Source organism: Pristiophorus japonicus, chromosome 17 (genome assembly GCF_044704955.1).
Source record: "Pristiophorus japonicus isolate sPriJap1 chromosome 17, sPriJap1.hap1, whole genome shotgun sequence".
NCBI lineage: Eukaryota > Metazoa > Chordata > Chondrichthyes > Pristiophoridae > Pristiophorus > Pristiophorus japonicus.
In genome coordinates this window covers 10,941,582-11,085,760 of record NC_091993.1, presented here as the reverse complement: position 1 = coordinate 11,085,760, position 144,179 = coordinate 10,941,582, and the positions used below count along the sequence as shown (strand labels likewise).

The 144,179-nt window shown below is 45.0% G+C and overlaps 1 protein-coding gene across 1 annotated transcript; it reads right to left on the bottom strand.

Moving 5' to 3' along the window:
* Window positions 1-22,994: 22,994 nt before the first annotated feature.
* Window positions 22,995-121,778, bottom strand: LOC139227538 (myocardial zonula adherens protein-like). Its single transcript, XM_070858359.1, has 16 exons — window positions 121,364-121,778; window positions 121,083-121,175; window positions 89,763-89,846; window positions 87,971-88,117; window positions 85,782-85,874; window positions 79,571-79,684; window positions 76,706-76,858; window positions 70,728-70,853; window positions 63,108-63,236; window positions 56,622-56,716; window positions 55,090-55,195; window positions 53,973-54,056; window positions 50,953-51,053; window positions 26,341-27,105; window positions 25,711-25,921; window positions 22,995-24,455 (listed from the first exon to the last, which is right to left on the bottom strand). The coding sequence occupies exons 1-16, from the start codon at window positions 121,424-121,426 to the stop codon at window positions 24,306-24,308; spliced, it is 2,514 nt and encodes an 837-aa protein (XP_070714460.1). The 5' UTR covers window positions 121,427-121,778; the 3' UTR covers window positions 22,995-24,305.
* Between the last annotated feature and the right edge of the window lie 22,401 nt (window positions 121,779-144,179).

Genomic DNA, 144,179 nt, shown 5'->3' with positions numbered 1-144,179 from the left:
ATTCTGAAGGGATTGGACAGGTTAGATGCAGGAAGAATGTTCCCGATGTTGGGGAAGTCCAGAACCAGGGGTCACAGTCTAAGGATAAGGGGTAAGCCATTTAGGATCAAGATGAGGAGAAACTTCTTCACTCAGAGAATTGTGAGCCTGTGGAATTTTTGACCACAGAAAATTGTTGAGGCCAGTTCGTTAGATATATTCAAAAGGGAGTTAGATGTGGCCCTTACGGCTAAAGGGATCAAGAGGTATGGAGAGAAAGCAGGAATGGGGTATTGAAGTTGCATGATCAGCCATGATTATATTGAATGGTGGTGCAGGCTCGAAGGGCCGAATGGCCTACTCCTGCACCTATTTTCTATGTTTCTATGGCAAGTAAGGATCATTGTTAAGCCTTTGGATCATGCAACGCTGCAAAGGCAGATTACATAAATAGTACAACTTCCAGGTCATAGGGAACATTGTCCACTTGTGGCAATTGCTGTGAAACTGCAGAAACTGTATTCATTGCGATAAAAATATATTCATGTATAAGAGGAATATCCTAGCTTATATCTATACAATATGGGACTTAAAACATGCCTTGACCTCCAAAGAATACTTCATAATAATTACAAGTTTTTGATAATGACACATACATATATTTAAATACAAAATGCAACAGCAACATCAGAATGTCAGGAAATGGTTTTGCTGCTTTATTGGACTGGAATTTGCAGCTGTAATGGCGGCAAAACTGTAAGCAGCCGCCGTCATTACTGTATAAAACTGACAGCAACTTCTGGCGTCCGCACATGCGCAGTTAAATGTGGAAATCCAGATGTTGCTGTCAGTGATACCCTGCTTCTCCATGGGGAGCGCTGTTGCAGTCTTCACAGATGCAATCAATAAAGAATCAGTAATTTGACATGAACTTCAACTTATTATGCACTATTCTCACTGCAAACACCATTGAAAATGGTAAGCCTTGTTGAATGAGGTGCAACTAAGTTTTTAATGGTGTACTAAGTTATAATTACTGCTGAACAACCTCTCTGGCCCCAAAATAATGAATTTTACAAATGTGGGGTGTCATTCCCTCAGAACAGCATTTAAAAATTACATGATTTTTAAAATAATAAAAAATAATTTTTTATTTTTTGTAAGTTCGTTTATGATATTTTAGCTTCTACCTTAATCCATTGTGCATGACCCAATCTTTCTTTTGATTTCTGCAAAATGATTAAAAACTGGATTATAATCCGTGCTTTTTACTTCCTGGTTTGCTATCTATGAGAATTTTTCAATCTGATTGGCTAATCAGCCTGCCTGATGACATCATTGTTGCTGGCCACCACGGATCCCTAATAGATGGTGCCAGATTCAAAGTCACGCTGGAATAAAGGATATAGTTGTCGCAGAACCCGCTAAATCTTTGTGCAAAGCTTTTCTCGAGGTAACCGCAAAATCCAGGGCATTGGGTTTTTGGCTACCTACCAGTTTTTAACCTTATGATACGGATGTAAAATCTTTCAATCGGGTATTTCTCAGCAATGAAGACCATTCAAAATGAAGTAAAATCATATTTTAACAAATTTAAGATTTCAGCGACTGGGGATTAAATAACACAAAAGATTAACAATTGCAAAATGGCTTTGACACAAAGTAGCCGTCATCAGGCTATTGCTTACTGAGAGGTGGATTTTATCACTCAAAGTCTGGCTCATTCATTGAGGTTAACATTCTTGTACCGGATCCAAAAATAACAATGTTTGAATTTCTCCAGATATCCGTCGATTGCAGGCACTATTAACCATTCTGTATCAGCGAAAGACCCGAGTATCAGAATCAAAGAACATAAAAGCACAGTGGAAAAGGACAGTAAGGTAACCATAGCATGCAGTAACTATAAAGATCACATTCAATTGAAGGATTGGCTAAGTTATTGGTCACAGTGGGTTTAAATAATCCCCTTCTATTTTTTGGAAACTGATCATGAAGGAAGCACTTTCACACCAAGTAAGCAGGAAGGAAAAGGTTCTTAACTTAAAATACTGGCTACAACAAAGGAAATCAAAGTGTTTATAACTGAGCAGTGGCACCGTAGTATTAGGCAAATTTTACTAACAAAGTTAAAATAGTTGCTTATCACCACTTTTGAAATGAAGATTCACATCCGGTAATGTTAGATTGTCACGTGTTGTGTCTGTGGGCCACATAGATGTACCACAGAGCCTCACACTGACGTATAAAAGTCAAATCCGTGCTCCCATTCATTTGCACATGTCTGTGGTTGCTGCTATTAACAGATTTTGGCCTTCTAACTTAGGATTTATCTGCCAACTGGCCCTTTCCAAACCTCCTGGTTATAATATTCAAAAAGGGCAAAGCAGCACTTAAGAACTGACTGCAATTAGCACGGAGCTATTCGGGTTTTGAGGACCCTGTCTCCAGGGGATGGGGGCTGTCTGTGGCCCTCAGAGCACAGAATGGACACCCCTGTGTTATGCATTTTCATGAAATTCCATGATCTACCAGTGGAGGCGCTAACCCATTTCACTGCATTTAGCAATTGTTCATCTTGCTGAGAATCTATTCTATTTCTCTTCTACTCTCTTATTGGCAATGTCTCCTATTGCTCTATTGCTGTGTAGTACTTTGCACTGTTCCATTGCACTGTGATACTCTGCACAATTTTGTCACTGTGTGAAATTCAGCATCTTTCTATTATTTTAATTCATTCTTTGGGATGCGGGCGTCACTGCCAAGGCCGGCATTAATTGCCCATCCCGAGTTGCCCTTGAGAAGGTGGTGGTGAAATGCCTTATTGAACCGCTGCAGTCCGTATGGTGAAGGGACTCCCACAGTGCTGTTAGGGAGGGAGTTCCAAGATTTTGACCCAATGACGATAAAGGAAAGGTGATATATGTCCAAGTCAGGATGCATGTGACTTGCAGGGGAACTTGGAGGTGATGGTGTTCCCATGCGCCTGCTACTTTTGTCCTTCTAGGTGGTAGAGGTTGCAGATTTGGGAGATACTGTCGAAGAAACCTTGGCAAGTTGCTGCAGTGCATCCCGTGGATCGTAGAAACTACAGCCACGATACGTCGGTGGTGGAGGGAGTGAATGTTGAAGGTGGTGGATGGGGAGCCGATCAAGCGGGCTGCTTTGGCCTGGATGGTGTCGAGCTTCTTGAGTGTTGTTGGAGCTGCACTCATCCAGGCAAGTGGGGAATATTCCATCACATTCCTGACGTGCCTTATAGGTGATGGAAAGGCTTGGGGGAGTCAGGAGGTGCGACACTCGCCGCAGAATACCCAGCATCTAACCTGCTCTTGTTGCCACAGTATTTATGTGGTAGGTCTAGTTGAGTTTCTGGTCAATGGTGATCCCCAGGATGTTGATAGTGGGGGATTCGATGATGGTAATGCCATTGGATGGTCCAGGGGAGGTGGCTAGGCTCTCGCCACAACCAGTTTCCTTTGTGCTAGGTATGACTCTAACCACAGGAGATTTTTTTTCCCCTGATCGCCATTGGCACCAGTTTTACTAGGGCTCCTTGGTGCCACACTCGGTCAAATGCTGCCTTGATGTCACTCTCACCTCACCTCAGGAATTCAGCTCTTTTGTCCATGCTTGGACCAAGGCTACAATGACATCTGAATCCGTTGGTCCTGGGCGAACTGAAACTGAGCATCGGTGAGCAGGTTATTAGTGAGTGAGTGTCACCTTATAGCACAGTTGACGATCGTACTGGGTGATACTCGGCACCGTTCCATTACTGAGTGATATTTGGCACTGTTCCGTTATTGTATGATACTCCACACTGCTCCCTTGCTGTGTATAACTCAGCACTGTTTCATTACAGTGTGATACTTGGCACTATTCCAATACTGTGTGATACTCGGCATTGTTCCATTACTGTGAGATGTTTTGCACTGTTCTACTGCCGATGGACAAAATCACCGGTAAAGGGAAAATTAGGACTTGGGGTGAATGCAGCATTATCATTGGCAAACCTGTCAGTAAAGCGTAGCCCATGTCTCATCAGGGGCAAGTGTCAATCTTTCATCAGCAAACCTGTTGAATCTGAATGCAAGGGGGCTGGGAAAAGGTTGAAAATGGACAAGATGAATGTGTAACTTCTAAGTGATTGGATTTGGAGTACTTAGTTTATGCACAACATGTGTGTGTTTTTCAATCTATATATCCATTACAATTCACTTCATCTTACTATACCTATTGATTCATAACTCTGATTTAAATTGCTGTCAAGAAAAAAATGTCACATTTGTGGAAAGATATAACTTAAAATAATCAATAGCAGATTAAAATGCGGCATATTGATTACCGGGGGCAAGCTGGTATTTTCAGAGAGGAAAACACAAAAGTTCAAAAGAAATCCAAATATTTCACAGTAAAGATAGGCAGAGATGGTCTTTGATAACCTCCCAATAAATTACATTGAAATTGTGTGGGAGTTGTTAGAGAGACATCTGGACATAGTGCATCCAGATCCTTAGTGACAAACTCCAGAGAGACCCTTTCAACCAGTCACAAGAAAAATTCATTACAGTTTGGAGCTCGCAGAAGCTTTGAACCCATATATTCTTTTACCCCATGAAGACCTTGTTGGGAACTTTTTGTTCATACTAAAAACGAATTGTTCCTAAAAGATTAGCTATTACTTATCTGGGTCCAAATTTTTACTTACAGCTTTAAGAATGTTCATGTGTTTACAAAGAATACACTCGATGCAACACAGTGGACAATATTATGAAAGAAAGCATTACTAGTCGAGTTAGGAATATAACTAAATTTTTCCCTTTGCTAGTCCCCCTCCCCCCCCCTCGCAGATTAAAGCCCAAATAGCTTGCTCCCGACTCCTGCTAATCCAGTCCAATGGACGGCTGCTGCCGACCAGGAGATGAGGGAGGACAAACTGACCTTAGTTGTGCTGCAGTTCAACTCCCGAGGTTCCTGCACTGACAATTGGAGTTCAGTGTGCAGGGATGTGTGGGTGTAAATGCACCTTCGACCATGGCAAACTGCAACTAAATGGATCCCATAAATGACTGGTATTTAGTTGATCATGCAACATATTTCTCAAGTTTGTGAGAGGGAGGCATAGAAACATAGAAAATAGGTGCAGGAGTAGGCCATTCGGCCCTTCGAGCCTGCACCAGCATTCAATAAGATCATTCCCTCAGTACCTCTTTCCTGCTTTCTCTCCATACCCCTTGATACCTTTAGCCATAAGGGCCATATCTAATATCCAATGAACTGGCATCAACAACTCTCTGCGGTAGGGAATTCCACAGGTTAACAACTCTGAGTGAAGAAGTTTCTTCTCATCTCAGTCCTAAATGGCCTACCCCTTATCCTAAGATTGTGTCCCCTGGTTCTGGACTTCCCCAACACCGGGAACATTCTTCCTGCATCTAACCTGTCCCGTCAGAATCTTATATGTTTCTATGGGATTCCCTCTCATCTTTCTAAACTCATGTATAAAAGCCCAGTTGATCCAATCTCTCCTCATATGTCAGTCCAGCCATCCTGGGAATCAGTCTGGTGAACCTTCGCTGCACTCTCTCAATAGCAAGAACGTCCTTCCTCAGATTAGGAGACCAAAACTGAACACAATATTCCAGGTTAGGCCTCACCATGGCCCTTTACACCTGCAGTAAGACCTCCCTGCTCTTATACTCAAATCCCCTAGCTATGACGGCCAACATACCATTTGCCTCCTTTACCGCCTGCTGTACCTGCATACCCACTTTCAGTGACTGATGAACCATGACATCAGGTCTCGCTGCACCTCCCCTTTTCTTAATCTGCCACCACCTCCCCTTTCCTAATCAGCATCCCACCTCGTCTTATTCTCTCTTCCTTCATGTTTCTTTCCCTTATTTGGTGTCTCTGGGTCTCTTTTTGAATCTCCACGGGTTCTTCACCACAAGAGGATCTATCCAATGGAAGAACTTCTTACCCCACGGAGGTGTGCTATTAAACGTGCACCATCTGGTTCGAGAGGTGATCCACCATGTCCCTATTCTGAAAGCAGCAGAGACAGAAAGAGATAAAGAGATAAGGAGGGTTAGGAAAGAGAAAGAAAAGGGGCAGGCACAGGAGGCTGGCTGGGAAACGACAGCAGATTTAGGATTTCCAGCTTCTCTTGCCCAGATGGCCTAGTGCTAAACCTTCCAAATTGCTAAAAAGAAAATCTTATAAAGTTCAGTTTATTGGTGAAAATAGAGTTCTTTATTTTTACCAGACATTGGTTAGACCAGTCTTAACCAAAACCAGAAAAATGTAACATTCCAATGAGCAAAACACACTGTAGGAGAGGGGCAGAATCGCACTGTAACATTCACTGTTCACATAGCTACTTACGCGAGCAGAAATGCTCTCGCACAGGAATGGCCACTTAGTCAATAACATCTGAAACTTGAGACACCAAACGTTACAGGGGCGGGGGATGAAATACAGGGGGAGAAATTCCCCAGCGCCCGATTCGGGGCGGTACTTCCTGCGCCCGGTGCTGAAGTGCCACCCCGGCCACGAAATTGTGCTTACCGCCCCCCACAGGAAGTGGGGCGCAACCTCACACACTCCATTTCCTGATGGGACGGGTTCTGGAGCGGTACTGGGCGCGATCGGCAGCACCACGCAACTGCTCCGCATAGCGCTGACGCGGTTCAACGCCCCTCGCCTTCGGTTAAAGGGGAGGGCCCCTGCACACTTTGTCGGGTCTCTGATGATCTCCACTGGGCCACCAGGGCGGCATGGTCCGAAATGGAGAGCCGGGCTGCATGATGGCGGCCCGGACCACGCCAGAGAAGTAAAGAAGGGGCCGACTGGTGAGTCAACCAAACAGGAAAGATGGCGGCTCGGGGCGCTCCCCACCTCCCCTTTAACTTCGGCCTTGCGAGCGGATTTGGAGTACTTAGTTTATGCACAACATGTGTGCGTTTTTCAATCTATATAGCCATTACAATTCACTTCATCTTACTATACCTGTACAGGCTGATGCTGACCGCTTGTGGGCCGTTGGCCAATTTCTGCCGCAGGCCAGAAAGATGTCGGCGCTAAGGGGTCGCCACACATGGCAATGATGTCGCCAGTTGCGCAGTGGCCCGGGGCTCTACCAGCAGGACATGGTGAGACCATGGCAGCGCCTCCACTAACTCCCGCCCAGTTTCGGGGGAGCCGGTAAAAACTTTTGCGCCCCGTTAGCACCCACCGGAGGCACTAACGAGCATTGCTAAACAGGGGAATTTTGATCCCCACAATGTGTTATGCAATACCTGTGACCACACTGGCAAGTTACACTCAATAATTTATGTTCTCAATAAGTGATCACCGCCATGTATTTTTACAGTTTCCATGGATGATGGAAATCCAATAGGTCTGGCAATTGCAGAAATTCACTGGCCATGTCTCAAATCCCACTGAGATCTCTGTGAAATGTTAGAATCTATCTGGAGCTGCCAGGACCAGCCCCTTCCTCGTTTCTCTCAGTTGCTGATAGGTCAGGTTTTGCCCTGCATTTTTAATGTTTAAAAATGATATAAACATTGCCAGCATTCCATTAATCATGAGGTCATTTTGACGGAGGCCGTGATTGCCCATAGGAATGCAAAAGTCAACAGTTAAAACCCAGGTCGTGGTTGGTACGAATCGCGAGCAAATATGGCTGCAGCACACATTAATTACAAAAAAAACCTCAGATTGTGCAATATGTGTGAAATAAGCAAACAGTAATATTATCAACTTTCTGAATTCCAGCAATTTTGCAAAGATTGATTTCATTACTCTGTCAGTGTAGCGGTGCCAAACCTGGCGTAAACATTCTCAAGATTCCATGACGTAACTACCACAATTTAAGCAAACAAAGCAATCTCGAGTGGGAATACATATCCAAACTTTGTATTTCATCTTCTAAATAACATAACTTCTGATAGACCTGCAGCCTCATTCAGTACTTCTACAACTACTTGTTATCAACACATATAAATGTAAGATATATCGGAGGGAGTTTCCGCTTGTTACCGCTAATTTCCCAGCACATTCTTGGTGGAACCGGCGACACCGGTGCAAATGTTCGGGGAATTTAAAACGTAGGTGGGTTTTGCCCAAAACCACTTGTGCATGTGTTTTCGCTAATCTTTTCCACTCATTCAAAAATCGATTCATCCGACTCAGGCCCACCAACAAAACTGGCCATACCCCCAGGTGGAAATGATGAGATTCTGCCAATTGCACTGGTTTGGGGTGGCTATTCAAATTGCGCTCATTTTCTTAGGTGCACAGGCACTAGCCTGCACGGTTTAAAAGTGTTTCATGTCAAAAAAATATTGGCCCGGAATTTGCGGCCGGGGTGACAGCAAACTGGCAGTGTTCGCTGTCATTTCCCCTTTGAAACTGATCACAACTTCAGCATTTAGTGCAAGCGCAGCCTAATGTGGGATGGTGTGTGACTTGCAGGGGAACTTGGAGGTGGTGGTGTTCCCATGCACCTGCTGCCCTTGTCTTTCTAGGTGGTAGAGGTTGCAAGTTTGGGAGGTGCTGCCGAAGAAGTCTTGGCGAGTTGCTGCAGTGCATCTTGCACAATATCCAGCATCTGACCTGCTCTTGCAGCCACACTATTTATGTGGCTAGTCCAGTTAAGTTTCTGGTCAAGCATGACCCCATGGATGTTGATGGTGAAGATATTTGGCGATGGTAATGCCATTGAATGTCAAGGGATGGAGGTGAGACTCTCGCTTGTTGGAGATAGTTATCACCTGGCACTTGTGTGGCACAAATGATACTTGCCACTCATCAGCTCAAGCCTGAATGTCGTCCAGGTCTTGCTGCATGTGGGCATGGACTGCTCCATTATCTGAGGAGGTGCGAATGGCACTGAACACTGCAGTCATTCACGAACATGCTCACTTCTGACCTCATGATGGAGGGAGGGTCATAGATGAAGCAGCTGAAGATGGTTGGGTCGAGGACATTGCCCTGAGGAACTACTGCAGCGATGTCCTGAGGCTGTGATGATTGACCTCCAACCACCACAACCATCTTCCTTTGTGCTAGGTATGACTCCAGCCAGTGGAGAGTTTTCACCCTGATTTCCATTGACTTCAGTATTACTAAGGCTCCTTGATGCCACGGTCAAATGCTGCCTTAATGTCAAAGGCAGTAACTCTCACCTCATCTCTGGAATTCTCTGTCCCAGAGAGCTGTGGCATCTTTTGTCCATGTTTGGACCGAGTCTGTAATGAGAAGATATGAACATAAGAAATAGGAGCAGGAGTAGGCTTTTTGCCCCTCGAGCCTGCTCTGCCATTTAATAAGATCTTAGGCTCAGCTACACTTCCTTCACTCCCTTATCGTTCAAAAATCTGTCTATCTCCACCTTAAATTTATTCAGTGACCCAGCCTTCACAACTCTCTGGGACAGAGAATTTCACAGATTTACAACCCTCCGAGAAGAAATTCTTCCTCATCTCAGTTCTAAATGGGAGACCCCTTATTCTTAAACTATGCCCCATTTGTTCTAGATTCCCCCATGAGTGGAAACATCCTCTCTGCATCTACCTTGTCGAGCCCCCTCAGTATCTTATGTTTCAATAAGATCACCTCTTATTCTTCTAAACTCGAGTATTGGCCCAACCTGCTCAACCTTTCTTCATAAGTCAACCCCTTCATCTCAGGAATCAACCGAGTGAACCTTCTCTGAACTGCCTCAAATGCAAGTATATCCTTCCTTAAATAAGGAGATCAAAACTGTACGCAGTACTCCAGGTGTGGTCTCACCAATACCCCGTACAGTTGTAGCAGGACTTGCCTACTTTTATACACCATCCCCCTTGCAATAAAGGCCAACATTCTATTTGCCTTCCTGATTACTTGCTGTATCTGCATACTAATTTTTTGTGTTTCATGTACAAGGAGCCCCAGGTCCCTCTGTACCGCAGCACTTTGTAATCTCTCTCCATTTAAATAATAATTCGCTTTTTTATTTTTCTTGCCAAAGTGGATAACCTCACACTTTCTCACATTATACTTTATCTTCCAAATGTTTGTCCACTCACTTAGCCTGTCTATATCCCTTTGCAGATTGTGTCCTCCTCACATTTTGCTTTCCCACCCATCTTTGCATCATCAGCAAACTTGGCTACATTACACTCAGTCCCTTCATCCAAGTCATTAATGTAGATTGCAAATAGTTGAGGCCCCAGCACCGATCCTTGTGGCACCCTACTAGTTACTGTTTGCCAATTGGAAAATGACCCATTCATCCCTATTCTCTGTTTTCTGTTAGCCAATCCTCTATCCATACTAATATATTACCCCCAACCCAGTGAGCTCTTATCTTGCGCAGTAACCTTTTATGTGGCACCTTATCGAATGCCTTCTGGAAATCCAAATGCACTACATCCACTGGTTCCCCCTTATCCACCTTGCTTGTTACATTCTCAAAGAACTCCGGCAAATTTGTCAAACACGATTTCCTTTTCATAAAACCACACCGACTCTGTTTAACTGCATTATGCTTTTCCAAATGTCCTGCTGCTACTTCCCTAATAATCGACTCCAGCATTTTCCCAACGACAGATATTAGGCGAACTGGTCTATAGTGTCTTGCTTTTTGTCAGCCTCTTTTTTTAAATAGGGGTATTACATTTGCAGTTTTCCAATCTGCTGGGACCTCCCCAGGATCCAGGGAATTTTGGTAGATTACAACCTATCTCTGCAGCCACTTATTTTAAGACCTGAGGATGCAGGCCATCAGGTCCAGGGGACTTGTCCGCCTTTAGTCCCATTATTTTACCAAGTACTTTTTCTTTAGTGATAGTTTTACATTCCTCCCTCCCTATAGCCCCTTGATTATCCACTATTGGGATGCTTTTAGTGTCTTCTTCCATGAAGACCGATACAAAATATTTGCTCAAAGTCTCTGCCATTTTCCGGTTCCCCATTATTTATTCCCCAGTCTCATCCTCTAAGGGACCAACATTTACTTTAGCCCTCTTCTTTTTTATATACCTGTAGAAGCTCTTCTATCTGTTTTTATATTTCTTGCTAGTTTAATCTCATAATCTATCTCCTCTCATTATTCTTTTAGTCGTCCTTTGCTGGTTTTTAAAAATCTTCCCATCCTCTAGCCTCCCACTAATCTTGGCAACATTGTATGCGATGGTTTTCAACTGGATACCCTCCTTTACTTCCCTAGTTAGCCACGGGAGGTTCTCCCTTCTTTTAAAGTTTTTCCTTCTCATTGGAATATATTTTTGTTGAGAGTTATGAAATATCTCCTTAAATGTCTTACACTTTAATCTATTTTCCCAGTCCACTTTAGCCAACTCTGCCTCCATATCTTTCTAATCACCTTTATTTAAGATCAGGACAATGGTTTGAGACCCAACTTTCTCACCCTCCAACTGAATTTGAAATTCAGCTATGCTATGATCACTCTTTCCGAGAGCATCCTTTACTATGAGATAATTTATTAATCCTGTCTCATTATACAGTACCAGATCAACAGCGTACTGTTCAAGGAAACCATCCCGGATACACTATGAATTCCTCAAGGCTACCTTGACCAATATGAAGATTAAAATCGCCCAATGAGGTCTGGAGCCGAGTCGTCCTGGTGGAACCCGAACTGAGCATCAGTGAGCAGGTTATTGGTGAGTAAGTGCCGCTTGATAGCACTGGCCATGACATCTTCGATCACTTTGCTGATAATTGAGAGTAGACTGATGGGATGGTAATTGGATAGATTGGATTTATCCTGCTTTTTATGAACACGACATACCTGGGCAGATTTCCACATTGTCGGATAGAGGCCAGTGTTGTAGCTGTACTGAACAGCTTGGCTAGAAGTGCAGCCAGTACTAGATCACGTCTTCAGCATGACAGCCAGGATGGCCCATAGCCGTTGCTCTATCCAGTGCGCTCAGCTGTTTCTTGATATTACGTAGAGTGAATCAAATTGACTGAAGACTGGCTTCTGATATGGTGGGGACCTCAGGAGGAGGCCACAGTAAATACATTGTTAAATACCCCAATAAAAGTTCACTAATTATTTGTACTGTACTTTTTTTTGACAGACATGCATCTGTCAGGCCCGCCCAATGCCTTTTCTGTCGAGCTCCGGACCCCGCCTCCCAGCACCAAATCATTCCCTCCACATGCTGTCGAGAAGCAGGGTCTGAGTCCCGAGACTGCCGACCTGAGGCCCCGAATATCTTCGCCCATTCAGGCCCCGGCATTTGGGGGCGGGGTCAAGGGGACGAGAGCGAAGGGCGGGGGCGGCAGTTAATTTGCGGCATTGTTTGTGAGTGCACTGAAGGGTGGTATAAGAGAGAGGCTGGGGTGGAGAGAGAGAGAGAGAGAGAGAGAGGCTGGGGTGGAGAGAGAGAGAGAGAGAGGCTGGGGTGGAGAGAGAGAGAGAGAGAGGCTGGGGTGGAGAGAGAAAGGCTGGGGTGGAGAGAGAGAGAGAGAGAGAGAGGCTGGGGTGGAGAGAGAGAGAGAGAGAGAGGCTGGGGTGGAGAGAGAGAGAGAGAGAGAGGCTGGGGTGGAGAGAGAGAGAGAGAGAGGCTGGGGTGGAGAGAGAGAGAGAGAGAGAGAGGCTGGGGTGGAGAGAGAGAGAGAGAGAGAGAGAGGCTGGGGTGGAGAGAGAGAGAGAGAGAGAGGCTGGGGTGGAGAGAGAGAGAGAGAGAGAGAGGCTGGGGTGGAGAGAGAGAGAGAGAGAGAGAGAGGCTGGGGTGGAGAGAGAGAGAGAGAGAGAGGCTGGGGTGGAGAGAGAGAGGCTGGGGTGGAGAGAGAAAGGCTGGGGTGGAGAGAGAGAGAGAGGCTGGGGTGGAGAGAGAGAGAGAGAGGCTGGGGTGGAGAGAGAGAGAGAGGCTGGGGTGGAGAGAGAGAGAGAGGCTGGGGTGGAGAGAGAGAGAGAGAGGCTGGGGTGGAGAGAGAGAGAGAGAGGCTGGGGTGGAGAGAGAGAGAGAGGCTGGGGTGGAGAGAGAGAGAGGCTGGGGTGGAGAGAGAGAGAGAGAGAGGCTGGGGTGGAGAGAGCGAGAGAGGCTGGGGTGGAGAGAGCGAGAGAGGCTGGGGTGGAGAGAGCGAGAGAGGCTGGGGTGGAGAGAGCGAGAGAGGCTGGGGTGGAGAGAGAGAGAGAGGCTGGGGTGGAGAGAGAGAGAGAGAGAGAGGCTGGGGTGGAGAGAGAGATAGAGAGAGAGAGAGAGAGAGAGGCTGGGGTGGAGAGAGAGAGAGAGAGAGAGAGAGGCTGGGGTGGAGAGAGAGAGAGAGAGAGAGAGGCTGGGGTGGAGAGAGAGAGAGAGAGAGAGAGGCTGGGGTGGAGAGAGAGAGAGAGAGAGAGAGGCTGGGGTGGAGAGAGAGAGAGAGAGAGAGAGGCTGGGGTGGAGAGAGAGAGAGAGAGAGAGGCTGGGGTGGAGAGAGAGAGAGAGAGAGAGAGAGGCTGGGGTGGAGAGAGAGAGAGAGAGAGAGAGAGGCTGGGGTGGAGAGAGAGAGAGAGAGAGAGAGGCTGGGGTGGAGAGAGAGAGAGAGAGAGGCTGGGGTGGAGAGAGAGAGAGAGAGAGGCTGGGGTGGAGAGAGAGAGAGAGAGAGGCTGGGGTGGAGAGAGAGAGAGAGGCTGGGGTGGAGAGAGAGAGAGAGAGGCTGGGGTGGAGAGAGTGAGAGAGGCTGGGGTGGAGAGAGAGAGAGAGGCTGGGGTGGAGAGAGAGAGAGGCTGGGGTGGAGAGAGAGAGAGAGAGAGGCTGGGGTGGAGAGAGAGAGAGAGGCTGGGGTGGAGAGAGAGAGAGAGGCTGGGGTGGAGAGAGAGAGAGAGGCTGGGGTGGAGAGAGAGAGAGAGAGGCTGGGGTGGAGAGAGAGAGAGAGGCTGGGGTGGAGAGAGAGAGAGAGAGAGGGGCTGGGGTGGAGAGAGAGAGAGGCTGGGGTGGAGAGAGAGAGAGAGGCTGGGGTGGAGAGAGAGAGAGAGGCTGGGGTGGAGAGAGAGAGAGAGACTGGGGTGGAGAGAGAGAGAGAGAGAGAGAGAGGCTGGGGTGGAGAGAGAGAGAGAGAGAGAGAGAGGCTGGGGTGGAGAGAGAGAGAGAGAGAGAGAGGCTGGGGTGGAGAGAGAGAGGCTGGGGTGGAGAGAGAGAGAGAGGCTGGGGTGGAGAGAGAGAGAGAGAGAGAGAGAGGCTGGGGTGGAAGGGGAGAGAGAGAGGGGCTGGGGGAGAGGGTGACTGGAAGAGAGACAGGGGGTGGGGAAGAGACACGAGTGGGAGGGGGAGGAAATCGGAGGGGCGTGAAGGTACTCAGGGAAGACGGATCACGTTCTTTCAACCCCCTACAAGGGACATCGTTGGAGTGGATGATATCCAGAAGTCACGACACTGTCACTATTCACTTCATACCCAATAAACCTGTTAACAATCCGTACACAATACCCCATCTATGGTGCGGTGGGGGTGCTGGGGTAAAGGCACTTTGGCTGGGGGAGGGGTGTAGTTGGACTGGGGTACGGCACTTTGGCTGGCCTTTGCTGTCTTCTGAGGAGCTCTGTCCTCTGTCGCTTCAGGAAGTCAAAGTGGGTCGAGTTACAATTTGCTCAGTCAGTGAGACCTTGGGATGGGCGGTTCCAGTTACACATTCCTGTTAAACTTCAGGGTGTGGCTTATCCTCCAAGGGGACCAATCATAGACAAAGGGTGGAGCATGGCGGCCATTTTTGCAGTACAAATAAGCGCGGTGTAACTGGGTGTATTTTTGTATTCGTTTCTGGGATGCGGGCGTTGCCAGCAAGGCCAGCATTTATTGCCCATTCCTAATTGCCCTTGAGAAGATGGTGGTGGTCCGTCATTTCAGAGGACAGATAAAAGTCAACTACATTGTTGTGGAGTCACATATAGACCAGACCAGGTAAGGACAGCAAATTTCCTTCCCTAAAAAGGACATTACTGAACCAAATGGGTTTTTATGCCAATCCAATAGTTTCATGGTCACCATTACTGATGCTAGCTTTTTGTTCCAGATTTTTTTTTTAATTAATTGGATTTAAATTCCCCAGCTGCTGTGGGGGGATTTGAACTCACGTCTACTGGATCATTAGTTCAGGCCTCTGGATTACTAGTCCCGTAATAGAACCACTATGCTACCATACCCACAACGGTGGGCAACTTTAGCGGCATTTTAACCACTGCTAATCATAGGTTATGGCCCTGAAAACTAATTTTAATTTTGTGCCGTGTCAAATGTATCCATTGTAATAAAAATTTAAATTTAAGAAACTTTTACAACTTACACTTTTTTTTTAAAGTTTGTTCATCTTTATTTCAGGTTTGCCTTTTTCCCATGTAACAGCCCCAGTATTTGTTTTGCTTTCTCTAACATTTTTTAAAAGTTAGAATTTTAAGAGCTTACCCACTGCCTTGTTCGCTGTGAGAATTCTGTGTTTTGATTGGCTGCTTAGATAGCTTGTTGATGCCACAGCAGCTCTCACTATGGGATTCCCACTATACTCCGTTGATTTGAATCACACGTCGGAAAACCCAAACTTCTCAGAGATCACGAGATCTTTGCGCAAAGCTAACTTCAGGGCCGGCGGTGAAATTCCAGGCCATTTAGTTTATGAGGAAACTGACTAGTGAACACCAATGAACCTATTAAATGGTCCAGTATAGTTTGAAAAGACTTGCATTTATATACTGCCTTTCACGACCACCGGACGTCTCAAAACACTTTACAGCCAATGAAGCACTTTTTGGAGTGTAGTCACTGTTGTAATGTGGGAAACGCAGCAACAACTTTGCACACAGCAAGCTCCCACAAACAGCAATGTGATGATGACCAGATAATCTGCTTTTGTTATGTTGATTGAGGGATAAATATTGGCCAGGACAACAGGGATAACGTCCTTGTTCTTCTTCGAAATAGTGGCATGGGATCTTTTACGTCCACTTGAGAGAGCAGACGGGACCTCAGTTTAATGTCTCATTTGAAAGACGGCATCTCTGACAGTGCAGCACTCCCTCAGCACTGCATTGAAGTGTTAGCCTAGATTATTTGTGCTAAAGTCCCTGGAGTAATCAGATTACTCACAGGTGGAGGACTGGATTTATTTAAAATGCTATTTTTTGTGATAAACCCATTTTCAACTGAATCAAACTGCACCAGGTTACCACTCTTAAATGCATCATACAGGAATATTTTTTAATGGAAAGAAAAATAGAAACGGTTACATTCTGTTATGCTGCCCAATTGCACCGATGATGGAAGATTTTAAATTTGTGATTATGCAAATGTATTTTGGTGGAAACATGAAATTGCGCCGATCAGATTACTCTTCAAGTGGATCTTGGGTGCAATTTCCCAATTCCACCCAAAGCCCAAACTCTACCCCGTATAGTTTGTTGCTCTGTTGTTAAATACAGCACCGGGTGTGCTGCTGAGCCAAAGAGACCAGGGTCAATCCCTGGCTATCCTGACACAATTGTCTTGTTCTGTTCGACTGCCCAAAAACAGCAAATGGGTCTTCACATGTGAATGTACTATTTTTTTTTTTATTCACGGGATGTAGGCATTACTGGCAAGCCCGGCATTTATTGCACACCCCTAATTCTCCTCAAGAAGGTTGTGCGGCCTTCCTGAATACAATTGAATGGCTTTCAGAGGGCAGTTAAGAGTCAATCACATTGCTGTGGGTCTAGAGTCATACGAACATAAGAGGAGCAGGAGTAGGCCATTTGACCCCTCGAGCCTGCTCCGACATTCAGTAACATAGCCACTATGCTACCGTACCCTGAAAGCTGTAGTGGGAGTGTTCCAATTCCAGGGATGCTGAGGCTAATTGTAAGGGCAAAAATCAGTTAGGGTCCCCCAGCCGTTATTTTGAATAAGGTCTAGATTGCATTCAATTGTGCCCTGCCGGCTACCCTGCCCCATCCCTATTGAGAATAACCTGGGAACACAGGACTCACACATGAAAAATGATTGAGGTTCTGCAAGGTTACCAGTGCAATGGAACCAAATCCCAGTATGAATTATCACCTGAAGAGGAAAGTTGAGGGAATAAATACAAAGTTGTCTCACTTTGTCCCAGGATTGCCTGAAATTAATACACCAGTTTTTCATGTATACCTTTGCTGAAGCCCATCTCTGAGTCAATCTTTACATTATACTTCTGTTCATTTTATCCACTGGATATGGTTTTTTTATGGTGCTCCCAATCTGCATATCGACACCGCTTCTGAGACTTATTGAACTGAACAAACACCTTCGCAGCCCAGGACTCCCAACTACCCAAAATAACAAATAGTCAATCAACCCATTTCCATGTTATCTAAACCTGCCACTGGATACCCCTCTTAAAAAGGGGTTCAGAAATCCTTCATGTGGAAACATTCTCACAACATAGGTATAGCCAACATTATTAACATTCAAGACTTGAACACTATTTAATCACTCAACTGTGTATAAATATAAATAGTGTCTTACAGGATTCTGGCGTTCTCTTAACACACTGTATTGCCTTTATCATGAAATCAAGTAGTCACTGCCAGCCACTTGCTCAACATTTCTTTCACAAAGAAACCAAAAGGCTCACAATGAAAACCACCAGCCCAATATTGGTATTTCAAAAAATTCCTATCTAAGCTTAACATTCCTTTGCAAAGTAGTTAAGTGTTTATGAAGAGTCAACTGTTGCAATCAATTTGGATGGCATTTTTTCATCACCAACATTTGAAATAAAATCTAAAGCAAATGGGTGCAAGAAATAAAGTATGTTTATCATAAAGTAGGGAAGAAGCAGAATCACACAGCTGTCAGTGTGGATTGATATCCTTTCATTTAATGAATGATACGGCCAAAGATGTTTGAAGAGTTTATAAATATTACTGTACACATGGAGAACAGATGTGCTTACTGGTTTGTTTTTGTCCCGTTCTGATTCTATCTCCTGCAGAGGATCACAAGTACTTATATCTGAAATTGTCCTCTACCTAAACATTGTACTTTTATAGTTGCCAATCAAGCATTTACTTTTAACGTTTTAGATTTTATCCAATACTACCTTTGAAGAATGTATAAATCTAAACTTGAGATATGAGGGCTCTGCTCCCTCTCCTCCAGCCCTACTATCCTCTATTCATCATCTTATCAATTTTTATGAAAGGTTGTTATAAATTTTAAATGCAAGGTGCATTATGCCAGGTTCGTATTGTGTTAAAATAGACAAAGGGCTGAATGAACAAGATCTAATTTTATTTCATACACTTCAGTCACATTACACCTTTTAAACAAATTAGGCTACTCGCAAAGGTTTTTTTTTTAAAATAGTTTAGTTGGTTTAAAATTATTTGCCTAGATCAAACTTCATTTTTCACCTGTATAAAATTAATATGTTATGAAGATACATAAAATTAACTCAGGTTAATCATCACTCGTACATCTAAATAATCTTCTGGGTCTTAAAACATCTCTGTTTTCTCAGCAAGGAAAAACAATACTTCTCGCAGAAGCTGTTTATCACCATGCATCCGCCCGGCTTGGAGACAGCAGATTCTGGGTTGTTGATTTTCAATTACTATTATCACATGATGATGATTAACCAATGTATGGTATGCTCTTCGCAACCTCGTCTCTGGAATCTTAGTGCAAACAAACAGGAGAGAGGTCCTATGCTGCAGTGAAGTCAAATCCCAGGAACGTTTATATTCCAGACTTCCTGGTGCACTTACCCATATAGGAGTTACTCTGGAATAAAACATCCAGCGCACATCACTCAGTGACTGTCACACCCTAAACTTACATACACCACACAGTTTAAAAGGGATTAATGTGAAGATTTGTTTTTTTTTTAAAGCTCTGGTTTAAACGTGTAAGAATTTGATTAGGTTAAATTTTCTATCTTGTAAATTATTTTAAAAGGGTGGTTGCATTCAGGTTTGTAATGAAAAAAAAAAGAGAAATAAGACTGGGATTTATATCGTGCCTTTCATGACCACCGGACGTCTCAAAGCACTTTTCAGCCAATGGAGTACTTTTGGGGTGTGATAATGTGGGAAACGGGGCAGCCAATTTGCACACAGCAAGCTCCCACAAACAGCATTGTGATAATGACCAGATCATCTGTTTTTATTATATTGATTAAGGGATATATATTGGCCAGGACACCGGGGAGAACTCCCCTGCTCCTCTTCGAAATAGTGCCATGGGATCTTTTACATCCACCCGAGGGGGCAGACGAGGCCTCGGTTTAATGACTCATCCGAAAGACGGCATCTCAACACAATGCAGCGCTCCCTCAGCACTGCTGTGAAGTGTGAGCCTAGATTTGTGTGCTCAAGTTCCGACTGAAAGGTGAGAGTGCTACCCAGCTGACACAGAAGACAATAAAAACTTTATTTTAGAGATACAAATTATCTGTTGCCATTTGAAGCCAAAGTAGTGTCTAGAAACTTCTGGAGAATCTTGTGCTGAATATGTCTACAGCACGGAGTGCTTTCTTCTATAGCTGGCTCCACTGATCCATAGATTTTTTTTTTACAACTAGGACTTGCTTCCAAACTGTGCAAGAGTCAGGAAATTGCAGTGTGGGCCATCTGGTATCTGTATCAAGTCAATGCCAGCTCCTTTCTTAGCTTTGTAAATTTTATATTAATGCATAGAGAAGGAAAGAACAGACACCATGAGCGGTCTCCTAAAATCCCAGGGTTCAAACAACCACCAAGGGCAAGGACTGACAAAGGGATTAAGGCATAGCTTTCGCACTCCCATTTACTCCTGAGCATTGAAAAAATATTAAGGGGGTACCAAATCACCACAAAAACACATGTGCCCCGCACTCTTTCAATTCTCTTCTCACACATATTGACCGTTAAGGCCAGAAAAGTCCAACGTAAATGAGACTGTACTTTTCATTAGACACAAGCAATTTAAGATAGATTCCTCCAAGATCAGGACGAGCTTATACCATTCCAGATCTATCTTAAAGGCAAGTGCTTCAAGGTCTTAAGTTCTTATACTTTGTCCCCAAATCTAGGGCTTGGGTGAAATTTTACTGCTTTGAGTTCCTTCAACAGGTAGAATTTATACATTTCTGAATTAAAATTAAATATTTCTGTTGCAGTCGCTCAAAATCGCCAATCGATGCCGTCGTATAGATCGAAATCCATTTCAATAACTCTCACCACCCATCATAGGAACATCACCCTATTGTATTTACTTTATCGTTGCAGTGGAGCCAGAGAGGATTTGAACATGTTCCTCTTTTCAATCCTCCCTTGGAGCCAGAGTGTCTCCTTTTCATGTCGAATATCAGAGAAACCAACACTAAAACCTTGCAGTATACACAGTAAATATATCCACTCAACTCGCACAATAATTTGTCAACCTTGGTGGTTCTCTCTTGCCATAGCTGATCCTCTTCCTCAAGCTGTTTCTAAACAACCCAAAGGGGCTTCAGTTGACTCCGAGATGGGAAGGAAAGACCTGGTTAGTATGCTCCCATTCTCCTGCACTAACCGCTCACTCTAAAAAGCACAAAAAAGAGATTTATTTTCAGAAGAGATTGTCCAATGCATCAGGCACACTATATTTCGATGGGTGAACGATGGACTACATTCAACAGTTAAGGGAAACCAGAATATCTGACCACCTTCTGCATTCATTTAATTATGGCACTCATCAGGATTCATCACAGTAATTCTAAAAAAAGGTGGGCGGGTTATGCTTTGATGTTTCAAGTGAAATATATTCTGCTGACGACATAATATTCTAAGTACTATAAAAGCAGCTAATTATATTTTTAATTTAAAAAAAACAGAATGCTGGAAATCTCAGCAGGTCAGGCATCTGTGGAGAGAAAAAGAGAGTTAACGTTTCGGGTCGACGACCCTCTGTCAGAACTGCCGAATGTTCGAAAAGAGCACATTCTTAAGCACTGAAAGGGGGAGGGGAAGAAAGAACAAAAAGGTAGGTCTGTGATAGGGTGGAAGGCAGGAGAGATTAGAGAGACAAAAGTGATGATGGGCTGAATTGAAATGGTAATGATAGAGGTTAGAAAAATATTAATCTGGATAGGGTGTGAATGGTGTAGTAATGACCAGCTGCCATTATAGACAAAGAGAAAAAAAAGAAAGGGGGAAAAAAATCATAAGATGGGGGGGGGGGGGGGGAAAGAGCCAAAGATGACCAGAGGTTATGCTCTGAAATTGTTTAGGCACTTTACAGCCTTCTGGACTCAACATCGAGTTCAAAACTAAAACGAACAGTTTTAAAAGGATAAACAGAGTAACAGAGGCCAACTTGTATTGTGTTAACTTGAATTAACTAGCTGCTCAGCAAATGCGCTTTAATTTTAAGGTAAATGCACAAAAGAGTACCATCTTTGGCAGAAACAATAAACAATGTTTAGTAAACCGAATCCAAACCATCTCTAAGTTGGAGCATGAAGGGACCACAGCCTAAATGCAACAAGCTTTCACTTTATAACTCTGGGTTGTGACACTGCTAATACATAGCATGAAGATACAATGGCCTGGCATTTGCAGTCAGCAGCGAAGTAAAGGCGTTCGCCGCTGGCCCCGAAGTAAGCTTCGCACAAAGATCATGTGATCTCGTGTTGGGGTGTTCAGGTTTTCCAATGCGTAATTCAGATCAACGGAGTATAGTGGGAATCCCCTAGTGCGGGCTGCTGTGACGTCAACAAGCGATCTAAACAGTCAAAATGTAGAATTCTCACAGACAGCGAACCAGGAAATGGATCAGCTCTTAAAATACTAGCTTTTAAAAAATGAGAGAGAGAGAAAAACAAAGACTGGGACTGTCCCTTGGGGAGAAGGCAAATCTGAAATAAAGATGAATAAACGTAACATTTTTTTAAAGTTTGTTAAAAATGTACATTTTTATTAAAATGGATAAAATCGACATTCCACAAAATTAAAATGTGTTTTTCAGGGACTTAACCTTTGTTTAGCAGTCAATATGCGGTTACAACCCCAGTTACACCAAATCTCTTTGGGTCTAACTTTGAATAGGGTATTTAATAGCATAATTACTGTGGAAGAGCTGAAGATTTTGTCAGTTTCCATGATTTGAGAGATTTCAGATTGTCGGTTCTGTGGCGGGGGGGGGGGGGGCTGGAGACACGGGGGACAGCGTAGCCTGTAGAGGAGCAGGGAATGACAAGACCACTTCAGGATTTACACATTAGGCTGCGGTCAGTTTCAAAGGCGAAATGACGGCAAACACTGGCAGTTCGGAATGATCAGGATTGCAAATTCTGGGCCATTGCAAAGCTATGCTTGGTGATGAGGGAGGAAAAAAAAATGTAAAATTCCTCTAGTAATGAAAATCAGATTATCAATTTTCTTCTGAAGTGAATGACTCACTGGCAACATTGCAAAAATGCACATCTTTGAAAGATTTCAATTCAAATGCAGTCACGAATGAGAGATTGCCAGTCTCCCATTTACCTTTAAGAAAATTACTTGAGGATAGATTTTTTTGCCTTCTCCAACTTTCGCCTCTCCCGAAGTTGCCAGTTCTCTTGATGGGATGTGGCTCCAAATGCTAGATGAAGACTAAATCATCCAAAAATAGGCTGGTGCTGCTACAAGAGAGTGACTCAACCTGTCCAAACTAAGGTCACAAGCGTGATAGTTTTAAGTACAAACAACATAGCTGGAACAAGACAGTGTCAAAGCTCAGACACACTTCTCTCCAATCTCCTGGATTAATTTACATTGTGCGCTGAATGAAAGTTGGCTAAAATGTGTCCGCTGACTCCTGAACTAAGTTAAATGGAGCTGCTGCAAGTACTAGTATAAAAACGACTTGCATCAAATCTCTGCACTTCACTCCTACATGTCATACAAATATATGGGTTGGAAAGATTGGGGTAGAGTTTCCACTTTGGGCGCAATTACCGATTGCGGCGAAAATTGTGCACAAAATTGCATCCGTTTTGAAAGCGTTTCTCTCTTTCCCCAACATGCCCCCCCATCCCTCCCAAGTTTCCACTCACTCATTTGCATATCGCCGAATGCAATCAGGCAGCATTCTCAAATATAACTTTATTTTTAATTTTTGGTTTTAAAAAATTTCCATCATATATTTAAGTGGTAACTTGGTGAAGTTTGATTAAAACAGCTGAAAATAGGTTTATCACAAAAAATAAGCATTTTTAAACAGTGTCAATCCACCACTTCTGAGTATCCGGATTTTAAATTACTGAAATTCACTTTTTTTTTTAAATCTATAAAACTATTTTCTAGTTATATTGGGATACATTGGGTCAGTTTTAGTAAATTAAAACAAAAATTGCACTTAAAATCTTTTAAAATGTACCCTTTAATGTCCTTGCGCCCAAAAGAACCGGCTTAATTCTTAGAGCCTCCTCAAAGGCCCACATACAAGCGCAATTAGCGGAAACTTATTCTGGGGGCGTGGCCAGTTTTGTGGGCGGGGCCTACTTCCAGCACAATGTTTTTAAAACTACCACAAAAGATCGCAGAAACTCGAGTTGCACTGATTGCAAATTGAGCTTAAAATTCCCTGATCTTTTGTGCCGGTTTTGGCCGAATTGCACCAAAAACAAAGCGCCATTGAGCAGAAACTCCAGGCCAATATATCATAGGTCAGTAAGCACCTGCTAAATACTTGTTACAAAAGTAACCCTTCGAATGTTGCAATTTATTAATCCCACATTTTTTTTTATATAACACTGTGACAGAATTTAATACCAAAATTCAGTGATGGAAATAATTTCCCCAACTTTCTTATTTTTCTCCACAGATCTCTCATAATAACTTAAGTTAAAACAGTTCAAGCAACAAGGCATATAAAATACTTTTGACTGATGTGTTTTTCAACTATAATTTTACCATGTTGTAAAATATAAAAATAGTTTCCACAAAAAGGCTTCTGCTTGAATAACAAGGTACAGTGCAGCAAGGTACAAGGAACTGCAATAGACCATGTTGGGGTAAAGTGAACACTCAGCACAATTACTATCGTCAATTGCATAAACCATACAATGGATCCCATTTGTTCACTTTCCATGCTGCCCAAGTTTTTCATCAATGCCATTTACAGAAAGGAATATACTTACACTGCTGCAATTCAATTAAAATGTTAAAAATGAAAAAACAGTGTTAGCCTCTGTAAAGTTGTGCATGAAAACCCTCGGTCACAATGTTATATCAATAAGCATCAGTGCTGCAATAAGAGCATTTGCATAGATGGGCCATCTTGTTAAAGGAAAACATGTTCCAGCCTCCAAAGTGTCACTACTGGAGCACAGCTGTCAATCTTTCATTATTAGAAGGCTGGACTTCAAGTTAAATCTTCTTCTGAAGAATTGTTGTCTCCCTGATCCCTATATTCTCGGTATGTTGTAGCAGATGCACATTCCGGGTTAAAGTTCATTATTTTAATGTTCAACCTTTGTGTTAGTTTATCTGCTGCTAGGCTGGCCTGTGTGGACTGAAAAAGAGAATGTTTCGATTAATTAGAAGGTCCAGACAAAAAGCATTCAACAGTTTCCCTTTATTACGTAACTAGTTTACTTACTGGATGTACCCGGGTTTAAATTAGCAACAAATGTTTATTAGTTTCCCTACTTTTGAACAAAACCTTGTTTGATACTAGCACTGTGAAACTACTAGCTTCAAAGCACTGGAGAAGTACCACCAACACTACTTCTGCAAAATCCTGCAAATTCATTGGCAGGATAGGCGCACCAACATCAGCACTCTCTCTCTCAGGTCAACATCCCCAGTGTCGAGGCATTGACCACGCTCGATCAGCTCTGATGGATGGGCCACATCGTCCGCATGCCCGATTCCAGACTCCCGAAACAAGCACTGTACTCCGAGCTACATCATGGCAAGAGAGAGTCCCAGGAGGGCAGAGAAAACACTTCCAGGACACCCTCAAAGCCTCCTTGAAAAAAATGTAACATCCTCACTGACTCTAGGGAATCCCCGGCCCAAGACAGCACAAAGCGGAGGAGAAGCCTTCGAGAAGACGCCAAACACTTGAGTCTCTTCGTCGGGAGCACACGGAAGCCAAGCACAAACAGCGGAAGGAGCGTTCGACAAATCAAGCGCCCCACCCACCCGTCCCTCCAACCACCATCTGCCCCACCTGTGACAGAGACTAGATCCCGCATTGGGCTCATCAGTCACCCAAGAACTCATTAGTGTGGAAGCAAGTCATTGTCGGAGAGAGAGAAGCTCCTAGAAGCAGGTTCAAACTCAAAACTGAATGAATTGGGAACTAGAATTACTTATGAAGTATTAGATTTGGTTTCCATGCAGACAGATTGAGTGATTTATCACTAGAGACACTGCTTGCATTTCCCTTATGGATTAAATAATGAAAGATTAGAGCTCAGAATTTCAATGCAAGCAAACAATTTTGTTCATTCAGTTCCATATGTGAAATGGAATTCTGAACATTTTTCATAATGAGCAGAGTTTCCCCATACCCTCGTTCTTTATAAACAGGTTCCACTACATTACTGTCTTCAAGCACACAAAAGATATTTAAACAGTATGGTATCAAGAGTTTAAATTCTGTGGTAGTGAAATGAAGGAAACCAAAGCAATATATAAATTAGTGTTAAAATGGAAATATATATGCATACATTGTAATTTTATATAGCTAGTATTTTGTCAGTTATAAATGTTAATGTCAAGCACATGTTTATTGTATGTGTTTTGCTCATTGCTCATACCTCATACTTTTGCTTTTGTGATATTTGTAGTTCTCCAGACTCTTCTAGGGACAGTAATTGAGCAGGAGTGTGGTAAAGTGGGGGCAGTCTAGCAGCCGTGATATCATCAAGGTGTTTCCGGTCCCTTAGCCTTCTTTCTGCTGGAGATAGTTTCAGTGCAGACCTGCCAGGTGAATGGTCTGGAGATGAACCGGGGAATCCAGATATTGGGCTGACATTAAAAAAACACAAATATTCACACTGAAAGACCAAAGTCCATCTACTGTGAAAATCACTATCACACGTGTAATTCGAGCCTTACAAAGGCAACGTTTTACAGCTCACTTGTCTGGGGTTGCATAACATTATGGTATTTAAAAGCTCTATGACTTCATGTAGCACTATTGGCTGACGAACTAGCAACATGGATTCTACTAAAATCTTTCATCTTTAATTGTAAGCAAAATATAAGCAGTAACAAAGTAAACTGCAATGTAGGAATAATGATTTGAATATAAAACTCTGAAATTATAGGGCCAAAAACCCCCCAATATTTTGGGCCTAAATTGCAAGATCTAACAATACACAGAAAATTCAGTCAGCAGATAACCAGATCCATATACAGTACCTCAAACCCGAGGTGAAACTTACTGGTTAGCTTTGAATTGTGCTCTTTTCACCACTGGGTTCTTGGCTCTCTGTTCCAGTATGTCAACGTAATGAGGAGTTTTCTTTACTTGGTGGTGCAGAGTTTGAAAGGGGTTGTCGTTGAACTTTACATTGCTGCTTAAAGTTGGTTCTTCCTGCATTTTGTGACATACTTTGCTGTGTCCATTATCTTTCAGAGTCACTGCATCAAGTCTATCACTAAGCAAATCAGTTTTGGTGACAAAATCTGCTTCCAGGTCACTTGCGGTGTTATGCGGACGGGTAGGATTGTTTTTTTCCTGCTTTACACTTGTGGTTCTCTGGCTGTCCACAGAATAAAGAGAGTTCTCACTATTTGTAGCACGCTTGGCTGTATAGCTTCCTGAAGTTGCTTGCTCTTTCTCCAATACTTTGCGTCTCTTATGACTTAATTCTTGATTCTTATCGTAAAATTTGGAGCTTTCTTCATTTGTAATTCCTTCGACATCAACCTTTGACAATACATATCGCTCTCTCTTAACCTCATCACAATCCTTCGATTTGTTTCCAATAATTTGCCCTGTTGTCAGAGGTAAAGTTGCATTCTCATTACTGAAGACCTCCTCCTCAGGAGTTCGCTCCCTCGGCTTCTTTTGAAACTCCAGTTTAACTGCTGAAAGCAGTTCAGCCGCTCGCTCCACTTCTTCATGCTGCGCAATTGCTGCTTCAAGTTTTGCTATAAACTCAGTGATTCGTTTACCCTTGTCTGGCAGGCTCTGGATAAACTTCCTGCACAAATAAAAGGCAATTAGATTACAAAGTTGTTGCTAAGGAAGCAGATACATATTTAGAGAGAGGCAGATCCATTTAATCTAGATTTTCAATAACCTGATTTAAATATATTTCTTCTCAATTTACTTTCCATTTCACATTTTCAATCTCTAGATCTTTAAATGGAGTCCCATACAAGACTGTCCACTCAGAAACATAAGAATATAAGAATTAGGGAGTAGGTCATTCAATAAGATCATGACTGATCTTCTACCTCAACACTTTCCTGCATTGTCCCCATATCCCTTGATTCCCTTAATATTTAAAAATCTATCGATCTCCATCTTGAATATATTCAAAGACTGTACAGTTCTAAACATGATGATTGGCACATTTGGGAAGCACTGCATTCACAGATCAGCATCTATTGGCTCTTTGCTTTACATCTCTACTATTGATCAGCTTTATCAGCAGTGCTATAAGGTACAAAAGGCTGGCACCAGAATCTAGCCATTGCACAGCTGAGGCACTTTTACATTTGGTGCATCTGTAGTTTGGATCACAGGACAGCAAAGGCGTGGATCTGTAAAGCTGGAACCAGCATACAGACATCGCTCTCCCACAACGCTAAAATAAGCACCCTTCCCTGTTGACCTGATCTCTCTCTTCAATGCTGGTAAACTTAATGGCCCGGAATTTGCAGTGGGTAGTGACAACGAACTATCAGCATTCACTGTCAACACCCCTCTGAAACTGACCGCAAGTTCAGGAGTTAGCACATGTGCAGCTAAACACGGAAATCCTGACGTTGCGGTCAGTCATTCACTGCTCTGTCTAATTTGAGACACGACATGTGGCAAGTGCTGTATGGTTGGGATGAAAAGGGTGACTTTGAACCTATGGCTCCCAAAACTGCCCCTCACTGGGGTTTCCGTGTCATGTCTGGGTCTGTTGTAGACTAATTGGTAGAGATTGATTGCTATAATTAGCCAACAATTCTATTGTCATTGTATCAAGTGACTACCAGGACATTAGTGAACTATATGGATCGAGGTGTTTTATTATCTGGCAATTTGTTTGATCTGTTGTCCAAGTTTCCTATGCTTTTCATTGCTCCCATTATCTCACTTTTCCTTAAGGCTACCATTGCCACAGCAATTCACACATCCCTTATTAAATGTACTGTATTTTATTTCTTTAATGCTTCTTTCAATGGCTTGAACGCAATGATTATTCACAGTTATCATTCAATGAATATGTCCTTCCAGTTGTCTGCTTGTCCTTCCCTTTTTCTGAGCCTATTGTTCATTTTTGAAGGGTACAAAGCTCAAATATTGACTCTCTGTTGCCTCCACAGATGCTGACTGATTTGCTGTGTTTCCAGGTGCTTGCGCTTTGGATCCAAAAGAGAGAATTATAACTTTCTGATAGAACACAAATGCCAAAAATAAAGTACTTTTGTCTATTTGTATTGTGGAATTCACCCTATAATAATACCAGAGGTAGCGGTAACTTTTCGTTCGTCTCATTGCTGTTTGTGGCACCTTACTGTCTGCAAGTTGGTTGTCTTTGCCTACAAAACAAGTGACTACGCTTCTCAAATTAATTCATTGGTAGTGAAGCGCTTTGGGACACAGTACATAAACACGAGGTTTTACTTTAGGCTCCGCTATACGAAGAGCGGACTCAACCCACTTGTTCCCAGACTATATACCTCCACTCATTTGTTGCCAGACTATATACCCCCTCACATACTGAATGCCTTCACGAACATTGTGGGGGCGGTTGGAAATCGTTTAACAGGCTCGGTGTAGATCTGCCACGGATGATTTTTCTCAATGGGTCAAACGCTCAGTAAATATCCAGTTAAAGGAGCTGTTCCCCTGGGCTCTGCTCAAATCTCACTGCTGATCACAACAGGTATGAGACCGCTTCCATTGTCCCTCAGTGAGCCGGGCCTCGCTTCCATTGCCCCTCAGTGAGCCGGGGCCCGCTTCCATTGCCCCTCAGTGAGCCGGGGCCCGCTTCCATTGCCCCTCAGTGAGCCGGGGCCCGCTTCCATTGCCCCTCACCCCGCTCCATTGCCCCTCAGTGAGCCGGGCCTCGCTTCCATTGCCCCTCAGTGAGCTGGGGCCCGCTTCCATTGCCCCTCACCCCGCTCCATTGCCCCTCAGTGAGCCGGGGCCCACTTCCATTGCCCCTCACTGAGCCGGGCCTGGGCCAGGCCCCGCTTCCATTGCCCCTCACTGAGCCGGGCCCCGCTTCCATTGCCCCTCACTGAGCCGGGCCCCGCTTCCATTGCCCCTCACTGAGCCGGGCCTGGGCCGGGCCGCGCTTCCCTTGCCCCTCACTGAGCCGGGCCTGGGCCGGGCCGCGCTTCCCTTGCCCCTCACTGAGCCGGGCCCCGCTTCCATTGCCCCTCACTGAGCTGGGCCGGGCCGGGCCGGGCCCCGCTTCCATTGCCCCTCACTGAGCCGGGCCCCGCTTCCCTTGCCCCTCACTGAGCCGGGCCCCGCTTCCCTTGCCCCTCACTGAGCTGGGCCGGGCCGGGCCGGGCCCCGCTTCCCTTGCCCCTCAGTGAGCTGGGCCTGGGCCGGGCCCCGCTTCCCTTGCCCCTCACTGAGCCGGGCCTGGGCCTGGGCCGGGCCCCGCTTCCCTTGCCCCTCAGTGAGCCGGGCCTGGGCCAGGCCCCGCTTCCCTTGCCCCTCACTGAGCCGGGCCCTGACGCTTACTTATTCGCCAGAAGTCTGCGCTGCCGCCTCAGCAGCTCCGCCAGCTCCTCCTTGGATTTCTGGTGCAAGGCCCCCACGGCTCCCTGCCGCTCATTGGGCCCCGCGGACATCATTGTCGGAGCCCGCACGGACTTAGCGATGGAGCCGCCTGGCACTGGGCGCCGCCATCACACCGGAAGTGCTGCCTTCAACAAGTCCAACTTTATTGTTCCAGGGAGCAATGGAGCAATACTCTCATCCCCAGCTAACAAGCCTCTGCCTTTCTGTAATGTAATCAAATAAACACTGCTCAATTCACCAATATACTACTCAGAAACAGAATATGTTACATCTTTTTATATGTAAACAAAGGAGAAAACCTATGTGGACAACAATGAAATAAATGCAAGGAAATGGCATTCTTCAAATATAGAACTTCAGGTTCAGCATTATAAAGAAAGACTTACATTTATATAGCGCCTTTCATGACCACTGGACGTCTCAAAGTGCTTTACAGAGAATGAAGTACTTTTGGAGTGTAGTCACTGTTGTAATGTGGGGAACGCGGCAGCCAATTTGGGCACAGCAAGCTCCCACAAACAGCAATGTGATAATGACCAGATAAACTCTTTTTGTTATGTTGATTGAGGGACAAATATTGGCTAGAACACCGGGGAGAATTCCCCTGCTCTTCTTTGAAATAGTGCCATGGGATCTTTTACACCCACCTGGGAAGGCAGACGGGGGCCTCGGTTTAATGTCTCATCCGAAAGACGGCACCTCCCACAGTGCAGCACTCCCTCAGCACTGTTGCACTAAAAGGATAGGGTGAAGATAGTCAAAAAGAAACTGGATAGACAGACAAAAAGAAATGGTGACAATTTTAGGATTGCAAGATCATAAGAAATATATAGAGGGTTCCTATTACAGGTAGTTACATCCAGAGTAAATTGAGAATCAAGGAACAATATGGTCCTTTCAAAGGCAACTGGAGATGGCAGAAATCCTATACAATTTCCTTACATTGGTGTTCACACAAGTAACCGTTGACTCCCTCCAGGCAGTGGGAGTTAATTTTCTGGGAAATGAAGAGGAAATTTGAAGTGACAGAAAAGTTGAAGACACTGAAAGAGGTAGAGAACTTGAAGACAGTTAGCTTGCATACAAGGGAACTCCAGAAAATGGCTGAATAAACAAGAGTATTGATACAGTACCACATAGGAGGATTTCTCCATTTGTCCAAATAAATGAGAATTCATGCCTGATTGATCACAGCAGAATACTTGTTCAGCCATAAAATTAAATCGGATGTTTTGGCTTCTCCAAGAACATAGGGGTTTCTAGCCGACATTCAGTGTGCAAATTCCTTCTTTCCCAAATTTTGAGATGTTAGGTGGAACAGTGACACAGTTTAACACGTCCAGGCTTTCGGGATCAGGTAGGCCCCAAAAATAGATGAGACAGTAGCACAAATACAAAGAGAAATAGTCAAGAAAAACAAGTGTTCATCCCTAAATTATCTGCAAATCAAGGCATCGACCATCGGACCTGCGAAAATACAAGTGGCTTTCCTTTTTGCCCTCGTTAAAGCCCTCGTCTTATGGACTGGACCATCATCGACTGCAGTTGCAGCATTCCAGCAGAAACTGGACAGATTCCTAAGTTTGGGGAGGAATAGCGAGCGAGGAAAAGGCGTGAATTCTCATTTATTTGGGCAGATGGAGATGGAGAAATCCTGGTAATAAGGAATTTTCAAAACAGGTTCTCAGCGTGTCTGCGACTAATCTGAACCTGATTGCAGTTCTATTGTCCCACAAGTCAGGACCGGACTAAGGGCCTGATAGGTCTGGAGCAAATTGATCCAAATGAGCCATGTTTGTTCATGTCCATTACATGACGTATATGATTCTGATTCTGAGTATGGATACATAGGCCAGTATAATCAACAATGAAAGCATATATTCTGTATCAAGTAGGTATATATTCTGATCTGGGAACATTGCAATAATAGATTCCTATACATATATGCAAATTTCTCTCAACATGTGAAATAAAACATGTTCTGTATATAGTACATTAGTGTATATAGATACTTCTGTATATAGGTACATTAGTGTATATATAGGTACTTCTGTATATAGGTACAAACATCGTGGCGGAGGTGCGGCGAAAGAGGGTATGGGGCCCAGAAGAGCCGAGGACCCAGGGGTAGCACGGGCCAGCCCACACTGCGATATGTGTGCACACTAGGTCCGTGCAGCAGAGCAGGTCTCCAGTCGTCCTGGTTAACCCTTGCCACTGGACCAAGACCTAGCTCTGTCAAGCCCGTGTGGTGGCTGGTGTGCAACGGTCACCATATATTAAAAAAATTCACGCACAGGCATCTTCCACCCCCTCAACTGGAGTTCAGGACTGGAACATCGGGTCCTTCATCGAAACATCTGTGAACTCTCGTGAAAGCAAGTCATCCTCGTTCGAGGGACCGTCTATGATGACAATAAGGTAGAAAATGCGCAGATTAGATAGAAACATAGAAACATAGAAAATAGGTGCAGGAGTAGGCCATTCGGCCCTTCTAGCCTGCACTGCCATTCAATGAGTTCATGGCTGAACATGTAACTTCAGTACCCCATTCCTGCTTTCTTGCCATACCCCTTGATCCCCCTAGTAGTAAGGACTTCATCTAACTCCTTTTTGAATATATTTAGTGAATTGGCCTCAACAACTTTCTGTGGTAGAGAATTCCACAGGTTCACTCTCTGGGTGAAGAAGTTTCTCCTCATCTCGGTCCTAAATGGCTTACCCCTTATCCTTAGACTGTGACCCCTGGTTCTGGACCTCCCCAACATTGGGAACATTCTTCCTGCATCTAATCTGTCTAAACCCATCAGAATTTTAAACGTTTCTATGAGATCCCCTCTCATTCTTCTGAACTCCAGTGAATACAAGCACAGTTGATCCAGTCTTTCTTGATAGGTCAGTCCCGCCATCCCGGGAATCAGTCTGGTGAACCTTCGCTGCACTCCCTCAATAGCAAGAATGTCCTTCCTCAGGTTAGGAGACCAAAACTGTACACAATACTCCTGGTGTGGCCTCACCAAGGCCCTGTACAACTGTAGCAACACCTCCCTGCCCCTGTACTCAAATCCCCTCGCTATGAAGGCCAACATGCCATTTGCTTTCTTAACCGCCTGCTGTACCTGCATGCCAACCTTCAATGACTGATGTACCATGACACCCAGGTCTCGTTGCACCTCCCCTTTTCCTAATCTGTCACCATTCAGATAATAGTCTGTCTCTCTGTTTTTACCACCAAAGTGGATAACCTCACATTTATCCACATTATACTTCATCTGCCATGCATTTGCCCACTCACCTAACCTATCCAAGTCGCTCTGCAGCCTCATAGCATCCTCCTCGCAGCTCACACTGCCACCCAACTTAATGTCATCCGCAAATTTGGAGATACTACATTTAATCCCCTCATCTAAATCATTAATGTACAGTGTAAACAGCTGGGGCCCCAGCACAGAACCTTGCGGTACCCCACTAGTCACTGCCTGCCATTCTGAAAAGTCCCCATTTACTCCTACTCTTTGCTTCCTGTCTGACAACCAGTTCTCAATCCATGTCAGCACCCTACCCCCAATCCCATGTGCTTTAACTTTGCACATTAATCTCTTGTGTGGGACCTTGTCGAAAGCCTTCTGAAAGTCCAAATATACCACATCAACTGGAAACATCCTCAAAAAATTCCAGAAGATTTGTCAAGCATGATTTCTCTTTCACAAATCCATGCTGACTTGGACCTATCATGTCATCTCTTTCCAAATGCGCTGTTATGACATCCTTAATAATTGATTCCATCATTTTACCCACTACCGGTGTCAGGCTGACCGGTCTATAATTCCGTTTTCTCTCTCCCTCCTTTTTTAAAAAGTGGGGTTACATTGGCTACCCTCCACTCCATAGGAACTGATCCAGAGTCAATGGAATGTTGGAAAATGACTGTCAATGCATCCACTATTTCCAAGGCCACCTCCTTAAGTACTCTGGGATGCAGTCCATCAGCCCCTGGGGATTTATCGGCCTTCAATCCCATCAATTTCCCCAACACAATTTCCCGACTAATAAGGATTTCCCTCAGTTCCTTTTCCTTACTAGACCCTCTGACCCCTTTTATATCGGGAAGGTAGTTTGTGTCCTCCTTAGTGAATACCGAACCAAAATACTTGTTCAATTGGTCCGCCATTTCTTTGTTCCCCGTTATGACTTCCCCTGATTCTGACTGCAGGGGACCTACGTTTGTCTTTACTAACCTTTTTCTCTTTACATATCTATAGAAACTTTTGCAATCCGTCTTAATGTTCCCTGCAAGCTTCTTCTCGTACTCCATTTTCCCTGTCCTAATCAAACCCTTTGTCCTCATCTGCTGAGTTCTAAATTTCTCCCAGTCCCCGGGTTCGCTGCTATTTCTGGCCAATTTGTTTGCCACTTCCTTGGCTTTAATACTATCCCTGATTTCCCTTGATAGCCACGGTTGAGCCACCTTCCCTTTTTTATTTTTACGCCAGACAGGAATGTACAATTGTTGTAATTCATCCATGCGGTCTCTAAATGTCTGCCATTGCCCATCCACAGTCAACCCCTTAAGTATCATTTGCCAATCTATCCTAGCCAATTCACGCCTCATACCTTCAAAGTTACCCTTCTTTAAGTTCTGGACCATGGTCTCTGAATTAACTGATTCATTTTCCATCCTAATACAGAATTCCACCATATTATGGTCACTTTTCCCCAAGTGGCCTTGCACAACGAGATTGCTAATTAATCCTCTCTCATTACACAACACCCAGTCTAAGATGGCCTCCCCCCTAGTTGATTCCTCGACATATTGGTCTGGAAAACCATCTCTTATGCACTCCAGGAAATCCTCCTCCACTGTATTGCTTCCAGTTTGGTTGGCCCAATCTATGTGCATATTAAAGTCACCCATTATAACTGCTGCACCTTTATTGCATGCACCCCTAATTTCCTGTTTGATGCCCTCCCCAACATCACTACTACTGTTTGGAGGTCTGTACACAACTCCCACTAACGTTTTTTGCCCTTTGGTGTTCTGCAGCTCTACCCATATAGATTCCACATCATCCAAGCTAATGTCCTTCCTAACTATTGCATTAATCTCCTCCTTAGCCAGCAATGCTACCCCACCTCCTTTTCCTTTTATTCTATCCTTCCTGAATGTTGAATACCCCTGGATGTTGAGTTCCCAGCCCTGATCATCCTGGAGCCACGTCTCTGTAATCCCAATCACATCATATTTGTTAACATCTATTTGCACAGTTATTTCATCCACCTTATTGCGGATACTCCTTGCATTAAGACACAAAGCCTTCAGGCTTGTTTTTTTAACACCCTTTGTCCTTTTAGAATTTTGCTGTACAGTGGCCCTTTTTGTTCTTTGCCTTGGGTTTCTCTGCCCTCCACTTTACCTCATCTCCTTTCTGTCTTTTGCTTTTGTCTCCTTTTTGTTTCCCTCTGTCTCCCTCCATTGGTTCCCATCCCCCTGCCATATTAGTTTAACTCCTCCCCAACAGCACTAGCAAACACTCCCCCTAGGACATTGGTTCCGGTCCTGCCCAGGTGCAGACCGTCCGGTTTGTACTGGTCCCACCTCCCCCAGAACCGGTTCCAATGCTCCAGGAATTTGAATCCCTCCCTGCTGCACCACTGCTCAAGCCACGTATCCATCTGCGCTATCCTGCGATTCCTACTCTGACTAGCACGTGGTACTGGTAGCAATCCTGAGATTACTACTTTTGAGGTCCTACTTTTTAATTTAGCTCCTAACTCCTTAAATTCGTTTTGTAGGACCTCATCCCTTTTTTTACCTATGTCGTTGGTACCAATGTGCACCACGACAACTGGCTGTTCTCCCTCCATTTTTAGAATGTCCTGCACCCGCTCCGAGACATCCTTGACCCTTGCACCAGGGAGGCAACATACCATCCTGGAGTCTCGGTTGCGGCCGCAGAAACGCCTATCTATTCCCCTTACAATTGAATCCCCTATCACTATCGCTCTCCCACTCTTTTTCTTGCCCTCCTGTGCAACCGAGCCAGCCACGGTGCCATGAACTTGGCTGCTGCTGCCCTCCCCTGATGAGTAGTTATTGAAGTAGATAGGTAACTGGCTGCATCAAAAGCAAAGGTGATGCATGGAGCTGTGTCAGAATGACAGCAAGTGATTGTTGCAGTGTCGCAAGGATTGTGCTGGTACCTTCGCCAGTCACATTGTACATCGATGACATGGAAGTGGGGATAGAGGCAAACTTGTCAGAAATTGCTCATGCTATCAAGACGAGGAAGTTTTGAACAATCAAGCAGGCTAATCAGGTGCCAAGGGATCTAGACAGATTGGGAAGTGGGGCTGAGTAATAGTAAATGAGAATCAATGTTGACAAGCGTGAAGTAATGAGACTGGGGAAGAAGAATTAGCACTGGAACTGTACACCAAATTATGTTAGTCTCATCATTATCATAGGCAGTCCCTCGAACAAGGATGACTTGCTTCCACATGAATTCACAGATGTTACAATGAAGGACCCGATGTTCCAGTCCTGAACTCCAATTGAGGGAGTGGTAGATGCCTGTGCGTGGATTTTTTTAACGTGTGGTGACCATTGCACACCAACCACCACACGGGCTTGGCAGAGCTAAGCCTTAGTCTACAGAGTACATGACAGGAAAAGATCAGCATCATCATCATCAAATGAGCATATTGGTGGACAGATCATTGAAACCATTTGTGCAGTGGTACATCGAGCAAATAGGATCATGGCTTGTATAACAGAATAGAACACAACAACACCTGCTTGCATTTATATAGCGCCTTTAACATAGTAAAACATCCCAAGGTGCTTCACAGGATGCAATACTGAGCCTACTTGTAGCCATTAGTTCATCCCCATCTGGAGTACTGTAGGCAGTTCTGATCATCGGTTTATAGGAAGGATATCATGACATTGGGAAAGATGCAGCAAAGGGCTTTATGTCTGCCACAAGGTATCAGAGACATGAGCTACAAGAGACTGCAGAACCAGAGGAGGCTGAGAGGAGACCTTATTGAAGTATTCAAGATCCTTAAGAATATCAGTAAGTTGAACCCTGAGTGGGCATGAGATGAAGCTCAGGAGGGAAAATGAATGGACAGATCAGATATAACTTTCACACAGAAGGTGGAAAATGTTTGGAACGGACTGTCCAGGGAGGTAATTGAGATACACAACATCAGTAAATTTAAGAGGGAGTTGGATAAGCTTTAGTTTGAAAACCTATTAAGGGACATTGGTTGTAAGAAAGCTGGGTTTCTGTAGCCTGACAAATATATCCCAGGGAACCAGATGAATCCTTAATTGCTTCCAATTTCCACCCACCCTCAGCCTTTATATGGTCTATCTTCGCCTGTTCCCTTCCCTTCCTAGACTTCTCTATCTCCATTTCTGGATTATCTACTTTAAGCCCACTGACTCCCACAGCTACCTAGATTCATTTCCTCCCACCCCGCTTCCTTTAAGGACTCTATTTCATTCTCCCAGTCTTTCCATCTCCATCGCATCTGTTCTGACAATGTCATCTTCCATACAAGTTTTTCCGATACGTCTTTTTCCTCACCCGAGGATTCCCCTCCACTGTGGTTGACATGGCCTGTGACCGTGTCTGTAGCATTTGCCACACTTCTGCTCTCACCCCTTCTCCTCCCACCAGAACCATGACAGGGTTCAGCTTTGTCCTCTCCTTCCACCCCACCAACCTCCACATTCAACGGATCATCTTCAGCCATTTCCGCCATCTCCAGCGTGATAAGAACATAAGAATTAGGAACAGGAGCAGGCCATCTAGCCCCTCGAGCCTGCTCCGCCATTCAACAAGATCATGGCTGATCTGGCCATGGACTCAGCTCCACTTACCCGCCCGCTCCCCATAACCCTTAATTCCCTTATTGGTTAAAAATCTATCTATCTGTGATTTGAATACATTCAATGAGCTAGCCTCAACTGCTTCCTTGGGCAGAGAATTCCACAGATTCACAACCCTCTGGGAGAAGAAATTTCTTCTCAACTCGGTTTTAAATTGTCTCCCCCGTATTTTGAGGCTGTGCCCCCTAGTTCTAGTCTCCCCGACCAGTGGAAACAACCTCTCCGCCTCTATCTTGTCTATCCCTTTCATTATTTTAAATGTTTCTATAAGATCACCCCTCATCCTTCTGAACTCCAACGAGTAAAGACCCAGTCTACTCAATCTATCATCATAAGGTAACCCCCTCATCTCCGGAATCAGCCCAGTGAATCGTCTCTGTACCCCCTCCAAGGCTAGTATATCCTTCCTTAAGAAAGGTGACCAAAACTGCATGCAGTACTCCAGGTGTGGCCTCACCAATACCCTGTACAGTTGCAGTAGGACCTCCCTGCTTTTGTACTCCATCCCTCTCGCAATGAATGCCAACATTCCATTCGCCTTCCTGATTACCTGCTGCACCTGCAAACTAACTTTTTGGGATTCATGCACAAGGACCCCCAGGTCCCTCTGCACCTCAGCATGTTGTAATTTCTCCCCATTCAAATAATATTCCCTTTTACTGTTTTTTTTTCCAAGGTGGATGACCTCACATTTTCTGACATTGTATTCCATCTGCCAAACCTTAGCCCATTCGCTTAACCTATCTAAATCTCTTTGCAGCCTCTCTGTGTCCTCTACACAACCCGCTTTCCCACTAATCTTTGTGTCATCTGCAAATTTTGTTACATTACACTCTGTCCCCTCTTCCGGGTCATCTATGTATATTGTAAACAGTTTGTGGTCCCAGCACCGATCCCTGTGGCACACCACTAACCACTGATTTTCAACCCGAAAAGGACCCATTTATCCCGACTCTCTGCTTTCTGTTAGCCAGCCAATTCTCGATCCATGCTAATACATTTCCTCTGACTCCGTGTATCTTTAACTTCTGCAGTGACCTTTTGTGTGGCACCTTATCGAATGCCTTTTGGAAATCTAAATACACCACATCCATCGGTACACCTCTATCCACCATGCTCGTTATATCCTCAAAAAATTCCAGTAAATTAGTTAAACATGATTTCCCCTTCATGAATCCATGTTGCATCTGCTTGATTGCACTATTCCTATCTAGATGTCCCGCTATTTCTTCCTTAATGATAGCTTCAAGCATTTTCCCCACTACAGATGTTAAACTAACCGGCCTATAGTTACCTGCCTTTTGTCTGCCCCCTTTTTTAAACAGGCATTACATTAACTGCTTTCCAATCCGCTGATGTCACCACCAAACATATCTTCCCTTCCACTTTCAGCATTCCGAAGGGACCACTCCCTCCGCAACAACATGGTCCACTCCTCAATCACCCTCAACACCCCCTCCCCATCCCACAGCACCTTCTTGTGCAAACACAGGAGATGCAAGACCTACCCTCTTACCTCCTCCCTTCCCACCGTCCAGGTCCCCAAACACTCTTTCCAGGTGAAACAGCGATTTACTTGTATTTATTTCGATTTAGTATACTGTATTTGCAGCTCACAATGTCTCCTCTACATTGGGGAGATCAAACACAGATTGGGTGACCGCTTTGTGGATCACCTTCGTCAGTTCAAAAACGGATCCCTGAGCTTGTGGTCACCTGTGACTTTAATTCTCTGCCCTACTCGCACTCTGCACCTCGGTCTCCTACATAATCACCATCATATGCAGTCCCTCAAAATGAGGATGACTTGCTTCCACGCCAAAAAAGAATGAGTTCACAGGTGTTTCAATGAAGGACCTAATATTCCAGGTCCCGAACTACATGTTGAAGGGTGGAAGATGCCTGTGCGTGATTTTTTTTAATGTGTGGTGGCCGTTGCACATCAGCCACCACACGGGCTTGACAGGGCTAGGTCTTGGTCCAGTGGCAAGGATTAACCAAGACGACTGGAGACCTGCTCTGCTGCATGGACCTAGTGCGGACACATATCGCAGTGTGGGCTGGCCCGTGCTGCCCCTGGGCCCTCGCCTCTTCTGGCCCTGAACTCACGCCTCTCCTGGGCCCCGATTGCGCGCTCCACGATCACTTGCTGCTCCTTCATCCTGACCTTGCCACTCCTGTTGTACCTGCCCACGCTCCAATCAGTGACCTGGACCTTGATGACGTCCAATCCAGTTGCCCAATCCGGTCTCCTACACTGTTCCAATGAAACTCAATAGAAGGTCAAGGAACAACATCCCATCTTTTTATTAGGCACTTTACAGCCATCCGGACCCAACATTGAGTTTAACAATTTCATATCATAACCATCACTTCCATTTTTTGGAACAGCAGTTGTTGGTAATGATTCTGCTTTAGACGCATCTTTTGTGTCTTTCCTTGTTCCATTACCACTCCCTTTCATCTTGCACCATCATCTCTTTTGTCACTTAATCTCTCCTGCTTTCCACCCTATCACAGACCTTACCTTTTGTTCTTTCCTACATTACAACAGTGACTACACTTCAAAAAGTACTTCATTGGCCGTAAAGGGCTTTGGGATGTCCAGTGGTCGTGAAAGGTGCTATATAAATGCAAATCTTTCTTTTTCTTTCGTTTCTCCCCTCCCCCCCCCCCCCTTTCCCATCCTCTGCACTTGCTGAAAACCTGTTACATCTCTAACTTTTTCCAATTGTGATGCAAGATCATCGACCTGAAACATTAACTCTGTTTCTCTCTCCACAGTTACTGCCTAACCTGCTAAGTATTTCCAGCATTTTCTGTTTTTATTTCAGATTTCCAACATCTGCAGTATTTTGCTTTTGATGTAATTATTTCCTTTAATTCAAGGGATCATTTGGGGTTTTACCTCAGCGTAGGTGTCGGGAGAGAGGGAGATTGAGGTCTCGGGATGAATGATTGCTGACTCAGCTCACCAAATCGACTTACACTAATCAGTTTGGATCAAAATTAATTTCACTTACTAACCTCTAATTAGGTTACTGAGCAAATTAACTCTTTTTTCCCAAATCACCAAGAAGCCAGACCACAAGTCATGCAATAAAAGCTATTTATTGTTTACAAATCACAAAGTTAAAGTTGGGTACACGAACACTTGATAGGCATGCATAAATGTAACCAGTTACCTCGCAGTTGAGCAGCAAGTCAATAATGGACAGAGTTACTTAACAAAACGAATAGCGAATGATACACAGGCAATCCAGCGTATTACTGTAAATCAGTGCTAATGGATGCTTAGTATTAACAAAAACAGTGACCAGAGTTTGAGGTTATAAATTGGTGAGATTACTTTAAGAGTAAGTCCTTAGACAAGTTAACAGCTTGGAACAGCCAGCCTATCAAATAGCTCAAGTCTACATGTGTAACTAACAATGTTCAGAGCTTGCACGACATCATCCTCGTGAGTGGCTTGCTTGGGTCAATCTCCTTCCTTCCCTGGGACGTAGGCATTAGCTTCTGGAGTGTTGAGTCGATTAAATCCCTTGCATTGGGGTTGGCTGTCTCATTTGGATCTTGGGTTATGACTGAGTCCACCTTACACACGAGTGACAATATCTGAGCTGGCTTTCTGCTCATCCTTATCGACCTGAGACTTCTTGCGATTAAGTGACCCTCTTAGCTCTGCCTGTAAGGGGCCGGTGTGGCCACCATTTAGCTCCTGCCCTTGTACTGGTAAGGTCAACTCTTACACCTGCATATTGAGAGAGCCTCTGGTCTGAAGCAGGCGGTAGACCCCTTTCAGGATGGCATCAGCTGGATCGGGAGCAGGAATGGAGCGCTAAGTTTCCCCCCCGCGATTTTCGGGGCACTACTGCTCAGTTTCTGCCTGGCGGAGCCAATGAAAACCACCCATGTAGTACCTAACTGATACTGGCTCATGTTAAAATAATTACCTGGCAGATTGTTGGTTGTGGTATCATGATTCTACCGACAGCAATACCAGATAAAGTCATGCGTCCTCTTAAAGCCCCAAAACACTGCACTAAATCTGAGGCATGCCCAAATTCCCAATCTCTTAGCACAGAATTACAGAGAATGTACAGCGCGGAAACAGGCCCCTCGGCCCAACCAGTCTCTGCAGGCGTTTATGCTCCACACGGAAATATAACGCCAGCACAAAACACAAGGTTGCACGGATTCTAAAGAGCTCAAACTTATCTTGCATCTAAAAAACGCAGGCACCTTTTTGACCAGCATAACATGTTTGAAAATCCCCCCTTTTAGTTCCCATAAAACGTCCATGAGTCTGCAGTTACTTTCTGCTCACGGCATCATGCTTTGGGAATTTCCAGTCTCCCTTGTCGATATGTATTTTGCTGGAATGACAGCTTTGTTCTTTCTGTTTTCAAAATTCAGCAATGACAAGTCGACATATTTTGCACAATGAGGCCGTTTAAATGAAGTCATTTTAGATCCTTGGGTCTGATATTAAATTACAATTAATAAATTGTGATTGCAGCTTTTAGACTGATACGTTACAGCACTGCTTTGAATTAGTAAAGGTACTCTGGTGTTTGTCATCATTATATTTGTCATGTATAGTAATTATATCTAGCTACTAGGATGATCATTATGTCTTCAATATGCTTTATATCTTCATTCAAATTTTTGTAATTCTTTCTTGACGGTTGACAGATGTAAGGGCTCAATTGCAAAGATGATATTAATTCCAGAGCAAATCTCCATCAACTGTCTGAAAGGCAGAACAGATGAGCTCGTCCTACATGACATTGTGTGGTGTTGTTTAATGTCAACCGCATTTATTTAAAGTTTAGTGCGGTGACAACATTTTTCACAAAGCTAAACACATGGATTCGCCACTCACCACTCAGCCTCTACCCAGTGATGCATTGAACAGGGACAACTCAGAGAAAACATCAAAGTGTGGCAAAGTTGATCCCAACCTATTCCACCATGAATCTCACAGATGAATAACATTTTTAAAGGTAATAAAACTTGCCCCATGCCTATAATTAAACTTCTATTTTCTTCAGGATATACTCCAGTTTCTTCAGTGATAGCGATCGGGTGTGTTAAAAAGCAGCAGTTGAGACATTACAATTGGCCTCAATACATCCGGCACAGGCACGGCGGGCCGAATGGCCTCCTTCTGTGCTGCATTATTCTATGATTCCATGGAGGAGACAGAAAAAATCAGCAGCTTGCCACTGCTAATTATTATCTTGTAACCCCTGCTGGATATTGGACAAGAACAAAAATAGGCTCACCTGCGATGCTCTCCATGGTTGAATAGCTCAGCGTTTTCCAACCTTTTCTGCATGCAGACATACCTCCTTAAAATTAATTGCAAACATTGACACACTTCTGGGGACCCCTCTCAAACTTTTGAAAGGCAGTTATTTATCTAAAGGAATTTTTTTCAACGAGTATACAGAAAATATGAATTACAGAGAAATATAGATATCTGATAGTCAGAAAGCTGATAACCTCAGGAACCTCAGTTTGAAAATCCACTAATAGCCCGCTGATGTTATTGGAGATGAAGGTTCCCAGTTATAAACAGAGCCCGGGTTAGGGCTTCTTTCACTACAGCTGAGAAGGTTAAAGCATGACTGAATACAGATCCTCAAACTTATGAAGAGTTCTGATCAGATAAAAAGTGATAGATTGTTTCCACTGGTCAGTAAGATGGTAAAAGAGGGCAAACTGAATTAAAGGGAAGGTCGGAAATATTTCTTTGCCAAATTGAGTGGTTAGAATGTGAAATTCTCTGCCATAAACTGTTATAAAAAAAAGAGGAATATTAAAGATCAGATCAGCCATAATCTTATTAAATGGCGGAGCAGTCTCGAGGGGCCAACTGGCCTACTCCTGCTCCTATTTCTTATGTTCTTATGTTCTAATGGGGTTACAGGGGCAGCAAGGAGGTGAGTACTTGGATTAAATGGCCCATGTGGAGACTCGATGCTGTGAATGGCCTGCCTCTATGCTGTAACATTCTTTCTGTCTGGGCTTACACATGAAGAGTAAACAGAAGTTGGTGCCTGTCCAAGAGTCACCCCTTCAGGAGAGGTAGGGAGAAAGCTCAGGGAAAATATTTGCAATCAGATAATATTAATTTCTCTCCAAGTTTCTTCCGTTTGACTTAGGATGCATTTCCATAGGTGCCATCAGCATTCTGGAATCTCACTGCAGTGACCCCAGGCCGTGAGTGTAATCGGGCTGATCGACCGGGGAGACAGCATAGCTGAACCCTCAACTGACCTCCATACACTTTCCAACTGAGGGCAATCAACAGTCATAGGAATGGAAACCCTGGCTGATGTTCCCCCATAGCCCAGGGACTAGAAGGAGATATTGATGTGCCCTAACTCAAATCAGTTAGCAAAGTATACACCAAGGATAGAACCAGCTTCCTGCTCCGTATGGCTCTGTGAAAGGGCTTGAGGTGCTCTTGATGGGTCCTTGTCACATACAACAGTCTCACTTCACTCCCTGTGAGCGAGCTGCTCATTCCCAAATGATCTAGGAGTTGCAGCCTCTCGGATTTCTGCTCCTATGAGAGAACTTGTACCCATTAGAACTCACACAGATCCTAGTTTGCCAATGTAATTGGCAGCCTTTGTTCTCTCCTGGATATTGCAGAAGACAGAACAACCAAAGCACCACACCAGAGATAATTTCAGAGATCCAAACTCAATTACAAAGTGTATAATAATTTTAACAAGTATAAACACATACAATAACAGCACAATTCTACACCACGACTAGCTACTAACCCCAACCCACTGACGACATACTCTGCACCTTCAACAGTTCTTTTGTACCACCAGTCCATCTCTCACTTCAGCACTAACATCATGATAGTTCCTCTAAACATTGTGTTCCTCTTCCTCTTTTTCCTGAAAAGGCTGGTGTAATGTATATGCTTCATGGGTTCTTTGCTTAAGAATTAATAGCAACATATTGTTTTCAGAATTAGTTGGTTTATTAGCAAAAGTTTAACAATCACACTACACATTACCAGTTCATCCACCAGGCTTACAACCACCTGCCTCATCATGGATCCCCTGAACCCAACTGGCTGGGGTTTTATTAAGTCTTGTGAACATCACGTGACTGGCTAAGCCGCTCCCAACTCAACAGCTCTACAGCTATTTTAAAATAAACAGCTAAAGCCGAGTGCCTCTTATTAAAGGGGCACTAGAACCTACAAATTACCAAATAAAACTTTAAAGGAAACTTTAACAGATTGAGCATACTCACAGGTGCATACATTACAGCTGGCATTATTCAGCTATCATAAAGTTTCTAAGCACAAGACAAGCTTGTAGCTTTTAGCTTGCACAAAGAAAAGAAAATACACAGGCAAGGCTAGGTTTAATCTAATCTAAATGAATACAGTGACGTGATCACTGAACCTGTCCCAATACTTAGTATCGCATCGCATGGTCCATTTCATCACTGTGCCATTGAGGGAACAAGGCTACCTTCATGAAATTCAATAATGGAGATTTGTTTCCACTAAACTATCTAGGCATTGTGTAACCATTCTGCTATTAATGGGAAGATTGAGGTCTTCCAATAATTGCTAACAAACGTATGTTAGAATCGGCTGAATTAGAAGTGGAGAACCAATTTAATATCAATGAACCGTCTAATTTCCCCCAAGTAAAATAGCTTTTTATTTCAGATTTGTTGTGAACATATTGAATTCAAAACCTTCCTGTTGGAATTCATCCAAGGTTACCATTTGACCAACACCTGAATGCACTATTTCCTATCAGTTCAAAATCTCTGAACTTACACTGACAGGATGCAAGCGAGTTCCACGTCTTGCAATAACATTGTACTTAATTGGTTCAAAGTGACACATAATTCAAGGTATAATTTAACAGATCGGAGTGGACAGCACTACAACACCGGCAGATATTTATTGGTGGGTATTACTTGCACCATCAAACTGTGAAACCCCCTGGTAAATGTACCGATTGCAGGAATTAATGTCAGACTCGGGCTGGAGATTGAACAGATTTTTAGCCAAATTTAAAGTGGTGTTTTTTTTAAATCCTTTGTTTGTCTTTGGGCTGATTTCTACTAGATGTAGAATGGAACTCTGAGCAAAATGACTTAATTGGTGAAAACTGAAGCTCCTGCTGAACGATGAAATGCAAGGGTTGGATCACTGACAAATTTAATGTGAATCCTACTGACATTTTTCATGTAGCTGAAAATAAGATCTGATATTTCATTTTGAACACAAATTACCCATGAAAACAATTATCAAGTGGATGAAACTAAATAAAAAATAAATGAGGAAATTGTTGTGACTTTTAAGTCAAATCTTTAGGTTGTTTTTGAATGTATTTATGTCAAATTTGACAAAAAGTGACAACTATATGAGGAGGTATTAGATTCTGCCTATATTTATTGTATTTAATATATTGAAGCAACATTTTGACATTAGAAATAATGAAAAGTAAAACATTATTACTGAAGAAAACAGATTCTGGTAGCTTTTTATTAATCAGGCTGTATCTTTGGTTTGTAAATCTTATTAACTGTTGGATACAAATATTTACAAACTTTAGAAAACATGTATAAAAGTATAGATACAAATCCCTTTCATTGACACTTTATATTGAACCCAGAATACTTGAACATAGAAGTGATGTAACTGCCACTTACAAACCAAGCAACAATAATTGCAGAATGTTAAGAGAAGATACACATATGATTTGAACGGTTGCATAGCTGGTTTGCAAATGAGCCCAAAAAGATAGAACCAAGCTATAACATCTCATGAGAAAACCCCTGCCACTGCTTTGAATGAATCTATCCTCACTCCCACTGGCTAATTAGTACAGATTTATTAGCAGTTTGGTGGGAAATTTCAAAGTGCACCTGCTCTCGCTGCCTAATTAGTACAGATTCATCAGGAATTTGGTGGGAAGCTTCTGCATGTGTTCATCTATGAAATGGATGCCTACACACACATGTAAATGTGTTGAGATTTCCAGCATTCATTAACAGCTAGCCCACCTGTTTTTAGTGAATGTAACAATGTGAAGCATGGAAAGATTTCCTTATTTTCATTACCAGCTCTACAGCTGTAGAATTGGCAATCTGAGCAATGAGACATGCAGTGACGTCAGCATGCAAGCTGGAATAACATGCACAGGATCTGATTTCTTCCTCGAGTGATGCTGCACTCATAAAAGGAAATAGCGATGTTGATTTACATGATCCTTAACACAGGATCTGCTTTAATCAGAAAATGGGGAATATCCGGTTTGACCATTTCTGTCTATTGTTCTTCCTTTTGGGTTTTAAATGTGACCTATTCTACTTTTAAAAGATGATGCTCGACGTACTTTAAAAAAAAATGTTGCTCTTCTTCTGTTCATACTCACTAGTGGATGCATCAAGTTTGGCAATGATAAATTCTAGATCTATCTGGCCAACAGTATCCTGGCAGGATATTGTTCTTGAGGATGAATTTCACCATTAAGTGCCCTTATTGAAAATGTTCAGGCTTCAGCATTAGGAGCAGCCCAATGGATACGCTTAATTACTGATCATCACCCATTAATTAGCAAGGCGTCAGCCTTGCCTCAGTGGTAGCACTCTCGCCTCTGAATCAGGTCGTGGGTTCAAGCCCCACTTCAGAGACTTGAGCACATAATGCAGGCTGATATTTCAGTGCAGAGCCGAGGGAGTGCGGCACTGCCGCAGGTGCCATCTTTCAGATACAGCCCTATCTTCCGCCTCAGGTGGATGTAAAAGATCCCATAGCACTACTTGAAGAAAAGGAGGGGAATTCTCCAAGTGTCCTGGAAAATATTTATACGTCAACCAATATCACTAAAAGAACAGATTGTCTGGTCATTACCTGTGGGAGCTTGCTGTGCACAAATTGGCTGCCACGTTTCCTACATTACAACTGTGACGACACTTCTGAAGTACTTCATTGGCTGTAAACTTTGGGATGTCCTGAGGTTGTGAAAGGCGCTATATAAATGCAAGACCTTTTCTTTGATCAAACAAAATAAAGGTAGTGTGTTTTAAACTCAAATAACAGTTGATGTATTTTTTAAGCATAATGCTGGGTGTTGGGTCGGTTTGGGAATATGGTAAAACCCCAGGCAACCTAATAAATGGGACAGACTGGACTCCACGATTTACCTCAACAGAGGTTCCTAAAATCCTAAAGCTGGCTCTGTTTCCATTTACTGCTGCCCCAAGCCACACGGAATCTTAACTTAGACCGAACTCAAGCTGTTCACTTCTCTTCCATTTTATGGTATCTCAGCTGCTAGCTACTTTCATCTCAATAATAGTGCCTGAAGATTTCTGACTTTCTGTATAAAGTTACATCAGTGACATTATTACACGCTCACAACGAGAATGTAAATGGCTCCCAGGGGAGCGACATGGGCACTTTGCTAACATTTGCACATTTTTTTCATCAGTGCCACTTAAAGAAGTGTTTCATTATTAAAATGGTTGTAAACAGCAGAGTCCATTATTAACAATCCCCATTTAAACAGGCCTCCGTTAAGCAAACAGACTGAAGGATTCACAAACTTTATGCTGGGATGTGGTTTTTTTCCCACGTGGATTCACAGTTAGGTCTAGTTTTAGTTTGCTTCTGTTTTGCTATACCTTATTAATTTTACATCTACTTTGCCTCACCCTAACCTCAGTCTCAGGAGAGTACCCCTAAGTGCAGCAACATGACCATCTCATTCCATACTTAGCCTAATCGAGTATCATAGTGACTTGGTCAGGTTAGTGATGAGTTTGAGGTGAGTGTTGTCTCATGGCAACTGGACTGAAACTTCCAAAATTAAAGATTTGTAACTTTTACCTCTCAAGCAGTCAGCTGGACTCTGTTGCTGGGTTCGAGCCCCACTACAAAAAAGAGCCTGTTCCAGTGAAATATTGCACAAACAGAAAAAGGGTTGAAGACCCGGTATAACCAGTCTTGCCCCAAATCCTTCCCCTCCACAGCCAAATAGAGCAATTACTCCACCCCAAGAAGGGAGGAATTTCAGAGCTCAGTTCTCTCAACCACAGTTACACAAAAGCCAATGATTTGAAACACTTTGGACCACCGAACCTCTCCCTTTGATCATTCTTTATTAAGTTTCCTTTCTTTCTTTACCCTTTTCTTGGCAAGCGTGCAAAGTGATGAGATTTCAGATAAACTAGTTTCCGTAGTGTTGTTCAGTCCCAGCATTGGCGATCTTTATACATAAATCCACTTCTGTATGCCTTTTCCATTAATGAAGATTTCATTCGATTATATACTTCATGTTTCTATGCAGAACTTAAATTTACTTCATATTTAATATTCAGTTACAATAGGAATTAATCAGAACAACTATGGCATAGCTGCGATAGTCACATTCAGTTGCAATGTTAAACATGAGGCAGCAGCTTACAGAACCTATTATTTGTCAGTACACATTTTTAGTACATCAACAGTTTTTAAACCTCAAGAATAATTTTGTAAAACCCATTCATGAATTGTGTTTTTTTTTCCCAATTCTAAATCACATATATATATATATATATACATATTTATTGAATTGACCAGTTCCGATACCAACACAACAAACACAGCAGTTGTAATACAAAATATATATCGATATAAATACTGTATTGTCTTTTGTTTAACTCACTTGTACAACAAAAATTGCCTGGCATGAGCTGATTAGCACAGAGGCCTTTTATCCTTCACTTTTAATGGTAAGGTGGACTTGTACAATGAAGAAGTCACTTTCATACCGAACCAGTTCTGAGTAGCACCGACTCGATTAGAAGTATCTAAAGGCTGCTGCCGTCAGGGAGCTCCACACACTCAGCTGAACATTGATATTGTAAAATGGCAGCACGTTCAGGGACTCACTCTCTGTAGACTTATTTCCATCAGCCTCATGTATGGGGTGATTGTACTTTGGTTTCTTTTTACTGGAGAAATCCTGTGCACCAGCAAAATGTAAAGAATAAATTAGTTCGCTTTTAGACACCCGAGCAGCTCAAAAGCAAGAAGTCCCGATTTTAACTCAGGGCGGGCGACAAACCGTCGTGACCCGGGCCCGCTCGGTTGCCGGGAGACGCAGCAGCTGGCCGACGGCGATGGGGTGGGGGGGGGGGGGGGGGGGGGGAGCATAATCTCAGGCGGCAGGTAAATCACGGGGAGGGGGTTTCAGGAAGGCCGCGCAATGAGGGAAGACCTAAACTTTCCCTGTGGGATCCAGAAGAGCACTCCTGTTCCTCCTGACCCTACAAGGAAAGAAAAAGTTTGAAAGCTCGCCTATTTGGGCCGTTTTCTGCTCTGCCCCACGGGGAGATTTAATAGAGATGTTCAAAATGGTGAAGGCTATTGATACAATAAATAAGGAGAAAGTGTTGCCACTGGCAGGAGGGGCAGTAACCAGAGGACACAGATTTAAGATCATTGGCAAAACTACCAGAGGAAGATGAGAATTTTTTTTTTGACGCAGCAAGTTGTTATGATCTGGAATGCACTGCCTGCATATTCAATAGTAACTTTCAAAATATATACATTGAAAAGGAAAAATTTGCAGGGCTATGGGGAAAGAGCGGGTGAGTGCAACTAATTGGATATCTCTTTCAAGAGCCAGTACAGACACGTGGGCTGAATGGCTTCCTTCTGGTGCTGTATCATTCTATAATTTGCTGTGTTTCCAGCATTTTCTGTTTCTGTTTCAAAATTTGCAGTTTTTTGCTTTGTATTTAAAGTAATACAAATTTACTTCTAAATACTTTTTGTCAAGTTTTGCATATGAAACAATGTGTATCACGGTTACCTTCCAGAAGTACAGACTGTTTTCTCAGCAGGGGCCACCTTAACAATTGACCACTCAGGAGCGGTGTTTACAGGGAGCGATAGTCTGGATATTACAGGCCCACAGACCTTGATTTTCCATCGGTTTCTGGGTTTGCCGGCCTGTGGTTGCTTGCCCAATGCTCTCAGCAAAAGGTTGTTCCTCCAATGGCACCCAGTTGGAACTTACCTGACCTCCTCCAATCTTGATCATTCTCTTTGGATAAGAACCATCTCACGCTTTATGCTGAAACCAGGTTCTAAAATAATGACCGAATATAGCAAGGATATATTACCTGATGGGGATATCACATGACACCATTTGTTCCCTGGTTTCCACAGTTCTTTGTCGATCCAGCGACATCATATAGTCCAGCTTGTCCTGTAGTTCTTTATTCTAGAGATCAAATGCACCATTAATATATCAGGAAATAAAACTAACATTTATTTTGTACGGCTATTTTACAAATATAGTATTCGGATGTTTTCCTAATCCACGATTGAGTTCAACTAAATTAAAGTTTTGCATTAGTAAGGCTGTAAGCTTAAATGACTGTCCACTTATTTATGTACACAATTTAATTTTATCTGTAAGTTATACCATGGGAGTATCATTAGCATATATTATAATATGTTCATTTATAACCTTACAGTATAGACACCATTTTTTTTATTTGTTTCTATGTTCTATGATGCCATTTTATGTGATTGTTTCTTGGTTAAAGTACCTCAGCTGTACCTTACACATAACTCCTATTAATGACCACAACAGTATTTAAAGTATGACCAGAACCTATTTGGATATTGAAAGCATCTGATTAATATTGCACAAGGCTCACAATTTCCACACACAGTTCCACGTTGGGGTGTATTGTTACATTTGTGCCCTGTATGTACACCCTCAACTACTGAGGGAAAAATATCCCTTAAATTCAAATGCAAGTGACATTAAACCTGGCAGCGATCATTAAAACAACAACTTGTATTTATATAGCACCGTTAACGTCGTAAAACATCCCAAGGTGCTTCACAGGAGTGTTATAAGACAAAACAAGTACATTTGATACCGAGCTACATAAGAAAAAATTACAGCAGATGACCAAAAGCCTGGTCAAAGAGTATGTTTTAAGGAGCGTCTTAAAAGAGGAAAGGGAGGTAGAGAGGCGGAGAGGTTTAGGGAGGGAGTTCCAGAACTTAGGATCCAGGCAGCTGAAGGCACGGCCACCAATGGTTGAGCAATTATAATCAGGGATGATCAAGAGGGCAGTATTTGAGGAGTGCAGAAATCTCGGGGCGTTGTGAAGCTGAAGGAGATTACAGAGGATAGGGAGGGGTGAGGCCCTGGAGGGATTTGTAAACAAGGATGAGAATTTTGAAATCAAGGTGTTGCTTAACCGGGAGCCAGTGTAGGTCAGCGAGCACAGGGGGTGATGGGTGAGCGGGACTTATTGCGAGTTAGGATACGGCTTGCCGAGTTTCAGATCACCTCTTAGGACATGTGCTCGTGTTTAAATCCCTTCATGACCTGGTCTATCCCTGTAACCTCCTCCAGTCCTACAATGTCCACACAAATCTCCGTTCCTCCAACTCTAACCTCTTGTGCATTTCTTCCACCCTTTGCCCCACCATTGGTGGCCGTGCCTTCAGCCGCTTAGATTCCTGCTATGGACTCTCCTCCCTAAAGCCTTTCGCCTCTCCTCCTCCTTCAAGCCCCCCCTTAAAACCCACCTCTTTGACCAAGCTTTTGGTCAACCCTCCTGATATCTCCTTGTTTGGCTCAACAAGTTCGGGTTGGAAATCGGTGGTTAGTGGTGTGCCACAGGGATCGGTGCTGGGACCACAAACTGTTCACAATATACATAGATGGCCTGGAAGAGGGGACAGAGTGTAGTGCAACAAAATTTGCAGATGACACTAAGATTCGTGGGAAAGCGGGTTGTGTAGAGGACACAGAGAGGCTGCAAGGAGATTTGGATAGGTTAAGCGAATGGGCTAAGGTTTGGCAGATGGAATACAATGTCAGAAAATGTGAGGTCATCCACCTTGGGAAAAAAAAACAGTAAAAGGGAATATTATTTGAATGGGGAGAAATTACAACATGCTGCGGTGCAGAGGGACCTGGGGGTCCTTGTGCATGAAACTCTTTTGAGTCCTTGTGCATGAATCCCAAAAAAAGTTAGTTTGCAGGTGCAGCAGGTAATCAGGAAGGCGAATGGAATGTTGGCCTTCATTGCGAGAGGGATGGAGTACAAAAAGCAGGGAGGTCCTGCTGTAACTGTATAAGGTATTGGTGAGGCTGCACCTGGAGTACTGCGTGCAGTTTTGGTCACCTTACTTAAGGAAGGATATACTAGCTTTGGAGGGGGTACAGAGACGATTCACGAGGCTGATTCCGGAGATGAGGGGGTTACCTTATGATGATAGATTGAGTAGACTGGGTCTTTACTCGTTGGAGTTCCGAAGGATGAGGGGTGATCTTATAGAAACATTTAAAATAATGAAAGGGATAGACAAGATAGAGGCAAAGAGGTTGTTTCCACTGGTCGGGGAGACTAGAACTAGGGGGCACAGCCTCAAAATACGGCGGAGCCAATTTAAAACCGAGTTGAGAAGGAATTTCTTCTCCCAGAGGGTTGTGAATCTGTGGAATTCTCTGCCCAGGGAAGCAGTTGAGACTAACTCATTGAATGTATTCAAGTCACAGATAGATGGATTTTTAACCAATAAGGGAATTAAGGATTATGGGGAGTGGGCGGGTAAGTGGAGCTGAGTCCACGGCCAGATCAGCCATGAGTGGCGGAGCAGGCTCGAGGGGCTAGATGGCCTACTCCTGTTCCTAATTCTTATGATCTTATGTTCTATGTAACATCCATCTTTATCTGATTACTCCACCACCTTGGGAGGATTTTCTATGTTAAAGGCACTATATAAAGGCAAATTGTTAATCCCCTAACATTCAGATGTGCACTGTTTCCAGTAGGGATCACTGCATAGAAATCAGGAGCTACAAGTTTGACCAAATCTCCTCTCCCTAGTCCAAGGACATCAAATGGGGTTGTCAAGCCTCCAGGAATTCGAGATTAATCTGCAAGACACTACTGCGAGCGACCCACCAAAGGGGCAACAAAAAAATTGTGTTTATAAAAAAAAAATTATTTGAAGACTTTTAAAATATCGGAGATGGGAAGAAAGGCTGTTTAACTGATAATCAAAAACCGTCCAATCAGATAATGACTCTATTTGCTTTGCGATTGGTGTGAGAAGGCGGCGTGCTGCATTAATGGTTGAAAAGAGAATTTGAAAATTAAAACCTTACCTCAGCTTCCAAAAATGAAATCCGTTCCATCAAATCTTCAATTGTTATATCTTTCTGTTTAATTTTACTCTTCAGGATTTCAATCTGTACGGTTCAAGAAGAAAAAGATCTTAGAATGGATACCAGAATTGTGAACCCAACGCAGTGTTAACATTATTGCCAGTTAAGTAAACCTTTGTGTAATCTGGGATTTTAATAACGAATTCAGCTCATTTTTACTAGTTACAGAAAATTCATCTAAATCAGCAGAGGGCGCTGTTCTCAGATCAGCGAGCCGAATATTCTCATTGATCCATATCATAACTGAGCTAGTATTGCTCAAGAATTGTTAATATATACAAATGCAAATGCTTTATCCATTAGAACAATTATCCTTGATCTTAGAGTGAGTGCAAATAATTGACTTGGAGCCACTGAATTCTTGCAGGATGACATAAATGCAATGAATGAGCACAAACAAGCCTTCTGTGCCCAATAAGGAGAAAGGAACATTAAGACACAGAAACCTAGCTCCTCCTTGTGGCCAGTTGGCAACCGCTGTAGTCCCAGGCTAACTAAAGCTTGCATTTTGGCTCAATATAGCAGTGAAACAAGATGTAGTGCAGTATTGTTGAATCAAACTGCAGTTTTTACGAATAGCTAAAAGCATTCCTTGTTTTGGCTGCAGCCTGGGGTTGATGTTTGCTCTGAAAACGAATGATGTGTTTTTAAGCAAGGAGCACAGAAGCCAGTGTTTTGAATTAGACATATTGGGTGACCTTGCGCTCCAATCTGTTTAATAAATGAGATCTCCCCTCAGCTACTTGTAGACTTGTAATAAAAATAGCCGGGCCCACATTCTATCCAACTCAGTCCCTATCAGCAGCACTCATGTCAAAACCAGCCTGGACCAAACCCTCAGTCTTGCTTCTTTCGTAGATAAAATGGATTAAGTCTCGTATATAATTTGATGATGTAAAAGATACAAAGCATTTCACTCTATGTCCGAGCTATTTACAAAGTTTATATATTGGGTGAGAGTTATTAACGTATATTATGGTTATATAATATCGGTGAGTGTTAAAAGAATCTAGGGATGTAGCAATTTTCAACTGATAAACAGTTGTCTTTTTCTCACCTCTTCAATCATTTGCTTGACTTTCCTCTGTTGACAGTCTACCATGTTGTCCAGGTGTCGAATTCTTTCCCGCAGACTGGCAGCTTCCTCCTCCAGTTTCTGGGACCTGACACAGCCGGGGATCAACAGAAATTGTGTCAAATGATGCAGAGGATTCCACGAGCCCATAAATCTGTCTGTGGTGGAGTTTGCCCCTGCTCTGCCCCCACATTCCTCACAGTTACTGAAGCGTAGCATGAAGTGCAATATGATTGATTACCAATAGCGAAACTCAATAGGCAAAATTCCAATTGAATAATTGGAGCAAGGTGCAAGAGGCTGAGAGGGGTTGCATTCTCTGAGGAGGGGGTTGTACTCCCTGTGGGGAACTGTGCTCCCTGAAGAGAGATATTGTGTTCCCTGGAGAGAGAATGTGTTCCTGAGAGAGAGACTGTGCTCACTGGAGAGAGACTGTGATCCCAGAGAGAGACTGTAATCCCAGAGAGAGACTGTGATCCCAGAGAGAGACTGTGATCCCAGAGAGAGAGAGAGAGAGAGAGAGAGAGAGATGTGTCCCCAAGAGAGAGACTGTGTTTGAGAGAGAGACTGTGTTCGAGAGAGAGAGAGAGAGACTGTGTTCAAGAGAGAGAGAGACTTTGTTCGACAGAGAGAGAGACTGTGTTCGAGAGAGACTGTGTGAGAGAAAGAGAGAGACTGTGTGAGAGAGAGAGAGAGAGAGAGAGAGAGATGTTCCCAAGAGATTGTGGTCCCTGGAGAGAGAGAGAGAGAGAGAGAGAGAGCATGTTCCCAGAGAGAGAGAGAGAGAGAGACTGTGTTCCGAGAGAGAGAGAGAGACTGTGTTCCCAGAGAGAGAGAGAGAGACTGTGTTACGAGAGAGAGAGAGAGAGACTGTTCCCAGAGAGAGAGACTGTGTTCCGAGAGAGAGAGAGAGAGAGAGACTATGTTCCCAGAGAGAGAGAAAGAGAGAGACTGTTCCCAGAGAGAGAGAGAGAGAGAGAGACTGTGTTCCGAGAGAGAGAGAGAAAGAGAGAGACTGTGTTCCCAGAGAGAGAGAAAGAGAGAGACTGTTCCCAGAGAGAGAGAGAGAGACTGTGTTCCACCTGCACTTCCTCAGTATTCATTGCTTGTGAAGTGAGTTCACTCTATAGAAGCTCTGTAGACAACAGAGAATTCAAACCCATCACCTAGAGGCAAAGTGTGCCAACCCAGTGCCTAACCAGAGCCCTCCTCTTCTCTATTCTAAAACTTAGCATCATTAACAATAAAGATTGAGGTAAGGATTGTATTACAATTCCTTCATTATAGAACAGTAGGTGTGGCATGTTAAATATTACTGCTCATTAGCGATTTTGCCACGAGTGAGAGAACTTTAATGGTAATGTATTGGGAATTCATTAATACAGAACTGTTTCCATAATAAAAAGTGTAAATAAATAGCCTTTCCTTAAAAAGGTAAAAACAGATCTAATTGAATTGTGAGAATAAATTGCACATCTGTGAACAATGTAGCGGCCGGTATGATTTAGCAGCACCTTTGGGTGGGTCGCGAGTCTGGTTCGTCTCGGTGTCGGAACTGCTGGAGCTGCTGCTCTTTTTCCTGTAACCTCTGCTGCAAAAGGTGATGCTCCTGCAACAAAACATCAGAGACTGGTCCAGTATTCAGTTACTGCATTACAGCCATCTACCTCGAATACAACCACTCCAAACCTGGCCACATTTTAATCAATTAGAATGTAATTTAGTTTCTTGAATAGTTAACGGACTCATGTTTAAATATTGACGACATTGAAGGCGCCCATTGTCAACAGCTCAATGATAAATAGAGAAATATTGTCTCGGTTTTTGGACGTTATCAGCCTATTTTTCATTCCAATTTTCTCCCTCCTCTGCTGAAGGCACTGACTCATGCTGGGATGTGGTTCCACAGGCAGTGTCCTCTCTCCTGTACCATCTGGCCATAGTTTAACAGGGGAATTTTAACTGCGAGTGAGTTTCGGCTGTTGGGGGGGTGGAGGAGGAAGGTGAGCCTCAAACCCCCTCCTCCCCCCCCCACCCCCCCGTCACACTCATCAATTTGAGGCCTGGGCTATTTTAACTCCTGGGTCTAATTTACATCCTGAACTGGGTGTAATGAGGTAATTGGCCAGCTGTGGGCTGGCGAACCTTGGGCAGCCTGGCAGGTCTCCCCCTGCACTCAGATAAGTGGTGGGCGATTTTGTTCGGGTTTCGCAGATGGGTAGAGGAGGAAACCCAGTGCAGCAGAGGCCAAGTCTAACCTTGTGGGGCCTGGAGGAGTGCTGCAGTTCCTCCTGGCCCCACTGAAGAAAGTCGAGCATGTGCCTTACAGGACCTCTTCATCCTGTGGGCCTGGTGTGACGGAGCGGAGTGACCACGATGTGCTCCCCACTCGGTCCGAGGCTAAAATGCCATCGGGATCCTAATGACATAATTGGGACCTGCCATTTGCTTGTATTAATCACGCTCCCACCCAGGCGAGTGTTTCAGCCACCTAAAAAAATGGGCCAAGTTAAAGTGTCAGTGGGCGGGATTGCAGCAGAAATGGGGCGGTAAGTTTGCAGAGGCAATTTCAATTTCACGAAAAATCCCGTTCCAACCGGGCAGGGTGGGCTAAAATTGCCCCCGCTCTTTCTAGCAGGGTCATTGGATCGTGATCAGGAGTGGGAACCCTGGCTGACTTTCCCCTCCTTAGTCCTGGAAGCTGAAGTTAATTTGCTCTGTGACCACCTCAGTATTGACCGGGAATCAAACTGGAGACAATATTGGTGTGGATCGCTCAGTCCCACACTGGGAAGCCCACTTAACAATTGAGCTACTATGGGAGTCCCTCCAACAGATTCTTATAACAACAACTTGTAATTACATAGCGCCTTTAACATAGTAAAGCATCCCAAGATGCTTCACTGGAGCGTTATACAGCAGACACCTCAAAGCGCTGGAGAAGTACCACCAACACTGCCTCTGCAAGATCCTGCAAATCCACTGGGAGGATAGACGGCACCAACGTCAGTGTTCTCACTCAGGCCAACATCTCCAGCATCAAAGCACTGACCACACTCGACTAGCTCCGTTGGGTGGGCCACATCGTCCGTGTGATGTATGTAGCACTCAAATCACTGACTCCACACAGTCTGGTGTTGTAGTAACTGCTGTGACCTTAGTTCTTTATTGTGTAACTCCAGAGTGCCTCTCAGGTGTGGTGGGCAGCCTTTTATACTCTGTCTTGCAGGTACTTTCAGGTCTCCCACCACAGCGTCCTCTGTGGCGCCCCATTGTAATCATACAGTTAATGTACCTGGACAATACATAACATCTCACTCCCCCCCCACAGACCTCGACTTGCAGCACCAAGCAGATGATCCACACAGTCTCGAACCCGGCAGGCACTGTTCAGAGGATAGCGCCCGTCACGGACAAAACTGCAGAACGTGACTCTGTCCAGGGCAGAGAGCACGGACCTCGGGGTCCTGGAACTCAGAGTCCGCCGAGGGGGGCTAATCGAGTAGCACCATGCTGGTGCTACGGAGGAAGCCATGGGGCTCACCGGTGCAGGTTTGCGGAGTATACGTGCAATACCTGCCACACGAAAGGCCACCTTCAGCGTATGTGCAAAAGAAACATGACTCACCGTGTGGCTGAGGAGATGGTAGATGATCCACTGTCCCGTGAGGAGCAGGTAGAAGAAGATGAGGTGTTTGGACTGTATACTTGTACCGACAATTCGGCCCCAGTGGTTTTGGAAGTCAAGATTAACGGAGTCCCAGTGAGTATGGATCGGGTCAGTCGCTGATGAGTCAGAGAACTTTTGATAAACTGTAGATCAACCCAGCTGATCTTAATTTGATCTGTATAATATGTGGCTCTAATTAGTTTCCAGGTTTCTGGAGGATGCATATTCTTCCGAGGTGCGTTGTTACAAATGCCCAATTGTTTACTTTTGTACAAAAGAAAGTGTTTTAATAAGCTCCAGATTCAGGTACAAAAGTTGTTGACTAGCTAGGTATGCAATTACTAGAACTTTCAAAGAATGAAAGACTTGCATTTGTATAGCGCCTTTCTTGACCTCAGGACATTGCAAAGCGCTTTACAGCCAATGAAGTACTTTTGAAGCGCAGTCACTGTTGTAATGTAGGAAACGCGGCAGCCAATTTGCGCACAGCCAGATTACACAAGCAGCAATGTAATAAATGACCAGATAATCTGTTTTTGTGGCAATGGTGGTTGGGGGATAAATATTGGCCAGGACACCGGGAGAACTCCCCTGCTCTTATTTGAAATCGTGCCATGAGATCTTTATTGTCCACCTTAGAGGGCAGACAGAGCCTTAGTATAAAATAGTAATTTTACTATTAGTTATATTGGGCTAGAACTTTGCCAGACTGTCATTATTTGATAGTGAAATAATAAGAAAAATTTTGCCATTTTTAAAAAATGGGGTAAGTTTGGCCAAAAAATACCCCCGTCGTTAAAAAACGGCATTGCTGGAGGAATCGTGTTGGAAAACGCCGTCCTCTCCAACTTTACCACGTGGCCGATATCGCGAAAAATACAGGAAAGAAAATACCCCCAAAAAATGTTCATAAATAAAAAAATTAAAATGGAGAAAATATTCACAAAAGCATTGATGACAGAATCACTGAAAAAATTATTATTTTTAATTCAACTTACCTTCTTTGTAAGTCTTCTTACTTACCGGCATTGCAAGGTTTTCAAAACGATGTTTTGCAAAGCGAGTACGGCGGTGCCAAACGGCCAAACTTAGTCGGTACGTTTTTTTAGATATGGCGTTACTGAAAATGGCAATATTTTGACAATGCCATCCTTAAGGTTTGTGGAATTTTAAGCATTTTCTTTTTAGGACAAAAACTTAGTCTTAACGCGGGAAAAAAATCGCATTTAAATGCACGTTACGGTGGCAAACTTCTAGCACTTTATAATTAAAGAATATTGATTGTAGTATCGTATATTTTTTTCCTGAAGTGGTGAATACAAAGAATGGAACAGATTCCCAGTTGGAGCAATTAATATTATGTCAATTCATTGTTTTTAAAAAAGCTGGTTAAGTAGCAGGTTATGAATGGAACTGAGGGGTATATCATTCTGTAATGCTGGGACCCTGGAAATCTCGTGTGATATAGCGGCCAGGGCGGAACAGTGGGCATCACAATGTCTGTAGATATTCTGTTTAGCTCACTTACTTTTCAAACTCAGAGAGAAATTTTGAAGAACTGATTAAATAGGAAAAGAAGAATCCTCGACAGGGCAGATCGACACTGACCTTCCGAAATGTCCGATCCTGCCTTTTCTCTTTACTGATGCTGACAGACCAACTGCGTATTCCCAGCATTTACCATTTTTATTATAGGGCAGTTGCAAGATCTGTGAAAGGGTGGGTTCATGGGCCAATTGACTTTTTTACTCCATGCTTTGTTACATTCTTATAATGGTAAAAGTTAAGTATGCTAGAGATATTTGTAATAGACCACTCCCCTATTATTTGTGCTGAAGCAGTCCATATCTCCAGTTACAGTATATGTTGCACTCTAAGCCATTGTATTTTCAGAAACCTATTTCCCCATGAACTACACTTTCACACAACACCACCTGCGGAGTTCTTTCAGCAAATGCTGTGTTGCTGTCATTGCCAGAAACCCACTTCCCTTGTGCCAGCTGTGTTTTGTGACAAAACTAAGGGGTGGCCTCGTATATATTGTGCCATATGTTTCAAATGGAGGTCCCCCAGGCCCTGGGAGATCCTGGAGAGACTGTTGGGAGCCCCGAAGTTATCATCGTTCTGTACTACTGTGATCAGAGGTTGTACTTTTTGACTTACAGGCATGGTTTACATCTGTTGCTGTATTAGTGAAGTTCCCACCTGCTGCATTTCCAATCAAAGAAACATAGAAACATAGAAAATAGGTGCAGGAGTAGGCCAGTCGGCCCTTCGAGCCTGCACCGCCATTCAATGAGTTCATGGCTGAACATGCAACTTCAGTACCCCATTCCTGCTTTTTCACCATACCCCTTGATCCCCCTAGTAGTAAGGACTACATCTAACTCCTTTTTGAATATATTTAGTGAATTGGCCTCAACAACTTTCTGTGGTAGAGAATTCCACAGGTTCACCACTCTCTGGGTGAAGAAGTTTTTCCTCATCTCAGTCTTAAATGGCTTACCCCTTATCCTTAGACTGTGACCCCTGGTTCTGGACTTCCCCAACATTGGGAACATTCTTCCTGCATCTAACCTGTCTAAACCCATCAGAATTTTAATCGTTTCTATGAGATCCCCTCTCATTCTTCTGAACTCCAATGAATACAAGCCCAGTTGATCCAGTCTTTCTTGATATGTCAGTCCCGCCATCCCAGGAATCAGTCTGGTGAACCTTCGCTGCACTCCCTCAATAGCAAGAATGTTCTTCCTCAAGTTAGGAGACCAAAACTGTACACAATGCTCCAGGTGTGGCCTCACCAAGGCCCTGTACAACTGTAGTAACACCTCCCTGCCCCTGTACTCAAATCCCCTCGCTATGAAGGCCAACATGCCATTTGCTTTCTTAACCGCCTGCTGTACCTGCATGCAAACCTTCAATGACTGATGTACCATGACACCCAGGTCTCGTTGCACCTCCTCTTTTCCTAATCTATCACCATTCAGATAATAGTCTGTCTCTCTGTTTTTACCACCAAAGTGGATAACCTCACATTTATCCACATTATACTTCATCTGCCATGCATTTGCCCACTCACCTAACCTATCCAAGTCACTCTGCAGCCTCATAGCATCCTCCTCGCAGCTCACACTGCCACCCAACTTAGTGTCATCCGCAAATTTGGAGATACTACATTTAATCTCCTCCTCTAAATCATTAATGTACAATGTAAACAGCTGGGGCCAGAGCACAGAACCTTGCGGTACCCCACTAGTCACTGCCTGCCATTCTGAAAAGTACCCATTTACTCCTACTCTTTGCTTCCTGTCTGCCAACCAGTTCTCAATCCACGTCAGCACACTACCCCCAATCCCATGTGCTTTAGCTTTGCACATTAATCTCTTGTGTGGGACCTTGTCGAAAGCCTTCTGAAAGTCCAAATATACCACATCAACTGGTTATCCCATGTCCACTCTACTGGAAACATCCTCAAAAAATTCCAGAAGATTTGTCAAGCATGATTGCGCTGTTTTCCCTTGGGCAGTTGTGGATTTGTTTTCCAGAAATTAGGATCCATCAACATTTGCAAGAATGCCTGTGAATATTTGCAGGGGATCACACACACAAAAGTGTGAAAAGTACAGCAGCAAACAATCAGTGGGTTTACTCACCATCATAGGCAGTCCCTCGAAATCGAGGAAGACTTGCTTCCACTCAAAAAGTGAGTTCTCAGGTGACTGAACACTCCAATATGGGAATTACAAGTCTCTGTCGCAGGCGGGACAGACAGTCGTTGGAGGAAAGGGTGGGTGGGGAGTCTGGTTTGCCGCGCGCTCCTTCCGCTGCCTGCGCTTGGTTTCTGCATGCTCTCGGCGACGAAACCCGAGGTGCTCAGCGCCCTCCCGGATGCTCTTCCTCCACTTAGGGCGGTCAGGTACGGCAGGAGTTTTGCATTTCTATACACACATGTAGCTTTGTCACTCTTACATCCCCATGCCACGTAAGCGGGTCTGATTCAACCCTCAGCATGCATTTTCCTAAGTGTACTTTTACACTGCTGAGAAAGATTGACAGTTGGTATCTGTGACACTAAATTAATCAGCTCACTCCCCAGGGCCGAGGGTTGCTGTAGGAAATGGAAAATGTTGGACTGTTCAAGGATGAGGTTCTCTTCTGCATTGGGGTTTAAGGCGCATCTTTGAGGCTTTACATTGAGTCAGCTCATGCAATGCCTGAACTCAGTATTGACACGGAGTGCCAAACTGGAAAGGCATTCCATTCCCTCATAACCAACATGCCTCGTCGTGAGCAGAAAAGTCAACAGAAATATAATGCAAGTTAATAATACCTCCACCATTCGAGCAATGAGTTGGTCCAGCTCCTCAATCCTCCGCTCCCTTTCTGCTATTTTCTGCTCTGCTGCCAGGGCCTTCTGGTTGGCTTCTTCCAGTTCTTTGAGGGCCTGGTTTATTCGGGCCTTCATTTAAAAAAAAAGAATAAATATCAAAACGTTATCAGTTAGTATTCCCATCTTTCAGGCTTCCAGCACCGAGCCACAGCACTGTAATGGGCTAAACACAGAGATAAATCTCAAGCTGCTACAGTCAGCCCATGGGGTACTGAGCTCCCCTTGACATTTGCAGTTCACACCTGTTACCAAGTTTAGAAGCAACTTTGTCAGTGATGTCACGGTATTGGTGTTTAATGCACTTGCATCAAATTCCTCACCTGGCTGTCTGGTTTAGAGTCAGTTGTTCAACTTGTTGAATGAATGTACATTTAACAAGCTGTGGCATTTTACTAATAAGTAGAATGAGCTTTACATTTATGTAACACCTAGGGCCCAAGTTCCCGCCTGATTTTTAGGAGCAACTGGTGGAGAATGGACTATTTTAGAAATCGCAATTCTCCACATTTTTTTTTCTGCAGTTCTAGTCGGGTAGAACAGTTCTAGTTTAGAACAGAATTTTTTCTTCAAAAGGGGACGTGTCCGGCCACTGATGCCTGATTTGAAAGTTTCCACAGTGAAAATGTACTCCAAACTAAAGTAGAATGGAGCAAGTGAAGATTTTTGTAGAACTGAAAAAACCTGTTCTACACATTAAAAAATCAGGCGCAGGTTACAAATTAGGCGTCCAGAACAAGGTGGGGGGGAGGAGAGGGGGAAGGGAACTCATTAAATTCGACAATAAATCCTTATTTATACTTCTACAAATACTATACAAATAAATCCAACCTGAATAAACATTTATAAGCCAAGAAAAGATTAAATAAACCATCTTCCTACCTGTGTGAAAGTGCTTCAGCCAGGGAGAATTCTGCAGCCGTTCGTGCTGCTGAGTGGGAGGGGGAGAGAGAGAGAGAGAGAGAGAGAGGGAGGGAGAGAGGGAGAGAGAGAGAGAGAGGGAGAGAGGGAGAGAGGGAGAGAGAGAGGGAGGGAGAGAGGGAGAGAGAGAGAGAGAGAGAGAGGGAGGGAGAGGGAGAAGGAGAGGGAGGGGGGAGGGGGGGAAGAGAGGGGGAGGGGGGGAAGAGAGAAGGGGAGGAAGAGAGAAGGGGGGAAGAGAGAAGGGGGGGTCGGGTCGGGGAACAGGAGCGCGGGTCGGGGGGGGAGCGGGTCTCGGATCAGGGCGGGGGGGGGGCGCGGGTCTCGGGGTGGGGGGGAGCGGGGGGGGAGCGGGTCTCGGGGGGGGGAGCGGGTCGGGTCGGGTCGGGGTGGGGGGAGGGAGCGGGTGTCGGGTCTGGTCGGGCGGGGGGGGGAGGCGGGTGTCGGGTCTGGTCGGCGGCGGGGGGGGGGGGGGGAGGCGGGTGTCGGGTCGGGTCGGCGGCGGGGGGGGGGGGGGAGGCGGGTGTCGGGTCGGGTCGGGTCGGGGTGGGGGGGGAGCGGGGGGGGAGCGGGTCTCGGGGGGGGGGAGCGGGTGTCGGGTCTTGTCGGGGGCGGGGAGCAGGAGCTGGCCGTGGGAGGAGCCTTATTCACGCAGCCCCAGTGAGGCCATTGGGCCAGGGCTAGGGGCTGCGTGCTTCGGGCCCCTCCCACACAGTTCGGCGCCTGGAGCTACTGCACTTGCGTGCCGACTGTAGCGCGCATGTGCAGAGGTCCCGGCACTGTTTTCAGTGCAGGGACCTGGCTCCGCCCCCCCCACAGCTCGTGCTGGCTGCGCCGAGGGCCAGAGGACCTGAAAGTCGGTGGAGAATACCGAGGATTTTTTTAGGCGCCGTTTTAGGCGCGAAAAACGGGCACCCAGCTCGGAGGGGCACCCGTTTTTTTTCTTGTGGAAACTTGGGCCCATACAGTGTGCATTTAAAATCAACAGTTAATGCCTTTTTTAAAACAATACCATTATTAAGTATCGATACTAATTTCACCCTAAAGTTGTTTCTAAATTTGGAGGACAAGTGTAGACACTCTCACCCAGAGAGTTATAAGCCAAAGATCGAGATCTGCTACTGTACCATTTCTGGCTGTTCACCTACAATTACAAGATCAGAAACCTCAGATCTCACCATTAAGGTGCAGGAATTCGACAAATGGGCCCAAATATTGGCATGCACCAATTGCTGGGCTGATATCTTTTATTGGCCTAGTGTATATCATGAACATCCAAATGCTTGAAGGCTGATGCCCAATAAATGTGTCACTCACCAATTAAAGGCTTTCATTCTCGTACTCAGTTGTTTTTCCAATTTACCACTCGACCTTCTTTAAGACCTTGAGTCAGGCTGGGGCACAGTTTCAAGTTACCAATAATCCCCTGGTACCTTTCCCCTAGACATTGATGGTGATCTGTCACCCATGATATACCGCACTGGATTTTGAAATACCATTCAATATCACTCGTTTTACACTGCCCCCGCTCCCCCCGCCAACAAATGTCAGCAGGCTATTCAACTGGAGAGGGCATTATTCACAAATCTGTCCTTATCCAATGTCCATGATCATGGGCTAGAACCTCCACTTTTGTGCTTATCACCCAAAAATTGCCGATATTTCCAGTGTGGGCGGTAAAAAAGAGTTTTCAGATTGCCGGCTTCTCGCCCATTCTCAAAGCACCTAGTCTCCGTTTTTGAAATTGGGCGTTACCGTGAGCGATATGAAATGGGCGTTAGCATGAAATTTTTTTGACCTTCTGTCGTCCTTAGCAACGGTATGGCAACGCTCGATTCTCGTGATTCAGGAAGTCAAGGGTCATCATGACATGCGCAGAAGTGGAGACAGATAGAGAGGGAGCTCAAAGGCATTGAAAGCGTGTGTAGCTGTGGTGTGTGCTTGTCTGGCTGTTGTGGGAGGCACGAGGGAGATTCACCAGCAGCAAAAAGTCTACTGAGTACCAAGAACATAGTTGGCACCGAGATATAACATGGAAGGGATGGAGGAGGCCCTGGAGCTGGTAGCCAGGAACACTGGTGGCAGAGGGCTCCCAGTGGTCCCGGAGCGTGGCACTGCACCCCAAGGTGCCGCACCCCCCATTGCCAACCACACGAGAGCCAGCAGCAACATCTTGCTTCTGGCTCGGAGCACGTTCCCACCTCGGGACCGTCCTCTCCCGTATCCATCCAAGCAGCATTTCGGCCGTCACCCCCCCCCCCATCCAATGAAGCATCGCCTGAGGAGCTCCTCGGCCAGGCGGCTTGGAGTCAGGAGGGGAAGGGGAAGGGGTAGAGGTGGGAGGAGAAGTGGGTGGGGGGAGGGGGGGAGGAAGGGTTGGTTTGTACAGAAATACTTTTTTTCCAAAAAATATACTTTATTCATATAAAATTTTCACAATACATTGGAAAACAGATCATTGCGATCAGCAATTCCATACAATTCGTTTGGATGCTGACAGCAGTTCCATACAATGCACTAGCGCGCATTTCATTTCAAGGTACAGTTTAGTACAATCCTTAAATAACGTTACATGTAGTACTGTGCAAATAAGGGTATTACATGGGGCAGATGAGAACAGGTTTACATTACATTCCAGGATACATTTCAATACCGATCACGAATCACGTTACATGTTGCACTATGCAGATGAAAGCAGTACACGCAACGGATGAGAATACATTTACATTTCTTTACAAGTTACTAAACAGTGCAGAGACTTTCATTATACATGGCACAACCCAGGTGTTTTTCAGTACATGGTGCTCTATGTATACAAGCAGATTAACAAATACAGCCCGAGGGGCGTCTGATTCCAGCCCCTGGGTTTACCGTGGTGGAAGGGCTTTAAACTCTGGTCCTTCCCCATCGTGCCTTTGCGGCAACTGCACCAATCTTTAGTGCGTCCCTCAGCACGTACTCCTGGACCTTGGATTGCGCCAGTCTGCAACACTCGGCTGTGGATATCTCCTTGCTCTGGAAGACCAGCCAGTTTCGGGAAGACCAAGGAGCGTCTTTCACCGAGTTGATGACCCTCCAGCAGCAGGTGATGTCTGTCTCAGTGTGTGTCCCTGGGAACAGCCCGTAGAGCACAGAGTCCTGTGTTACGGAGCTGCTTGGGATGAACCTCAACAGCAACCACTGCATCTCCTTCCAGACCTGCCTTGCAAAGGGGCAATCCCAAAGGAGATGGATGACAGTCTCGTCCGCACCACAGCCAACTCGGGGGCAGAGTGCCGTGTCTCTGAAACCCCCGCTGTGCATGAAGGATCGGACAGGTAGGGCCCTCCTCACCGCCAACCAAGCTACGTCTTGGTGCTTGTGTGAAAGTTCTGGCGATGAGACATTCTGCCAAACGAGTTCGACAGTCTGCTCGGGGAACCACCCGACAGGATCCATCATCGCCGCCTTTTGTAGGGCGTCCAGGACCTTGTGTGTCGACCACTGTTTTATGGCCTTTTGGTCAAAGGTGTTTTTCTTGAAAAACTTTTCCATGAAGGACGGGTGCTGAGGCATGGTCCAACTGCTCGGAGCGTTCCGCGGCAGCCTGGCCAGATCCATCCTTCGCAACACCAGGGACAGATAGAATCTCAGCACGTACTGACACTTGGTGTTTGCGTACGAAGGGTCTATGCACAGCTTGATGCAGCCGCACACAAAGGTGGCCATCAGGAACGTTCTTTTCCCCCCTTGTCCAGAGATTTGTACATCGTGCCTCTGCGGACACGGTCCATTTCCGATCTCCAGACAAAGTGGAAGACGGCTCGGGTGACTACCACGGCACAGGAGCTGGGTATGGGCCAGACCTGTGCCACGTACAACAACACCGAGAGCACCTCACTCCTGATGACCAGGTTCTTTCCTGCAATGGAGAGGGAGCGCAGCTTCCACCATCCCAGTTTATGTTTCACTTTAGCGATACGCTCCTTCCAGTTTTTGACGCACGCCCCGTCCGCTCCGAACCATATTCCCAAAACCTTCAGCTAATCTGACTTCACGGTGAAGGGAATAAAGGATCGGTCGGACCAGTTTCCAAAGAACATGGTCTCGCTTTTGCCGCGATTTACCTTCGCTCCCGAGGCCAGTTCAAACTGGTCGCAGATTGTGAGCAATCTGTGGACCGACTGCGGATCCGAGCAAAAGACGGTGACATCGTCCATGTACAGGGAGGTCTTGACCTGAGCGCCTCCGCTGCCTGGGATTGTAACCCCCCCCTAATGCCCGCATCCTTCCTGATGGACTCGGCAAAGGGCTCGATACAACACACAAACAAGACAGTACAGAAATACTAATGATTTCCGACTAAGGTTCAGTTTAAATGTTTTTATTTAACAATACCTTGTAGCGCATTGGCTCAGATAGCTGCACCATTATATGCTGGTGATTCCTTAACATCAAAAGATATAATTACACTTAACTTCAATCAACTTAAACTTTAACTGTCACCAAGGTGATGCCCACCATTGATGTATCACCTGCACACCCAACAGTCTGTCAGCCTTGTAAATAACATCAACGTTCTTTCAGGCAAAGCGATCATTGATGAGCTCCTGACGTAAGGCTCTTGCAGCTATCATGCCACCATGGGCCCTTTCATGCGGTCTACAGGGGGGCAGGGGCATTGCTTCAGCGTCAGCCTGATTGGCTGGGCCGATGTCAGCATCCGCCTCCTCGTCCTCCTCTTCCTCTCTCTGGTGAGGTGGACTGTCAGACTCATCAGGCAATTCTTGTCCCCTCCTGATAGCCAAGTTGTGCAGCATGGAGCACACCACCACGAATTGAGCTACCTGCTCAGGGTGGAGCTCGCCTCAGCACTCCAATGGTTTTCGCCACGATATTGCGAGTTGCTCTGTGGCTTTGGTTGTATCGCTTCTCTGCTTCGGTGTGGGTTATCAGCCAGGTGGCGAGGCCATATCCTTTGTCACCAAGCATCCAGCATTGACCTTGTGGTTGATTGTTAAACAAGTCAGATACAATGCTCTCACGCAGGATGTGAGCATCATGGATGCTACCCGGAAATTTAGCATTCACTGCCAGTATAATTTGCTGGTGGTCGACAACCAGTTGGACATTCAGGGAGTGGAATCACTTGCGGTTCCTGAAAACCTCTGCATCCTGAAAAGGCGCCCGCATCGCGGTGTACGTACAATCTATTGCTCCCTGCACCTTGGGGAAGTTTGCAATTCTGGAGAATCCGAGAGCCCTCTCACTCAGTGCCTCCCTGGTCATAGGGAAGCTGATCAAGTCCCTCCTGCGTGTGTAAAGGGCTTCAGTGACCTGTCTAATGCAGTGATGTGTGGCATGCTGAGAAAGTCCGCAAATGTCTCCAGCTGTGGCCTGAAAAGAACCCGAGGCGTAGAACGACAGTGCCGCGGTGACTTTGACCTCGACGGACAGTGCAGTACTGATGGTACTGGCAGGCTTCAGGTCTTCCCTTATCAGTTGACATACCTCAGTGATAACCACTTTGCGGAAGCGCAGTCTCCGAAGACAGGTGGTGTCGGGCAAGTCGAGATAAGAATGCTTCTTCTTGTACTTGCGGGGGGTGTAACGTCTGGTCCTCCTTATCAGTCTGTCACGTCATACATTGGGCACATAATGCAGTGGAGCGTTCCTTCAGCGATGTCAAGTCTGCTGCATGTAATTGGTCACCAAGAGAGGGTGAGAAAGGACAGGGCCCATTGCAGTAGCTCTCTGTTTTCCACCGATTGGTCACAAACAAGGAATGTCCCGACAAAGATACCTATTCAATTCCAATCAGTCACAGTACGGTCAAGATGTTTGTAGAGATGTTCACAGCAACTCCAACGACCTGCAGAGTACATCTGAACTCTGCCGAGGTTGAAGAACAGCAGCCTTATAAAGGATGCAACATGTGATCTAGAACATGGAGTCCATAATGCTTTGATTAGTTCTGGTTAGTTCCACTTTTACTGGACGTTTTTTTTGGGTGAGCGATATTGTGGGCGATATGTGTGCGAGGCGGTGAAATTGATGTTGGGCGATCTCATGGCCGCTAGTTTTGGTAAATATGCTCTTTTACGACAAAAAAAAGTGGGCGGGCAGTATTATTGAATCTCGGCGTTAAGTCAGTGCGGAAATGAACACTGGCGATATTATGGATGTTGATTTCTGATGATTGCGCCCAAAAAAAGTGGGCGGGCAGTAATATTTTTTCCTGGCGTTAAGCAGATGGGGAAAGTAACGCTCAGTGATAAGTCTCCTAAAAATGCTCATCAGTTTCCATTTTGTGCCAAAATGGGCGATATATGGGCGTTTTTTGTCATTTCAGCAGTAAAATGGGCGTTAAGTGGCCGTTAAGCATGCAAAAAAAGTGGAGGTTCTAGCCCCATGTACTTTCCAGCAGTTGGTGACAGTCTGGGACCCTCACCACCCCATAGTCTCGTTGAGATGGAAGTGCAGGCCAAGCTGGGTCATCGATCACCTGCTGGATGAAGTGAGTTGTGTACGGATATCGTATTTCAAAATGGAGACTGGTAAATGTGAAAGGCAGGACTTGAACCAAGACCTCCTGTCACGAAGCTAGTGCTGTTCTACCTCACACGTACTGGGAAACAGGAACACAGCAGTAATATCCAGACATACCTGAATAGCTTCCTTTTCGGCCTGGTGCTCCTGCTCAGCCTCCTTCAGTTTAGCTTCATATTGGTTATAGAGCTTCCTGGTCATATCCCGCATTGCACTGGCATTGGCTTCCTGAGATGATTCTATCTATAATACGTTGACAGGAAATGAATACAGAAATGAAGTATTCAACTCAATATCAATTACCACTAGATTTTGAAATAATGTATCTAAATAGCATTCTATTTTTAAAAACAGTATGAGGGAAAGCTGCGCGAGGGAGCAGAAATAACAAAACAAGCTTATCCTAGTAGAAAGGAGGTACAATGTGGCCATACTCGAAGACAAACTCACGATGCTATCTAGTGAAGCTGCCCCTGTTTATATTGCTGGTTGAATAATTGTACTTATATGCCTGTTAGTGAGCAGTAAACTGTGTATGTTAATGCAACCAAACCACATGGGTCTGGGTCTCTGGAAATAGCTGTCAGAAGCTGCTCTTCCAATTTAGGATCACCCAATAAATAGTTTTAGGAAGCCCATTATTGTTTATAGAATCACCTGAAGACAGGCTTGCTTGCAAGACTTGAGTTATCGTGTGGTGAAGCTTATTTAAATGTAGATCCCGGCACAGCTGTCTGGAGCTGAAGGGATTCATTGGCTTAAACATAACCACACAAGAATTGTGCATAAGCAAATAGTGTATGGCAACACAGCTGAATGTTTGTGAAAAGGACAATGCCTGGACTGCTGCTGCACTCAACTCAGAGACAGTCGACTGGAACATCCTTCCCCTGGAATTGGATGGAATATCTCCAGAACTCCCAATCTATGCCGTGCAGTTGTAGAGGGAGGCTTAGTCCTTTTTAGATGGGTTCTGCAATGTTCGTTTAAAGGTTACCCCGGAGTGCATTTGCATGGCAGTTCTGACATCAGCATCTATGGTGGCGCCTGTCCCAAGGAAGGAAACTCACACCAGCAAAAGAGGTAGTTTTACTCCACACCTCCGATGACAACATAAGAACAGAGGATTGAGTGCCTGAAACACTCATGCCTACCCTGTCCAGGCTATTATACAGACAGACAGACATCCTCAAGACCAGTGTCTACAGTCTAAGCCAATAATTCAGATATGACCTGGAGTCTCACCTCACTCAGATTCCAGTGCAATTGATGCACCCGTTGCTGGAGAATATTTCCAAAGCACTGTGACATGTTTTTTTTAAAAAACAGCCGATAAATCAATTGTACCAGTACTACATCCTTAAGATAAAGATATATGAAAAATAGAATACTTTTAAGCAAAAGGCAAGAGCTTTTGTTTGAACAGTGACACACTTGGGATAGACACAAGCTAATGCAACCCACTACTGGGTTTGGATGAAAAATAGCACATGAACCGAGCAATAGGCACATGCCTCATTTTGAAATTTAATAAACAGAAAATGCTGAAAACACTCAAGTCAGTGGTGTGAAATTAATGAGCAAATATCAGCTTTAGTGACTTCACCTTTGCTATTTAGCACTTCTTGCCCCGTAATTAGTAAAATAACAGCCTGCAAATCCCATTAGCTTGGTAGTGTTTAGAATAATTAGTGGAAGGACTTTACTTGAAGCCTCAAATTTCTGCTTCACAGTTTAACTTCAGCTATTTTTTTTCCAGTTCCAGTTTTAATCAAGGAAAGCAAGTTGCCTCAAGCGTCAGTGCGCTTTGAAAATGGCTGCATTGTGACGCTAGTGGTTCAAATAACAATTACGTCTGGCAATAGCCAGGAGCAAATGACAACTTGTGACATTAATGTAAATTTCAAGAGAAAATACCTGTGAGCAAGGGAGATGGTTATTTTGAAAGGTGTCAACACCCTTTTCGAGAAGAGACTTTTTAGAAAGTCAGAAGGTCAGAAAGAAAGAAGGTCAGAATCTGTTTATCTCGTCAGTTATTTGTGCTAAAGGAATCTGCGCAAACTGGTTTGTGCTTCTAGCTGATCTTTTCAGCTTATTTCCACATACAATTATTCTAATTCTTTCCCATTGTCAATTGATCCCAAAAGCTTGTGAAATAGACGGATTATTTCCTGGCGATACTGGATAAAAGGCATCACAATCACCTCACAAATCTTCCAAATATTACTGATTTTTTTTTTTAAGACGTTGTTAAGTGTAATACTCTAATAAAATAAAATCTAATGCATTTTGTCAGAAACTCTTTGCTATGTGACCGAACCTGATTAGAAGTAATGTGGCCAAACTGGCTGGATTGGGCTTCTGTTATGCTTCCGCTCTCGTGTTGCTGCAAAGTGGTTTTGGCACGGAGAGGGCAGCGTGACCTGGGAGCCAATCAGTAATCTGAACCTTGGCACGCAGTAAGACCAGGCTTGTCCACTGGGCAGCCCGAGAACTTCATAAACTTTTGACTTTTTGATGGTATCGCAAAAGTGACGCTCTCACCCTCACATTCACAAAATTAATAAAGTTAGCAACATAATTAATAGAGTTAGCAGTGTCAGCTGTGGCTCAGTGGGTAGCACACTCGACTCTGAGTCAGAAGGTTGTGGGTTCAAGCTCCAGTCCAGGGACCTGAGCACAAAAAAAATCTAGGCTGACACTCCATTGCAGTGCTGAGGGAGTGCTGCACTGTTGGAGGTGCCGTCTTTCGGACGAGACGTTAAACCGAGGTTCCATCTTCCCTCTCAGGTGGACGTTAAAAAAAACATGGCACTATTTCAAAGAAGAGCAGGGGAGTTATCCCCGGTGTCCTGGCCAATATCGAAGCACTGCATCGAAGCACTGACCACACTCGACCAGCTCTGTTGGGCGGGCCACATCGTCCGCATGCCTGACTCGAGACTCCCTAAGCAAGTGTTCTACTCGGAACTCCTACACGGCAAGCGAGCCCCAAGTGGGCAGAGGAAATGCTTCAAGGACACCCTCAAAGCTTTCTTTGATAAAATGCAACATCCCCACTGACACCTGGGAATTTCTGGCCCAAGACCGGCCAAAGTGGAGGAAGAGCATCTGGGAGGGCGCTGAGCACCTCGAGTCTCGCCGCCGAGAGCATGCAGAAACCAAGCGCAGACAGCGGAAGGAGCGTGTGACAAACCAGACTCCCCACCCACCCTTTCCTTCAACGACTGTCTGTCCCACCTGTGACAGAGACTGTAATTCCCGTATTGAACTGGACAGCCACCTGAGAACTCACTTTTAAAGTGGAAGCAAGTCTTCCTCGATTTTGAGGGACTGCCTATAATGATGATGCACTATATAGAGATCAGTCTGTTACATTAACAGCAGCCTAAGGTGGTTATTCAGAATGTTACTGCTACAAGTTTCTTGTTATTATTAAAAGTTTAAGCAAGTGATTTATTTGGGGATTATTTTTTCTTGCAGATGAGACATTAAACCAAGGCCCTGTCTGCTCTCCCAGGTGGACATAAAATATCCCATGGTCAATATTTATCCCTCAATCAACATCACTGAAACAGATTATCTAGCATCATCAAATTGCTGTTTGTGGGAGCTTGCTGTGCGCAAATTGGCTGCTGCGCTTCCTACATTACAACAGTGACTACACTCCAAAAGTACCTCATTGGCTGTAAAGTGCTTTGGCGTGTCCTGAGGCCTTAAAGGCGCTATAGAAATGCAAGACTTTCTTTTTTCTTTTTCCCTTGAAAATACTGACTCAATCTGGCACATGGTTCCACAGAAGACATGAGGCTGGATTTCAGACTCCTACCTTGGCTGAGATCAGCTACCCCTGACTGGGGGTTGAACCTGGGATCTACGCTTGGAGCTCCACCTGACAGTGTTGTTATACACTGACCCATGAGGTTGCTTTGTGAACTTTTCTTTTTTTAAGTACTTTTCCATGGCTTTTAACTGCGGATCCCAAAAGCTTGAAAGAAAGTCTTAGCTCTTATTGGAAATGGAAGTCCCTTTAGGTGCTTTGTTCTGGATTATTTATTTGAAACTATCACTGTGCACAATATACACCAAAGGACAATTTGACATTAACTGACTAAATGCCAGGTCACATTCTGTTATAAACAACTGAACACGGTGACTGATGTCACATTTTACACAACGTTCATTCCAGTTTAGGAACACTTGAATAAGGTCAATTTTCTGTTCTTGATTAGAGTTATGCTCAGGAAGTTCACTTGCATCACTTCCTGCAATAGATACTAGGTAAACATGATCAGCTCCATTTTATAGCACACCAGCTGATCTCCCCCCGCCATTGCTCACAGATAGCCTGGAGCATGGCTGTGATGTTTAGCTGCTAAGATACCGCTATGTTTAGCCTGGCCTGTCCCTTTAAGGTCACTGCTCAGGTAACTGGGCTAAATAGGAACATCCCTAGATAATTAAAGGCTAATTGTTACGGGAAATTTCTGTCGCTAGATAGCTTTTGTAAATCCCCAGCTCCCATCTTTGAGGAGAGGTAGGTTACCAAGGGCAGAAAAACCAGCAAGAAATGGCTGGCTTTCTTTCCCTTTATTTATAGATTTGACAAGTTAAAGTATGATGCCTGTGCAATAAATGCAACATTTTTATATATGGATATTTGCCATCTCACATGGCCATTGATGGGGCCAAATCAATGGTGATCTCTTGCTATATCAGGAAGTGGTGTAAAAGAAAGGTTTCATTCATGCTGAGTTCGCTGAATAGACAGGAAGAGCCTGACTGACTTGTAGGGTTGCTGCGTGGGTCAGTAATGACCATCAGGGTAAAGGGTGAATGAGATGAACGTGTGATCCAGGGTGTGGGGCCCCATCCACCATTTCCAGAATCCTCCATCCATTAATGTAAAGACGTGAGGATGCATGTGCTACAGCATGTGTACATCATTCTTCAGTATTTAACATTAGCTTATTCTGTCAGTGGAGTATCTAGCCCAATATTCATATTTCAATAAAAGGCCCAGTCTACTGCTATTAGACTATTGGCCTGTTTAATGCTGGCCCAGCTGTTTACACTGTACATTAATGATTTAGACGAGGGGATTAAATGTAGTATCTCCAAATTTGCGGATGACACTAAGTTGGGTGGCAGTGTGAGCTGCGAGGAGGATGCTACGAGGCTGCAGAGCGACTTGGATAGGTTAGGTGAGTGGGCAAATGCATGGCAGATGAAGTATAATGTGGATAAATGTGAGGTTATCCACTTTGGTGGTAAAAACAGAGAGACAGACTATTATCTGAATGGTGACAGATTAGGAAAAGGGGAGGTGCAACGAGACCTGGGTGTCATGGTACATCAGTCATTGAAGGTTGGCATGCAGGCACAGCAGGCGGTTAAGAAAGCAAATGACACGTTGGCCTTCATAGCGAGGGGATTTGAGTACAGGGGCAGGGAGGTGTTGCTACAGTTGTACAGGGCCTTGGTGAGGCCACACCTGGAGTATTGTGTACAGTTTTGGTCTCCTAACCTGAGGAAGGACATTCTTGCTATTGAGGGAGTGCAGCGAAGGTTCACCAGACTGATTCCCGGGATGGCGGGACTGACCTATCAAGAAAGACTGGATCAACTGGGCTTGTATTCACTGGAGTTCAGAAGAATGAGAGGGGACCTCATAGAAACGTTTAAAATTCTGACGGGTTTAGACAGGTTAGATGCAGGAAGAATGTTCCCAATGTTGGGGAAGTCCAGAACCAGGGGACACAGTCTAAGGATAAGGGGTAAGCCATTTAGGACCGAGATGAGGAGGAATTTCTTCACCCAGAGAGTGGTGAATCTGTGGAATTCTCTACCACAGAAAGTTGTTGAGGCCAATTCACTAAATATATTCAAAAAGGAGTTAGATGAAGTCCTTACTACTAGGGGGATCAAGGGGTATGGCGAGAAAGCAGGAATGGGGTACTGAAGTTGCATGTTCAGCCATGAACTCATTGAATGGCGGTGCAGGCTAGAAGGGCCGAATGGCCTACTCCTGCACCTATTTTCTATGTTTCTATGTTTCTAATACTTGTGCAGTGATGTCTCAGTGCATTGTTTACCTTAAGTTTCAGGATCTGATTTTCACTTTGCGCATCCTGTATCTGCTGGTCCTTCTCTTTCATTTGCTCCAGCGATTGGTGATATGACTTTCGGAGATCTTCCATTTCCTCCCTCCTCTTGTTTGCATCTACTGCTGAATCCAAGAGCGATCTCTGACAAAAAACAAGGCAGCCAATCACACACCCTCTCGTATTGCACACTTTGGAAGCACATGGTATCCAGGAGTTCTGTAACAACCGTTCTGACAGTTATTCAAAAACAACGATGTACAGTTTGTTTCTTCACCTGCTAACTTACATCACTGATGATGTTTTGAAAGAATTGTACAGTAGTGCGAGGATGATGCAACATACTACAAGAGCAGGGTAATGTGCCACAGGATGATAGAATAGGTCAGTACTTTTGGTATTGCAAAGCACAGAGGTTCCAGTTGTTTCAGAAGCTGGTACTCTGCCCATGACGGATATATGCAGGAATCTATCATAAGATGTCTCAGTCCCTCGGGCCATTCTTGTTACCAACATGGTGCAGTGAATGCACCATCGTAATTGTATCTGTGTACCAGATGCAGGTCTGACTGGACCAGTACGTAAAGGTTTGATAACCTCTGGGAGTTCTATGATAACATGAAGCTGCAGATTTCTGCTAACACTGTGATACCGTGCGGGAACAATCGGTGAACATTTGATTCTGATCTTTCAGGATCGCAAATTTGTGGAATCCTCATGTCCCCAACTCTTTCCTTCTTATGAAAGATCTCCAGGCTTTTAAAACCTAAGATTGCTCTCTGTGTGTGAGGGAAGGGGGACTTTGAACTGCAGCATGCTTGTTTCTTGCCTGAAAAACGGACGACTGAAAGAGGAAAATCTGGTGGCCATCTTGTAACTCAATTTTCACTCAGGCCTTTAAATGGGTGCCTAGGACTCCTGCGTAAAACAGGCGGGAGACTGTTCAAATATGCGAATCGGGTCTTACGCCTCTTGTAGGACTCCATTTGCAATTTTAGTGGAGGAATGGGTGGAGAATGCTTGCCACATGTTGGGCCCACTTTCTCCAGGTGCTCAGGGGTTGAACCAGTGGTCCTTAGAGTTACCATTGGAGGCCTCTCTGAAATGGTTCCGTTTTTAAACAGTTTCTGTGGGGCCAGGCGCTTCTAGACCCCACTAAAATCTCCCAGCTCCCTGCCTGCCCGCTCTTGTACGCCCACCCCCCCCACCCCCCCGCCATCCCCCACCAAAGGGATGCAGGAAGCTGTCGGGGGCACCGGCCCCCAGTGGCCGTGCTCCCGCGAGGCGGAGAAGGGGTCACCGCCGGGCAGTAAGGGGTCGGAGTGCCAGGCGGTAAGGGGTCGGAGCGCCGGGTGGTAAAAGGACGGAGCACCGGGCGGGGCGGAAACCCCTTCCCACCGTCCCCGGCCCGGGGTAACTGCGGGTGGGTCAGCCCTGCTGCCTGCCCCGGGCGGTAAGGCCTTAATGCCCCATTACTGCCTCTTGTAACAGGCCTTAAAGAAGGGGCCAATTTCCCCCCCCCCCCCCCCACCGCCATAATCTCCCCACCTCCCAAAGAAATATATTTTTGTTTCTAGAGCGAATTGTAAGATGACTGAAGTGAAAACTGCTGTTTCCAGTTATTTCCTAGTTAAGGGGCAGGCTATTACTTGGTATCAAACAAATGATAAAAGCAAACTCCAGATTACTTCAACCCGTGCCACACTGGGGTAGAGACTGATTTTGTGTGATGGTGTAAAACAAGTGATAGCAAATCCTTCAGCCCGTTTTACACCTCTCCCGATTTTGAATTCCACTGGAAGATCGGAAGGGATGTAAAACGCGCTGCCGATTCACTATCACACAAGGTCAAAATCTACCCCTCAGTGTTTCTATCCCCTGCCGCCTCCTGTGGTTTCAAATTTACACAGGATATACGGCACAGAAACAGGCCATTCGGCCCAACCAGTCCATGCCGGTGTTTATGCTCCAGTCCAGCCTCCTCCAGTCTTTCCTCATTTAAATCTACCAGCACAAACCTCTATTCCCTTCTCCCTCATGCGCTTATCTAGCCTCCCATTAAATGCATCGATACTATTCGCTTCAAACACTCCCTGTGGTCGCGAGTTCCACATTCCACAAAAAGAGGGAAACAAAAAACAGGCAGCGGCCATTTTTTTAGTTAGAGTTCACGGGACGGATGGAAGTCCAACACCTATTGAGGCCGAGCTTGATCACCTTGGGTCTGCAGGAAACCAGGTTGTCGGAGTCTATGGTATAACCGTAATAGCTATCATATAATTGTTGTCTGAGTAATACATTCTCATTGGGACAATGCGTTCAAGCCTGAATCACGAGGAATCATTTAATTGAGATTAGAGATTTCCTTGCACAGAGGTCAATACATTTTTGGGAACTAAGGGAATTAAGTAATATGGGGATAGTGCGGGAAAGTGGAGTTGAGGTAGATCAGCCATTATTTTGTTGAATGGCATAGCAGGCTCGAAGGGCCAAATGGCCTAGTTCTTATATTTTCACCACTCTCTGGGTAAAGAAGTTTCTCCTGAATTCCCGGTTTGATTTCTGGGTGACTATCTTATATTGATGGCCTCTAGTTATGCTCTTCCATTATTTATTTATTTATAAGAATGTGCTTTCATTTTGCATGTAAAGCTTAGGGCTGCCTTTCAAGACAGCAGAATATCTCGGGATTCCGGCAGCACTGATAAAATCGCACAGCTTCACTCTTGCCTTTCATGAATCCCCTCAACGCGTCACAAGCGAGTACATCCCTGGGCCTGTCACACCGTGTCTACACGCCCAGTACAGCGATGTGACACTTTGCTGCGGCAATCAAAGCAAGTGATTAATTTCTACCTGCAAGTCAATCGTCACACTTGTCAGGGAGCTGTTCATCTGGCTGTACTGCTCGAGGGTCGAGGAATTGCTGCTCACCTCCCTCTGCAGGGACGCCTGCCGTACCTCCGAGACCTGAAACCCAACAGATGACAGTCACGCTCCAGCAAGCTCCGGCCCTGCCAAAAAGTTAGGCACATTTTTTTTTTTTGCGCAGCTGAGTATTTGCTGCAGATTCCGTTTGTGAAAATGTTTCATCAAAATACTTTTCATCCCTGGCTATTTAGGGAAAAAAAAAACATGGAAATGTCATTGGCAGGCAAACCAGGGTTCAGTTAGACATGGAAACATATGGCAGGTCAGACAGCGTCTGGGGAAAAAACAGACAAGTTTACGTTTCAGGTATAGACCATTGGTTCAATTCTGATGGAAGGTGAATATTACCTGGTCCGTTCTCTCCACAGAAGCTGACTGGCCTGCTGATCTGGCATTTCCTGCATCTGTAGCTTTTAGTTCGATGTTTAAAAAAAATCAATTCAAAGAGTTCGACTTCATGTTTAAATAAAACAGTAGAGTGATGCACCATGCTGGTTTAGTACCCTGTCACTTCTGAATCAATATCCAGACTGGCTTTCCAATCTTGTATGGATTCCAAGACAGATTGACCAGGCCACTCTAATCCACCTCCTCGTAATTGCTGTTGCAAAGTACCACTAGCAAATTGTCCTTCGGGGAGTGGGCCTTCTGCCAGTTTGGATCACCTCATTCAGTGCAGAAAATGATGGACTCACCAGTTCATCCCACCCGAAATAACCTGAAGGCCCTCATCAATAAAGTGGGCCTTTCTACACATTGCTACCCGCCATCAGCACTCCAACTCACTCTATTGGCAGACTGATGCACAGAGCATTATTGCTGTAACAACAACCATGCATTTAAATAGCACCTTTCATGCCATAAGTCATCTCGGCACTTCACGATGGAGAAATATAAACACCGAACATAAATGGAGGCGTTAGCACAAGTAAATCCTGGTCAACTAGATGGGATTACAGCAAGTGCTTATAGGTGAGGAGAGAGGCAGTGAGATGGAAGGGTTTAGGGAGGGAGTTCCAGAGAATAACGCTGAGACAATAAGATGGAGAGAGAGCACGGTGATACACGAGAGAGAAAGAAAAGAAAGGCATTTACATAGCACCTCGCATATTCTCAGGATGTCCCAAAAACATTTCACAGTCTGTGTGTTTCTTTTTGGGAGTGTAGTCACCACCTCCTCAAAACTGCCCACCCTCAATCCCTCTGCCCCATGCTGCCTCGTAGACCAGAAAAGGTCTGGGTAAGGGCATCAGCTGCTGTGGAGAAAGATAGGAGGAGAGGCAGTCATAGAAATATAGAAAATAGGTGCAGGAGTAGGTCATTCGGCCCTTCGAGCCTGCACCACCATTCAATAAAATCAAGGCTGATCATTCACCTCAGTACCCCTTTCCTGCTTTCTTTCCATACCCCTTGATCCCTTTAGCCAAAAGGGCCATATCTAAATCTCTCTTGAATATATGCAATGAATTGGCATCAACAACTCTCTGCGGTAGGGAATTCCACAGGTTAACAACTCTCTGAGTGAAGAAGTTTCTCCTCATCTCAGTCCTAAATGGCTTACCCCTTATCCTTAGACTATGTCCCCTGGTTCTGGGCTTCCCCAACATCGGGAACATTCTTCCTTCATCTAACCTGTCCAGTCCCGTCAGACTTTTATATGTTTCTATGAGATTCCCTCTCATCCTTCTAAACTCCAGTGAATACAGGCCCAGTCGATCCAGTCTCTCCTCATATGTCAGTCCTGCCATCCCGGGAATCAGTCTGGTGAACCTTCGCTGCACTCCCTCAATAGCAAGAACGTCCTTCCTAAGGTTAGGAGACCAAAACTGAACACAATATTCCAGGTGAGGCCTCACTAAGGCACTGTACGACTGCAGTAAGACCTCCCTACTCCTATACTCAAATCCCCTAGCTACGAAGGCCAACATACCATTTGCCTTCTTCACCACCTGCTGTACCTGCATGCCAACTTTCAATGACTGATGTACCGTGACATCCAGGTCTCATTGTACCTCCCCTTTTCCTAATCTGCCACCATTCAGATAATATTCTGTCTTCGTGTTTTTGCCGCCAAAGTGGATAACCTCACATTTATCCACATTATACTGCATCTGCCTTCCGTTTGCCCACTCATCTAACCTGTCCAAGTCACCCTGCAGCCTCTTAGCGTCCTCCTCACAGCTCACACCGCCACCCAGCTTAGTGTCATCTGCAAACTTGGAGATATTACATTCAATTCCTTCATCTAAATCATTAATGTATATTGTAAATAGCTGGGATCCCAGCACTGAGCCCTGAGGCACCCCACTAGTCACTGCCTGCCATTTTGAAAAGGACCCGTTTTTCCCGACTCTGCTTCCTGTCTGCCAACCAGTTCTCTATCCACGTCAGTACATTACTCCCAATACCATGTGCTTTAATTTTGCACACCAATCTCTTGTGTGGGACCTTGTCAAAAGCCTTTTGAAAGTCCAAATACACCACATCAACTGGTTCTCCCTTGTCCACTCTACCAGTTACATCCTCAAAAAATTCTAGAAGATTTGTCAAGCAGGATTTCCCTTTCATAAATCCATGCTGACTTGGACTGATCCTGTCACTGCTTTCCAAATGCGCTGTTATTTCATCTTTAATAATTGATTCCAACATTTTCCCCACTACTGATGTCAGGCTAACCGATCTATAATTACCCGTTTTCTCTCTCCCTCCTTTCTTAAAAAGTGGTGTTACATTAGCTACCCTCCAGTCCATAGGAACTGATCCAGAGTCGATAGACTGTTGGAAAATGATAACCAATGCATCCACTATTTCTAGGGCTACTTCCTTAAGTATTCTGGGATGCAGACTATCAGGCCCTGGGGATTTATCAGTCTTCAATCCCATCAATTTCCCGAACACAATTTCCCGCCTAATAAGGATTTCCTTCAGTTCCTCCTTCTCACTACACCCTCGGTCCCCTAGTATTTCCGAAAGGTTATTTGGTTCTGTCTTCCTTCGTGAAGACAGAACCAAAGTATTTGTTTAACTGGTCCGCCATTTTTGTTCCCCATTATAAATTCACCTGAATCTGACTGAAAGGATTCAAACATGTGGGGGAAGGGGAGTACGGAGCTGGGAGGGAATGACACACTCTGGGATCTTCAAAAGGTGTTGCGGTTGGGGGTGGGCAGTAATTGAGGGGAGAGAGGGCCTGAGGGATAAGGTGAATATGGCCATTTTGAAGGGGTGCCTGAGGGCATGAGTTGTGAGGACAGGAGGTGGAGGAACAAGGCAAATTGTGAGTGGTCAGCAGTGGGGAAGAGGTCGACCAATCAGAAGGTGGGTCTCATTGAAAAGACAATCTTGGGGAAATCAGTGGGTGAGCAAGACTAAGAAGGGGTCAAATCTGGGACAAGTCCAGGGTTGTGGGGTCAGGGACTGGGGCAATGTTCCGGACACTTAGTATTAGAGGTGAGCGTGGAAGGAGGAAGGTTGGGGGGTGGGTGGTTTGTTATTGAGGAAAGGAGTCTAAGATTGTTCTTACCTTCCCGTGATGATCCAGGAACAATGGGCACGGAGAGATGTGATCCCTTTTGATCTGTTTAAGCTACATCAGGTGGGGCGGATATTGACAAGACCAGTCATGATCCAGGTAGATTGGAGAGCCCTCGACTGGAGAGTGCAAAGCTGTACCATGAGGGCAGTGGGGCTAGGGTAGGAGCCTAGGAACAGGAGGCCATTCAGCCCCTCCAGCTTGCGGCTCCATTCAATTAGATCACGGCTGATCTGTACCTCAACTCCATTTACCCGACGTAGCTCCATGTTCCTTGATACCCCTACCTAACAAAAATCTATCGATCTCAGTCTTAAAAACTCCAACTGTCCCAGCATCCACAGCCTTCTGGGGGAGAGAATTCCAGTTTTCTACTAATCTTTGTGTTTTTTTTTTATTTATTCATTCACAGGGTGTGGGCATCGCTGGCAAGGCCAGCATTTATTGCCCATCCCTAATTGCCCTTTGAGAAGGTGGTGGTGAGCCGTCTTCTTGAACCGCTGCAGTCCGTGTGGTGAAGGTGCTCCCACAGTGCTGTTAGGGAGGAAGTTCCAGGATTTTGACCCAGTGATGATGAAGGAACGGCCGATATATTTCCAAGTCAGGATGGTGTGTGATTTGGTGGGGAACTTGGAGGTGTGACCTCCTATGCGCCTGCTGCCCTTGTCCTGGTAGAGGTTGCGGGTTTGGGAGTTGCTGTCGAAGACATGCTTTCTGATTTCCCTCTTAAATGACCTGGCTCTAATTGGAAGATCACGGCCCCCTCACAATGAGTCACTGGTGATTCAGCACCATTACTGTCAAGCCCGTGTGGTGGCTGGTGTGCAACGGCCACCACACGTTAAAAAAATCCACGCACAGGCATCTTCCACCCTTCAAGATTTAGTTCGGACCTGGAATTTTAGGTCCTTCATTGAAACACCTGTGAACTTTTTGATGTGGAAGCAAGTCATCCTCGATTCGAGGGACTGCCTATGACATGACATGATGTGGGTGGTTCTCTTTCTGATTTGCTGCTCTATTGTGTATTAGGTGCAAGGTATCGGAGCTCCACGATGATGGGGTTCGGGGATACATCTCACGAGGCTCCAGTCCAGGCATGGAGCCTTGCTGAACAGGAGCGTGGATTGGGAATTCAGATGTTGAGATCGCCGTGCTGCTTTCACATCACTGCTCATTAAGCACCTTGGTGAGGGAGACCCTGGGCTGGGAAGTAAATTTACCCTTACATATAAACCTGCACTAAAAAGCCAGGAGAAAGTCATTAACTATCATTTAATGCACAATTAGCTTGCAAAATGTTTTAGGAACAGAAATACAAATCAAATCCAGCAGGTGGCACTTGTCTCCCATAAAGCTGAGCACCGTTGCTAACTGAAGAGCAGTCACTCGATTCACCACTGTAGTCAGGAATCACATTAATGAGCTGCTTCAGTGCTGAGTTGTCTCATCGGAATCGAGGACTTGCCTCCACTCTTAGAGTGAATCCTTAGGTGGCTGAACAGTCCAATACGAGAGCTGAGCCGTCTATCAATTCTCTCCTAGCCTTTTTTTTTGGGTTACTGGTGCAAATCCAAATTAACATCAACATTAATGTCCATCTGTCTCCATAATTTTGAGCCAGGTTTGACGATGGGGCATTTCACCTGGAGAATGTCGACACTCTATTTACTCCACCCACCAGGCTGACGTGTCTTTATCTGCCAGTGCCCCAATTAAAGGCCTTGTAGAGATAAGCAGTTTACTATCGCTTACTCTGTGATTGGAGAATGGGTGTGGAAATTCACTTAAAAGGTATCGGCTTTAAAGCCATAATTTTTAAAAGGTCATTACTGTAATTCTGCAATTCTAATGTCCGCCCATGTATATTATGACTCATCCGTACTTTGGGCTTTGGGCTGTACAGATGGACACCGGCTGCAAGTTCCAGGTCAATGAAGCTAAACTACAACAAACTTTTACACTTGCGGTTGTTTAACAAACATGTACGTCAACATTCCTGAAACTCTTGCAAATAATTTTGATTTTAGTATCCATGAAATAATATCACTTCTCGCATTATCTGCACGAGGGGAAGGTGCATCTTATACTCAAACATTTACGGTAGGTTATCAAATACAATTGTGCCATAAGCATAACAACTGAATAGACAACAGTGTGCAGTCGTGAGGCTGTAAATGAACACATTTAATTACTGATGGAGCACTTCTGATAGACTCACCTGTTTTTTTTTTAATGAAATCCAGTTCTCTTTAACTGTGGAACTTATTAAAAAATCTGAACGTATTAAAAGCGTAGGAAAAACTCGCCAAAAAAAACTCGCCCTGGATTTTCCTGGGATTGGGAATTGAATCAATGGGGTAAATTTTTATTTTGTGCGGTAGTGTAAAACGGGTGAAAGTAAATCGGCCGCCTGTTTTATATCTCTCCTAATTTTAAATTCCATTCAAATCAATCGAGCTGCTGATTCACTATCAGCTATTGCACCCTGATGTCTTTTCTTAGGGTTTAACACTCTGCATGAAGTACAGCAGTCCCGTCAGCAGATGGTAAAATGATCACAGGCATTACGAGCGAGCAGGCAGTGTTGCTATACCAACTTACCTTCATTTCAGTTGTGAGCTGTTGTATTCTCTCCTTCATTTCATTGAACTCACCAAACATCCGCTGCCTGACTTTCTCCAGTGACTGTCTCACCTGAATATAAAGCAAACAAGCAATACATCAAAGTGTGACAGAATTCTACATAAACTGAGCACCGCTCTTTAAGCCAATCGCCCATTCATCACAGTAACTGCCCATTTTCTCTCAGCCTTTTCCCAAATGTTTCTTTAATAATTTGTGGATAAACCCAAGGGGTGATTCTGTGCTCAGAAAGATCCCAGGTCAGAGAATCAGGGTTACAATGATCTAGCTGTATCTCCAAGCCATACACCCTGTGAGTGCAGCTTACGGCTGAGATTGTGGCATCACCCCGATATATCCCTATTATCTGCTGTATGAATATCCCAATTGGATATCTCCATACAAATTCACAAACATCTTACAATGACTTCATAACCCTGGTTTCCAGATCATTTGCACCCAGAAAAAGAAATCTTCCTTTGAGTACGCTGTTACTTCCCATTTAAGGAAACCCAATGGGAAGGTGTCATTAAACCTCCTGCAACATGCAATATATCTCACATCAGTTGTAAAACCAACACCACCAAAAACAGATTAACTGGCCATTCATCTCATTGCTGTGACCAAAATGGCTGTTGTTGTTCATCAACATAACAATATCGGCTGTATTCAAAGTAATCCATGAAATGTGCCAGTCCTTTGGGATGTTTATGAGAGAGCTGATAAGATGCTCTATAAATGCAAGCTCTTTCTTTCTTTTGTAATGATTACGGTGTAAAATATAGCAAGGTTTCTCCCATTTCTTTCCTATACAGGTACAACGTCCCGAAACTGGAAACTTCAAAATCATTGACAATCCCTCAACCCTAATCCCTCATCCCTCCTGACCTCTGCAACCTCCTTCAGCCTCAAGTCTCTGTTCCCATCCTCCGCTCTTCCAACTCTCATTCTCATTTACAGTATATTCCTTCCCTTCCTCTATCATCTGGAGAAGAGCCTTCAGTCATCAAGCTCCATACTCTAGACCTCCCTTTCTAAAGCTCTGCACCTTGGGACAACAATCTTCAAATATTCTTAAAACCTACCTCTTCGAGCATTCCTTCAACCTCCTCCCTTAATTTCTCTCTTGCTCCAACTCTACTCTGATCCTCAGCTTTTGCTCCATTTGAAGGAGTTATAGCAATGTAAGTTATTGTGAAAACACACGACCTAATTATTGAGGTATTGTAGAAACCAAGGCCATTCCGGTTTTGGGGTTTTTCCGGATTTCGGAGAAGAAATCCAAAGTCCCGAATCCGGAAACCCTTGGGCTGAGTTTTGTGCACTTCCGGATTTCGGAGACAATCCACGCCCCGAATCTGGAAACCTTTGGGATGAGTTGCGTGTATTTCCAGATTTTGGAGACAATCCACGTCCCGAATCCGTAAACCTCGAGGTCAGGCCGCGGCAGTTTGTGTATTTTTTTGGATTCATGTTTGAAAAAGGTATGTACTGCTTAAAAGTCCGGTTTTCGGGAAATATTTCCAGATTCCGGACAACGACTCTTGCAATCTGCACAAAGTCCGGTTTCGGACAATTCCGGTTTTTAGAACTCCAGATTTCGGATGTTCTGCCTGTACACCCGGCGTTCAATTTATTTCAGCGTCACGAAAGAAAGAAGAAAGAACCTGCATTTCTACAGCACCTTTCACAACCTCAGGACATCCCAAACCATTTTATAGCCAATGAAATACTTTTGTTGTGATGGAGGAAACACAGCCACCAACTTGTGCACTGCAAGCTCCCACAAACAGCAATGAGATAAACAAATAGCACTTGGACCAAAAATGTTATATCATTGTAGATTTGATAGAATTTTCCCTTTTCAAGACTGCTCTTTCTCCTTCCACTGGCACACCTCAGCCAGGTGTACAGGGTGATCCTGACTACAGACTCACATCACATTGAGAGTGACCAACCTGTTTTGTGGGGAAGGGAACATCGGTTTGTCTTCCCTGAGCTGAAGTGAACTGCTGTTGTGTAACAGTTCATCAAGTGGACTGGCCACAAACTGCTGGAACTGACTCATGGTCAAGTAACTCAGGACGGGGTTCAAAGTGCAATCTCTCTTGAAATGTTATAGATTTTAACAAAAGCAAACTTTTGTCAGGGAACATTAAATATCTCACCTCCTTAATGTAGTTCATTTCCTCTTTAAGCTGGTTAACCGACCATTCGTACACAACCACCTCCGCCTTATTTGCATCAGCTCTCTGCACCACTCCATACACCCTACTGTGAGAAGAGATCTCTGAACCCAAGCCATGGGAAAGATACTGCAATGAAAAAAAACACGCCATTTCGTTACTTCAGCAGTTTAGGTCACGCGGGGAAAGATTTATTCTGTGTGCAACATTAGAAATTCATTCTTTATAAATGTGTTTATGATTCTCTACCCAGGGGATATCTCCCCATGTGTTGTCCCTGCATAGTTACCTGCGAGGGCACATTAGACTGATAAAGTTCCAAGAGCAAAGGAATAGCAGAAAAGGTACAGTGTACAGGTTTGGTCTCCTTATTTAAGGAGGGATATACTTGCATTGGAAGCAGTTCAGAGAAGCTTCACAAGGTTGATTCCTGAGATGAAGGGGTTAACGTATGAAAAAAGGTTGAGCAGGTTGGGCCTGTACTCATTGGAGTTTAGAAGACTGAGAGGTGATCTTATTGAAACGTATAAGATTCTGAGGGGGCTCGACAGGGTAGATGCAGAGAGGTTGTTTCCCTTTGTGGGGGAATCTAGAACTAGGGGGCAAAGTTTCAGAATAAGGGGTCGCCCATTTAAAATGGAAATGAGGAGGAATTTCTTCTCTCAGAGGGTTGTGAATCTTTAGAATTCTCTGCCCCTGGGAGCTGTGGAGGCTGGGTCATGAATATATTTAAGGTGGAGATAGACAGTTTTTTGAATGATAAGAGAGACAAGGGTTATGGGGAGCGGGTAGGGAAGTGGAGTTGAGGCCAAGATCAGGTCAGCCATGATCTTATTGAATGGCGGAGCAAGCTCAAGAGGCCAAATGGCCTACTCCTGCTCCTATTTCTTATGTTCGTTTTATGTACTACAATACCTCAATAATTAGGTTGTGTGTTTTCACAATAACTTACATTGCTATAACTCCTTCAAATGGAGCAAAAGCTGAGGATCAGAGTAGAGTTGGAGCAAGAGAGAAATTAAGGGAGGAGGTTGAAGGAATGCTCGAAGAGGTAGGTTTTAAGAATATTTGAAGATTGTTGTCCCAAGGTGCAGAGCTTTAGAAAGGGAGGTCTAGAGTATGGAGCTTGATGACTGAAGGCTCTTCTCCAGATGATAGAGGAAGGGAAGGAATATACTGTAAATGAGAATGAGAGTTGGAAGAGCGGAGGATGGGAACAGAGACTTGAGGCTGAAGGAGGTTGCAGAGGTCAGGAGGGATGAGGGATGAGGGTTGAGGGATTGTCAATGATTTTGAAGTTGATACACTGATGGATTGGGAGTTAATGAAGGTCGACAAGGACAGGGTGAACGAGTGAGTTGAATTACATGCGAGGTAGGATTCATATGACAGAGTTCTGGTTCTGGATGCATTAGAGTTGATGCAGGTGGAGCTTGGTCGGCAGGTGAGTAAAAAAGGGCAATAGTGGGTGGGAGGTGAGGGAAGGAGATGAGAATATGCAAAAATGTTGGAATAGTTCTCAAAATCTTAGACGTTGAAATATATAGTGTAGCATTCTGATGCACACCATTTCATGCTTGGTGACAGGTTTTGCAGAGAGCCAGTGATCGGCAAAGATGAGCAGAAAGAGATTTATAATGACCGTCAGGAAGAGGCAAGAAATGGGAGGGTTGCAACGTATCTACCCAATGCAGGGGAGAGGCAGAGCAAACTGGACGGACATGCCAGCATTGTTTTGAACAGAATGACGTGTGTGTTCACCACAGTCACTAACCAGTATCGGTGGATCGGTGCTATTACTTTTGAGATGGCGATATCCATTGCGTTTCCTACTATTTCCTGTGTTTGTTTTCTCTACCTGGAACAAGAAAGCAGTTTGACTGAGATCTTAAACAATTTGAAAAAAAGATTGGCTAACTGCAAACATCATTTGTCCTTTTCTCCTTTCAAAACCAGATATGAGGCAAAAGAAAGATTCCCAATGTAAAATAGCAAAGTGGAGATAAACAGCATAACTGAAAAAATGTGGAACTTTATTATATATTTATTTCAGCTTCCCAAAGTAAAAAAACAAATGCATATTTGCTGTTACTGACCAGAGTAAGAGTCTACTCTAAATTCTCATATTGTGTAGTAGAATTAAATTCTTTAGCAAACGTTTACTGGGCAGTGACTGCGCTTGTCATATTACGCAAGTAAAGTCCACAAAAGACTCTTGTTGGAGGAGTTAACAATACAAACTTGTAACACTCACTTTTAACCACCTCGCTTTATGGCACATTCCATTTACTACCATAAACTTTAAAAAGCTGATATATGTTTATAGGGCCCAAGTTTCGGTTGAAGTTGCTCCTATTTTTTTTGAGCAACCAGTTTAGTTTGGAGTATCTTAGAAATCGCAAATCTCGGCATTTAGTTTGCTCCAGTTCTAGTGAGTTAACTTAGTTTCGTTTCAGTTTTTTTTTCAAAAGGGGGCGTTACCAGCCACTTACGCCTGTTTTGCAAGTTTAGTCAGCGAAAAGTCACTCCAAACTAACTTAGAATGGAGTAAGTGTCGACTTTTGTACGCTCAGAAAAAACTTGCGTACACTTTAGAAATCAGGCGCAGGTAGCCAGAGATGGGGGGTGGGGGGAAGGGAAGTTAGAGGGAAGTTAGGGGATTTTCCAAAGCATCAAACACTTCACTTTTAGCAATAAAGAGCCATCATCAAAATAAATGATAAATAAATCAATAAATAAAAAATTAAAAAAATTAAAAATCAATCAATAAATCAGTAAATAAAAAATTATTACTGCAGCACCTCTCCATTTGGGAGCACCGGGAGCCCTTCAACAGCACACGCAGCCCTGCCTGCCGAGGAGGTGGTCGGGTGGGGCCCGCCGAAGAGCTGGTCAGGCTGCCCCATCGCGGAGGAGGTGTTCGGGCGGGCCGGCGAGGAGGCCTCCAGTTAAGGGCAGTGGCGACGAGGCAAGGCCCGAGGTCGGGCAGCGGCGAGGCGAGGGATGGTGAGGCAGGCCACTCGGCCCGGGATAGGGGCGGTGAACCATGCGATGTCCGTTCGGCCAGGGATATGGTCGCCCGGAAACAGGACATGCTGGGAGGGCCAGGAGCTACTGCGCATGCGCACAGGCTCCACTGCGCACGCACACAGCTGCCGGCACTCTTTTCGGCGCAGGGCTGCAGCTCTGCCCCCAGCTGCTTGTGCTGCACCGCGCCGACTGCTAAACAGGCCTGCTGAACACCCGTGAATCGCGAGGTATGTTTTAGGCGCACTTTTAATTCTACAAAATAGGCGGGCCTCTCGGAGGTGTGCCGTTCTGCGAGACAGCCAAAACTTGGGCCCAATATTTCAGCCAATGCCTACCTTGATGAAGTTTAATGGCTGTCAGTTGTCCTCAAGGTAGGTTAAAGCGAGTCATAAACCTGAAATGATTAAACTACCGACGATATTTCAAACCCCTTGTGGAACACAAGCTTATTTGGGATTCTGCCCCTCCTGCAATGAATCACTTCTGCCCTACAAGTTCACAAGGCCCTTGCATTAGATTAAAGGTGGGTCAGGGGAACAGTGGGGCCTTCTGAAAAACCCTGCAGGCCAACAACTTCCTGTTTGTACTCATCCACCTCACTAAAGGCAGAGAGATGGTGTTTGAAAATGGTGGAGGAGGTCAGGATTTGTTCGAAAATGGCTTAATCCATTTGATTGGTTTGTTTTGTGGTAGTTGCAGGCTCTTGATTGTAGCTTTGATTGGTAGGTTTGTCTGTGGTGGTAATTTTGTATCTTTTTACATTTCAGCACATCGGCATGGTTAATTGAACCAATTGTGTGCAAGTGTGATGGGAACATTGCGTGTGTAATGGTGCAAGTTGTGACAGACATGCGCCCAATGCAGCACCTTTAAGAGTCAGTTTTTGCACTTTTGTCCATTCATTTTAATGGGTTGAAAATCATGGTCTGGAGCCACGGTTTATCCTGCCTGGCTTTGCCAGGAGCGCTGAAAGTAAAAGGCTATTCCTACAGTGCAGGAAGTGGGCAAGCTTGGGAATTTTATTTCCTCTGATTTTCTTCCACTCCTGGACACGCTTGGAATATAGTTCCACAGGCACCTCAGCTTACGGGACATCTTCCACATGTGAATCTATTCAGTGTCTGTCAGCTATTTGACTACGGGGTGCATCATAGTCTTCACTTGTAAATTTCCCAGAAAGGAGCCCTGTTAGATTTTTTTCTATACCCAGCTCAAAGGCACTGAGGCCAACAGTGGTGTCCCTACCATCACCCCAGCTATGATCAGCTAACTCAACATAACCAGGAGATAAAACCTGTTTTGCATGGCTTAGTTCCTCAGTGAACAGTACACTCACTAACTGAGCCTTTAGCAGCGCTCCAGTTCTAGCTAGCTTTAACTTAGAGCTTTGCGGTGGCATTCCAGATGTTTGTCCCATGATGTAACCTGTAATAACAATGATAGCTGCAGGAGTATTTGCATTACAGATCAACAACCTGAATTTGGCCATATAATCTACAGTGCGATAGAGTGATGACATTCAGGGGGTAGTGCCCTATAGCTTTAACATTTTCAGTGTTGCATTTTAAACTTCAAACTGCAGAAAACCTGAAAATCACTTTGAAGAAGTGGCAGAAATTCATCAGCAAGACTTTGCACATCTGAAGTGTGTCATCCATAAAACTGAACATCTTTTAGCCACTTCTTTTGGCCGATCTTCTGCACGGTGTACAATGACGGTGAACCCGAAAGTGCGCGGGTATGTTTCACGGCGTGAGTGCGTGGGCCAGACCTTGCAGGAGATTAATCTTTAATTCCAGGAGACTCCAGGGCACACCTGGAGGGTTGGCAAACCCAACTGCTTCCCCAGGATCCACCTGTCTAGTCTTAAAATCCCACAAGATTAACATGTGTGCATTTCTCCAGGGTGCTTGGCATCCACCTGCATTGAAAGCAGCAACCTCTTATTCAAAAATACCATTGCATCCCTGAAAGAGGTCGGTATGGCCACATGGGCTCCATCCTTGGGGACCCAGCTACCCTGGAAAGAGAGCAGAGCACTCCCTTGCTGCTGACTTCCATTTGGAATCTGACATGATGTCAGTGAGCTAAAGTATACAGCGGTGCACTGCCGATTGACCGATATGACAGATATCACCCAAGACAGCTTGAAATGAGCCAATTTGCAGGGACGTGGGAGTGACTTACACCGCCACGGGCAGAGCCAGCCCAAACACAGGTGACGTTTGCATGCCGGCCTGCAGGAGGCGGAAACGATCTGTGGCCGCCTCTCTGATGAAGACAGATCCCCCTCGGGCGTGCCCAAGTTACCCTGGCAATGGCTGCGCACCTGCCTCCTGCGGTAACAGCGGGCCAGGTCAGACTGCGATACGTGTGCGCACTGGGTCCGTGCAGCAGAGCAGGTCTCCAGTTGTCTTGGGTAAGCCTTGCCACTGGACCAAGACCTCGCTCTGTCAAGCCCGTGTGGTGGCTGGTGTGCAACGGCCACCACACGTTAAAAAAATCCACGCACAGGCATCTTCCACACTTCTGGATATAGTTCGGGATCCGGAATCTTAGGTCCTTCAGTGAAACACCTGTGAACTTTTTGCTGTGGAAGCAAGTCATCCTCGATTTGAGGGACTGCCTATGATGATGATGATGATATCCTATGTAATCCTATGTAATTTATTCCCGGAGGAATGGCCATCCTATCAGTGGAGACTCTTAGAATTGATCAGTGAAATTCCTTTCAATGGAATTTTGTGAAATAAAGGGAGGAAAAAGTAAAATGCAAAATTATGCTTCTAAAGCAACAAAACACACAACGAAACAAAATGTAACAAAAGCAAACCAAGAAGGCAAAAAGAATTGGAACTCACACCCACTCCGAAACCAGCTACACACGTGAAAGGAATTCAGTGCTGGAGGCTGAAGTGACGTTGGAAGTTCACTCATTTTCACAAGATCACAAGATGAGGAAAGCCAATTGGCTCATCTCTTCTCATCCATTCAGAATGACCCATCCAATTGGTTCTTAAATAATTCCAGGGTTTTTGCTTATACTACCCTGTTTGGGAGCCCATTCCAACTGTTGATTCCTCTTCGGGGTGATGAATAATGTCTGGATAATTGCCTTGTACTAGTTTGAACCTATCACTCCTTGTTCTACCCTCACAGTTCGATTTCAAGTTTGTTTTTTCCAGATTTACCTTTTCCATACCATTTACAATCTTTATACCTCTCAGATGTATCCTTTCAAGGTTGAAAAGCTCATGTTTTTCCCAGTCCCTCCACATCGTTCAGGCCTCTAAGACTTGGGATCAGCCTTGTGGCTCTTCACTGCATCGCTTCCAATGCTTGAATGTCTTCCTCGTGTCACGGTGACTAGAACTGCTCACTATACCCAAGGTGAGGTCTGACCAGAGCTCTGTACAGTTTGGTCACAACTTCTTCTGGCTTGTCTTCTACTCTTCTGGCTGTATAGTTCAACATTCAATTGGTTTTATTGATTGCTGCTCTGGTTTTCAATGATAATGTATTATTTCTGAAGCAAATCACAAAAAATACAGGGGAGGGTAGCCCCGCCCCCTTATTTCCATAATCTTCACATCCTTAACGAAGCCTATACATCTATGGCCGCCAATGCAGCTCAGATAGAAAGTAACAGGCCACGCATCTCCGCATACTTTTGGGATAATGATGAGTGCCTCATACTTTCCACCCAGCTCCCCCCCCCCTCCCCCACATCCCTAATGGAAAGTTTCCAATCTGGGTCCACTAGTGGTTCAGGAATTTTGATATGATGTGAGGTGTGATACTGAAACATACAGGCCAGGAAGATCAGAGGTGTGGTCACTGGTCCGTGCCAAGTTAACTTATCTCACTTGTGGTAGCACCATATTTGTCTTGGCAATCCTAAACTGTAAAGGGGGGGGGGGGGAAATCAGCCGGGAGCCGTGTTCCTGAAAACTACCCAGTAACACCTGGTGGAATATTTGTGTGTGGATGTTAGATTAGAACAGGATTGTGCCCTGTTTTGATGTTTCCATGAAGGAATATCTGGCCAACATTCCTATGTAGAGTATGTCCATTCAGATGCCAACAACGATTGAACTGACCCCAGCATGAGTCACTGCCTTCAGGAGAACTGGGGGGGAAAAAACACTCAGTAATATCTATCCGAGCTTTTATTGAATCTTTTAAGCCCCTTTTCAGCTCTTGTTCCTCCTTTTGTCATTCCTTGACTGGAGCCAGCTGTTAGTCCCACTCTGGACTTGTTCACACGATATTGGTCAAGAGCAATACAGGTTCAATGATTCTTTAAATAAATGCATCTTTTATCCAGTGAATTTGATTCACTTGGTGGAGAGTGTAAATATAAAAACCCTAAATGAACCACTGTAACCAATAAACAAAGAGATATTTGTTTATATTTCTGCTTTTACCAATCATGTATCACTAAAGTTGTTTATTTTAAGAGTCAAACCATTGAAACTAGCCTCAAACCATATCTCAAAAGTTACCTCAAACTTTATCTCAAAAACTACCTCATATCTTATCTGAAACCTCACCTGATACCTTACACCTCAAACCTCAGCTCATACCTTACTTCAAAAGCTACCTCAAATCTTACCTCAAACCTCACCTTATACCTTACCTCAAACCTCCCTTAAATCTTACCTCAAGCCTCAACTGATACCTTACCTCAAACCTACCTTAAATCTTACCTCAAACCTCACCTTATACCTTACCACAAAAGCTAAAACATACCTTACCTCAAACCTCAGCTCATACCTTACCTCAGAAACTATCTCCTGCCTCACTTCATACCATACCCTGAACCTTATTTCCAACCTCATATTATGCCTGATTTAGCATCTTACCTCAAATCTTACCTTACAACTTACCTCAAAAGCTATCTCTTACCTTACTTTGAAAGTTACTTCAACTCTGACCTTGAACGATAGCTCAGACTTTACCCTTTGAAGCTTCCTGTACCAGCTGCGTTACTTCCACCTATAATCTCATTGTCAACACTATCTGCACTGGCTCTTCCTTACTAGAGCTATCTTGCATTACTGAAAGTCACCTTTACTGCTGCATTGTTAGTGATACTAAAAAGAATAGAGGTTTATACGAGCTAAACTTTCCTCCCCTCAGGATGTAGGGAAGAGGTAAAACGTGAATAGACCTTCCTATTCTACATGTGTATTCACCCGGGAAAATTACTTTCCTACTTCCCGATACTGCTGTCCCTTCAAAGGTCATGTTATCCCACAACAGGCTAAGTGGTTGTTGAGTTTTAGTCTGCCTGCATTACAAGTGGAAATATTTTCAGTACAAACACACAATGACCTTAAAATAAGACTGCCATATAGATGTGCAAACACTTTAAAACATTTGAATGATGTTCCTCTACCAGAGGCATTCAACTAACAGAGCCATTAACCATTTAAAACAACTGAGTCCCACCCACCCGTTCCCTCAACGACTAGCTGTCCCACCTGTGACAGGGACTGTGGTTCTCGTATTGGGCTGTTCAGCCACCTAAGAACTCATTTTTAGAGTGGAAGCAAGTCTTCCTCGATTCCGAGGGACTGCCGATGATGATGATGTTAACACCTCTATGAAAATGGTGAACAAAGAAACTTCGCACAAACACGTCACACTTTGGACACTAATATCTCACAGAGAAACCAAGTCTGATAGAGCAACAGGGGGTGATGGGATTGCAGGTGTAGCAATTACAAAGCTGACACGAAAAAGTGTTGTAGCTTCTTCAGACTGGGGTGAGCGGAAAGGAGAAATAAGAAGAATAATTTATGATGTAAACATTCTGAAGTATGAGTGGATCTCGCGTGGCTTTGCCCATTGAAAGTCAGGATGAAGTGAATTTCTCTCAGTGCACGAGTGATGCTGTAGGTATAGGAATAGGAATCTGCAGCACCTCGAGGTTATCAACCGTCATCTCGTGGTAGGAGCGTATAGCTGCAGGAAAGACAGTGGGGGAATTGTAAACCCCACCGCCTCCATCCCGCATGAGGGGCCGGAGAGGGCGGGGGGGTGGGGGGGGGGTGGAGTTAAATTGGAAAATTTGTGAAAACTGACCCCAACCCGCCACAAACGCCCCGATTCCATTTTAACTGTGGCAGATCTGGGGGCATCTGAGTAACCTGCTCTGCAGAAGCGGGTCGCTGATTATAATATGTAAATGAGGCTCCGTTTCTGATATTTTGGCAATGCTTTAGATTTAACGCAGGTCAGCTGTGTTTCCCAGGCTTTGGGAACGCTGGCAGCTAAAGGGAGGTGGGAGCAGCCAGGTCCAGGAGGGAAGTGCGTTTTGGAGCACTGATTGTGGGCCAGGAGAAGCAGGAGTCTCCCACACGCCCCCCCACCCCAGCCCACCCCCCCCCCCCGGGCGTCTCAAGCAAATCCTCTGCCATGAGCGCAACCCTCAAAATTGGGATGTTTCGCGGTTCTCCCCCGCCGACCCCCCCCCCCCCCCCCCCACAATCTGCGATGTTTCTGGTTGCCGGGTACTGTCCCCAACAGTCTCCGACTGCAGCCTGCTACCACCGGCTTTTTTGATCAGCCTGTCAATCTGGCCGGCTTGTGGGCGGGGAACGGAGCAGAACAGAGATAATAAGGTCCGTCTACGCAACTGTCTGAAGCTCCCACGCAGGCCGGTTGCTGGTTTCTCAATGGAAACACCGTGCATGTGGGGACGTTTGAATGAGCCGGGCACCCAAACAAAAATCAGAGGGACCATTGCCCATTACCCCTGTGCTCGCTGACGTACATTGGCTTCTGGTCCAGCATCACCTCAATTTTAAACTTCTCATCCTTACTTTCAAATCCTTCCATAGCCTCGCTCCTCCATATCTCGGTAACCTCTTCCAGCCCTACAACCTCTAAGGATAAGGGGTAAGCCATTTAGGACCGAGATGCGGAGGAACTTCCTCACCCAGAGAGTGGTGAACCTGTGGAATTCTCTACCACAGAAAGTTGTTGAGGCCAATTCACTAAATATATTCAAAAAGGAGTTAGATGAGGTCCTTACTACTAGGGGGATCAAGGGGTATGGCGAGAAAGCAGGAATGGGGTACTGAAGTTGAATGTTCAGCCATGAACTCATTGAATGGCGGTGCAGGCTAGAAGGGCCGAATGGCCTACTCCTGCACCTATTTTCTATGTTTCTATCTCTGCGCTCCTCCAATTTTAACCTCTTGCGCGTCCCCCGATTTTAATCCCTCCACCATTGGTGGCCATGTCTAGGCCCTAAGCTCTGGAATTCCCTCCTTAAACCTCTCTGCCTCTCTCTCCTCCTTTAAGACACTCTTTAAAAACTACCTCTTTGACCAAGCGTTTAGTCACCTGTCCTAATATCTCCTTATTAGAAGAAATTTCTTCTCTCAAGTGGTTGTAAATCTATGGCATTCTCTGCCCCAGAGAGCTGTGGAGGCTGGGTCATTGAATATATTTAAAGCGGAGATAGATAGACTTTTGAGCGAAAAGGGAATAAAGGGTTATGAGGAGTGGGCAGGGAAGTGGAGTCCATGATCAGATCAGCCATGATCTTATTAAATGGCGGAGCAGGCTCGAGGGGCCAGGTAGCCTACTCCTGCTCCTATTTCTTATGTTCTTATGTGGCTCGGTATCAAATTTTGTTTGACAACGCTCCTGTGAAGCGCCTTGGGACGTTTTACTGCATTAAAGGCGCTATATAAATGCAAGTTGTTGATGTTTGCACACCTAGTAATTCACTATTACCAATCAAACACATCATTTAACACATGAGGACATAGAAACATAGAAAATAGGTGCAGGAGTAGGCCATTCGGCCCTTCGAGCCTGCACCACCATTCAATAAGATCATGGCTGATCATTCCCTCAGTACCCCTTTTAGCCATAAGGGCCATATCTAACTCCCTCTTGAATATGTCCAATGAACTGGCATCAACGACTCTCTGCGGTAGGGAATTCCACAGGTTAACCACTCTCTGAGTGAAGAAGTTTCTCCTCATCTCAATCCTAAATGGCTTACCCCTTATCCTTAGACTGCGTTCTTTGGTTCTGAACTTCCCCAACATCGGGAACATTCTTCCTGCATCTAACCTGTCCAGTCCCGTCAGAATTTTATATGTTTCTATGAGATCCCCTCTCATCCTTCTAAGCTCCAGTGAATACAGGTCCAGTCGATCCAGTCTCTCCTCATATGTCAGTCCTGCCATCCCGGGAATCAGTCTGGTGAACCTTCGCTGCACTCACTCAATAGCAAGAATGTCCTTCCTCAGATTAGGAGACCAAAACTGAACACAATATTCCAGGTGAGGCCTCACCAAGGCCCTATACAACTGCAGTAAGACCTCCCTGCTCCTATACTTAAATCCCCGAGCTATGAAGGCCAACATACCATTTGCCTTCTTCACCGCCTGCTGTACCTGCATGCCAATTTTCAATGACTGATGTACCATGACACCCAGGTCTTGTTGCACCTCCCCTTTTCCTAATCTGCCGCCATTCAGATAATATTCTACCTTCGTGTTTTTGCCACCAAAGTGGATAATCTCACATTTATCCACATTATACTGCATCTGCCATGCATTTGTCCACTTGCCTAACCTGTCCAAGTCACCCTGCAGCCTCTTAGCGTCCTCCTCACAGCTCACACCGTCACCCAGCTTAGTGTCATCTGCAAACTTGGAGATATTACTTCATCTAAATCATACTTCATCTAGGACATACTATGGGTGAAATTCTTGACTCACTAATAGTAACTAATACTTTAGATTCATGTCAGCGTTTTTACTAAAATGTTTAAAAGAGGCGAAGTGCAGCAAGAAAAAGCACATGTTGGACGAGATTGGAAGTTGAATCGAAAATCTGAAAGGAACTTTAGGTGCCGGGATGTTACAATGTTGTGATAGCACAGCTATCGCTCGAGAAGTCACCTAAATAATGTAATCCGTGATCGACAGCCCGTTTCCGTTAGTTCACAGAGCAGCTAATGAGGGGCAGATGTGACTGGTCATCGGTACATGTCTCTAATCCTACCCTTCCTCCTCAATCCAAAGAGGGTTAGTTCACTGCACAGACACACTGATGTTTCATTTATAGCTGCCTGGCAGTGATTCCACCTGTCATGTATGTATGCCTGGGTTTACTAGCCACCAGGTGGCGCCACTGTCGGAGGTCATTGGGCTGTGCGCACATGTGTGCGGTCCAGGTATAAAAGGCCAGCCATCTTGTAATGTAATCACCTTGGGTCCTAATAAAGTAGAGCCAGGTTTGTACCTGTTCGGAGTTTACAGTATTCAGTCTATTGAGTTATTGCATACACAACACCACCCTTGGCACTGAAATTAACAGTACATCTTCCTCAATCTCACTGTACTTCCTGCTCATATGGGACGGTTTAATTCCCTTTACACACATATTGCAGTGTTCCTTTAATTATTCAAATGTCTGATATGGCAGAATCCGAGTTTAGGTGGAGTCACTGCATAGGTAATAAAAAAAACGCTCGAAACTGACGATCTATCTTTAAAAGGCAAAATAACTGGTCTTGCAAGTCTTCTTTGTTTTGGTTACTGTTGGATAGATTGTAAATGCCCATGACATCCAACCTTGCTTTTCTATGTGTGGTGCAGTACATTCAGTGATATCGATCTACTATACTGGCAAAGCCAGACGAAGGCCACTTGTTTCGCAGGGATCTGGGAGACGATAGCAGACCCATGAAAAACTGGGTCTATGACTTTTCTGCTGGAATACAGAAGGCAGATTTAGTACTAATGTAAACCACAGAAACTGGCTCCTGGAAGTCCCAGAATCCGAACTAAAACAGCAAAAGGCCACATGAGGCCAAATGAAACTGAACAGACTTCAAGCAATTTACAAACTGGGAGGAAATGTACAGGAAAGAAAGGAATGGGAAGCATTTGCACTGGTGTTTGCAAGTATTCCAAAGTGTATCCCTCAATGATGAGCCCGAGGCGTTGGGAGTGATTTCCTCTCATCTCGGTCCTTTCCGAGCAACTGAAGGCGTTCAAGTGACAGGATCGGACCAAGTCAGCATGGATTTATGAAAGGGAAATCATGCTTGACGAATCTTCTGGAATTTTTTGAGGATGTAACTGGTAGAGTGGACAAGGGACAACCAGTGGATATGGTGTATTTGGACTTTTAAAAGGCTTTTGACAAGGTCCCGCACAAGAGATTGGTGTGAAAAATCAAAGCGTATGGTATTGGGGGTAATGTACTGATGTGGATAGAGAACTGGTTGGCAGACAGGAAGCAGAGAGTCGGGATAAACGGGTCCTTTTCAGAATAGCAGGCAGATACTAGTGGGGTGCCGCAGGGCTCAGTGCTGGGACCCCAGCTCTTTACAATATACATTAACGATTTGAATGAAGGAATAGAGTGTAATATCTCCAAGTTTGCGGATGACACTAAACTGGGCGGCAGTGTGAGCTGTGAGGAGGACGCTAAGAGGCTGCAGGGTGACCTGGACAGATTAGGTGAGTGGGCAAATGCATGGCAGATGCAGTATAATGTGGGTAAATGTGAGGTTATCCATTTTGGGGGCAAAAACACGAAGGCAGAATATTATCTGAATGGCGGCAGACTAGAAAAAGGGGAGGTGCAATGAGACCTGGGTGTCATGGTTCATTAGTCACTGAAAGTGGGCACACTGGTACAGCAGGCGGTAAAGAAGGCAAATGGTATGTTGGCCGTCATAGCTAGGGGATTTGAGTATAGGAGCAGGGGAAGTCTTACTGCAGTTGTACAGGGCCTTAGTGAGGCCTCACCTGGAATATTGTGTTCAGTTTTGGTCTCCTAGTCTGAGAAAGGCCATTCTTGCTATTTAGGGAGTGCAGCGACGGTTCACCAGACTGATTCCCGGGATGGCTGGGCTGTCATATGAGGAGAGACTGAATCAACTGGGCTTTTATTCACTGGCGTTTAGAAGGATGAGAGGGGATCTCATAGAAACATATAAGATTCTGACAGGATTGGACAGGTTAGATGTGGGAAGAATGTTCCCATTGTTGGGGAAGTCCAGAACCAGGGGACATAGTCTTAGGATAAGGGGCAGGCCATTTAGGACTGAGATGAAGAGAAACTTCTTCACTCAGAGTTGTTAACCTGTGGAATGATGCCAGTTCACTGGATATATTCAAGAGGGAGTTAGATATGGCCCTTACGGCTAAGGGGATCAAGGGGTATGGAGAGAAAGCAGGAAAGGGGTACTGAAGGAATGATCAGCCTTGATCTTATTGAATGGTGGTGCAGGCTCGAAGGGCCGAATGGCCTACTCCTGCACCTATTTTCTATGTTTCTATGTTAATATGCTGTTTTAATTCACTCCTGCACTTTTGCAGAGTTGCTACAATCATATTCCAAGCTTATTTATGTTTTTGCTCTTATTTTAAAGCTTGAATGTACAATAGATGAGGTTACCCAGGGCACATTCTTCTGGTGCGTTCGTCCACCTGCCAGAGGCCCTTCATAGTGCGACACAGAAGAATGCGTCAGAGATTGAGCTGCAACTATGTCAGTCATTAGATCTCTGAAGGAAAAGGAGGAACTTGAATTCCAGCAGCACATTCCAAAGCATTTCACAACCAAGAGATTTACTTTCAAGGTGTAGTCACTGTTGTTATTCAGGCGAACGTCGAGGGCCCGACCTGCGTGAGAACACCAGAGGCAGGTCGGGGCCGTAAAAGGAGAGGCGAGCGGCCTCGGGAGCGGCGCGAAGTCCCCGGGAGCGGCGAGGAGGCCCCGAGAGCGGCGAGGAGCATACTATTCCAGGGAGCAGCGTGAGCTGGTGCAGGAGGGCGGCGGCAGCGAAGAGTGACGTCATCAAGGTCCAGGTCGGTGATTGGAGCGTGGGCAGACACAGCAGGAGCGGCGAGGTCGGGGCGAAGGAGCGGCGAGAGATTATAGCGGGATGTGATCGAGGCCCAGGGGAGGCGTGAGTTCAGTGCAAGGGGCCCAGGGGCAGCACGGGCCAGCCCACACTGCGATACGTGTGCGCACTAGGTCCGTGCAGCAGAGCTGGTCTCCAGTTGTCTTGGTTAGCCCTTGCCACTGGACCAAGACCTAGCCCTGTCAAGCCCGTGTGGTGGCTGGTGTGCAACGGCCACCACACATTAAAAAAATCCACGCACAGGCATCTTCCACACTTCTGGATATAGTTCGGGATCTGGAATGTTAGGTTCTTCATTGAAACACCTGTGAACTCATCCCTTTTTGGCGTGGAAGCAAGTCATCCTCGCTTCGAGGAACTGCCTATGATGATGATGCAGGTGAGCACGGCAGCCAATTTACACACATATAGATGCTCAGAAAAACTGGCCTCGGTTGCAGTTCAATATCCTGTTCCAGCGGCAGTTCTAGATCCTGTGGCACTGTTTGAAGAACAGCAAGTTCCCCTCTTGTCCTGGCCAACACTCAAACCAACATCACCAAGAACAGGTTAACTGGACAATGCTGTTTCTCGGATCTTGTTACAGACCAAAATAATTTGTCACGTTAGCCTACGCGGCAACAGTCGCTGCACTTTGGACTTCTTCTGAAACAGGCGCAGCGTCCCAGAGGTGAGAAGGGAGAAGTCTGCTGAACTTTTCCGGGCCGGGATCAGGGAAACAGAAGTAGCGGCGTAACTACAGACCTGCAGTGCGGCAACCAGAAAGGCCCAAGGCCCGAGGATCATTTGGGAGGAATATTTGAAATACATTCCCTGCTCCCTGGTTTCTTCCGGGTACCCTGCAGACTCTCGGTCATCGGAGAGTTGTGGCGCAAGTCCCACTGCCGGGTGTCTCAAAGTGCGCCTCTGTTAGGGTTCCCTGTGGTGATAGCAAGAGGAGTGCCCAGGAGGATTGGGGACTCCTCCTCCTGCCTCATTAACATGCGTACAATAGGGCTGCCCCTACTGGAGGCTCAGGCCCAGTAACAACGATCCAGCAAATCCAGAGGCAGTGTGGCGAGGGCAGAGACCTCATGTAACCAGCCTCCAAACCGAACATTCCCTGGGCACCACAGAGAAAAATGTACCCCATTATCTTCAAACCTCTCCAGAACCGTAACAATCACCAAATCATCATCATCATAGGCAGTCCCTCGGAATCGAGGAAGACTTGCTTCCACTCTAAAAATTAGTCCTTAGGTGGCTGAATAGTCCAATACAAGAACCACAGTCCCTGTCACAGGTGGGACAGATAGTCGTTGAGCAAAGGGGTGTGTGGGACAGGTTTGCCGCACGCTCCTTCCGCTGCCTGCGCTTGATTTCTGCATGCTCTCGGCGACGAGACTCGAGGTGCTCAGCGCCCTCCCGGATGCACTTCCTCCACTTAGGGTGATCTTTGGCCAGAGACTCCCAGGTGTCAGTGGGGATGTTGCACTTTATCAGGGAGGCTTTGAGGGTGTCCTTGTAACGTTTCACCAAAGAATGAGTCCTCAGTCAACTGAAACCTAAAGCACCATAACACAAACACCTCCAGTCTTCAAGGTACAATTTTTTGTATCTGTACAATCCAGTTATCACATTTAGCACTTCAACCTTACCATTGAACCAAAGATGTTTACTGCAATTACAGGAGACCATTCAGCCCATCATATCTATGTTAATTCAGTGCTTGAGCAACACAAAAAGTAATGCCATTGCCCTGCTCTCTCCATAGGCCCGAATCTTCTTCTGCTGCAAAATAATCACCCACTTTACCAATAAACGATGCAATGATCTCCACCTCAACCACTCCGTGTAGCAAAGGATTCCATGCTCCAACTACCCCGAGCAACAGAATTCCTTCTAACCTCTTCCTGCACTCATCTGGTGATAGTTTTAAATCGATGATCCCTCGTCACGGACTCCCCAACCAGAGGGAATAGCCTTTCTCTATTCACCCTGTCGATACCCTGCATAATTTTTAAAACCTCTATTAAATCTCCTCTTCAACTTCTCTGCTCCACTTATTATTTGTTTGATTTTGCAGTTGCTCAGAAATATTGTTAAATTTCTCTTTGGCAATTGCGATCATCCATTTAACTTCGCCCATATGATGTTTTTGCACTACCCAAGGAAAATATGCTACCGACATTTCCATATTCTTCACTCTGAGATCAATATTTTGATGGCCCTCTTTTTTCGTGAAGCCACGGACTTCGACACTGATAAGGCAGCATATGCATCAGCAAATTATTTCTGATTAAATTACAATAAAGAATGAGTCCAACAAAATGGGTTGTTTACAGTCTTCAGAGCATATTGATTTAACAGGTGTATTTTACTTTTTTGTGTACCTTAAGTAAAAATGAACAGTTCGGTCCAAATAAACTAAATATCCTGACACTATGACGGGTTGTTATGATGACCGCTTTATCACGCAGACCAGAGCTGGCGGGCTCAGATATTGACTGAAGCTGGATTTTACCAGTGTCCCTCAGCCCTGGTACATGCTTGCTTGCAGTACGCACATTGTAAATCGCAGGATGATCCTCCCGAGTTTGGTGATTGTTCGGGGTTTTAGTAAAGGAGTCACACGTGTTATTCCCCACCCATGTGACGGGTGTAATGACCTGATTTTTCAGCATAGCCTCTTCTATGGAGAAGGCAATGTTGCCTCTCCAGCTAGGAATTTACTGCGTCAGCCGGCTCAATGTCACTCACCAAACCCCCTCAAGTGTTGTAAATCTGTCCTTCACCACAAACAGGAGCCAGCATTCTTTTTAAATCGAGACCATGCCAAAGTTCCAAGATTCACCTTGTCTACAGACGCAAAACAACGGCCTTTTTGTTCATTCGCTTTGGAACATGTTGGCTCTTTATTAACATTGTCACGGTTTTGCAAGACCCTGCTGAGAATTTACTTTGCAGCTTTCAGAGAAGGTGCACTTCATGGAACAGTTTGAAAGTTCTTTTGCTTTTGCACTTTTAATGTGGATCAGGCGGTAGAATGAAATAAATGTGCAGGAGCAAAGTATTTATCAAGTAATTCAATAAATAAAGTGATCTTCTTTGAATATGAGTAAAGTGCTGCTGACAACAATGCTGCAATTACATAGCGCCAGGAATATGACACTCCCAATCCTTCGTGTTAGCTATTGTACCCTTTCCCTTACACCACCACAGCTCAAGTATGTCGGCACATCAGTCCACACAGTGCAGACGCTGACTGTTTTTCCTCAATTTCCAATTGTCTCTCCCATATATTCCTTCTTCTCTGGAAGGCACTGACCTTTGCTGAGGTACAGTGCCACAGGTGATGGTTGCTCTCCAGTACTTGGCCCAAGGGTGAACCGAGACAGGCTATTTGAATGGCCACTTAAGTGAGGTACTGGATGGCGGCTATTGACTGGGTGACTCAACTGGCCAGTCTCAATGCACTCAGGTGACTCCTGGGAGTGAGTTTGCCAATAGTGGGCCTAACCTGCGAGGGAACATCAGCGGCAGGTCGGGGCCATAAAAGGAGCGACGTAGAGGCGTACTACTTCAGGGAGCAGTGCGAGTTGGTACAGGAGGGCGACGGCTATTAAGTGTGATGTCATCAAGACCCAGGTCAGTGATTGGAGCGTGGGCAGACACAGCAGGAGCGGCGAGGTCGGGGCGAAGGAGCGGTGAGAGACTGTAGAGGGATGTGATCGGGGCCCAGGGGTGGCGCGAGTTCGGGGCCGGGGCCCAGGGGCAGCCCACACTGCGATATGTGTCCGTACTAGGTCCGTGCAGTAGAGCTGGTCTTCAGTCATCTTGGGTAACCCTTGCCACTGGACCAAGACCTAGCTCTGTCAAGCCCGTGTGATGGCTGGTGTGCAACGGTCACCCCACGTTAAAAAAATTCATGCACAGGCATCTTCCCTTCTTCAGGATATAGTTCGGTCCTTCTTTGAAACACCTGTGAACTCGTCCCTTTTTGGCGTGGAAGCAAGTCATCCTCCGTTCGAGGGACCGCCTATGAGGATGATGAGTGGCCAGATTATTGGAGAGATCAAAGAAAAGGGACTGGAAACCTACGTCACAAGGACACTTGGGAGGGAAGCAAATAAAGGAAAAAGTATCAAAATAAAACACATAAGAAATATGTGGGAGAATGTACTGAAACACGAGGTGTTCAGAAATTCATTCTTAAAACTATTGTTATGTAGGCAAATACAGCAGTGATTTGCACACCAGACCCTGCAATCAGCAATGAGGTGAATGCCCAGTTTACTTGTTCTTGGTGGTGTTGCTCTTCAAACAATGCCACAGCATCTTTAACATCTATTTAATATCGGTTTAATATCTCATCTGAAGGACAACGCCTCTGGCAATGCAGCAGCTCAAGTTGTCAGGTGGGATTACCAAGTGAGTCAAGCTGACACACAAGATGTCCTCTCCACATCTTAGAACCACAAAGCCACAATCCCGATCTGTGGCCTTGACCATAGTGCAGCGGGAATTACGCCCTACTGCCAGTCCCCGACTTTAAAGCCACCGGAGGAAAGGGAAAGCCCACTTTCCACAAAGAAAAGTCAAGGGTACACCACTCGAGCTTCATATTTAGTGTTAAGACAAAGCAGCTGTGTGCCTAACCAATTGCAGAACCCGTGACTGCCAGTATCACAAGGGTGGCTCCTCGATAACATGCTTCCAGTGGCAGCCTAACGTAACAACAGCATCGACACACGTAAGGGGAAACGATGCATCCATGAGGGAAAAGGGAATAGAGGGGTAAGGGGGGCAGGGTGGGAAGAGGGAATTCGAGTTAAAATGGTGTATAAATACCAGGTTTCAGCACCTTTGAAACACCGGCAACAATGTATGGAGAGGGGTGCAGTCATTGTGGTCAGCTCAACCAACCAGAATAACCACTCCAAGCCAGCAGAAAAAAAGCAAGACTAACCAATAATGAGCATGCGCATCAGGGCACTTCATGGCAAAGGGCAGGCAGTATCCAACGGTGTTCTGGATGGATGGATGGCGAGCAGGGGCAGGTCTGGTGTGTCTCCTTGTGCGAGTCAACGTTTTCATCAATCACTCTGATGAAGTCAAAGTACCGCTCGCAACTGTTGGACACACACCTAGAAGCTGCACTGAGATGTCCTGTGCCTGATAAACTCAAGCCAGAATTTCAAACTTTGGTGAAAGAGAAAGACTGCAAAGTTTTGCATTGAATGGTAGATGTTTGTTAAGTAAACATACACATGAAATACATTTACCTGTACTGTGTTTTCATAAGAACATAAGAAATAGGAGCTGGAGTAGTCCATTTGGCCCCTTGAGCCTGCTCTGCCATTCAATAAGATCATGGCTGATCTGATCTTGGTCTCAACTCCACTTTTCTGTCTATTCCCCATAACCCTTGACACCCTGTAGTTTAAAAATCTGTCCATCCCCGCCTTGAATATATTCAATGACTCAGCCGCCACAGCTCTCTGGGGTAGAGAATTCCAAAGATTTACGACCGTCTGAGAAAATAAATTCCTCCTCATCTCCATCTTAAATGGGCCACCCCTTATTCTGAAACTATGCCCCCTAATTCTAGAATCCCCCACGAGGGGGAACATCCTCTCTGCATCTACCTTGTAAAACCCCTCAGAATCTTATATGTTTCAATAAGATCACCTCTTATTCTTCTAAACTCCAATGAGTATAGACCCAGCCTGCTCAACCTTTCCTCATAAGACAACCCTTTCATCTCAGGAATCAACCTGGTGAACCTTTTCTGAACTACGTCCAAGCCTATTACATCCCTCCTTAAATAAGGAGACCAAAACTGTACGCAGTACTCTAGGTGTGGTCTCACCAATGCCCTGTACAGTTGTAGCAAGACATCTCTGCTTTTATACGCCATTCCCCTTGCAACAAAGGCCAACATTCCATCTGCCTTCCTAATTACTTGCTGTACCTGTATTCTAACTTTTTCTGCTTCATGTATGAGGTCACCCAGATCCTTCTGTATTGCATCAGTCTCTCCCCATTTAAATAATATTCTGCTTTTCTATTCTTTCTACCAACGTGGATAACCTCACATTTTCCCACATTATACTCCATCTGCCAAATTTTTGCCCACTCAATTAACCTATCTATATCCTTTTGCAGAATCTTTGTGTCCTCCTCACAATGTGCTTTCCCACCCATCTTTGTATCATCAGCAAAATTGACCACAGTACACTCGGTCCCTTCATCCAAGTCATTAATACAGAATGTAAATAGTTGAGGCCCCAGCACTGATCCCTGTGGCACCCAACTAGTTACAGTTTTCCAAATTGAAAATGACCCCTTTATCCTGACTCTCTGTTTTCTGTTAGTTAGCTAATCCTCTATTCTTACTAATATATTACCCCAACACCATGAGTTCTTATTTTGTGCAGTAACCTTTTATGTGGTACCTTATCGAGTGCCTTCTGGAAATCCAAATACACCACATCCAACATTGCTGGAGAGGGCAACTGACCTCACTGCATTCAACAAGGGCAACTGCTTAAAATTTAATTTCCTGCGCATTTCTCTGATGAGCATGAAATGCAATAACTGCCAGGGGGTTGGATAATTCGATGAGCAGCAGCTTTAAATGGCTGCTGCTTCCATTTACTGCTTCACTGTTTTATTGGCTAAATATCTGCAATGAAAGAGGAGGGTGGACAGAACGATCCCCTTTGATAGCTTAAAATTCTCCTGTGACGGAGGAGAGGCATATTTGGGGCTGAGAGAAACCCTCCTACATGCTACAATGCATAGCAAGCATGGCCACAGGTGGCATAGATAAGGCTGCTCCCTCTCAGACTGACACGTGCCCATCCCAGTCAGCCTGCCAGGTAGCAGTCCTGAACAATCAATGACTGTGTGGTCCAAAGGTGATGGCACCAATTGCTGGGACATCTCATGACCCAGCGCAAGGAGGAACAGGGGCACAGGAATCCCATGCCACCCCACCAAGAAGCAGCAGGCTGTCTCCACAATTACTCTTCCCACGAAGGAAGTACGGTGAAGGAACACTAGGGGAGGAAGCAGCAAAGATAACATACACGATCACCAAGGGGAAGCTCTGGGGAAGGGGAAGCTAATTGAATTGATACAGAACAGTAACAGGGAAATAAACGAGTTGCAATTTATTTCAATGTAATTGTAAGAGCTTTTCATCTGCAGATATGCAGATCGGAGGGGAATAAAGCAACAGGTACATAGGATAGTTGATGTGGATTTGATTGAATGGTGTTTCTCGGACCACCACCGTGTGCTCCATGTGATCAAACGGTTCATCATCATAGGCAGTCCCTCAAAGACTTGCTTCCACTCTAAAAGGTGGCTGTACAGTCCAATACGGGAATTACAGTCCCTGTCACAGATGGGACAGACCGTGGTTGAAGGAATGGGTGGGTGGGGAGCCTGGTTTGCCGCACACTCTTTCCGCTGTCTGCGCTTGACTTCTGCATGCTCTCGGCGACGAGACTCGAGGTGCTCAGCGCCCTCTTCCTCCACTTAGGGCAGTCTTTGGCCAGGAACTCCCAGGTGCCAGTGCACTTTATCAGAGAGGTTTTGAGGGTGTCCTTGAAACGTTTCCTCTGCCCACCTGAGGCTTGCTTGCCGTGTCATTCAACGTAGAGCACTTGCTTTGGGAGTCTCGTGTCAGGCATGCAGACGATGTGGCCCGCCCAACGGAGCTGGTCGAGCTTGGTCAGTGCTTCGATGCTGGAGATGTTGGCCTGAGCGAGAACACTGACGTTGGTGCGTCTGTCCTCCCAGTGGAGTTGCAGGATCTTGCGGAGGCAGGATCAGACGGTTCACACGTTGGCCGAATTACAGAGTTAGATAAAAATCCTGTCAATCGGTGATTTAAGCACAGGGCTCCATGGACACGTGTCTCCTTCAATCATTTCTTCCTCCTGTTCCTCACTCAATGGGAGTTCAAGTGAGAGAATTATTGCGCAGAGGACAAATTCCCGATTTTCCAGTAATTAATCTAATCCTTGGAAAATCGGTGTCTCCACATTTGATTCTCTCAGAGCGAGACTGAATTCTAGGAGCACAGCCTCGCAAAACTCACGGTCATACACTGCTCCACTAGACAGGGCAGAGGACTGGAGCAAAGCGACAGAAATCCCACACAGCTCTTGGAGACCATGGGGCCAAGAAACAGATCAGCTGTCCGCTCGCTTGATCAGTTCGAGAATGACATAGTTCAGATCTCAGCAAAGATTTTGTTTGTTAGTAAATTAATGACATTTTTTAAAAGTTCCTTTAAATGTCCCTTAATAGTCCTTAAAACACTGAGAAAGGTAATGCTGTCAATAATTACTTTTCTCGGAGGATTTTTTCAGCTGAAGATGGCAGCCTGGAGTATTCCACTTGGTTGCGTTGGGTTTTTCGGCGCAATGCACACAAAATCGGTGAAACCAGCGTTAAAGTTCAGTGAATCGAGTTTCCGTGGCCTGTGGAACTGTTTTATAAACTAGCACACTAGACACAGGCCTCGGCCACAAATCTGGCCACACCCCCAGCTCTAATTAACCACCATAGCGAGTTTCCACTAATTGCACTCTTTCGTGGTCATTTGAGAAGGCTCTAAAAATGAAGTTGGTTCTTTTGGACACAAGGACACTAATAGCCACGTTTTAAATACATTTGAATATAATTTTTTTTTAATTTTCTAAAAAACCGACTACAGTACCCCAATATAATGAGAAAATGATTCTGTATATTTTTTTAACGTCATTTTCAGTTATTTAAAATGGGGTTACTCACAGGTGGTGGACTAAACACTGATTCAAATGCTTATTTTTTGTGATAAACCCATTTTTAGCTGTATTAATCAAACTGCAACTAGTTACCACTCAAGTATATCAAGGAATACTTTTTAAAGCAAAATTTTTTTTTAATTGCCTTCTAAAACACTGCCCGATTGTACTGGTTTGCGGCAGATTTAGCTTTTGGCGGTAGGCAAATGAGTTTGCACGAAAACTTGATAAAATAAAGCACTATTCAAAATTCATTGCAATTGTGGGCCCAATTTGAACCTGGATTGCTGATTGTACCCGAGGCAGAAACACTACCCGGACAGCTGTGTGTCAGAGGAAGCTGTGTATGAATCAACTGATTACACAAGGACTGTAATGTGGAATTTGGAATAGCATAACAATTCTGGATGACGTTCAACTTTATGTCATCATGGTTTGTGTTATGTATGCAATAAAGGGTCAAACTGAATACTGTTTAACTAAGCAAGGTACAACCTTGGCTCTGCTTTATTTAGGCCCAAAGTGCCTGACTCACAAAATGGCTGGCCTTTTATACCTGAGCAGCACCATGTGCAAAGTACAAAAGGCAAACCATTAACAAACCCATCCATTTATTAAATGGAGCCTCTATTCTATTTAAAACAGGCCCATGCAAAATTCTCGACGACATGTAAATATTGGGTTGTAGCTCACCGCCCAGCTCATTCTACAGTACTTGTCTGTCTTTAATCTCATCACTCCGTGACTGAGTAAACCATTTCAGTACCTGATGCCATGGACTGGTATATTTCACTGCGCTTCGATTATTTGAGCCAGGAGAGTCCACTGTTTTATTGGATAGAAACATAGAAACATAGAAAATAGGTGCAGGAGTAGGCCATTCGGCCCTTCTAGCCTGCACCACTATTCAATGAGTTCATGGCTGAACATGCAACTTCAGTACCCCATTCCTGCTTTCTCGCCATACCCCTTGATCCCCCTAGTAGTAAGGACTACATCTAACTCCTTTTTGAATATATTTAGTGAATTGGCCTCAACAATTTTCTGTTGAATTCCACAGGTTCACCACTCTCTGGGTGAAGAAGTTTCTCCTCATCTTGGTCCTAAATGGCTTACCACTTATCCTTAGACTTTGACCCCTGGTTCTGGACTTCCCCAACATTGGGAACATTCTTCCTGCATCTAACCTGTCTAAATCCATCAAAATTTTAAACATTTCTATGAGATCCCCTCTCATTCTTTTGAACTCCAGTGAATACAAGCCCAGTTGATCCAGTCTTTCTTGATATGTCAGTCCCACCATCCCGGAAATCAGTCTGGTGAACCTTCGCTGCACACCCTCAATAGCAAGAATGTCCTTCCTCAAGTTAGGAGACCAAAACTGTACACAATACTCCAGGTGTGGCCTCACCAAGGCCCTGTACAACTGTAGCAACATCTCCCTGCCCCTGTACTCAAATCCCCTCGCTATGAAGGCCAACATGCCATTTGCTTTCTTAACCGCCTGCTGTACCTGCATGCAAACCTTCAATGACTGATGTACCATGACACCCAGGTCTCGTTGCACCTCCCCTTTTCCTAATCTGTCACATTTCAGATAATAGTCTGTCTCTCTGTTTTTACCACCAAAGTGGATAACCTCACATTTACATTATACTTCATCTACCATGCATTTGCCCACTCACCTAACCTATCCAAGTCACTGCAGCCTCATAGCATCCTCCTCGCAGCTCACACTGCCACCTAACTTAGTGTCATCCGCAAATTTGGAGATACTACATTTAATCCCCTCGTCTAAATCATTAATGTACAATGTAAACAGCTGGGGCCCCAGCACAGAACCTTGCGGTACCGCACTAGTCACTGCCTGCCATTCTGAAAAGTACCCATTTACTCCTACTCTTTGCTTCCTGTCTGCCAACCAGTTCTCAATCCACATCAGCACACTACCGCCAATCCCATGTGCTTTAACTTTGCACATTAATCTCTTGTGTGGGACCTTGTCGAAAGCCTTCTGAAAGTCCAAATACACCACATCAACTGGTTCTCCCTTGTCCACTCTACTGGAAACATCCTCAAAAAATTCCAGAAGATTTGTCAAGCATGATTCACAAATCCATGCTGACTTGGACCTATCATGTCATCTCTTTCCAAATGCGCTGCTATGACATCCTTAATAATTGATTCCATCATTTTACCCACTACCGATGTCAGGCTGACCGGTCTATAATTCCCTGTTTTCTCTCTCCCTCCTTTTTTAAAAAGTGGGGTTACATTGGCTACCCTCCACTCCATAGGAACTGATCCAGAGTCTATGGAATGTTGGAAAATGACTGTCAATGTATCCGCTATTTCCAAGGCCACCTCCTTAAGTACTCTGGGATGCAGACCATCAGGCCCTGGGGATTTATCGGTCTTCAATCCCATCAATTTCCCGACTAATAAGGATTTCCCTCAGTTTCTCCTTCTTACTAGACCCTCTGACCCCTTTTATATCCGGAAGGTTGTTTGTGTCCTCCTTAGTGAATACCGAACCAAAGTACTTGTTCAATTCGTCTGCCATTTCTTTGTTTCCCGTTATGACTTCCCTTGATTCTGACTGCAGGGGACCTACGTTTGTCTTTACTAACCTTTTTCTCTTTACATATCTATAGAAACTTTTGCAGTTCATCTTAATGTTCCCTGCAAGCTTCCTCTCTAGTCTGATGACTAGAATACATTATTGTTTAAAAAGATGGGATTCCTTCCCTCTAAATGTATTTGCTCATTGATGCAACATCCCCGGCAGAGAAGATAGTTAACGTGCCACTCACTAGCGAGTGTATCAGAGTGGACTCGGACAGTGCATTGATTCCCTTCCTTACTAGTAAGTGTTTACCTCCTCTCAGTATCTCCCCACAGTTGCACGGCTCATTTCAAGGACGTTTGATATAAAGAACTGTGCCAGAAACTCTGATCCAATTGCTCGACTTGTGACACCTCTCGAGCTTCAACACCAGCACTGCTCTCCCAATTTCAGCTCTGCTTTCACATGTACAAGGTGGTGTACATTAACATTTGGCGATGAGAATACAAGAACCTTTGTACATCAGGAATACTGGATTAACATATCCAGAATAATTTTATGGATTAAGATATCCAAAGGAATTTTATGCATCTTTCCCCCCAATTGGCCTGGGATCTGTTGTGTTGCCTCTCCCAGGAGATTGCCTGGCTCCGGGTGGGTGGGGGGTGTCTGTATTGTGATGTATAAGGCATCACAACTGTCTAGGACAGGCTGGATGGACCATTAGGTCTTTTCCTGTCTGTCATTTTTCGTATGTTCATATAATTGCCAGTAAATTAGGTTATCTATGTCTCCAATCACTCAATTACCAAGTGTCCTTCAGTGACCAGGAATAATAGGGTGTCCAGGGGATTGCCTCTATTTGCTTCTTGTAGCAAAATCACTAATATTTTATTTATACTTCTGTTTATGGCTTCATTGCAAATAGTGCACTTAGCAAATCATCTTCCCTCATGTTCCCTTGTCTTAAATAGTCATTACCGTGGATCTATTCATTAGTGATGTCTCTTTCCCCCATTGTATTATAAATATTTGCCATTTGACAGCTAACATAAGGATCAAACAACATTAGAAGCGTAATACTGTCTTAATCCTTTTTTGTGACTGTTTAATACATGCGAATATTAAGTATAAACACTCCCGCCAGTTTCAAAATTCACAGCAGCTCTTCTAAAAATCTATATTTTAAATATAAATATACTTGCTGCAGCCTTGTGGATTGAAATGACCTATACAGATCAAAGTACTTATTGAAAAATATCTAACTTGTGTAGCTATAGGAGAGGGCTGGGCAGCGGCCAGGTGTTGTGCCGCAGGCTAACTCTTCAAGAGTCGTAAAAATTCAAGAACGTTGCATCTGACTAGTTATTTAGTTCAAAACAGGAAACATAGGCCAATCACAGGCTTGGTATTCCTACACACCAGAGTCAACAGCATGACATTGGTAAATAAAAACACAGAATATATGTATTATAAATATTGCAATCTAATTTAAACTAGGGGTCCCTTATTGTGTTCCAGTACAGACTGAGTGAAAGGCAAGAAAGTATTACTGAGAAATGAACCACTGTGTAACAGACCCAGTCCTTCACCGACCATGTACAATTCACTTCACCACTGATTGCCCAATCCAATTAATGTCCTCAAAGAGACGTATAAGTGAGGAAAAGTTCTTCATCGAGAGTTATAGATGAGGAAACGCTTTTTAAACTGCTCTAAATGTAAAGCAAACCCTGAATACCTATCTAACCCTACACCCTACATTATCCATCCTTGACCAGTTGCATTCCTTGGGAGGAGACTGCCACATGGCTGTGCCAGCTCAGGAAATATCACATTCCACACCGTGTTCTGTGATCTCCTTCTTCATTTACCTTTAGTATCTGTAGCCACCCGACATTCATCCAGTGCCGAGCTTGTGGTCAACATCTCGCCGTAACCCACTAGGTTCATGCAGCAGAGCCTGGTCTCCAGTTGTCTTGGACCCCCTTGCCACTGGACCAAGACCTCGCTCAGCTAAGCCCGTGCGGTTGCCGGTGTGCAACGGCCACTCCATGTTAAAAGAACTCGCGCACAGGCATCTTCCACTCCGTTAACATGAAGTTCACGACCTGGAACGTCAGGACTCTCATGGACGTCCAGCTCGTTTCAAAGTGGTAACGGTTTTGTGAGCACAGCACTCGCTGCTTTGTGTGATGGTATAATCTACAGATCCGGTACTCCGGAGGAGGCAGATTCTTCCAATTGTACCTTGACTAAAGCTTGTCAATTTTTTTCCCCATCGTGACCTCTGAATCTCTGTGCACAACCGAATCCGAACCACTCACAACTACACCTCGAGAAGGTTGGGACTTTCACAAACAACATTCTCAGAAATAGAAAAGGAAAACAAGGTGGAGTATTGGAATGTGAGAAAGAATTTGAGATATGAGGAAAATAAAGTAGAGAGAGATTGAAAGACAAAGACAATTTGCATGCTGCAGTGAGATTGGATGAAATAAACAGGTATGAAAATAAGTGAAACTGACCAACGCGGTTGAAGAGAAACCGGTAGCGAGGCCTAAACAGATAAAGAGATGGGGTCAGATTAAAAGAGAGGCGTGGAGGCAGAGAGGGGGGGATAAAAGAGAACAGAGTCACCATTGCCTGACAATGCCTAATTTCAGGGTGTAAGAGTAGAGATACTGCACAGAAGTTCTGTCACCGCCGTGACTGGGATAAAGTTTCTTAGATGTTACAGAGTTTGGATCCATTACTCTGAGAATTCCTAATGATCTGAATCATGTGTCCTCTTAATCATTTTTCTAAGGAAAACAAATTCAGTTCTATGAGGCACTTTATAACTTGCTCTAAAATCTAGACTTAGCCTTCTTGATTTTCTCTGAACATTCGTCACAAGGCATTAATGTCCTTTCACGAGTGCCCAAAACTGCACATGACATTCCGAATGTGGCTTTATCTGAGCTCTTTGGAAGGTTAGAGTAATTTATCCCACTATAGTCAAACTTATGGGAACAACAAGGGTATCGGGCGAGATCCCTGTGGAATTCCACTAGCCACTAGAGCTTTTTCTGCTTATTTATTAATTAAATAGATAAAATTAATGGCATAGTGATTACAAAAACTATTGCTGAAGCTCAATTGCAGCATCAGCCCTCCCCCAACCCCTCCCCATCCCGATCTTCAGAGAATGGTTTGAGCCTCATGTCAGGTTGGTACGTTGAAGTTAAGATTATGAAGTGAACGCTGTCTCAGTCCAGTAACCTCTAATGGGAAACTATTTATAGTAAACAATATTATTATTACTACCACAGCACTGAACTTCTAATCAAAATATCTACTCACAGCTCGAACAAAGAAAAGAGGACAGGATGAACATGTTGAACCTTCGGTTCTCAGAGGTGGTTTAACACTAAAGGATTCTCACTGGCTTCCTACTGTAGGCCCATGGGTCATAGTTCGCTGAAGACCCCACATGGCAGGCTGATCTAAAAGGTAAAAGCCCATGCGATCCAAGGGAGGGTGGCAAATTGGATCCAAAATTGGCTCAGTGGCAGGAAGCAAAGGGTAATGGTTGACACATGTTTGTGCAACTGGAAGGCTGTTTCCAGTGGGGTCCCACGCGGCTCAGTACTCAGTCCCTTGTGTTTTGTAATATGTATTAATGATTTAGACTTAAGTGTAGGGGGGCATGATTGAGAAATTTGTGCACGATACAAAAATTGGCCGGGTGGCTGTCAGTGAGGAGGAAAGCTTTAGACTGCAGAAACATAAGAACATAAGAAATAGGAGCAGGAGTAGGCCATACGGCCCCTCGAGCCTGCTCCACCATTTAATACGATCTTGGTTGATCCGATCATGGACTCAGGTCCACTTCCCCGCCCGCTCCCCATAACCCCTTATCCCCTTATCAGTTAAGAAACTGTCTATCTCTGTCTTAAATTTATTCAATGTCCCAGCTTCCACAGCTCTCACAGATTTACAACCCTCTGAGAAACAAAATTTCTCCTCATCTCAGTTTTAAATGGGCGGCCCCTTATTCTAAGATTATGCCCTCTAGTTCTAGTCTCCCCCATCAGTGGAAACATTCTCTCTGCATCCACCTTGTCAAGCTCCTCATAACCTTATACGTTTCGCTAAGATCACCTCTCAATCTTCTGAGGCCCAACCTACTCAACCTTTCCTCATAGGTCAACCCCCTCATCTCGGGAATCAACCTAGTGAACCTTCTCTGAACTGCCTCCAGTATATCCTTTCGTAAATATGGAAACCAAAACTGCACGCAGTATTCCAGGTGTGGCCTCACCAATACCCTGTATAACTGTAGCAAGACCTCACTGCTTTTATACTCCATCCCCTTTGCAATAAAGGCCAAGATTCCCTTGGCCTTCCTGATCACTTGCTGTACCTGCATACTATCCTTTTGTGTTTCATGCACAAGTACTCTCAGGTCCCGCTGTACTGCAGCACTTTGCAATCTTTCTCATTTAAATAATAACTTGTTTTTCGATGAACTGATCAGTTGGGCAGATAAGTGGAAAATGGAATTCAATCCGGAAACATGTGAGGTAATGCATTTGGGGAGGGGCAACAAAGCATGGGAATACACAATAAATGGGAGGATACTGAGAGGTGTGGAGGAACAGAGGGACCTTGGAGTATCTGTCCACAGATCCTTAAAGGTAGCAGGACAGGTCAATAAGGTAGTTAAAAAGGCATATAGAATGCTTTCCTTTATTTGCCGAGGCATAGGATATAAAAGCAGGGAAGTTATGCTAGAACTGTATACAACACTAGTTAGGCCACAGCTGGAGTACTGCGTGCAGTTCTGGTCACCACATTACAGGAAAGATGTGATTGCACTATAGAGGGTGCAGTAGAGATTTATGAGGATGTTGCCAGGACTGGAAAATGTTAGCTATGAGGAAAGATTGGATAGGCTGGGGTTGTTTTCTTTGGAACAGAGGAGGTTGAGGGGAGATTTAATTGAGGTATATAAAATTATGAGGGGCCTAGATAGAATGGATAGGAAGGACCTATAACCAGGGGGTATCGATTTAAAGTAGATGGCAGAAGGATTGGAGGGGAGATGAGGAAAAACAATGTCACTCAGAGGGTGGTGGGGGTCTGGAAATCACTGCCTGAAAGGGTGAGAGAGGCAGAAACCCTCATCATATTTTAAAAGTACTTGGATGTGCACTTAAAGAGCACAGGGCTACGGACCTAGTGCTGGAAGGTGGGATTAGGCTGGGTAACTCATTTTTGACCGACATGGACACGATGGGCCAAATAGCCTCCTTCTGTGTCGTAATTTTCTACGGTTCTATGAACACCATGATAATCCTTTTAAAACTCATATTAACCCATTCACTAATCTGATGAGATCTGCTGATAGAATTTTTGTTCGTTAAGATACTTTGAATGGGGATGAATGAATGACTTTTAATACTGTCTTTATTTACCTAACTACTGGAGTGGATTTTTGTTCAGCGTTACGTATTGCATGGGTCTGTGCCAATGAAGTAGTTTCAGGGACACTGATCACACAGTCACGCTAATTAAGTTTTCCCCACATATGGACAGAAGGTAAAATAACCTATCCCTAAAAATAATGGGTGTTCCTCACATTACTCATTTGTAAATGATTTAATTGTTTGCAGCAGAGATAGATAGCAGTGTGTAATCACGTCATGGCTTTGTCCCAGAGTTTCTGTCAATCAGTAAACATTGGAGGCCCATAACCTGACCACGCAAACTAGACACTCCTGAAATCTCGGTTGCAAAATCTTATCTTTCCAACAGCTGGTATGAGGAACACTGGTTTGACAAAATAAAGCTTCTTAGCTCCCAACTAACCATAGAGAAAAAGTGATTTGTAAACTGTTGCCTTCACATGGAAACTATTTTTAGGTGTTTTTTATATAAAGATATTAAAAGGATGCGTACTGTTAAATCGGAGACAATTAATCAGCAGCGAATTACAAAGACATTAAATATCAGCTAGTCACAGGCACTGCATATGTGGTCCTGTCACCTCAAACCAAGATGTCACACACATTTACAAGAAAAGCTAACAATAAATTGTGAATTAATTGCTCTTAATCATAAACATTTTATTTTTGTGGGACCATCAATATTGGTGCAATGGCTAAAATGATAAATATAAATCCAAACCTTTCACTTCAACTATTTTAAGTAAAACTATAAATCAAGTGCCCCCTCCCCCCCCCCCCCCCCCTTAAAAGGGGGCACTAAAACCTACAAATTCACAAATTAAACTTTGGACGTTAAACAAATCAAATTAAAATTTGGTTGCCGGGTGTGATGATGCACTCCAGACTCTCCGGCGCCCACCTCTCGCGGAAGGTCGCGAGCGTACCGGTGGACACCGCGTGCTCCATCTCCTGGGACACCCTGGCTAACCTTGCACTTCAGCCTGGGAATTCACGACACAAAAATGACCTGTATTTAGGATTGCCAACTCCCAGGAGGTCTCATGCCGTGACCTCCCACCCCCACCATTGGCCGCACGACACGTCTATCTCACGCCTGGGTCTCGATTCATCCACTTCGTTTCCCGACTGGATGAATCCAGACCGCCAGTCAAACAGACTTTTTTTTCCCCCTTCTCCGATATTTTTATAACTAATAAACAAAAGTGTTCATTGAAATTTAAACAAAAACACAATTCTATTAATGCTCCTATGATTTTTCTCCCCGAGTTTCCTGCAGCAGAATTGTCTAGGAATTAAGCACTGGCTTTAGCACTTGTGGAGGCAACACTGCTGAAACTCTACTGACCATTTCTGTTTTTCCTTTACTTTTGGTTTCATCTTGCGCCGAGTTGGAGTTCCCCTCAGCATGGAGAGTCAGCCGGACCCTGCGGATGTTACCCTAAGGAACAGAACAAGCAGGTGTTAACCTACTGCACTGTTTAAACAGAAGCAAAACAAAAGTACATTTCCGAGCAATTGTACAATCCTTGGTTTATATTGAAATGTTCAATATGTGAAGCAGCTTAGACGGAATATACAATACTGTCGCACATTTAGTCACATCAAATGAATAAGAAAGTGACTTACCCTCCTCACAGGCTCGGATGTATCTGCGATGGTACATGTTGTCGCGGTCTTGTACTGGAACATTGTCCCTACCAATATCGCGTATCCACAGACCCACAACTTTGGTTTTGCCAATTACTCCCAGAAAGTGGCAGAAACTCTCTCTCCTGTTGCTCTCCTGTTGCTCTTCCTCAATGTTTTTTTTCCCGGCAACAATTTCAGTTTAGTCTGTGACTTTTACCACTCTTCCTTAATTTTGGGCGTGATCTTAGATAAGAGATTTGGCGACTGGGTTGTTGTAAAACTGAGAGGACTAATCCAGCAGCCGGTTACAAAGGGACGCTGTCTTCAGCTTACCATTTGCAACGCGCCGTCACATCACAGGCAAATGTCTTCTCAAACACCTATCTGTTTTCAGCCCCGTCCGGAAAGATGGTGAATCCGTTTGTTACTTAGCAACACACCTATTATGACACATCTAGGACTACGTCCTCACCCAACTTGTCAAACAGCATTTTATCTGTTCCAGTCCCTCCTCGTTAGAATACTTTACATGGGTGTTGTCCCGCGCCACCTTTATCAGGGCTGGTTCAAAATAATTCGGGAGCTTTTCACCAAGGGTGCCAACAGAAACTATTTGCTTTTTATTGCCTAAAGTTGCCTCAAAAGTTCTGCCAGCATGGTCCCAGAGTCTACACACTACTTTCCATTTATGTCACTCATTTTTCCTCTCTCTCTCTCTCTCTCTCATCCCTTCAGCTGCCTTCGTTCTCAAAAAACACACACAAAGTAGATAAGAAAGAATCAAAACAAAAGCAGCCTCAAGGGCACTGCCGTTCATTTATTTAACCGATGCCTACAGAGATACACAGCACCTGGACAGGAGGTCTGAGTGTTCACTAATCCTTTGAGAACCACAGTCAGATTTTGCAGAAGAAAGGAAAGATGTTGATAAATGTTCCGCTTATAATTTTGTCAATGGAAAAACATATTATGCTGTTCTTTGTATCTCGAATTTCAGTTTGTAATATTCAATGTCATATTTTTAAATTAAAGTGCCTCTATCCAAAACTCAGCCACTCCTCTCCTGTCCCTCACTGGGTCAGTCGCCCAATGTGTTAAATTAAAAATCTTCCTCTGCAAATGCCTCTGCAACCTCCTCCATCTGTACATCCCCTCCTGTACCTTTCAATCCACTACCTCTGACCATTTGTAGACCCCTACCCCAACTTCACCCCAGTATTAGTGGCAAAACCTTCAACCGCCTCGCCCCCCCCCCCCCTTCCTAACCCCTCTGCCTCCCCAGCTTAAAAACCTTATCAAAATCCGTTTTCTGGACCAAACTTTCAGTCACCCCTCTGAAACTCTCCCCACAGCTGGCTGTTAGCAACATAGGAACAGGTGTAGGCCATTCAGCTCACTCTTCTATTGATTTCTGTACACAGACCCCGAAATCTCAGCTCCTCCAGGTCCTAGCATCTTTCCATTTAAAATACACCCTGATCTGTCTGTCTTGAGTCCAAAGTAGATGACCCCACACTTCCACACATTGAACCCCATCTGGTACAGTTTTGCCCACTCACTTAATCTAACAATGTTGCTTTGCAACTTTCTGCTCCCATCTACACAACCTACTGTTCCACCTAACTTAACTTTCTCGCTTTCTCGGCAGTGTCAGCTATGGCTCAGTGGGTAGCACTCTCGCCTCTGAGTCAGAAGGTTGTGGGTTCAAGTCAAAAAAATCTAGACTGACACTCCAGTGCAGTGCCGAGGGAGCTCCGCTGCACTGTCGGAGGTGCCGTCTTTCAGATGAGACGTTAAACCGAGGTCCAGAAAACTCTCTCAAGTGCTCAAGTAAAAGATCCCATGGCACTATTTCGAAGAAGAGCAGGGAAGTTATCCCCAGTGTCCTGGGCAATATTTATCCCTCAATTAATATAACAAAAAAACAGATTATCTGGTCATTATCACATTGCTGTTTGTGGAAGTTTGTTGTGTGCAAGTTGGCTGCCGTGTTTCCCACATTACAACAGTGACTACACTCCAAAAGTATTTAATTGGCTGTAAATTGCTTTGAAACATCCAGTGGTTGTGAAAGTTGCTATATAAATCCAAGTCTTTCTTTCTTTAGTGTCATCAGCAAACTTGGATACACAGCTCTCTAGTCCTTCATCTATGTCACTGATAAATAGTGAAATGCTGAGGTCCCAGTACAGATTCCTGAGGGACACCACTAGTCACATCCTGCCAATTGGAGAACATACCTATTATCCTTACTGTCTGTCTCCTGCCTTCTAACTAATTCCCTACCCATGTAAATAGGTTGCCTCCAATTCCATGCACTTTTACTTTTGCTGGCAGTTTCTTGTGTGGAACCTTATCGAATGCCTTTGGAAGTCCCTATCAATAACATCTATAGACACTCACTGATCTACCATGTAACCTCCTCAAAAAATTCAGCTAGGTCAGTTAGATATGACTTACCCTTTACATCCACGCTGACTCTCTCTCATCAGTTCATATTTGTCCAATGGCTCAGTCACCCTGTCCGTAACAACAGATTCTAGCAACTTCTTCACAACAGACGTTGAACTAATAAATCTATCATTTCCTGCTTTCTCTCCCACACCCTTCTGAATGAGATAATTTCTATCTACCCATCAGAATCTTTTAATCATCTTAAACTAGACCACCCCTTAATCCTCTCCACATAAGGGAATACAAGCCTAGTCTATGTAGTAAGCCTGAGGATTTGTGACGGTTTTAAAAATCAGCAAAGAATGACCAAGAAATTGATAGAGGGAGAAAATAGAACATGAGAGTAAACTAACAAGAAACATAAAAACAGATTGGAAGAGCTTCTACAAATATGTAAAAAGGAAGAGATTAGCGAAAGAAAACGTGGGTCCCTTAGAGGTAGGGACAGGGGAAATTATAATGGGCAATAAAGAAATGGCAGAGATGTTAAACAAATTTATCTTCACAGTAAACATACCGGAAAACATTAGAAATTGTAGGGAACCAAGGGTCTAATGAGAGTGAGATACTTAAAGTAACTAATATTAATAAAGAAAAAGTACTGGAGAAATTAATGGGACTAGAAGCTGACAAATCCTCTGGACCTCATGACTTACATCCTAGAGTGTTAAAAGAGGTGACTGCAGAGATAGTGGATGCATTGGTTTTAATCTGTCAGAATTCTCTAGATCCGAGAACATTCCCTGTGGAAGGTAGCAAATGTAACCCCACTATTCAAGAAAGGAGAGAGAAAACAGGGAACTATAGGCCAGTTAGCCTGATCTCAGTAGTAGGAAAAATGATAGAATCTATCATTAGGGACATGATAGCATGGCACTTAGAAAATCATTATATGAGTAGGCAGAGTCAACACGGTTTTATGAAAAGGAAATTGTGTTTGACAAATCTATTTCAGTTTTTTGAGGGTGTAACTAGGGGGATAGATAAGGGGAAACCAATTAATGTGGTATATTTGGACTTTCAAAAGACATTCAATACGGTGTCACACAAGAGGTTGTTACATAAGATTAGGGCTCATGGGATTGGGGGGTAATATATTGGCATGGATTGAGGATTGGTTAATGGACAGAAAACCGAGAGTAGAGATAAACAAGTTATTTTTGAGTTGCAGGTTGTGATTAGTGGGGTGCCACAAGGATCAGTGCTTGGGCCTCAACTATTTACAATCTGTAGCAATGACTTAGATGAGGGGACCATGTGTAATGTATCTATGTTTGCTGATGCTACAAAGCTAGGTGGGAAAGTAAGCTGTGAGGTGGACGCAAAGAGGCAGCAAAGCGATATGGGCCAGTTAAATGAGTGGGCAAGGAGGTGGCAGATGGAGTATAATGTGGATAAATGTGAAATTATTCACTTTGGTAGGAAGAATTGAAAAACAGAATATTTTTTTAAATGTGAGAGACTAGTAAATGTTGGGATTTGGAAGTCCTTGTGCATGAATCACAGAAAGTTAACATGCAGCTACAACAAGCAATTAAGAAAGCAAATGCCATGTTATCCTTCACTGCAAGGGAGTTGGAGTAAAAGAGTAAGAAAGTCTTGCTGCAGTTATACAGTGCTTTGGTAAGACCACACCTGGAGTACTGTGTACAGTTCTGAACTCCTTGCCCAAGGAAGGATATACTTGCCTTAGAATGGGTGCAACAAAGGTTCACAAGATTGATTCCTGGGATGAGAGGGTTGTTCTATGAGGATAGATTAAGTAGACTGAGTCTATATTCTCTGGAGTTTAGAAGAATGAAAGGTGATCTCAATGAAACTCTTAGAGGGCTTGACAGGGTAGATGCTGAGAGGCTGTTCCCCCCCGGGCTGGGGAGTCTAGAACTAGGGGTCATAGTCTCAGGATAAGGGGTCGGCCATTTAGGACTGAGATGAGAAAAATGTCTTCATTCAGAGCGTTGCGAATCTTTGGAATTCTCTACCCTAAAGAGCTGGGTATGCTCAGTCAGTGAGATTATTCAAGACAGAGATCGATAGACTTTTGGACACTAAGAGAATCAAGGGATATGAGGATAGAGCGGGAAAGTGAAGTTGAGGTAGATCAGCCATGATCTTATTGAATGGCGGAGCAGGCTTGAGGGGTCATATGGCCTACGCCTGCTCCTATTTTACAGCAGAGCCTGGTCTCCAGTCTTCTTGGATCCCCTTGCCACTGGACCAAGACCTTGCTCTGTCAAGCCCGTGTGGCAGCTGGTGTGCAATGGCCACCCCACGTTAAAAGAATTCACGCACAGGCATCTTCCACACTTTAAGATGAAGTTCGGGACCTGGAACATCAGGATCCTCATGGACAATCCTAACAGCAACAGACCGGAACGCCGCACCACTATCGTTGCCTGGGAACTCGGGTGCTTCGACATTGACATCGCCGCCATAAGCGAGACCCGGCGGGCAGGGGAAGGCCAGCTTAAAGAACAAGGTGGTGGCTGCACCTCCTTGTGGAAAGGCAAACCAGAAGCAGACGCTGCCTCCATGGGGTTGGCTTCGCCGTAAAAAAACAAACTAGTGGGTCATCTCAGAAACTCCCCCTGCAGGATAAACGGACGCCTCATGACTCTTCGGCTCACCCTAGCCCGGAACCAGTGCGCTACGGACTTCAGCGCATATGCCCCAACACTGGAAGCTACAGACGAGACCAAAGAGGAATTCTACTCAAGCCTCGAACAATCCCTGTCCCGAGTCCCAACGAGCGACAAGCTGATCCTCCTTGGCAACTTCAACACCAGAGTCAGAAAGGACACTGACCTCTGGGGAGGTGTGATCGGCAGAGAGAGGGTAAGGAAAGCCAACTCCAATGGCACCCTCCTCCTGATGAAATGCTTAGAACACGGCCTCGTTATAACCAATACCCTGCTCCATCAGAAGGACAAATATAAAGCTTCATGGCAACACCCTTGCTCCAAGCACTGGCATCTGCTAGACTATGTCATCATCCGAGCGAGGGACCGCAAAGACGTGCGCAGCACCTGCACCATCACAGGAGCTGACGACTGCTGGATGGACCATCACCTAATTCGTTCTGTCAACACCATCAACATTGCCCCAAAACAGCGACGGCAACAGAAACAATGCCGCAGGAAAATCAATGCCGGTGCACTCAAAGATCCTGCTAAGAAAGCCCTATTCATCATCATCATCATCATCATCGATCATAGGCAGTCCTTCGGAATCGAGGAAGACGTGCTTCCACTCTAAAAATAAGTCCTTAGGTGACTGAACAGTCCAATACGAGAACCGCAGTCCCTGTCACAGGTGGGACAGACAGTGGTTGAGGGAAGGGGTGGGTGGGACAGGTTTGCCGCACGCTCTTTCCGCTGCCTGCGCTTGTTTTCTGCATGCTCTCGGTGACGAGACTCGAGGTGCTCAGCGTCCTCCCGGATGCACTTCCTCCACTTAGGGCAGTCTTTGGCCAGGGACTCCCAGGAGTCGGTGGGGATGTTGCATTTTATCCGGGAGGCTTTGAGGGTGTCCTTGAAACGTTTCCCCTGCCCACCTTTGGCTCGTTTGTCGTGAAGGAGTTCCGGGTAGAGTGCTTGCTTTGGGAGTCTTGTATCTGGCATGCGAATAATGTGATCTGTCCAGCAAAGCTGATCGAATGTGGTCAGTGTTCAATGCTGGGGATGTTGGCCTGGTCGAGGACGCTAACGTTGGTGTGTCTGTCCTCCCAGGGGAGACATCGTTGGTAGTATTTCTCCAGCGACTTGAGGTGTCTACTGTACATGGCCCATGTCTCTTAGCCATATAAGAGGGTGGGTATTACTACAGCCCTATAGACCATGAGCTTGGTGGCAGATTTGAGGGCCTGGTCTTCGAACACTCTTTTCCTCAGCTGGCTGAAGGCTGCCCTGGAGGCGGTGTTGAATCTCGTTGTCAATGTCTGCCCTTGATGATAAGAGACTCCCGAGGTATGGGAAATGGTCCATGTTGTCCAGGGTCGCGCCGTGGATCGTGATGACTGGGGAGAGCAGAACTGTGCGGCGGGGACAGGTTGGTGGAGGACCTTTGTCTTACGGATGTTTAGTGTAAGGCCCAAGCATCCACTACACATGAATTACACAGTGCTGAGAATCTTGAGCTTTATTGTGACATTGTTGACTATGACTTGGAGTTCAGCCTCTGTATGTGCGCAGATGCAGGAGTCATCCGCATACTGTAGCTCGACGACAGAGGTTGGGGTGTAAGACAGCCCTATTCAGCCAGCGTCTCGCTACCAACCTGATGACTCCCAGTGACCCAGAGATGCAGAGTATCCACAGAGCCTGGTCAACCCTCAAGGCTTCCATAATCAGCATCTGCGAAGAGACGCTCGGTCACTCGACCAGGAAACACCAAGACTGGTTCGATGAGAACGACCAGGAGATCCAGGAGCTAATATGCCACAAGTGCAAGGCATTCTTGGACTTGAAGAGCAACACAACTCGAGGGCAAGAAAGCAGCTCCACAGGCTTCTCAAGACTGAGGTCCAACAGAAAACCCACGACCTAAAGAACAGATGGTGGGTGGAGAAAGCTAAAAAAAATCCAACAGTTAGCCGACAACCATGACGTGCGAGGATTCTTCGGCGCAATCAAGATGACCTACGGCCCAAGCACCCAAGGCCCTACCCCACTACTGGCCAAGAATGGAGAGGCGCTCATCAAGGACAGAGAGGCAGTCAGTGCCCGCTGGAAGGAGCACTTCGAGGATCTCCTCAACCAAGACTTTGTCTTCGACATGAGTAGTCCTCGACTCCATCCCACAGCATGCCACCCGCCACCATCTCAGCACCACCCCAGCCTGGCACAAGGTTGAAAAGGCCACCCGACAACTGAAGAACAAATCATCAGGAGCAGATGGAAGCCCCGCTGAAGCACTGAAACATGGCGGAGAAGCACTACTGGCGCAGATCCATGACCTCATCTCTCTTATCTGGAAGGAGGAGATCATGCCAGGAGATTTCAGAGACGCTGTAATCGTGACCATCTTCAAGAAAAATGACTAGTCTGACTGCGGTAACTGCAGAGGAATCTCCCTGCTGTCGACCACCGGGAAAGTTATCGCAAGAATCCTCCTGGATCGCCTTCTTCCTGTGGCTGAAGAACTCCTCCCAGAGTCGCAATGCAGATTCCGTCCACTAAGGGGCACAATGGACATGAACTTCACCACGTGGCAGATACAAGAGAAATGCAGCACCAACCCCTGTACATGGCCTTCTTCGACCTCACGAAAACCTTCAACACTGTCAACCGTGAGGGATTATTGAGCGTCTTCCTCAGATTCGGTTGCCCTGAAAAGTTTGTCACCATTCTCCGCCTGCTCCGCGATGACATGCAAGCCGTGATCCTGAACAAAACGGATCCACCACAGACCCATTCCACATTCGGACTGGGGTCAAGCAGGGCTGTGTCATCGCACCAACGCTCTTCTCGATCTTCCTTGCTGCAATGCTCCATCTCACCCTCAGCAAGCTCCCCGCCTCCAGGCCAGATCCAAGGTCGTCTCATCCTCTGTCATCGAACTACAATAAGCAGACGACGCCTGCATACACTCGGAGGCCGAACTCCAAGCCATCGTCAACATCTTCACTGAGGCGTACGAGAGCATAGGTCTTACACTATACACCGTAAGACAAAGGTCCTCTACCAACATGCCCCGCCACACAGCACTGCCCCCCCCCCCCGGTTATCAAAATCCACGACGAGGCCTTGGACAACGTGGACCATTTTCCATACTTTGGGAGCCTACTGTCAAGTAGGGCAGCCATCGCTGACAAGGTCCATCACCGCCTTCAGTGTGCCAATGCAGCCTTCGGTCGCCTGAGGAAGAAGACCAGGGCCTCAAACCCGGCACCAAGCTAACTGTCTACAGAGCAGTGGTGATACCCGTCCTCCTATATGGCTCAGAGACATGGGGCTAGAATTTCCATTATTGTGCAGATCGCCCAAAAGTGGGCGATATTTCCAGCGTTAGCGTTATATTGGTTTTTGAGATCGCCGGAATATCGGCCATTTTCAAACCAGCTAGTTTCCACTTTATAGTTTGGGCATTAGCGGGAACGATGTGAAATGGACGTTAGCATTTTTTTAAAGATTTGTCTGTTGTAACAGGTCGGCGTCCATAGCAACGCCACAGCAACGGTCTTTCCTGCGTTTCAGGAGGTCAGGGGTCATCAACACATGCGCAGAACATAGAGAAAGAGAAAGAGGAGAGAGAGAGAGAGAGAGATAGAGGAGAGAGAGCGAGAGATAGAGGAGAGAGAGCAAGAGATAGAGGAGAAAGCTTGTGGAGATTGCAGTGGTGGTGACTTATATTTAGAGTTTTTTTTTGAAAACTATTAGTTAGTGAGATATTATATATATATACATATATTATATATGATGTACATAATCTAACAAAAAAGACAAAAGAATGGGGGGCATGGAGGAGGTGCGTGTTGATGCTGTGGAGGTGGAGGATGCTGGTGAGGGCAGTGATGTGGGTGAGGTTGGAGAGGCGATGGAGATGGGTGGAAGAAAGAGAGCCAGCCGCTTTTCTGATGAGGCCAATGCTGCCCTCCTCCAAGAGGCTGAATCTCGTTGGGCCCAATTCACCCGGTGTGGGCGTGAGAAGCCAACCCCAAAAGTGTACCAAAAAATCTGGGGTGAGAACGCTGAAGTGGTGTCGTCGGCAACACACGAGGTCCGCGAGGCCAACCAGTGCCGCAAGCACTGGAACGACCTTGTTGGTTCCGGAAGAGTAAGTATTCCATTTATTTATATATATATTTATATAATTGTAATTGTAAGTGTATATGAGGCAATGATCATTTTAAATTCAGATCTGAGGTATTGCAGTTAGACCGGTAATCTTTTAATCCAAACCTACGTTTGCAGTGGACTACCATGTGTGTTGTGTAGCGTAATAATAATAATAGTTATAACACCTGTCAGTAATGTGCTACGTGTTGTATCGGTATCTGTAACAGTACCTAGCAATGATCTTACACCATCCCATGCTGTGGTCACCTTTTGTAGAAGAAGCTTTCGAAGAATAGGGCCAAGCAGCGGCACACAGGTGGTGACCCACCGGTAATTTGTGAGCTCACCGATATCGAGGAACGGGCGCTGGTACTCGTGGGCATCCACAACCGGTTGGCCACCCGTGCAGCATCAGAACCTGTCCTCATGTCACGTGAGTAAAGTATAAACCATTGCGCGATGTAAAGTCAATAAATGCCACACCCACTCATATCTGTATAATATATGATTGATGATTGAAATATGATGTATTTTATTGATTCAATGTTATGTAATATGTAATTAATGATGGGCTCATGAAAATTATTGTAATGCAGATTTTGTACTATCATGATGTTCATTAAATGTGATGTCTGTGATTATTTTTACAGCGGTAGTGCTGCTCTCGTACATATGCTGTGTGTAGCGTTTGCATTCCCCTGTGACCCAAGCACCCACTTCTCCTCTAATTACCTCATTTATGTTTTCCAGCTCAGCCAAGAGCGCAGGTCCTTCCAATTGCACCAAGGCAAGGTATCGATCCGGTGGCAGTGGATCATGTTTCTGGGGGTGAGGAGCCTCGAATCTCGCCCGTCATGCTGCAGGTCATCCTCTCCACTGAGGACAGTGAAGAGGTGGAGGAGGAGCCTGCAGCAGCAACACCACCACTTCCTTGCAGGGCTCCTGCGGCCATGTCCCCCTTGACCGTGGAGGTAGTGGGCCCGCGCACTTTGCCGCAGGGCACCCCCGAGGGACTCCATGCTAATGCCGACCACGCGGAGGTTGGATCGGCGCAGCCGGACTACTCCACGATCGGCAGATCCGAACGTGGACATGGTCAATTTGTCCAGGCGGAGCGGTGAAATTGGTCAGCAGTTCCTCCAGGCAACGGGCAGAATATCGCAACAGACGGCCACCCTCTCCGCGAATATGAACGAAAAAAAATGACGCGGATAGCGGTGGCCCTGGCAGTAACAGCCCCAGGAACACTGGTGCCAGAGGGCTATCAGTGTTCCCGGAATCCGGCACTGCACCCCAAGGTGCCGCACTCCCATTGCCAGAGACACATGCGGGCCAGGAGGAAGCTGTTGCTTGGGGCTCGGAGGAAGTTTCCTCGGAATCCTCCTCTCCAGCATCCGGCCAAATCACGGATCTGCCGCCATCCTCCCCAACGAAGCAATGCTTGAGGAGCACTGCGACAAAGCGGCTTGGAGATGGTAGGGGAAGGGGAAGAGGTGGGGTAAGGACCCCGGGGGGGGGGGGGGGGGTGGGGGAGAGGAAAGGAGGGGCATGACCGTAGGTAGGGAGGGAGGGAGAGAGGGAGGGAGGGAGTTGTTACATGTTTGCTGTTAAAATTTGTTTGTTGTTGTTGTTATCATCAAGTTTTTCAATGTTGGGATGGTTTAGGGGAGGGGTACTGTTGTTTTCTTTTATGTTTATTGAATAAGAAAAAATTCCGTGTTAGCATTAAAAAAATTATTTAACATAACATTGTTGTGCATTTTTTCAGATAACTGTAACGTCAGACACTGGCAAGTCCTTACCATGAAAGGGGATCATTAAAACGTAACTTAAATCAACTTTAACTTAAATCAACTTTAACTTTAACTGTCAACAAGATAATGTACACCATTCATGTCATATCATCATCATCATTATAGGCAGTCCCTCGGGATCGAGGAGGACTTGCTTCCACTCTTAGCATGAGTTCTTAGGTGGCTGAACAGTCCAATACGAGAACCACATTTTCTGTCACAGGTGGGTCAGATAGTCGTTGAGGGAAAGGGTGGGCAGGGAGCCTGGTTTGCCGCACGCTCCTTCCGCTGCCTGCGCTTGATTTCTGCATGCTCTCGGCGACGATACTCGAGGAGCTCAGCGCCCTCCCGGATGCACTTCCTCCACTTAGGGTGGTCTATGGCCAAGGACTCCCAAGTGTCGGTGGGGATGTTGCACTTTATCAGGGAGGCTTTGAGGGTGTCCTTGTAACGTTTCCTCTGCCCGCTTTTGACTTGTTTGCCATGGACAAGTTCCGAGTAGAGCGCTTGCTTTGGGAGTCTCGTGTCTGGCATGTGGACTATGTGGCCTGCCCAGCGGAGCTGATCAAGTGTGGTCAGTGCTTCAATGCTGGGGATGTTGGCCTGGACGAGGACGCTAATGTTTGTGCGTCTGTCCTCCCAGGGGATTTGCAGGATCTGGTGGAGACATCGCTGGTGATATTTCTCCAGTGACTTGAGGTATCTACTGTACATGGTCCACGTCTCTGAGCCATACAGGAGGGCGGGTATTACTACGGCCCTGTAGACCATGAGCTTGGTGCCAGTTTTGAGGGACTGATCTTCAAACATTCTTTTCCTCAGACGGCCGAAGGCTGCACTGGCGCGCTGGAGGCGGTGTTGCATCTCATCATCAATGCCTGCTCTTGTTGATAGGAGGCTCCCGAGATAGGGGAAGTGGTCCACGTTGTCCAGGGCCGCGCCGTGGATCTTGATGTTTGGGGGGCAGTGCTGTGCGGTGAGGACAGGCTGGTGTAGGACCTTTGTCTTACTAATGTTTAGCGCAAGGCCCATGCTTTCATACCCCTCGGTAAATACGTCGACTATGTCCTGGAGTTCAGCCTCTGTGTGTGCACAGACGCAGCCGTCGTCCGCGTACTGTAGCTCGGCGACAGAGGTTGGAGTGGTCTTGGACCAAGCCTGGAGATGGCGAAGGTTGAACAGCTTCCCACTAGTTCTGTAGTTTAGCTCCACTCCAGCGGGGAGCTTATCAACTGTGAAGTGGAACATGGCAGCAAGGAATATTGAGAAGAAGGTTGGGGCGATGACGCAGCCTTGCTTGACCCCGGTCCGGACACGAATTGGGTCTGTGATGGATCCGTTGGTAAGGATCATGGCTTACATGTCGTTGTGGAGCAGGCGGAGGATGGTGACATACTTTTGGGGGCATCCGAAACAGAGGAGGATGCTCCATCGACCCTCGTGGTTGACAGTGTCGAAGGCCTTTGAAAGGTCGAAGAAGGCCATGTATAAGGGCTGGCGTTGTTCCCTGCATTTTTCCTGCAGCTGTCGCGCTGCAAAAACCATGTCCGTTGTGCCCCGGAGGGGACGAAATCCGCACTGCGACTCTGGGAGGAGCTCCTCGGCCACGGGAGAAGACGATTGTATGAGCTGCAGACACAACAGTCTTGCAGCTGTGTAAATACCACCAACGTTATTTCAAGCAAAGCGCTCATTTATGAGCTGCTGACATAACAGTCTTGCAGCTGTGTAGCCACCACGGGCCCTTTCCTGTGGTCTAGAGGGGGTTGGGGGCATGGTTTCAATGTCAGCCTGATTGTCTGCCCCGAGGACATCGTCTCCCTCATCTTCATCCTCTTCTCCTCTCTCCTGAGGTGGATCGGCAATTCTTGTCCCTTCCTGATAGCCAAGTTATGCAGCATGCAGCACACCACCATGAATTGAGCTACCTGCTCAGAGTGGTATTGTAACTCGCCTCCTAGTGGTCCAGGCATCTAAAGCGCTGCTTAAGCACTCCAATTGTCTTTTCGACAATATTGCTTGTGGCTATGTGGCTTTCTTTGCATCGCTTCTTGGCTTCTGTCTGGGTCTTACGCAGGGGGCGTCATCAGCCAGGTGGCGAGGCCATATCCTTTGTCACCAAGCATCTAGCATTGACCTTGTGGCTGACTGGTAAACATGTCAGATACAGTGCTCTCAACACAAGATATGCGCATCATGGATGTTGCCTGGAACTTTTGCATTTACTGCCATGATTATTTGCTTGTGGTCAACAACGAGTTGCACATTCAGGGAGTGGAATCCCTTTCGTTTCCGAAAAACCTTTGCATCCTGAAAAGGTGCCCGTATGACGATGCGCGTCCTGTCTATTGCTCCCTGCACCTTGGGGAAGTTTTCTATTCTCAAGAAGCCTACAGCCTTTTCAGTCTGTGCCTCCCTGGTCATAGGGAAGTTTATAAAGTCCATCCTGAGAGTGTAAAGGGCTTCAGTCACCTGTCGAATGCAGCAATGTGTGGCATGCTGAGAGATAGAGCAAATGTCGCCAGCTGAAGCCTGAAAGGAGCCCGATGCATAGAAGGAAAGTGCTGCAGTTACCTTGACCTCAATGGACAGTGTGGTCCTGATGGTGCTGTTAGGCTGCAGATCTCCCCTAATGAGCTGACGTCTCTCACTGATGACCTCCTTTCGGAAGCGCAGTCTCCTAAGGTACGTGTTCTCGGACAAATCCAGGTAAGACCGCTTCTCCCTGTAAGTTCGTCGGGTGTAAGTTCTCCTCCTCAGTCTGCCACCTCTTTGATTGGGCACATAATGCTCTTCACTATACCTTCTCTCATCCCTAGTCTGCAGCATGTGAGTAGTCATCAATACAGGCTGAGAAATTACAGGCCCCATTACAATAACAATCACTATTAACTGTATACCTATTCTTCACAAACAATAAATTTTCCTACTAAAACTCATAAATTCAATTCGTCCACAATATGATAAGATGTTTGTTCAGATTTTCAAATAAACTTCAAAGAACTCACAAATTAAATCAAAACTCCTCAGAACTTGAAGCAACCTTTTATATGAAAAGTCCTCTGATTTACAAAATGGCGACAATACCGCTGGGTTAAGGTCAGGTGAGTGCAGCTTTTTTTCAGTGTTTTTTTGGGCGGGCGATATATGGGCGATATGTCGAAAGTAACGCTCGGCGATATTATGGGCGGTTTTCTGAGCGTTAGTTTGATTATAAACTGTATTCTGGGCCTTTACGGCAAAAAAATATGGGCGGGCGGTTTAATTATTTCTCGGCGTTACCTAGATGCCGAAAGTATCGCTGGGTGATAAATGAGTGATAAATGGGCATTAGTTTCCATTTTTTTGTGAAATGGGTGATAAGTGGGCGTTATACTTCATCAGCGTTAAAATGGACGGGAAATGGGCGGTCGAGAGGTAAAACTGATGGAAAGTCTAGACCATGGACTATGTACAGCAGGCACCTCCAAACATTGGAGAAGTACCACCAACGCTGCCTCCTCAAGATCCTGCAAATCCACGGGGAGGACAGACGCACCAACGTCAGTGTTCTCGCTCAGGCCAACATTCCCAGCATCGAAGCACTGACCACACTCGATCAGCTCCGCTGGACGGGCCACATTGTCCGCATGCCTGACATGAGACTCCCAAAACAAGCACTCTACTCAGAGCTTCGACATGGCAAGCGAGCCCCAGGTGGGTAGAGGAAACGCTTCAAGCCTCCTTGAATAAATGTAACATCCCCACCGACACCTGGGAATCCCTGGCCCAAGACCGCCCAAAGTGGAGGAAGAGCATCCGGGAAGGCGCTGAACGCCTCTAGTCTCTTTGCCGATAGCAAGCTGAAGCCAAGTATTGACAGCAGAAAGAGCGCGCGGCAACCCAGGCAAAACACCCACCTGTTCTTTCAACCACCGTCTGCCCCACCTGTGACAGAGACTGTAGATCCCGCATTGGGCTCATCAGTCACCTGAGAACGCATTTTTAGTGTGGAAGCAAGTCATCCTGGACTCCGAGGGACTGCCTATGATTATGATTTCCTATGTTCTTATGTAACCTGCCTTCATACTTTAACCCTTCCCTTTTAGCCTTGGTACCATTCTGGTGAATCTGCACTGCAGCCCCATCTAGGTCAATATATCCTTCCTTTTATTTGGGTGTGTTTGCTCTCTGTGTAGAACCTTAGGGCATTTTCTACATTAAGGATTGTCTATAAATGCATGTTATAGTTCAGTTTGTCACCTTATGCCAAGTTCAGCTTCTTATCGCTGAGTGCCTTGTTTACCTAAAAACAGCGACTACATTTCAGAACATTTGAAATGCTCGATATAAATACAAGTTCTTTCGTCCTCCAATTTCCACCATCTACAGCATGATCCCAACAGCATCTTCTCCTCTTCCAGACGCCCTCCATGAAACATTCATTCACCCTTCCATTTCCTTTCTTCTTGGCTGCTTTTCCCATCCAACCACAGCAGATGATACACTGTCCAGGATTCATTCAAGCATTGTCTGGGGCTCAAAGTACTTCTTCCATGTGTGACAGCAATTTACATATACACCTTCCAACCTACTACATTGCATTTTCACTGTCCGATGCCTTGATACGGTCAAAAAGCAGATTCGGTGACTGGTTTGCCATATCTCTTCGTGCTGTCTGCAAACATGGTTCTGGCGAGAGGCTGAGCCAGGCTTTCCAGCCTCAAAAAATTACCCCCAAGGTCTCAACTTGAAATATCAACCTCACTTTTCTCTTCTCAGAGACTGCTGGCTTATTTGGCTATCCCCAGAGTTTTCTGCTTTTATTTCTGATTTTCAACATTTGCTTTGTTGTTTATGTTTATTTCACATGTTCCATACCTGATTTTGTAGTGGACACAGCAGGGGGGGGTTTTAACATTCCAAAAACGGGTGGGGTTTGGGTCATGTGGGAAGTAAAACATTTCCATTTCAAACCCGCACCCAACCCGCCCACTTCTGATTTTAATGGCAGTGGGAAGGGAGGGGGCAACCAACCCGCTCCCAGGAGGCGGGTCCCTCGTTTAAATATTTTAACGAGGCTGCATACCTAAGAGTTTACGTGTTTCAGCTTTAACACTGGCCAGACAGGTTTCCCAGGCCGAGGGAATCCCAGCAACTGAAGGGAGGCGAGGAATGCTGAATGGAGCAGGTAAGTGCCTGTGCAGCAATGCTTGTGTGGCAGGAGGAACAGGAGTGCTTCCCCTAGTCCACCAAGCTAACTCATTAACGTCTCCAATGATGTGATGACCACCCCCCATGTCCTCTCCGGCCACCCCACAATCTTTTCCCCCAATCTCTCCAGTCACCGCATCAATGTCCCCTTCTCCCCCGATCTCCTTAAATCGATGCTCCCCAACACCCGATCTCGCCCTCCCTCCTCTACTCTGTCCGGCTGCGGCCTGGTACCACAGGCCTGCCCGTGTGACCACACTTCAAGACTGCTCACAACAACCACCTTCTAGCACCACGTCCGTGGCCCTGAAGGTCACGGCTCTTTGAGTGCACATCCAAGTACTTGTTCAATGTGACGAGGGTTTCTGGCTCCACCACCCTTTCAGCTAATTGGAACAGAGGGAAGTTGCCACACTGAAGCTGTATGCAGGAACCACTGTAATACAATATGGGATCCATTACATCGGTGGAGAAGAAAAAAATTAGTATTTGTTGTGTTGTGAGAAGTCATATTGGTTTTGTTAAATGGCTATTACCTGTTGGGGAGGGAATACAGTGGTTTATCACAGTGGCCTTTCACCATTGGGACAATAATGGCATAATCTGCTGGCGACAAGAGTCCACTGTAATAGATGTTTGGACCACCTCAGCAAAATGAATTGTGACCATGGCTCCACAGCACAATACAGCCTCTAATTTGTAGCATGCCAATCCAACTAGTAGAAGGCACATAACAGGTGTATAAAATGGAGGTGTATAATATTATGAGGGGCATTGAGTGGATCGGAAGGACCTATTCCCCCCCCCTTAGCAGAGAGGTCTACAACCACGGGGCATAGATTTAAAGTAATTGGTTTAGAGGGGATTTAAGGGGACATTTTTTCACCCAGAGGGTGGTGGGGGTCTGGAACTCACTGCCTGAAAGGCTGGTAGAGGTAGAAACCCTCACCACTTTTTAAAAACTACTTATATATGCACTTGAAGGCTACGGACCAAGAGCTGGAAAGTGGGATTAGGCTGGATAGCTCTTTGTTGGCCGGCACGGATACGATGGGCTGAAATGGCCTCCTTCCGTGCTGTAAATTTCTATGATTCTATAAACAGCATCTTCAAGACAACTCTTTCCTCCTTCCTTTTGGAGCAGCACTTCCACCCACCACCATGACATGGCTGAAGTAAGGAGTCTAGTGCTTGGGAGTCAAGCTTTAATTCACCATACGGTGACGTTGGGAGTTGGTAACCCAACACACTGCACCCCTGCACCGAGCTCTTGTCAAAAGCCCATTTTGCAATAGGGGGAGCAGTACTTCATCTCTTGTGAAAATGTCAGTTGAAGATAACACCTATTCACTTTCACAGTTGTAAATAAAGAACAAGGATGTGGTTAGTTGGTGCTGGGTGTTGGCTACAGTACATGTGAACCGTGTATGGTTGTGTGTGCTTCTGTTTATTCAAAAAGAATGCGAATTCTGCATTAGTTTCGTTTATATTTGAAACGTCTGCAGAACAAGCTACTCCCCTTTCCGGCCCTAATCAGAGATTCATTATGAGGAGCTGGACCTGTGTCTCCTCCATTGGCATTAAGCATTGTTGGAACCTGAAGCCAGACCGTGGCCTGAGGGAACACACATCTGTACACTGCTCCCAAGATTACTTCACTTGGAGGCCTTAGTTAACCAACATGTTTGCTTTAGGTCCAAAATGTACCAATGACTCATCTACCAGAAAATTAAACATCTTGATTATTTTTAAAAAACTCTACTTAAACCCCTTTGTGCTTATGTGCAGACTTTGCCTATTTATATTGCCTCCATCTGCTCCTTTCCATATTATTACAGTATACTTTGCATCTCGTTTCTGATAGCACGCAATTTCAACACGCAAAGACAGACTGCCATTTACATAACACCTGTGGCTAGAAAGTCGCCGACTTTGCGATGGGTTTTTTGGCGATATTTCACCCTCCGCAGCAGAAACCCAGCCGGCGGGAACTTCAGTGGCCTTTTGCAAAGGCGCTTTCTACGTACTGCCAGGGAGAGGAGTGCCGCCGTGCAACACTCGAAATAGCGTTTTCTCCCGAAATTTGGCGCTCTCCGCACCCGTATTCTGTGCCCAGAATACCGACCGGGGAAAACCTGCACTGTAGCCGTAAGTTTGAAGACCTGCAAAAAAGGTAAGTTAAAGTTCTTATTTTTTAATTCTTTTTCAGCGATATAGTAAGTAAAGGTTTTGTGAATGTTTAGTCATTTTTTTTTCCTCCAATTTTTTTGTTGCTGTTTTTCTCCCCTCCCAAGGCCTCTCTCGCAGCGCTATTGGCCCCGGACTAAAGTTGCCGAAATTCGCGGTTTGCACCGTGTATCCTTGTGCAATGCCGATTTTTACTGCTGCTCAAATTAAAGGACGAAAATTAGAACTCCTTACGGTAGCGAAACAAAAACAGTAATTTTGGCGTAAAAATAACGTTTTCAAAACCGAATTTCCAGCCCGACATGTCTCTCAGAAACATCCCATTGTGCTTCACATGAATTACTTGGACGTGACGATCACTGTTGTTATGTGGGGCAAATGTGGCTACCATTTTGCACACCGCCAGTACCTATAAACAGCAACAAGTTGAATGACCAGTTAATCTGTTTTTACATCGGAAGGAGACCCCTTTCTCTTCTTTGAAATATTATTCAATTATACCGAATAAAAGGGGAGAAGGAACAATCGGACACAAGGGACACAATCTTAAAACTAGAGCAAGGCGATTTCGGGAGTGAAATCAGGAAGAAGTTTTGCACACAATGGGTATGGCAAACCTGGAATTCTCTCCCCCAAAAGGCTGCGGATGCTGGGACAATTACACTTTTCAAAACTCAAATCAACAGATTAAAGATACGTGGTGTGACCTTAATAAATTTCAGCATGCAACCCAGGGATAAAGAAATATTTATCTGGTAATGCTGTGAGGAAGGAATCGGGTGGGCTTGGTGATGGACTAGATGTGGAGCTGTCAAGGTCGGGCAGAACTCCACGGCTGTGTAATTATGGAGTCAGGCATGCTGGCAGAGTTAGAATTGGGAGGCATTGGTATACATAGGAAAGTTAACCTGGCGCTCATGAATGATGTCATCATGGGACAGCATGTAAAGTAGCAACAGGTAGAGGTGAAGGGTGGAACTTTGGGGCATTCTGGAGATGACCACACAGGCACAAGTAAAGCTTTTGGTGGCGATAACCGAGGGAGGCCATGGAGAGGTGAATGTGTTGAATGTAAAACAATGTATGATGCGACTATGTTTAATTTTAGGTATTGCACCATCCATTAAAACAAGAGGATAATTTAATGCACCAAACCTTGATTCTGCTGCCCTCTACTGGATGACCTAGTAGAGGGCAGCAAAAGCAAGCTTGTGTCGAAGAACCAAATAGCAACAACAGCAACTTGTATTGATATAGCACCTTTAACATGGTGAAATGTCCCAAGGCGCTTCACAGGTGTATTATGAGACAAAAAATTTGAAAGCATGATTAGGTTTCACATGTATTAAGATATCCACAGAACATTGCGTTTACAAAAATGGGCAAAGTGGGATCTTACAATAAAGATGGAAAAATTAACTACTGCACTGATTATTTCACTGGCCCCACGTAACACCCAACCCAAGCCTGCAATGTCTCTCTACACAGGAAAGACCCTTGATACCTCTCTGATCTAGCCAAACCAAGGGATGTCTCCAAGGAACCTTGGCCCTTGTAAGCTCGTGCCTCAAAACATGTGCTTATACTAACAACCCAATGTGCTGTTTCCTCCTGCAAGTATTGCGTAACAAAGCCATCAGAGGGTTGTGACTCTTTGGAATTCTCTGCCTCAGAGGGCTGTGGGTGCTGAGTCTCTGAATATATTCAAGGCCAAGATAGATAGATTTTTGGAGTCTAAGAGAATCAAGGGATATGGAGATCGGGCAGGAAAGTGAAGTTGAGGTCAATGATCAGCCATGATCTTATTGAATGGCGGAGCAGGCTCGAGGGGCCATATGGCCTACTCCTGCTCATATTTCTTCTGTTCTTAAAGTGACTTTACAAGATGTATGTATTGATGCCTCTGAATAGAATTTTTTTTTTAAATAGTGCAATGAAATAGAACCACAGCTGGACACTCTGTATTGGACAAAAGTAATGGGACAAAATCTGGCCTGCTGTGTTTGACACCAGTAATTAGTCAACAAAGATTGTGGCTTCCTACTTGGAAGTTAGTTTATAATCCACGTTACATAAAGCTCTCAAGATACGGACAAATGGAGAATATTTTTAGATAGCTTAATTGAGGTATCGATCAATCATCTTATACTTGGATGGTGTATTTGCAATAAATAACAAATATTCATTATACCTGGTTAATGGAAAACTTAATATTTAGAGTGTGCTTCATTTTATCCAAACTACTTTCAAATGGCCTCAACTTGATGAATGACTTGTGATAAATTTACTTAAAATGTTTCTTCAAAGAAAAATATCTTTTGTGAAGAAGTGTAAAAACAACCTCCAGTGTCAGAACCAAAGTATTCCGATTGTGCAATGTGTTCAGGAGCAAAGATGTACAGCGAGGAACATCCATCTGTGCTGACTAACTTTTTGATAATTCACCATATCGGCCCACGTCATTTGGGTAATACAAAATGATATTGCTGAATTTTAATGAACACCTCTCTAAAATAAAAGGCGGAACCTGGCTTTACAGTCTGATGCAAGTGGAAAGTCAAACTTCAGCATTGGAGGTGCAATAAAACCCATTCTTGATCAACGGTTTTCTTTAAATGCAGGAATTAAACAGACCATAAACAATTTTGAAATAGTTGACATCTTCCCTGCAGTGTTAAAATACTGTAACTCGATCCAAACCCTTTAATAAATTTGACTCTTAAAGACACTGTAAAGTGTTTTCAAGAAAAGTACCGTTCAGTGTTTATCATACAACGAATACTCGTGTTTATCTTCACTTATGAGCAGAAGCAATGCGGCCTCGATTCTAACTCCAGGTAGATTCCCCACTCGGGGAAATTACACTCACGTCTCAACGATGTCATTAGGCCACAACATGCATCTGTAAAGAAGGACCCTGTTGGCTCTGGACGCCTGTCCTTGTTGCCTGCTCAGGAGAACGGGTTAAAATTGCAGTTGTTGCGATCATGGTAGCTTACGGACAGCTAAGAACCAGGGCAATTTTAACTGCCCATCCGCCAGATTTCTGCTGAGCGAGTAAGATTAAAATTGCCCCAATAAGCATAATGACAACTGCAAATAAATATGGTTTTAAAAACTTTATTTGTAGTAATTGGTGTCTTACAGCTTTGTATGCATGGAGTAGTTTCCATGTTTAGAAACAATTAAATATTGTCCATTTCTAATGCCCTGAACAGAAACTAGTAAATGCAGTGATGTAGATTAAGACATTCAGCAGTGTAGTATATGACATCCAAATACAACTCTCACATCTTCCTGGTACAATAAATCATGTTAAATGTTTGCAGATATATTGCACTTTATTGATTGTCACTCAACAGTGTGCATTTAATTTAGCTTCCATTATATGTTACTGGAATAATAAAAATCAGTTTAGCAAAATATTTTTTATACAATATATATATATATAAAAAAAAGTCATTCTGTTATCCAGACCAAGATGGCAAATATAAAATAATACTGGATAACTTTCATATTTAATCAAACACTGGAAATAAAACTATTTTTGAGTAACTGATACATAATTAAGGCAAGAGTAAAACAGAGCTTCAGTTCAAGGTAACACTTCAGAAAATATCTAAACAATTACATTTCAGATATTGCAATATTATCTAGGTTATAGCAAAAGCAAGAAATATTCAATGGCAGATGTACTGTTGTGAACAAAATACACACACATTTTAAGGGACCATTGTTGAAAATGGTTGCAACTTCTATTTTTTTTGAATGGCATTGATTTTAATGAAACCTAATTTATGATGTTAAAGGTCCTCCACCAGCCTGTCCTCACTGCACAGCACTGCCCCCCAGTCATCAAAATCCACGGTGCGGCCCTGGACACCGTGGACCACTTCCCATATCTCGGGAGCTCCTATCAACAAGAGCAGGCATCGACGACGAGATCCAACACCACCTCCAGTGCAACCTTCGGCCGCCTGAGGAAAAGAGTGTTTGAAGACCAGGCCCTCAAAACTGCCACCAAGCTCATGGTCTACAGGGCTGTAGTAATACCCGCCCTCCTGTACGGCTCAGAGATATGGACCATGTACAGCAGACACCTCAAGTTGCTGGAGAAATACCACCAACGGTGTCTCCGCAAGATCCTACAAATCCCCTGGGAGGACAAGGGCACCAACATTAGCGTCCTCATCCAGGCTAACATCCCCAGCATTGAAGCACTGACCACACTCGATCAGCTCCGCTGGGCAGGCCCACATTGTCCGCATGCCAGACACGAGACTCCCAAAGCAAGCGCTCTACTCGGAACTCCTTCACGGCAAATGAGCCAAAGGTGGGCAATGGACACCCTCAAAGCCTCCCTGATAAAGTGCGACATCCCCACTGACACCTGGGAGTTCCTGGCCCAAG

Excerpts from the sequence above, each read along its gene's own strand:
- LOC139227538 (XM_070858359.1), bottom strand. The coding sequence starts at position 121,426 with ATGTTCCAGTACAAGACCGCGACAACATGTACCATCGCAGATACATCC. Across the intron at positions 76,859-79,570 it reads GTGTGACGATTGACTTGCAG|AGATCGCTCTTGGATTCAGC; the intron begins GTAGAAATTAAT and ends GTTTTTTGTCAG. Across the intron at positions 27,106-50,952 it reads TCATGTGATATCCCCATCAG|GAAGTTTATCCAGAGCCTGC; the intron begins GTAATATATCCT and ends TTATTTGTGCAG.